Source organism: Harpia harpyja, chromosome 10, assembly GCF_026419915.1.
Source record: "Harpia harpyja isolate bHarHar1 chromosome 10, bHarHar1 primary haplotype, whole genome shotgun sequence".
In the NCBI taxonomy this organism is placed as follows: Eukaryota; Metazoa; Chordata; class Aves; order Accipitriformes; family Accipitridae; genus Harpia; species Harpia harpyja.
In genome coordinates this window covers 31103586-31206187 of record NC_068949.1, presented here as the reverse complement: position 1 = coordinate 31206187, position 102602 = coordinate 31103586, and the positions used below count along the sequence as shown (strand labels likewise).

Here is a 102602-nt window from a genome sequence, read left to right as displayed (position 1 = left end):
TTTGAATTCTTGTTTGAACAAGTGACACAAGATCCAAGATCCCAGGAACTGCCTTCAACACAGCAGCATCACAGGATCTAGCCAGGGAGAGATATCTATTAGATATGTAGACAGTGTCTGAAAAATAGGCCCAACCTCCTCCACCCAGCCAGGCCTCTGTGATCAGTGGGTAACATTGCAGCCCCTTTGGAACTTGAAACAAAATATACAGTCTCTTTTGTTTGCCTTCAGAGTTTTATTTAGCAAAATGCAACCGTTTCAGCCCTGCCAAGTGCACAGCCCGACCTGATGGCCAGCTTGGGGAGGCATACACTGAAAGCAGGGCTGGCTCTGCCTTTTAGCTCAGTTCTTGCTCTTGACTGCAAAGGACAACACAAGCAGCTGTCGAGAGAGCAAGCGCAGGTGAAAGGTGGGCCCCGCTCCAGACACCTTTCCCTTCCACCAAATCAGTCCACCCCACACACAGCCTAGACTTGCTTCACATGGCTCAGAGCTTGGCTGATCTCAACCTGAACAGCACACATAGCTGACAGGGCATCCCGGCTCAACTTGCCCCTCAAATGCTGTATCCGCAGAAAAAAAAAAAAAAAAAAAAAAAAAAAAAAGAACTCAATTAATATAACAAACCCTGACTTGCACAAAATAAAAAGGGTAAAGGACAATCGGCCTTTATTTCCACTAACAGGCAGGTGAGGTTGAGAAAGTCTGGCCCTTTGTGCACTCTCCATTGTAGCTTTCTGGCAGGCAAAAAAATCCCTTCAGAAGCCTCATGGGCCATTCTCACCTCTCTTGCCCTGCGATTCCCTGAGCCAAGTGTCAACTCTGCTGAGTTGTGGTGACCAGAAGCAGCGGCGGAGCCCTTCACGGGGCTGTGAAGTCTAGGACGTGTAGGGCTGATGCCAGGGCAGCGTACAGATGGGTGGTACTGAAACGGAGGCAGTACACCGGGCTGCTGGTGGGTGAAGACAGGTGAAAGCTCTGCAAGAAAATAGGAGAATCAACCTTTCAAAGAAGAGGTCAGCCCAAAGACCCCAACTGGTGTCACAGACCCAAAGGCCGAGATGCCTGAGCAAAGCAGGCTTTTCCCTGCATATAGGTTAGGTTCCCCACGGTGGGCTCGCCCCAAAGACAGCACAGCAGCCCCTCTCTCTTCTTCCAAAGAGACATTGGCACTGGCCTGCCGGAGAACAACTCAGAAGCTCTGCTGCTGCCCAGCCCTCACCTGCAGGCACCGAGTCTGCCGTTTATCCCAAAGCCGCACCACGCCATAGTAAGAAGAGCCGCTGGCAATCATATGGTTCTTATCACTCCTTATGCAGTACAGGGCACTGTCATGGGGCTCTTCCCACTCCTGGACGCACTTCCTGCAAGGGCAACACAAAGTGGAGCAGGGCTGAACCTCCACTCCTCCACCACTGGAACTGAGACTCAATTTGCCTGAAGGAGCTAATTCAGCTGCAGGCAAGTCCCCAGACACTGCACAAGGAGAGCCCAGGAGCCTCATGCAGGCCCCAGATGCCAGCAGGGTAGGCTCACCTGGTGCTGGTCCGTATGTCCCAGTAGCGGATGTAGGTGTCATATCCACAAGAAAGGAGAAGGGAGGGCGTTTCATAGAAGACATCGAGGACTCCAGCTCCACGGTGGAAGTCAGTCCCTAAACAGGTCAACAGCTGACCGCTGCAACAAAACACAACAGGGGAAGACTCATTCAGAGCAAAGTACCCTTCCAATTGAGCTGGCCAGAGCAGAGATGGTACCACAGAAGTCTCCTAGATCTCATTTCTGTGATTTAGCAGAATGCAAAAGCCTGCACAGTTTTCCTCTCCCTTCCCCAGCTTCTGCTGCTGGTTGGGCCACTAACTGTCACAGAGGATGACCAGCAGGAGTCACAGCTGTAAGAGGAAGAGCCAAGGAACAGGCACAGCTGACCCCCAGCAGAACAGGATCATTTTCCTTGGGAGAAGCAACCAGTACTCTGAATGATGGGCCTCCATTTCCATGGGAGAAAATTCTCTACTTAGTCAAACTCCACATAATCTGCAAGAGCCGCTTACCTAGTCAATCCCATCCCATCCCAGACTCCATCCTTCAAAATACTGCCCACTGGGGTATTTCCCCATATCTTTGACACACAGCTCAGATCCACAGGCAAATGAGACTCTCCTGACCCAGCCTGCCTCAACCCCCTCCAGTCACACTGCATACTGCAAACACCATATCTGAGGCTGAACATGACAGGTCAAGAGCAACCAACCCCAGGGCTGCTCTGGAGATGACTTTCCAAAGGCTAGCTTTTTTTTTTTTTTTTTGACCCTCTCCTTTCTAATTCCTTGCTTGCTGTGAAAGAACAAAAGCAAGATCTCCATGAAGCTCTAAGCCAGATGCTTTGTGGCTGTATCACTCTGCTGCTTGTTCCTGTGCAAGACCAGCAGCTCACCAGGTGGATGGTGCTTGGTGAGGGCCCACCCTGCCAGACTGCAAGGAGTTTGAGCCCCTTCCCTGGGATGTATGAAATTGCACCAGGCACATGGCACAGCCCATCCCCAGTATCACTCCACCTGCCCCAGCAGCCAGCAACACCTGGCCATGGCAGACTCTTAGTAACAGAGTGGACAACCTGTCCAGCTGCTTGAAATGGCCACCTATTGCAAACTCTCCTTTTTTTCCTCCTCCTCCTCACACCCTCTAAATCAAAAATGCTGGACACAATAAACCTTGAAGCACCTGCTTTTCAAACCCAGCCGCATGGCCACCCCTCTCCAACAGGCTCTTGGTTCCCAGGACAATGAAGCAGTCCTGAAAGCCGACAGCATGGATCCCACAGTGGGGTCACTCCCAGCATCTCCCTCCATTATTTTGTTACTTTCTGCTCCTTGATCCAGCATCACACAGTTCTGAGGCACATCGCCAAATGCCTTAATTCTGTCTGTAATCTGGGCTAAAGCCCTCATCGGGGGATAAAGACCACACAAAAGGAGAAATAGAGTCCCGGGAGATGTTAAAACAAGTAAACACCTTTGTGTCAGGAGAGAGAAATTGCTGATAAAGCAGATTAGCGCCTCGAGCCCTGGTGTCCCCAGATCAGAAGGCGAGCCCTGGCCGATCTTTGCAGCCAGCACGCTTCTATGATCACAGAGCTGGCGGCATGCTGGGGCCAGCCTGTTTCCCCACAGTCACTCTCCAAAGAGCAGATTATGTAGAATAACAATTTCTTTGTGGCTGTGTAATTCCCTCCGTGACCGTGGCTGTGGGCAGCTACATTGGCCCTTAATGCCAGGACCCTAGCAACCATTTAGAGAGGCCAACCAGCCCTAGCGATGGCCCCCCCGTGCAAACCTCTCGGACAAGCTTTAACATCAAGTGCATGAATTAATCCCCCCCAACACGAATCCAGGGGTGCTGGCTTATTGGACTTTGTGTTTCTCCAGGCAAGGGATCGAGGGGATTCCAGACTTCAGCCCTTTGCAACCTCCTCACAATACATTAACCCTTGGAAGGTTACTCGCAAACCAACCCAGCAGCAACTCTGCACCTGTATGCAGGTCGAAAGGTTGAAGCATTCACAGTCTGAAAACTGGGAGCAAGAGCCGTGGGGTTGGCTGGGGCAGATGGGTCCTCAGCTCCACCATGGAGTGAGACATGGATGGGCATCTCTGAGCTCTGGCACTCCCCTGCCCCTCCAAGCACACAGATCCCCTCCATCTGCCGTTCTGCAAAGCCAGCAGGACAGATGGACATGCATACAACCCTTCTCAAGGCTTCCACAAAACCTTCTTTATCCTACGAGTTGTATGTGTGGCCCAGAGTTGTAAGACTACAACACAGGTATGAGGAGTCAGCTGCTCTCCCAAAAAAGAACCCTTGGACTACCTGTGAGATGCATAAGGGGCCAGACTGCCCAACCCGTAGAGTCCTCTGCCAGTTGCTCAGGCAGGAGCAGGGAGTTACTCACAGGAGATGAGCTATCTCAGTGAGCCCTAGGCAGTGCCAGCAGCTTGGACACCTCTCCCCCCACTTCCACATGCTACTGGTTTTTTTTTGTTTCACAGGGTAGCCCCAGACTGGTGCTCTGAGCACGTGGCACTTCAGGAGAGGAAACCAGGACAGGCAGCTGCACATGGACCACACAGCCCAGCAGCATATCTAGTGAATATCTCCTGCTAGCTAGCTGAAGCCTGTTTGTGTTAATTCCTCTCCACCATTTTCCCTGCTAATACACCTTTAATATATAAAAGACTAAGTGAGCTCAGGGAGAGAGGAGCACTGTGCTGAGGAAAGGTAGCAGGATGAGAAGCATATCCAGGGATCTTTTACTCACTGGGACCTCTTCCTCTTCTCAGGTGCTTGAAAAGGGTCACAGCAGATCTCCTCACAACCTCCCACCTCTAAACAAGTGCCCATCACACCCAGAGCGAGCCTGGCCACACTATAGCTTGTCTTCCATCTCAGACCAGACTTCAGTCTGCAGTGCTGCAAGATGGCAGCAATTTTTAATGGCAGCCTGGCAATGTCTCCAAGTGAAAAATTTCAGCAGCAAAGGGACAGGAGAAACCAGAGAGTCTGGATTCCTGCTTTCAGAGCTTCCTGTGCAGCACTGAACACCACCCAGTTGCCTCACTCCCAGTGCTTCCCCATGCCTTCACACCTCACTGCAGTGGTACCCAAGCATCCCAGCAGAGTCACACCCATTTTCCTCCCTCCACTTCCCTTTCTAGCCTAGGCAACAAAAAAGAAAGAAAAGAAAAAGAGGGGAAAAAAAAAAAAAAGATTAGCTTTTCTCTGTAGGCAGGAAAGGAACACAGATACTTGCAAGATACTGCAGCAAAGCAAACCTTGCTTCGCTGGTTTGTTAATCAGTTCAATTCTCCTGCCCCAAGAACAGGTCAGCCAAAGCAGCTTTCAACTGGGAGGTCCAGCCCCTGCATAGAGCAGCAGTCCTTCAGCAGTTTACAGAAACAATGCATTAGTTGCTACAGTGAAGCACTTAGAACCTGACACCAGGGGAAAATCATACTGTGCTGTCCACTGGGCACACAAACCAAAAGACCTAAGTGTTCTGGCATGGGCACATTTAAATTGATAAAGATGCAGAACACTATTAATAATTTCCCCCATTTTTCAGCAGATTAAGGTGTCTCTGGACCAGCTACCACCATGTCAGGCTAGCTCCATGTCCCTGGAGCATACACAGCCATGCTGAGTCCATGCTAGAAAGGGACTCTCTGCCACCACAACTCTCCCAGCCTTGGGATCACAAGTTAGTGCCCACAAATTGTCCAGTCTTCATTATCCCAAATACTCCTTGCCCTCAAACCCCAGTCCCCAACAGCTTCCACTTCCTAGGGAGCAAAACCCACAGCTAATCCTTACAGCAAAATCCACAGCAAAACCCACAACTAATCCTTAATAACCCATAAAGGATCAAGACAACCCATCAAGGGGCAACAGAAAAGCAGCAGATACACCAGCACATCACCAATTGTTTTCCAACAACTTACATAGGCAGAAGGTGTCTACTCAATAAGGGACAGCAAGAGATGTGATAGCTATCTTGAACCTTGTTTCTCACCAGCTTGCAAAGAACACCAGCACCAGCCAAATGCAGCAGGGAACAGCTTTCTCCTTTCTTTTGTGGGCCCTTTTTCACTCTCTGCACCCAAACACTTTCCAAAAACCAGGTAGCTGATCCTCAGTGTCCTGGTTTCAGCCGGGATAGAGTTAATTGTCTTCCTAGTAGCTGGTACAGTGCTATGTTTTGAGCTCAGTATGAGAAGAATGTTGATAACACTGATGTTTTCAGTTGTTGCTAAGTAATGTTTAGTCTAAAGTCAAGCATTTTTCAGCTTCTCATGCCCAGCCAGCGAGAAAGCTGGAGGGGCACAAGAAGTTGGCACAGGACAGAGCCAGGGCAACTGACCCAAAGTGGCCAACAATGTGACATCACATCTAGTATATAAACTGGGGGCAGTGGGTGCAGGGGGATTGCTGCTCGGGGACTAACTGGGCATTGATTGGCAGGTGGTGAGCAATTGCACTGTGCATCATTTGTATATTCCAATCCTTTTATTATTACTGCTGTAATTTTATTAGTGTTATCATTATTAGTTTCTTCTTTCCTGTTCTATTAAGCCATTCTTATCTCAACCCATGAGTTTTACTTCTTTTCCTGATTTTCTCCCCCATGCCACTGCGGGGGGGGGGGGGGGGTGAGTGAGCAGCTGTGTGGTGCTTAGTTGCTGGCTGGGGTTAAACCACGACCCTCAGCACTTCAGAGGCCAGGGTGCCCTGTCCTTGTTACATGCTATGAAGGTCAGTCAGCAAGTGACTGTGAAGCCCAAGCAAGACCAAGCATGGAAGGGCCACACCAACTCCCACCATGCCCTGGCTCTCCAGCAGTAGCAAACAGAGGCTGTTTCACTCCCAGGCCTTCTTCGGGCAAGCCAGGTAGTTAGCTGTGCAGATGGTGGGAGTTTTGCTATGTTTTCTGTACTGAATAGCTTGGACCAGATAGTGCCAGGGTTCAATCCCAGTGCTGGGTGGCACCAACGAACAACTCCACACCAGTGGAGCTCTGTGGAGCAGAATCACAAACGTGACAGAAAGACCTGTCTAGAGGTCACAAACCACCTGGGCCAATGCAGTGCCTACAGACACAGAGGTAGGCCTCCAATGTCAAGCAGGAAAATCACAGATATTCCTAGTTTCTCCTACCTTCTCTTAAGCGTCTAGACAGACTGAAATCATATTGGCCGTAATCCGGTACCAGCCCACAAGGAACAGAGCCAGAGCAAATCCAGCAGCCCATTTTGTCCCTAGCACAGGAAAGCTGTGTTAGCACCAGGCTCTGGACTCCTTGATGTTTAAACAAAGTCTCTGTGCCTGGGAAATGTATCAAACTGATGAGTTAAAAAATGAAAGGCATTTTGTTCAGGCACTATGGAGAATCCTTTGACTCATCTTCATCAATTCCCACTTTCTTCAGAAAACAAGACTTTTAAAAACTACTTTTAAAATAAGCTATTTGTTTGGGATTTCCACATTGCACTCTTTTCTTTCCATGCTGGAAATCTAGCCATGAGCATTGATGTCGTGATACCTCCAGAAGACAAAAGCCTTCTAGCCTGGAAGCAAAGGGAACTACCAAGTAATGGCAGAAACAAGCTGGTTTCTTTAAGTTGTTTTTTTTTTTTTTCCTTTTTAAAAACAGCTTAAGGCTCTATTCCTCCTCACCACAGCAATATGAAGACAAAATAATATCAGTCATGGCAGAGCCCAGATAGGTAGTCTCCAGATAATCCATGGGATGCTACTGTCACCAAGTTAAAGCCATATACAGCCTCCCAAGCTACAGCAATTATATGTGTGACTATAAAAGCTCAGGATTACCCTGAGACCTTGCTGATAGCTGGAGTCCAAAAGAAGTCTGCACCTCCCTCCCTGTACCTGCCCATTTGCTGCAGGTCTTGGCCAGCTGTCTCCAAAACACATGAACAACACTTCAAAACTGGGGATGAAACAATGAACATTTTTCTCCCCAGCCTCAATTTCTGTTGACCCTGATTCACTAGAATTGATATTATACAAATATGCAAATTCTAAGAAACTGCTGAATTCAGAACATCTGCTGAAAACAGAGATGTGTGAAATTGAGGACATACTCATTCACTCTGGAAACTTTATCTGTGAGCCATGACCATCCATCAAAGAGGAGAAGCCATTGCACATAAGCAGGTGACTATTTAGAAACCAAGCAGAGCTCTAAACCAATATTTTAGCCCCAATAACTACTTGCAACAAGCCAGGTGGTAAGCATATACTTTAAAATAAAAAGTGGAAAGAGCACCGTTCAGTTCAAAACACTGGGATATTTGAGCTGAGTATCAAACAGAGAAAGGAAACAAAATCCATTTAAAAACAATTATCCAGAGTGCAGCATTTGCACAACTTCAGTCATCCAGTTTGGAGAGCACACCAAAACCAAAGGGAATAGCTGAGCTGTTGTCTCTTCCAGGTGCTTTGCAACAGCAGTTGAGGCACCCAGGGGACGCAGCAGCTTATGCTAAGAAGGGAAAGGGTTGGTCAAAAAAAAAAAAAAAAAAAAAAAAATCTATAATCTACATAGGGAGAAGCATAGGTCATTGACAAAGTTACTCTTCATAGAGTTATCCTACACCGAGGTCACCTCTGCGTTTAGCCAAGGCTACTAATTCCTGCAGGGAGATGTGGCATTGGCTTGGGGAATTTTGAGGGAGCACCTCTATGTGAAATGGCTCAGACATGCTGTTATAAGTGATTTTCAGGAGAAATGCCTCTCAGCTTCCTCAGCGCAGCTGAAGGGACTCGAGGCAGTAGGGGGGGAATGACACCAACGATGGTTTGAGATTGTGTCAGAGGGGAGAGACAGAAGAGGGAGTTTTGCCTTCTTTTCTTCTGCTTTCTCTGAATTGGCCCACACACGCTTTAAATGGTCCAATAAAAAGATACAATTTCTTTACCTTTCCAGCTCTGGGACCCTGTGAGTTTTTGTTGTTCGGGTTCCCGTAAGGTTAAGTTCAGAGGATAAACTGACATGCTGGGCTATGGGAAAAAGCCAGTTTCTTCAAATAAAGCCACAACGGTGCAAAAGAGACCCTGCTGGGGCTTTTATTTGGGAAAACAAACAGAAATGGCACCAAGCCCTTCTGCTTTACGAACCAATTTAACTATAAAACCAATGTTCTCCCTCTCGGGGGTGAGGAGGGGAGAGAGACAGGACACGACAATAGTCCAAAACCTTGGGGGTAAAAAAAAAGAAGATAGGACAAAAAAGGTTGTCTGTTCCCTTTTCTTTCCTGTCCATGGCTCCTTTTCTTAGCACACGTGTGTTCTTGTAAAAACGATTAGATTGCAATTTGTATAACATGGTGACCCCCAAATTCAGACATTTAACCCCTTTTCTCTGCAAAGAATGTCAAGAATGTCTTCTCTGTCTTTCTTTCCAACAGGAGGAGTAGGGGGGAATTCTCTCAAACTGTGATTTCTTGGGGGAAGAGAAAAAGAGGGAGGCAAGGAAAAGAAGCAGGGAATTCTCAAAGCCTCTCGCCTTTCGCCCCACTTGTGTGGGAACAGGCGGCTGTATTGCTCCCTTTCTGGACAGAGCTCTGCAGGTCTCCTTTAGTGGGGAGACAAAAAAATGGAAAGTCCAAATCAAAACAAAGCCATCTGTTTAAATGAGCTACTGCTAGCCAGTGGCAGAGGGGGTTCCTCATTCACTCCTTCCCATTCTTCTCTCTAGCCTCTGTTGATTCTCTCTCAACCCAGGGAAAAATAAAGATTGCTTTTGCTTTGGCTCAGAGGGATGAAACTGATTGATGCGCTTGGAGTGTCCAGCCCCCACCCACAATCTCTGATTGTTCGGTGCCTTGTAAAGTTGTCATAAATACGCCTGAACAGGAGTGCAAAGGCCACAGCATGCCCTGGACGTGCACACATCCAAAGGGCAGGAGCTGGCCTCATGCTCATCTATAGTGAGACAGGGCCAAGACTGCCATGGGGAGGAAAGGATTTAGGATAAACACCTGTACATTCTTCCTCTTACAATCGTTTTACATTTAAGTTAAGATGCACCAGAGCCCTCTTAACAAAAGGAAGGCAGAAGATGCCCAGCTTATGTGAGAGGGTTCAGAAAGACAATGTCAAAAAAACCCCTGAGAAATCAGTAAAGAACCACAAGGCCCCAAAAGGTATTGAGAACTCATGCATACCATGGGAAATATATTGCCCAGACAAGACTGAAGCTATCCATTATAGCCAAGGACAAAGCTCTGAACACAACAAAGTCTGCTAAAAGGAAGAGTCATCCAAGAGACCACTACTCAAGAGGCGCTCTGCAGCAGCAAGCTTTCTCCAGCACTGGCTCAAGTAGTTGGCCATAGGCCTGGTGTCCTGCCGCCAATAACGTCCAAAATCTCACAGCAAGTGAATCAAATCCTACAGTTCAGAGCTGCAGAACTGGGGTAGGAATTTCCTTCTGGCCTTGTCAAGTGATTTATTCATGTCTGAAGGCAGGAGACCTGTATATCTAGTCTTGCTGCTCAAGTCACAAGTGGGATTGCCAGTTCCATGAAGCAGGACCTGCTTTTCCCTTTGCTTAGATCTACATCTGAACTGTCCATCCTACCTGCCTTACTGCAGAAGGAATGGTTCCCAACAACCAAATTAGAAATCCAAAGACAGTCATTGTGCCAAACTGATTTAACATGAACAGGCCAAGAAAGGGTTTGCCTGAAGACAAGAATTCTATGACAGACCCTAGTCTGTCACTTCACCAACCCTTTTTCCTTTGAATTTCAAGAAGGCAGCATGGCATTTGTGTTCCTGATTAACCTAAGGACACATAAATGGGAATACCCAGAATTAATGCTTTAAAAAGAGTAACCAAAGCCATCTGTGGGCAGGATGGGGAAACAGCACAGCAAAAAAACCAAGCAGGAGAGCCTCAGGAAAAGAGAATGAACAGGATCTGAGGAAGGGCAACTACCTGTGGATCATCCCACTGCAGTGAGTGGAGGCAGTAGAAGGCACACATTTGCAGTCACTTACCCGATGTAAGCACAGCCCAGAAAGTTGTTTAGCTCACTGTTGGACAAGTTTTGGATTGGTTATTCTGATTTAAAACTGTGTTCAGCCAAGACAGAGATGCTGAGAAAGAAACCCAAGCCTAAAAGGAGTAGGGAGCCTCTTTCGCACAAAGCCTGGAGAGAGTTTCCTTGCCAAAAAAAGATACTTAGCATGATGAATCTATAGAAAAGCAGGGCAGGAGGGGGGATTCTGCATCTACAGCATGGTATTATGATTCTTCTGCCCCCCAAATCCTGTGAAACTGTTACCAGTGCCAGGATAATATTTGCTATTGCTTGTCCCTCCTGTTACCAGAGATATCCACCCACTTCTCTGTGACTGGATAAATCCAGTTTACATGCCTGGGTGAAACAGACTCCCCACACTTCTTGGAGTCAGTTACCTTTCCTTTCGATCTAGCAACTCCCATTCTGAATCCATTTGCTCCCTTTACCCAACAAACTCCTTTTGTCATTAAATTAGAGGGTCTCAAACTTGTTTAAACCTTGGAGTTCAAAGCTGTGGAGAGAATGATCTTCTACAGAACTTGTTTTAGAACACAATGCTAAGAAGTCTGCTTGTATATCTTGGGCCAAGCTCCTATGTTAAAAGCTTTTGTTGAAAACATTTAGCAAGCTTTATAACCAAGAACTAGACCTACAGATTCTCATTTCATTTATCTACTTCCACACATAAAAAAAAATCTGAGTATGACAGGATGCAAAGCCAAAAAGGACTGGATTTAAACAGGAAAGCATCAGTAGTGATCAGCTAACAAGGGTGTTCAGTGCTGTATACTGCAACTGTCAAATTGCACTTGCTGTTTAAAAACAGCACAGGTTGCCCGAGTTTTAAAGCTCTCCCTCCTTGTTGACAGTTACTCATGTTCACTCAACAAAGTGGATGCAGATCAACATATGCCAAAATTTGAAAGACAGCAACTAATTCTTGCTCACCCCACTGCACAGACAGATTTAACCTAGCAAGGGTCCCATGGAAGCACACACCAGAGATCAAGCAGCAGCAAGTTAGCAAACTTCAGCCAGCTGCTTATGATGGTCACGCTCATGCTGGCTCTCAGAGAGAAAGAGCATAATGCAATAGCACTAGAGGCAAATACAGATTACTAACCTGCTGCCTGGCTATCCTGAAAGACTCCTCTCCCCACCCCTCTGCCGAGGGCACCAGCCACACACCTTAATCTCCCTTCTCCACTCCCAAGCCACTCTCATGAATCCTCTACCTCCCACCTCCCCAAAACTTGCAGACATCAAAGGCACCTGCCTTGAACACCTGAAGAGCAGGGGGGCCTGATGGTCAAGAAATGCAACTGTATCTTCCCCTTCCATGCATGCTCTAATTTTTTTTTTCCCCATCCCTTTGAAAAAGGTGGCAGAGATAAATGGAGAACAAAGAAACAAGAAAAAGCCACAGCTTTGGCCCACACCCTGCCTATTACTTAAGGGGGAAGGAACTCTTCCGAAAGAGGAGGAAAAAAATGTGCTGAGACACAATGGCTCAAAAGGCCAGGCAGCAAACCAGGCCACTTTGTACTGCTAACAAGGGAAACCTAATTACAGGAAGAGGGCAAAGAGGGACAGATAAAAGGGATACAAAATTTCAACATCTGTTGCCATAAAGGGATAAGAAGTGGGGAAACGCAAAGTGTCAGTTTGGTGTCAGTGACAGCGTAAAGCCACTTTCAAAGGGCTCAGGAGAGGGAGAAAAACCGAACAAGAAATTAGAGGGTTCTTAAAAAAAAAAAACAAAAACAACCAAAAAAACGCTCTGCCAAAAATGCCTTCAAAAGGGGGAAGGAGATGGGCAAAGACTGGATATTTAAAAGGTAGAGGATCTGGAGTGGCTTGCAGGGCACAGCTAACTTTGGCTCAATTTTCACAACAGCTCTCGTGCCCTGCATCTGTCATGTTGTGTCACAGGAAAGGACAATGTAGGACTTGTGCATTCAGAGTGTTTACAGCCTGAGGACTACCATGCCAGACAGATCACTGGTCCATTTCAAACATCGGGCTTGGCAGAATAGCTCCAAGAGTTTCTGCAAAGCAACCTCTGGAGTATCCTGCCTTATAAAGAAGCATCCTTGAGGCAGGGGCATTTGCAACCTAAAGACAGGCAGAGCTCCATGATAGGCTGGGGAGCAACAGTTCTCTGCAGGAAAATGACAAATGCTGGCTTTGGAGCTGTTCCCAGTGGTGCATCACGCTCATCTCCCAAGGAGTTTAAACTCCCAAAGGAGATAGGAGTTGGGAAGACAAAGAGAAAGAAAGAGAGGATCTGAAGAAAGTTTCCTTTTCTCTTGCTTGCCATTAATTGGTTGTTCTGGTGAGCCATGCACTAGCACTGGCAGATGAGACAGGGAGGTTTGAGCAGAGAAAGACAAAAGGGAGCAGAGACACCTGCAAGAGGGGCAGCTGCCATCATATCCCTCACTGGCACAGAGGGGCAAGGGGACTTGCAAGAGGCCAAGGAGTCAGCAAGGCCTGATACTTGACGCAAGGACACAGCTTAGTACCCAGTGGCCCACACTGCTAATCGTTCTCCTTTCCTGTGCAGATGTCTAATCACCTAAGTTATTCACAGCCCCCCTCTACACACACACCTTGATCGTGAGTGGCAGTGAGAGCACAGTAACTTCCCCACATCTAAAAGCAATCAGATGGCACAATGTAGCATCTGTGGGATGAGATATGTCCTCTAGAGGTGCAGCTAGCCAGCTTCAAAAGCATAAGAAAAAAAAAAATCCTCCTTCATTACAGGAGAAAGGGCCAGGTGTAACAGCAGCTGGAATTTCAGCCATCAGAGACAGTGTCTTGGCATCACGCGGTCATTCCCCTGCTTTAGACTCCCCTTGACAACTGCTTGTTGCTGCCTGTTGCAGCTTTGATCCAAAGCCGTCATCTCAGCAGAGTCAGAAATGAAAGACAGTTGTGGGGGTGGGATGCAGCAAGAGGCGTTTCCTTTCCCCACCAAAAATTTCCTCACCGCCAAACCCAACCAAGCCCTTTTCAAAGCCCAGAACATATTTCCAGGTGAAAACATTATCCCCTTCCTCTTCGAAGGACGAGAATATATGCCCCAGGGTCAGGGAACAGCAAAGGTCATAAATATGAAAACATACCACGACCAACAGCTACAAGCACCAGCCAAGGACTTATCTGGCCTGGAACTAAGAAGATCAGTACACAAAAGGTTATTTAAGCTTTAAATCCTTTTGTAGCATGTTCCAGCTCTCAGCTGTTGGGGAAAAAGACCACCTACCCCAAGGGAAGAGAGTGCTGCAGAAACTGCTGCAATGTTATTTACACACACCCCCACGCAGAAAAAAGCTCAACTAACTGAACTAATTGGTCTTAGACAGCACTAAACATCTAAGTGGTGCTAAGCATCCTGTAGTTTTAAAGAACACGTATTAAGGATCATTCTACCCTGCCTCATTATTTTGACAGAGAAGTTACCTGGATTCTACTCTTAGAGATAATGTCCTTGCCACGTTCAGCCTCTGCAGGTCAGACTCTGGCCCTTTGTGGCCACAATGTAGGGGTAAGCAGCAAACTCAGGGGGCCTGGCCCTGTCTGCCAGATGTTATCAGGACACATTGAGCGCAGGAGGAGCTTTTCAGTCCTGGGTAGCTCTAAGATTTTGAGTTTCCATGCCACACTCCCAATTCTGGAATCTGACCAGGGAGACAACATGCACAAGCCTCAAAGAAAGAAATAGCATTTCTCTACGACATCGCTTTTGGCAACCACTGGAGCCTTTGAAAATGAATCCAAAGCTCTGCTGGGAAGAACAATAGTTTGTGGAGAAGTCAAGACCTGGAAGGACAGGTCTGTACTCCCTCACTATGAATGATCACATCAAGCTTCACGTGCTAGTTTCCCAGCCATACTCCCTACTCAGTCTCCTGCCCTGCACGTGCTGACAAGACTCCCAACTCACACACAGGTCCCCAGAGAGAAAAGACCCAGTGGCATGGTGCATTCCAGCTGTGACAGGTGAAGAGGGAAGAGTAAGTTTGACACTCCAGCCATTGCAACAGAAGCCCAGTAGCCTAGGTTGCCTTGGCTTTTTTATTTGCCTGTCACTCAGGCTTTGACATTATTGAAAGATCAAACTCCGTTGTGCCTGTTCATTACCTTAATCCTATTTTCTACACAGCTTTATTATCTCTTCGGGCTTCCTTGTGAAAGGCTGTCAGAGTGGTTAGGGCAGGGGGGAGAGGGTTGCCTATCTCCTCACCCTGTCAGATGCCTCTATTCCAGAACGGCTGGAAGACTCGATGGGCAGGGGTATCGCAGCGTAGCCTACATCCTTCTGGGGTTCTCCAAAGGCACCAATGGATTAGGTCACCGATACATGCACTACAGCTGAATGCACTGGTGCTGTCTTTCCTGCTCTAGTTTGTCCTTTGTGGGATGCATCCTTTGCAGTGTCTTTTTTTTTGGTTACTTCAGAGAAAAACAAACTGATTTATATTGGTATTTGATGCAGTTGACTCAGACAATCTAAACTACCTAAACTACAGGTTAGAAGGCAATTGGCCTCAGACCAGGCCTGCATCCACACCAATCCTCCTCTACCTCCTTTCCCCAGATACAGCTCTGCTGACACCCCTCAGGCCCCTTCTGCCATTGCTCCCCTCTCTTCACTCCCAGAGCCCACCAGCTCACCTCAATCCTGACAGCACTCCCTTGATAATCTGTGCTGTGCCACTCCTACCAGAGCATACCAGTCCTGGAAAGCTGAGCTGCAGTTCAATAATCCTGCCAAATATTTGCTATCTGTCCATCACTACACAAAGACCCCCAGGCTGAGAGTTTCAAATTTGTCAGCAGTTGAGTCTCACATCAGGATTTGAGCCCAACATTTCCCCAGTTGCTAAGGTCAGCACCTTCACTGCACAGAAACCACTCAGTGGTACCAAATCAGAGGCCACAGCAATTAACCTCCTCAATGCTTATTAAGACAACATGCCTAAGTCACTTCCGTATATAACCTGTTGCCACCGCTCACCTCCTGAGCTACCAGAAACACCAGCCAGGACAAGATGACTATAGAAACTGCATTTGCCTCTGGCTTCTGAGCACCACAGCCAAATGGGTGAATGGGAGGATGCAGATCACCTTCCTCACCCCTCTGGCTCAGGCTGAAGCATCAACTGAGGCAGATGAAAGGGAAGGTGTAATGGGCATATTTTCACTGTACATGGGTAACAGGAAGAAACAGGGATGGTTGTGCCATCAACTAGAAAAGCTGGGAAGAAAAGTTGAGCTGCTCCCTACTGAACCAGAACCACCCCCCACATACACCTTTCCACACCAGTTTGTTCCATCCCCTACTCCGTCCCACATCTCATGTTTAAACACCCCTTGCCTACATGGACTAAAGGAATAATTTTATGGCATCTCCAGCGTTGCATTTCTCATTGTTATTCACTTTTCTCATCAAGTCCCTCCCTATAACCTGAAAGTTCACTCACCTCTCAAGGTCCCAGATTCTCAGAGGTGAGGTGTGTCCACAGCAGGCTGTCCCCGTCACAAATGAGCTGTTTAAAAAAAACAAGCAAACAAAAAAACCCACTTACTAATCCTCATGTTCTGAAGAAATAGTGCATGAGCAAAACAGAGAAAACAGGCTACAAGACAGACTCTGAATTCTGGTTCAAGACTATTTCAGCATATTCTACTGCATTTCACAAGGGGCAGGCAGCAGCAAAGGGAGAGGTGCTCCAGAGCTCTCAGTAGCTGAGCTTCCCAGATGCAGCAGTTCACAACTGAAGATAATTGGCAGGACATAAAGATGTATTTGCATATGCAAAGGGAAAACCTAAAACAGGAGCAGCTGTAAATTGCAACAACATTTTCAAAACAGTTAGCACAGTACTCAGCACATTTCATATACAGTCAGTGCCGTAAGCTGAGGAAAGACCCTATGGAAAATTCCCTGTTACTTCCTACTTCATGTTTCGCTTCTGTTTGCTGGCAACTTCTGAGCACAATCATGAATTGGCTGCAGCATCACAGGCCTAAGGAATCACAGAATAGATGTCTCCAGTCCAGCCTGCTCAAAGCATGGCCAATTTCAAAGCTGGATCAGGTTGCCCTCCCCATTGTTCAAGCACTCTTTAATAAAGGCAGCACAGCTCTCCTGCAGCAGTATCTGGCTCAGTTCACACTCTCCAGCAGGGTCCATTCCAAAGTCCTCTTTGGTGATGCTATGTTCCTGCTGCACATGCTGGCTCCAGAGATCACCTGACAGCCACCAGCCTTAAACTAGTTGATAAGACAGGAACAAATCCTTAAAATCAAGCAGCAGGAACATGGGTGCTGTGGCTCTCCACACCGCACTGCTTGTTTTGTGCCAACTTCCTATCCTCAGTCCAAATAAGAGAAAGCAGCTCATACAAAGCTTTTTAAGTAAGCTATAAATGACCTCTCACAAAGCCACATTTATTGCAGCTACCAAGAATAAAATGCCAAAACTATGTTTAAGTCATTGCAATAAGGATAGCATGAATGCAGGAAACAGAGCCTGCTTTAAATAAAAGCCAGCTCTATGCTTTGCCTAAACATCTTTTGCAGCATGACATGGGGCTGGCAGCTGAAAGAAGCAAGCAAAATAAGGAAAAAATGTCACATCTGTAAAAATAGCAGTTTTTAAACATTTCTTTCATCCTCTACAACTTTCTTCCTTTGGAAGTCAGAAGGTGTCTCCAAGTCTCTACTGTACTAGGAAGGGATTCTTGCAGCGTCCTCGACTTCTGTGAGAAGCACTACTGCTGGTGTTACAAGGCACCCAGCAGCAAAGTGGTGAACATGCACTCAACTCAATCAAAGTCAGAGAAGAGCCATGTGAAAGCAGGGCAGGAACTCAGGACTCCTACTTCTAGCTCTGTGGTTTAGCTGAGCAATTGGTTTCTCCAAATCATAAGGCCAAAGCAGCTCTGCCAATATACTCTGCAAAAGAGGCAAGCAGATAACATCAAGCCATCTCAAAGAGCTACAAGAACCAAGGAAGAGCTACAGCTACTAAGGGTCTCTTTTTTTTGCTGGCTTTGTCCCTCCTACCCAAAATCACATACCTGGAGGTATCCACAAGTCCTGTAACCCTTAGCTGCCCTTTAGGGCTAGACAACACCTGCAGCACCAGAGCTATTTCAAAGTCTCTCCAACCAGGCTGTCTTACATGCAAAATCCCAGGTTCTTTGACAGTGCACATGCGATTGGCCCAATGCACCTGTAGCACAGGGCTCTGCACAGATGCTGCAGGGTGCACACATTATTATTCTCCATAGAAGTCCCTAACCAAAGTCCAAGAGTCTAAGGAAAAGCCAATTCCTGTTGCTGTGCAGCAGCCACAAGGACCAATTAAGAAAGTGTGCAGGATTTCATATTTGGAAAAAAGGTCCCTCCTCAGTACCTGCCTTCTCTCCACCATACTGCAGGACAAGAGGGAACATTTCACTTTTGCCAATGTCTCCCATCTCAAAGGAAAACAAGGAAGAGACACCCACTCTGACAGCTCAGCAGTCAAACCCCATGTCTGGAAAGCAGCACTTTGGTCAGGGAGTCCCTCAGCTACAAAGCTAGGTGTTGGGTTCTGTCCCTCCCTCCCCAAACATAATCCATTAATAACTACTAAAGCCAATTACTGTGGTTAGAAACATAATAGCAGTCAGGGAGTCAGTCAAGCAGGCAATTGGGTGCTTAAGTTTTTTCTTTTGGGGGGACAAACTGACTGTGTCCCAGCAGAGAACGCCCTCACGTGGGAGACAGGCCCCTTTGTGCAGAAGGTATGCACAAAGCTTTGATGGTTGCCACAGGTCTAAATTAGCATGTAGGCACACCAACAGGGAGAAAAAGGTGGGAGGAACAGCAAGGTCTAATCCCTGCTCATGCTGTCAGTTCTGGACTTCAGCTTTCCCTCCTCAGTCCTTACCACCCACCCCTCCAAAAAAACAAAAAAACCCACCCCAAAAATAGCATTAGATGAAGAGATTTCTCTCCAGCATCACATACAGGCCTCAGGGCCACAAACAAGTCTCTTCTGGGTAAAGCTGGCTCCATTCAGTCAACAGGAATTTTTTCTCATCCTTCAGCAGGATCAGGTTTGCAGGCCTTATCTTTAACAGGCTGGAGCCCATTAGCAAGCAAAGATAAGAATTCTTCCAGAAGAGTGGGGCACCTTCACTGCCAGGATTAGAAAGCGGCATTCACAAGACACGCACAAGAAGTGGTGCCAATGAGAAATTGTCAAAGCCTGGGAGCGAACTGACCTGGAAGTCTGGACTCCCAGGGGATGATACAGGGCCCCTCACCTTGAGTCTGGTCTGCAGGCATACACCTTCAACCCCCAGTCCTCCCATAACTGGGAACCTCACAGGGGTGACAGTTTCTCTCCAAGCAAAAGGGCAAGACAAGTCAGCTTTGGTAGGTCTAAAACAACATGCAAACTGGAGCTAAGCAGGTGAAGCTTGGCTCCAAAATTTCTGAAACATTGTTCAGCAGAACTGAAGCCTTCTACCAGACTTGCTTCCTTCAGTTTACCTTCAACAAGGCTTTTTGTCTTTGGAAGCACAGAGCACACACCAAAAACCTCTGACCTAAAGAAGTGCAACATCTTCACAACTGCTCTTGCCAGCTGCCCAAGAGAAATAACTCAAGCTGAGTTACTAGCTTAGTGAGTGTCATTTATTTTGCCTACAATGCTTTCAGGAGTCAGAGACACTGAGGAGAGACTAGATTGGGAAGAGTAGAGCACAAGATACCCTATATATATGACCGCAGAGATGACCCATCTCTCTGAAGTATATATGATACTACTGATGTACGCAGACACTGACCAGACACATCTACATGCTACATAAAAACTTCTATGTCCAAGCTTCAGATGGCCTTGGAGATGCAAAGTCTCTTCCCCAGTAAGCTTTCCTCTGCCCTGTGAAAGCTGCTGGGTACCATGACTACAAGCTCCCTCCAGAAGGCTCCACTAATGGGAAATGAGCACCACTGCAGGGCTTCCATAATGGGGTATGGAAGGCCTGGATCCCCCAGGAGGTGAAAATAAGCAAGCCAACATCACATTTCCATCTCTGCTGTACCAGGAAGGTGAGGATTTTGCAGAGCATTGAGACACACATACTTCATACACAGCATGTTTTTGTTGTCCAAAGCAAGGAATTTTCCAACTCATCTGATACTTGATGTTCTTTTTCCCATTTGAAACTCCCTACTGAGAAGGAAGAGAGAAAAAGAGAAAAAAAAACCAAACAAACCCAAAAAAACCCTCCTCCTGAAGCCAGACCTTCTTCATGCTACAGAAGAGACATTTCATTAGATATCATCCCCCCACGATAGATGCTGAGCCAGGGGATGAGAGAGAACACCCATCCTGGCAGTGCTGGTGGAAGAACCACAAGAACTTCTCTCCGACTGACTTGTGGTTGTTGAAGATCCCATGGCATTTCTGGCAACAGCAGTAGTGCTCTGGCTACAGTCCTGCTGCAGTGATCCCATGCCTGCTCCCAAGGTGCCAACTACACAGTTTAACCCCACCTGCAGCATCCCTCTTTACCCCATCCTGGACAGAACATTGCCAGATGTGGATGAACCAGAGGGAAAGAGATAGCTGCTCATCAGCCCTTTTGGAAAGATGCTGTTTGTCATGAGGCTTGGAAACAGTCTCCACTCCAGAGATACAAATCCCACTGTACAATACATACCTTCCTCACTGTCAACCCAGCCTTCAGAGCAGGCACTGCCTGAGCTGGGAATCCTGTAATGGAAAGTCATTGAAGGATCCTGGGTGAAACAGGCTCTTTCCAATCTCTTCTCTCTAAACTTCCCCCATGCCCCAGGCCTGAGCCGTTCCCCTGTACTGTAAACAGATTGCTTCTCAAGTCCTATTCTGCTCTTTGGGGATTTCAAATCCAGAATCTGCCTGACACGTGCAAGATCCTGTTCCTTCCTCCTCACACGCTCCCCCGCCCCCTGGAATTGGACATCGTTGTTCCATTTTGGAGACTATTATATACGGAGACTCATCGGACCAGGAAACAAAGAAGTTATTACTTGACAGAGCCCTGCAGCTGGGAATGTGGAAGGCAGGGGGAAAGGAGGGGGAGCACTGAGGGAGACAGAATGGGGGGGCTGGTAGCAGCATTATGAAAGCGATCAACAGAAAGGACAGCTCAAAGATGGGAAACATCTTTTTTAAAAAGTCTCAAGTGGGATGAGAAAGGAAGAAGAGGAGAAAGCAAGTCCAAGATGGAGAGTGGAGAAGAGAGAAAGCAGTTGATGCTGGCGGTGCCACGGGTTAAACACACGGGTCTGTGGGTTTGTGTAGCCTTTGATTCAGCACTGACACGCTTTGGCAAGGGAGGCCACCGGAGCTGTCAAATCCTTCACCAACGTGCCCATCAATTGTATTCAGGTCTCCCCGACCCGCACTGGCATTTTAATTACTGTTGGGTAAACTAATTTGTACAAATGAAGGCAACTCTGCCTAATAGAATATGCAAGCTCTCTGACCTCTGACAGGCGATGACACAAGATACAAAGGGGGCAGAGGAAGGCTTTTTATCAGAGCCTTATTACTCTCTATTACTCCAATTAGTTAAGCTCCAGTGCTCCTAATTGGGGGAAAAAATTGCAATTAAATCAATTTTTGATGGGCTGAAAGTGGGTTACCGAACCGCCCTGCCTGTGAAACACTGATATTATAGCAGCAAAGGTCAAAGTCTTTGTCGGCACCTGTGGGGCCCCCACCTCCCCTCTCTAAGCCCCTCTGTGCCCACCCCCCCCAACACACACACACAGCTCGCTAAGGCGAATCATTAGAACATGTCATGTCTTATCGCGGCCGCCACCATCCTGCTAACCTCATCAGTTGACATCATTACGGAAGGTAACTCCTCCAGCATGAATACAGTGCTAAGGTCACACAAACTTGATGGAGCCCCTGCTGAAGAGCCCAGGAGGCTGGGGAGCAGATGCAACAGTAACAACATTGTGAAGGGGAGAGGAGGGGGTCAGAAACTCAGCGCAGGCAGTTTCAGCACCTCTAGCATGAGGCTTCTCCAACAGACCAGCTATACACGAAGGGAGCAAGACAGCACAGGAAAGTAGGTGCTCCTTCCCCAGGGGCATTTAATTTGCACGAAGGAGAAAAAACAAAAACAAAAACCAAAACCACACCATCAGTTTAGCATTTTCCTCTCCATGAGAAACAAACATGCAAGAAACAAACAAACCACAAACATGCAAGAAGTCCCACCTGCCTTTGATTCAGGCAATGCTGGACGAAGCCAGGATTGGGTGGTCATGCAGGGCTGGCGTTGCCCCTTCACTGCCCCAGACCGATCCCTTTAGCCCTACTTTGTGTCTCTTGTAGCATGACCTGAGCATTGAACCAAGCACCTTCAGTACCTTAGAAGTAAGTCAGGACAGCTGGGTTACATGCTAACAACTCAGTAACCACAAACTGAACAAAAATCAGCAGGTAAGGCAGTTGCTCCAAAAGTCCGGCTACTGTTAATGGCCAAAATTACAACTTTCTAGAAAAGGGAACATGGGGAGTGGAAGGCTATTTAGAAGAAGATAAGACTGGAAAAGCTGAAGAAGCCAATGACACATGATATAACTGTCCAAAACCTGAAATAACAAGTGCAGGTTGCATCCAATTTACTACAGCTCTCCAATATCCCTCTGGCTTTTGGCTCCAGACTCAGTCTTTCCATTCCTCAGTCCTCAAGAGCCTTTCCATGCTTTCAGTCCCACATACCACACTCCTCCCACATCCTTGCCATGCAATGCTTCAGTTCCAGATCTTCAGTGCAAGGAAAAGAAGGCAAGGTCCATCAAACAGACTTAAACATTTTTTATCTGTGTTGCTGGCTGCTGTTCTAGGCTCAAGGGTACCCACACTGCACTTTGTTAAAAAGCCTGGTTTCAGGAGTCTGCTGGCAGTCTCAGGTCCCTGTACTACTCCAGACTCAGCACAAAGAAGAGCTGCTAGAGTGCTCTGCAGCTGAGCTTATATTTGGCCCCAACTGCTTGCATGCATGTAAAATAGTCTTGTATTTGGAATCAATAACAGGACTGAGCTCACCTGAGCAAGCAGAGACCCACTGCAGCATCGCCTCATCTTTGTTCAGCAGTGAATAACATTGCCAAAGAGAACCAGCAGCTGGAGGCAAATGACCAGGCTTGTTCTACAAACAGACGAGAAAGCTCTGGCACATTTGCTGCTGCTTCTTTGAGCTTTGTGTGCATGCTGCAGCATCCCTCACGGCATCAGTCAGCTCAGGGTTGAGCTGTGCTCCTGATATGCATCATAAATTGCACACAGAGAAGCTACAGAAATGCTCTGCCACTCCCCACCAGGAACTCAGCACAGGGAGAAAACAAAATGCATAAAGATGAATGCATGAACACCGCAACATTTACAACCACTATTGCTCCAAGAGGAAATGCCATGCGCTGGCAAGGAGCACCAGTGACACAGGCACAGACAGACAGACTAATAACTCATTCGCATGCTGCCTTGAGCCTCAAGTGGACCACTAGAAAGTGGTCCCCAGAAAGAAGGCATTTACATTTTGTACTGAAGGGCACTGTAGAGATGCTGGGCAGAAACAGTGAAGTCTCACATTTGAGGCAGAACTCCGGTGCATTTGATAGAAGAAATGCTTACATCATTGCCTCCCATGTCGTTTACTACATGCCTCAGAGTAGAGGGAATGTCAGCTTCACCTCTCCAACCCTCCACCTTGGCCTCTAACTTCATACCTTCCTCCAGACTTCAGAGACCCACAGGCTGGAGAACAGAATAAGCTTTTAATATCCTCAAAAGCTCAATTCCCAGCATGGTAGACAGATCACCCCTACTCTGGCAAGTTGCTTAGCAGGTACCTGACCTAGACGCCTCCATCTTGCCTTCATTGCTTTGCAGTTTCACCCCATATTGTCTGCCCCAGTCATCCTATAACCTTCTTCACTGTCCCTTCACCAGCCCTGCAGCAGACAAGTTTTGTGAAAACAGGCAGCCAGATACAGAACATAATCCCCGTTTCTGGAGAAAAACTGAACTCAATGACATTAAGACAGAGATTCCAGACAGGACAGGCACATGCACACAGACCTCTTCCACATTGCAGCACTGAACAGGAAAATATTACTTCTAGAAACTAGTGAGTCCACCCACAGAACAGTCCTGATGTTCTAGGGCTGTCTGCATCTAAATATCAACCTTCTTTTCCCCGTACTCCACATGACACATGCTTTTAGGGAGAAGCAAATGTCCAGGACAGGACCACATTCAGATTAGCTCTATAAAAGTTGATTGAGGGTCCTGGGTGTTCCTGTACAAGAGGGATATTCAAACAGTATTTTTCACAGTGCTGCTGTCATTTTTCAGAACCTCAAACAGAATTGCCTTTGTGATTGCGTAAGTATTTCTACTGGGCTGATATCAGCCCTACTCTTTTATTAAAGGGAAAGGCTTGATAACCCATGTTTAATGGTGTAAAATAGTTATTTGCATGGTATGTCCAACACTCTTCTTCATCCTTCCTCACACCCCAACCTCTGGGCTTGCTGGGCATGGAACGGTTGTTCAGGACAGAGGTATCTGTATGAGAACTCCTGCATCCCTAGCTCTCTCCAGATCCAATTTAATCCCCAACTGATGCTCAAGTTAATACTGTTCTTACAGGAAAAAAGAGACTCCTTAACCATAGAAAAAATGTAATCCAGTATGTAACTTGGGCACTGGTCTGAACAATGCGTACCAAACATCAAGGTGGGCAGAAAGCCCATGCCAAAACCATTTTGCCTGTGCATGCTCACCAGGCCTTTCTGTGAACAGAGCTCTCTTTAGAGGCATCCACTGGGGTTACACCTTGGAAGCCAAATCATGAAGAAACATGACTCTGCTGAGGAACCACTTCCGAGTCTAAAAGCTGGGCAGTGCAAGAGATACAGTTCTCTATTCCTACCACAGAAAGCTTTCTGGGGACAAAGAGAGAGAAGGAGAAAAGAGCTAGACAAAGAGCTAGACAGGGAGAGCGAGAGAGAGAACAAGAATCAGGGCAGGGGCGTGCATGAACGGGGCGGGGGGGGGGGGGGGGGGGAGAGGGAGGGAGGGAGAGAGAGAGAGAAGGAGGAAGTCTAGGGACTTCCAGGTCAGTCCAAGACTAGGTGGTTAAACACTACTACAGTAAGGTTATTTCAGCTTCAGCTTGTCAGTAACCAGAACAAAACCTCACAGGACATTTTTAATTATCAGAAGCTGTAACATTAGAAAGGCAAAGAAAGCCACTACTAAGGCTACATTTGTGTTTTGAGGAGTTTAGGATTTTTTTTGTTTCATCTCCTTTTGCAAGTGCAGGTGAAATAACCACAGCTGGTGTCTGGAGTTCTTTAATTACAGTATGCATTCTCCCTTCCAACATCACTAGGGCAATCTCAGCCATCTGCAGCAACTTCATCCTATGCTCTACTCTTGCTCTGCTCCCCAGAGCAGCCTTTCAAATACAGATGGACAAGACTCTGTAGGTACCCACCAGACAGCATGCTCTACCTCCAACTGCTGCACATGCCATCTGCAATACAGTGCAAGGGAATTGCAAGATGACTTCATAAGATCTCCATCTTGAGCAAACCCACTGGCTTTTTGGAACTAATTAAAAGGAAGAAACAGGTGAAGCTGCTGGCTGAGCAGCAGAAAAACACAGTCCCTGGATGAGATATACACAAAGGTATTAGACATTGGACACTCTGCTCCAGGGATAAGGCAGGGTACCTACAGACCATCACATATCTCGGGCAGATCTCCAAAGGCCTGGCACTCAGTCCTCATCCACCCGCACACCCACTTCAAGCCTTCACACCCAGCACCTACCCCCTTCCTACTGGGCTCAATGCCATTAGCCTTCCCCCTCACCCCGATGGGGAAGACACCCTGAGCCTGACCCTCACCCACCTCCCCAGATCCAGCAGCCCCCTTGAGCTCAGTGCTCTGGGCCCACACACAGCCTTACAAGAACTTCTGAAGTCCAGCCCTTGCTTTCTCAAAGCCTGCCCAGGTGTAAAGCTCCAGCGATTCCTTTTTCTTTGCCATTTTCCCTCCCTCCTCCCTCTCCTCCTAGCCCCACCAACACTTTCAGGCCACACAGTGAGCTGGGAGGTTGGAGTACACGAGGACCACTGCAGCAGTCGTGCTGTTTCAGGTCCCCCCCCCTACCCCCCCCAACTCAACACAATTTCTAAGAGCCATTTCTTATCCTCCCCTCCGTGAAATGATTTCTGTTAATTGCCTGGTGGGAATCACTTATAGGTGGGGGAGACTCTCCCCCCACACACACCCTGGCCCCTAATTGGCTTATTGAAGTTTTAACGGGGCTTTCACCTGGAGAAGCTGGTAATTATTCCCTTCATTCCCCTCTTGCTTGTACCTGTAGCTTCACACTTGGGGCCCGCCTGGCTCCACAGGGGGGACTTTGTTCCCTCTAACTACGGGCCCCACACAAATGGGCCCAGCAGCAGGAGAACACAGCAAAGTGGTAATTTTCAGCCCAGTGTAATTAGCCAAGGTTCTTTCAGCCCAAACTGCTGAATGGGGAGGGGGCTGCCAGGGAGGGTGCGCCATGTGGGAATGGCGGGACAGGGGCTACTCTCAACAGGCGGACAAAGACCTCTCAGGGGCTCCGATCTGGGGCAAGCAGGAGGAGGGGGTTGGAGCAAGACAGCCTGCCTGGCAGAGCAGGGGCACGGTCAGCAGTGGGACACATGCTGAGGAGATCAGCTCATGACAAACATCTTTCCCTCCAGCCCGTGGAACAGGGCAGTGCAGGATGCCAAAAAAGGGGTAAAGGAGAAAAGAGATCCAGTGATGCACAATAGGCGCATGTGAAGAGGTGCGATGCATGACAGATTCTTGAAGGCCTACGCTCCCAGGGCAGGATTTCTAGTCTAGTACCTTTGCACTGAGATTAAGAAAGGCCACAGACTTGGGGAGAGGAAATTGGACAGTGCAGGTCCCAGACAGGAGAGCAAGAACTGTGCTGAGGACAGAGTGAGAACTCTCACTGCTGCGAAAAATCAGGGAAGAATCATTCACCTCCTCCAGCATCTGCCCCAAAAGTCAGGCAACAAGCAGAACCAGGACAGCAATGAAGGCTCCAGGTTCTCTTTTTGCTGAGCCATTTCCCATTAGCAAAGCAAAACTGCTTTTTGTAGTGGGACCTCACTTATTCCACCTCCCTTTCTGCTACAAGCCTTTGGTTCTGCAAAACCTACCAGAAAACCTGCTGCACTGTGGGTTGACCAAACCACTTGGCTCCCAGTGTATTGCTCCTGTGTTACACCAGACTGGTATTAGTCGTCCCACAAGCCAGAAACCAGCATCCTGTGACACAGTGCCTCTGTTGATTCTCAGGACTTGTTAGCATCTACGCTCTCTTTGAGTTATTACTGTTGCCTTCAGGATAGAAATCCTTGTCCTGGGTGGTCAGCTCCAGGGCTGTAGACAAGTTAAAAACCTACTCAGCTGACTTGATGATCACAGCTCCAGTGCAATGGAGTGCAATTTTTTTTTTTTAATGTTAAATTTTAATGTTAAATTTGAAAAAACTCATCTTGTGTCCCTTATGATTGCAGCATCCTACTGGAAAGCAAGAATTGTCACAATCTGAAAGCTTGGACCTTATTCTGCAATGAAGATCAAATGCTAAGCAGGCAAGTGAAAAGATGCCCACTACTTTCATCAGAGCACCAGTTACATAGGAGTGCTGAGCAAGCCCTAGGAGATGATGCAATCACAACAATCCTGACAACAAGGAAAGGAGATCCCCAGAGACTCCATATGTAGCAAGGAGACAGGCAGCACAAGCCCCAGGGCACAGACCTGTAATTTCTGAGCTGCTCGAAATACACAACTGTGACCCAACGCTGCAGCAGGTTGCAAACCGGAGAAGTTGCCCGATTCCACCCCATGATACTCTGGTTTCTCTTCAGATCATATATATCTTTAACATTTTACTAAAGACTCCCACAGAAAGATCCATTTTTCAGTTTCAATCCAATTTTTTGCAGCCTCACCCAATCTGCTTTAAGTACTCATCACAGAGATGAGTTCAGCTAGATACTGTGTGCCTTCAGCTCATCAATGCTCAAGACTTTTTCCTTAAAAGCAACCTTGGACACTTCTGAACAAATCATGGTTGCCATGAAATCAATGCCAGCATCTGAGAAGCAGACACCAAGAATAAATATAACCAGACCCAAGCTGACCAGGCCAGTTTCAAGGCTACGCAGAGAAATATAGTGAACATTCCCAGCACCAGTGGGAAAAGATATATATTTTTGCCTATACTCATACCTTATCACAAACCTTACAGTGTCCAGGGCTTTTTCTTCTTACAACCCCCACACCCTATAACACGGGGACATGTAGAACTGATTTAAGTAAATACTCCAGCTGTCATTGCTTTGAACGAAAGTCTAAATACATGCCCACATGTAGAAAATGCTTAAAGAATCATGATGCAAAAGAAGAAAACCTCTCCTACTTTAAAAATATCTTTCTATTTTTTAAGCTTCAGGACTGCCAAGGCCAATCCCAATATATTTTCAGACATGACTGGCAGAGTTTTCAGTTAACAAGGATTCTTTTAAAAATGTGTATATATAAGACAGCTTATCTAAACTTTTCCATTAGAACATATGACAGAAAATGACTTTTCAATAAGCCAGCAATCCATGCATGCCAGTGAGGTCAGGAGGAGGGGAGAATCCTTTCAGGTTTGCCAGAACAACTAAAATGCAAGAATGTTTCAGTTTAAAAGTAGGGGTGGGCAGGAATGTGTTTCCCTGATGCCACAAGCCACAAATTATTTTTGTCTTATTCCTTTTGCCATACACATACACACAAATACCAAATTCGAACTTCCCAACTTAGGAGAATTTTGAAAAAAGTGATCAGAGTGGCAAGGAAGAAGAGGACTTCTCAACAAACATATACTTTCATCATCTTCCCACAAAGGGCAGCAGTTCTTTCTCCACGTCATGCAGAGGCAGGAGCTGTACTTGTTCACGCTTATAGGGGAAAGAAGTCAAATCACTTAAAAACAGAGTGCTTGATCCTCCTCATCTGCTCTATGATATTCAAACAATTTCCAAATGAAGTCTAAATGAGTTGTTCAGTAGGGGAGAAGGAAATAATGCTCAGAGGGTTTTAAGAAGCTAAAGACCAGAAAAGGTGAAAGGAGGGAAGAGTCTATATGTAGCACATGCTGCATACAGAGGGGTCCAGGACACTGAGGCATGGAGACACAGGTGCTCTGTGGAGGAGGCAAGCAAAGCCTCATCTGCATTTAACTCAGCCATGAAATGACTCCTAGAGCTTTCCTGCTCTGATCATTCCAGCCCTGACACGGACACACTTGCAACAACCTCAATTCACTTGCCTTTAAAGCTCCGGGCAGCTTCCCCCTCCCCAGCTCTCCACTCTATGCAACATGATTTTCTTCATGGTTTTCATGCTAAGTGTTTGGAGCATGTCAACTGTTTGCCCCTAAGTGACCAAGATCCTGAATGAAGACCCTGCTCTCCATCTGCAGGTTCAGGGCATACTTCGTTGTGAGCAAGCACTAGAGTGAGAAATAAAACCCACCAGTAAGGCCAGAAAGCCCCAGCCCTGTATGCAGAGAAAGGCACACAAGATTTCATTAAACAACCAAACAGACAACACACATCTAAGGCATAAGAATGTTTACTGGCCACCTCCCACACAGATCCCAAACTACCCAAAAACCCACTGAAAAAGTTTTACAGGAGCCAGAGCTCAAACATCCTGACATCAATATACAATAAAACACAGGTTCACAGCACAAGTTATCATCTTCACTATCTGTAATCAGGCTGAGATGCAAAGCAGGCCAAGAACTATTGAATTTCAGTGATAACTGAGATTAGCCAGATGAAGATAGGAAAGGGATCAGGCAAAATAGATGCTGTAGAGACAGAGAAAGGACAAGGCAAGAAGGCAAGGAATAATTTATTATGATGCTTAATGTCAGTATTTTGGGAAAAAAAATGACACAGAAAATGGAGTAGGAGGGAAAGGATTGTACTGGAAAGGACTGGGGAAAAAGGCCCTTCAGGCATGTCTCCCAAGTCGGCAATGGAACAGAGGATTCCCTAGAACACATCGTCCTTTGATGTCAAGAAATATCTGATAAAGGGATATGAAGTACTGCACTGCCTCCTGACCCTCAGTAAGCTGCTGTCGAGGTGAAGCAGGACAACCTGCTGGCAGTCAGTCCTCCAACACTTCAAGGAGCAGAAGTCTGGAAGCTTTAGATGCACAGGCAGTTCTGCGGGCAGGAGTGTGAAACCACAGCTTCCTCCTTTCCTTTCCATGGCCTGCCCTATTCCCACGCACTCTGAGAGTTTACGAAGTCTCATCCAAAAACATAGTTATTAAAAGAACCATTTTTACTTGGCAAGTCAAACACCCACATGAAGAAATGCCAGAACCAAGCTCGCTCACACATCCTCCACTGAAATGAGCACGTTACTAAAGTGTCAGTATTTGATTCTGCAGCAAGTTAAGAGCTGTCACTGATCTTTATCATGTGGATACACAAGAACTAATTACATGACCATCAATTCAGGTTAGGCTGTATCTCTGTGGACTCCAGTCAGAGGCTGCACTGGGAGGAAATGATGAGCTTACCACATCTCAGGGACACCTACATGTTAAGTCCACTCTAAATAACAACTGGCCAGCAAGTACTTGCAACAGTCGTGGTTTGCTACTGCTTCACACAAGGCCACCAATACTAGAGTTGGGGTGGCTTGGGAAAAATACTAAAATCATAAACAGAGCAGAGGGTATCCAGAGGGAGGAATCATTCACTGCACACCCCCATAAGACAATCAAGCAAAAGGTTTAAAAACAGAACAAAGTGTTTCTTCCTTAGGACACAACACTGAATTGGAAAGGAGCCTACGAAGACCAGAACATTAACAGGTTCAAAAAGAAGAGATGAGCTGCTCACAGAGCAAGCCTCTGCAAATATGAAAGAAACGCTGGTCCAGATGCAAACTCTAGCCAGGGAAACCCTAACCTCCCCATCACTGGAAGCTGGGAAGGAACAGGCAGGAAAGGATCTTTTTGCATTTGTCTTGTTCCTTACCCTTCTCCCTAGACATCTACTACTGACCACTGCTGGACACCAAATGCTGGGACAGATGGATGCTGGACTGACCCACCATGGCCAGAACAACATGAGAAATGCCCACCTTGATCAAGCCATGGCCATCTAGCTCACCATTTTGTCTGGTAATAGCAGATGCTGTTTAGGAAGAAAATGTAAGCTTGGCAACTTTATGTGGTCATTCTCTTTGTACTGCCCCAACATCCACAATTGCCGTACTAAGGATTTTAGAGACTGTATCCCAACCTAGTCCTTCATTATGCACCTGCAATCCATGAATTTGCCAAATCCCTTTCAAAACTGCTGGCATCATCCACCTCCATAACCTTCTGGAGCAGGAAGTCCACTACACACTGTGTGAAGAAATACTATCTTTTATCCATTTTAAAGCAATCTCCTAGTAATTTCAAATGTCTCTAGTTCTACTATTGTAGGATTTGGTGAATAACACTTCCACACTCAAGCTTACCCACCACCATCTTACTCTCCATATTTCTTTTCAGGCTGGTTTTACCAGAACTGCCTAATGAAGGCAACCAAATATCAGCACATCAATAACTTCTGCAGAGTGTTTGACTTGGGAACAAATATGGGGAAAGACCACAAAACCAAGATACAAACTAGTAATTCAGCCATCTCTTTGGTACAGAGGAGTGTTCCTCTGCTGTATCTTCTCTTCAGACCCTGTTGGTTCATTGCCCCTTCTGACGTAAGTTAAGAGTTAATTGGTTGCTTCAAGCTTTGAGGCTTCAACCAGTCTCAGTCACTCCTAGACCAACAGGGTCCCATACCACTGGCTTCACTGTGAGAGCTAGAGAGCCAACACGGGTCTGAGGACCATCAGGGTCTTGCAAACTGTAATTTGGGAAGCAGAGGATAGAGCCATTGCACAGTGGGAACAGTACTTCACCTGCACTCAATACTACTAAAGTACCTGATATTATCCACCACATACCAGGAGCATGAAGTTCTTGCTCTGCCAGGCTACAAACTTAATCTGAAGTGGTCTGCACACAATCCATGTTCCCAGATTGCTCTGAGACCATCAGAAGACAGATGCTAGAGAAACATTATTGCTTTTCTAATTTCTGGAGCAGGTTCCCTTGCTTCCCTGCTGTCAAAGATGAGAAAATCCAGGGGTCATATATGGAAAAGGAAAACATGCTCTAGGCCACATGCGCTAATCAATATTCTGTGCAAGCCAGAAAATAAGAAGCAAGAGAAAACCTATTCCATCAGACAGTCCTGCTCCATCCCCATCCCTCATTAAATCAGCCTGGACAGGCGAAGCAGGTCATTGAACAAAGCGCAGGTGCAAAGCTCAAGACAGCTGCACCAGGAGGCAGAGACCAAGCACAACAATAGTAGCAGTTGCTGCTTGGCACAGCTTAGTCTGTAATTGCTTCCTCTGATCAGTTCACTTCTTTATTTAGTCTCCTTTTATTTTTTTTTTCTTTTTTTTGGAGGGAGGGGAAGAGGTACACACACAGATGACCACCAGACTTCTCTTTCCCCTGAAAAAACCAAGCTGTTGGGTTCCAGTTTGCAAACCTCTATCCAGCCCCCACACTAATAAATCTCTGGGACTATCAATCACCTTTGTACAAGTCTCTCTTCTCAAAGGAAATGGGCTCGCTCTCTTCATTAGCTGCCCGTGTCTACCAACCATAGCAGGGCCTCATTTCAAGTCCTCTTTGATGGACGGCTAGACTTAGAGGAATATGTATCTCAATCTCAGAGGAGAGAGAACAAGGATTTACTAATTAGACAGGGCAATGCACATTAAAAGTTGGCTTTAATACCTGGCCCCAAATTAGTCCTGCATCTGCGAAGTGTCAGGATGCCTACAAAGCAGTAAGAGCACATCCCACATGCAGGCATGTGCAGAGATGGTGAACGGAGCATCATGAACCCACAACACCTCTTTAGAGCAAGAAAGTGGTTGCAGCGGTTGTGCTTCATGCAGGTGGGAAGGAAGGTAGAGAAGACCCGACAAATCCCAGATAACAAACCACAGAACACACTACAGGCAACACTACACAGAGAGAACAGACTTTCCAGTCTGCCTTCCAGTCTGGAGCAGTCTCACACTGCTCTGAAAAGAAACCAGAGGCAACAGAGCCAAGGAGAGAGTCATAGCCACACAATTCTCTGCACACGTTTCCAGTGTCCGATTCCACTCGCAACAGAGATGCAGGATGCCAGCTGCCCAAGGAAGCTGAAGCTTAGCCACAGGCAAGAGGCACTCCGGCATGCTGTATTTTAAAGCATATTAGCACACAAGCCAGATGCGTAACTGCACACATTGAGGAGAAATTCCCATTCTTCAGAGGAACCGGTTTCCCTTCAAGACTATCTCCTCCTAGTCATTTACTCCTCCAAACTCCAGCCTCTCTGGTCCTGCTCCCATCTCCTCTCTACCTCCCCGTGTTTCAAAAGTAGTTTGCTTTAATCAGCTAGAGCCGGACTGATGCATTTGCTGATTTTAAACAGTCTGCCAAGCATCTTTTGCAAGAACTGAAGTGGCTGGAGAAGGCTGGGATGGGAGACATCATCATCCTGATGTGTGCCGGACCTAGTATGGGAGAAGCCCATCTCTGAGCCATGCTTTCATTTTTAACAGTATTTTCTCTAGGTCTGAAGATATTCCTGTGGGCAGTGTTATGCTCTGTGTCAAAATGCCAAAATTCAGCCGTAAGGTTTAAGTCAGAGATTCACATTTATGAGTTCTGTAAATTCCTATCATCTGCAACCTCATCCTGGGCATGCAGATGACAGAGCCTGCACAGGATGAACGCACTGCTGCTGTAAACATCCTCCCACTCTGCTAAGAACCACCTTCTGTGCAGGCAGGACCCTTCCTTCAGCAGTTTCCTACAATCTATATTCCTATGCCTATACATTCCCTTTCCTGAGCTGGAACAAGAACTTTTGTAACTGTAGATTGGCAGAACAACATACATTGCATACCACACACCTGAAGCAAGTCTGCTTTTATTTTCCCCCCCCCCCACTTTCCTGAGTCCTGACTGATAAACAATCCAACCCCTGCTTGGAAAAAAGAAACTGTCTCCCCCTACTCCTAATCCAAAGATGCAATGCAAAACCTTGTTCCTTGAATTCCCTCTAAGTTATTCTTAGCACCCATTTATACATAAAGATGCACATATAAAGAACATCCATGCATGACTGTTTCTCAAGTTGGCACAAGCTATTTGGACCACAATGCTATGCACAAGCCCCAGTGCAGCCACAAGATGTTCCACACTGGAAGTCGGCCATTGCCTTCCTGGGGATATTTCTAAATTCCTGTTGGATACAACAGCTCTAGTTAGAGGCAGAATCAGACAGACATGCCTTGAACAAGTGCTTTTCACAGCATGGACTTGATATGCAGTGTAAAGCAGGCTTGAATTGACTCCACTGATCTTAAGTCATAAAACATACATCCCTATGCTTCAAACAAACTAGTGCATTTTGGATACAGGCTACAAATTTGATTCAGCAAGTACTAGCATCAGAAAGGTACCATCACCTGCAGCCTTCTGTAAACTTTTTAGCTTCCTTCAGGAAAACTAAGACTAGCACCTGACTCCATGTGCACACAATCATCACTTTCTTCTCTTAATAAACAGAGAACTGGTGCTTCACTATCATGCCTCTTCCTGCAGCAGTCCGAAACCTTCACTCTGGTAAATTCAGTCCTTTCTCTGTCCTCTTCCAAATATATTTTTTACATTTAGAAGAACTGAGGACAAGGGGGAATACCCCAAAGAGGCCCAGTGCTTCCCTCCTTGTAATGAAACCCTGTAATGGAATGCCCTGCACTCCAATTAGGAAGAAATGCTAATTTTCTCCAGTTGACCACCCCCTCTAGATGTATCTAATTTGTTTCACTGCTTTCATCTCTCCCCTCCATCGCATTTTCATTTAAAGGTTATGATCTGTTTGTGCCCTTCATGCCGCGCCCTGACAAGACACCCCTATGAGAGGTTGCAGGGGCCACGTCGCCCTTCCTAACCCCCTTCCCAAACAAAAACCAAAGCTTTTTTCCCTCCACTGCCTCTTTAAGAAATGCAGAAGGATGAAGGGGAGGAGCAGGGAATTCAGAAGACAATAATTAAAAATAAAAAGTAAGCCCTCTTGCCAGTTGGGTTGTTGGTTGTTTCCAACAAAAGCTTAGAGACCTTTGCACCATGACCAACACCAGTACGACCAGTGCAGGCGAGCTGGGAGAAACAGCATTACAGAGCTTTGCTACTTCTGCAGATCCATTTTAGGAACAGCTGCCATGCAAGAATACCCTTTTGCAAAAGGTTTTGAGATACTGAATTGTTTAGCTCCTTGCAGGGTTGGGGAATGCACTCTCTCCCACCTGTCACAAAGAGAGTCTTGTCAGAAAGGACAAGGAAAGTTGGCTTAGCTGAGGAGAAAGTCTCAGTAAAACTCTTCCCCCGCCTCTCTGAATGGGTTATGCCTTGTTTGGGGAGCCTGTGTTTTGATAAGTTCCTTCAGGAGAACAGAGGCTTGAGCTGGGTAGCATGGCCTTTGGAATAGCTCTTCATGGCATCCATAAATTTGTGCTGCCGTGGTTCTGGCTGCCTGCGGGCAAGCTTGTAAATCCTCAGGGCAGAACCCATCTGGACAGGATGCCTGCCCAGAAGAGCTTCCTACAAAGGCTATATCTGTAGCACATATGAGACAGGCATCCAGATCACCATGCTGGTGCCACACTACTTCCCATAAAAATTTCAAAGGGCATTTTCACCAAAAGAATATTATTTAAAAAATAAAAATAAAAATCCAGCCACCAATCTACCTCTGTTTCCTCTGACGAGGCCCCTTTGCAGCCTGCCCCAGTATTCTCAAACAAAACAGTAACCCTGGAGCTGAACCCTGGGTCTTCCCTACATGCACACCCTGCTCCTAATCCAAGACATTCATTACTTGTGTTCAGCCTCTCCCTCCCTTCACTTCAATTCTCTCCTTCAATTCTTGTCCATTAGAAAGGAAATCCCTGATCTACATTCTCTAGACACAAGTTTCACCACACATCTGTTATCAACACCCTACAAGTTGAAAGCACCCAAAGAACCTCTTTGAAGGCAATGCAGCTAAGTGGTCCCTGACTGAAACAGAGTGGGAACTGCTGGGTTCCACCTGTGGCACAGCCTGGAACAACCACCCTCTTGGAAAAAGGAGAGGAACAGCTGGATACATTGCCCAGGCCAAGCATTGAGCAACCTATTCTTGGACAATAAGATGAAGCTGGAAAAGTACTACAAGAGTGTTTTCTGTTATTAATAGGCACTTTGCTAATACTGCCCAAGATAGCCAGCTCCTTCTCAGTCATTTCCTGCTGCAGCCCCTGAATCCTGTCAGTCAGAGAGCTATATGCTCCATTACAAGCTATTTCCTCTCTACGTTTGCAAAGCCTCCAAAAGCTTTTGCAGAAAGTCCTGATGATCCCCCCTCCTGCCCCCCTCCACAGACACAACTCCCTCATAACTCGACTTTCTGGGACCACAAACAGGGAGCGGGTAGGAAGCACACAAAGATTTACTCTTCACAGATAGCACCCTTGCCCTTTCCTCCCCCCTCAGGCCCCCTCTCTATCTGGTCTATGCGAACAATCCCCGAGTGGGAAAGAGCGTTTGGAAGAGGCCTGTGTCTGGGCCAGCCGCCTTTCATCCAGAAGATGCCTCTTCCCGTTGGAAAATACAAGCATTGTGTGAAAACATTTTAATATATTCATACACATTCCTATAGCTCACAGGAGCGAGTGGGTCCCAGCACCCTCCCCTCCCTGCCTTCCAAATTATTTTCATAGGCAGCAATGCACTGGGAATGCCACCTGTTTTCTCGAATGCCCGCGAGTATGTAAATTGTGGGAATATGCAGGCCAAGCGCTGTGGTTTTATTGTACTGCAGAAAAGATTTTACTAATTACTTGCCTAAACTCCAAAGCAGTACGCCTGCTTTTTTACAAAGCGGGAGAGCAGGGAAGGTGGGGGTGGTGGGAAGAGGAGGAGGAGAAAAAAAAAGAGGGGGGGGAAGACAGAGTAAAGGGAAAGAGGGAGAAGGAGAGGGAGCACAAGGGATGCATTTCAAAGTTTCTCCAGCAATTGGATGGGGGGGGGAGCTGGGCCCAATGTGAAATCATAGAGGTCAAAGGTGGGTCTCCCTCCCTTGTGAGAAAGTGGTGAATCAGGACGGTTTATCAAACGATCATTTTCTTTTGAAACTGGGAGGCAGCGGCTGGGACAATTCTGCAGATGTGCTTGATGAGTTCGGGACAAAAATGGGCCGCCGCCTCCCCCCCTCCCCCCTTTAAGGTCTCCCATCAGGGGTTGCTTCTCCCTCCACTGCTTCCAGGACCCTCCCCTCCCTTCTTCAGTGGTCAGCTGAGACCCCCACCCACTGATCGCCTTTGTATTCCTGGCCTTTGGACACACTGACAGGGCCCTTTATGAGACCCCAATCAAGACCCCCATGTCACAGGTACCTAGTAGAGATACCAGACCCTTTTCAAATGAGGAACAACAAGGAAAATATGCTGGCCCATTGTCCCAGCAAGGCACCAAGGGAGATGAAAGGGACAGGCTGCTCCCTCTCCCCAGACCGCCTGCCAATCAACCCCAGTTATTAAGGTCACGATGTGGAAATTCTTTTGACCTACACCTAATCAAAGATGCACCAGGGCCTTTTGAGACAACATGGGGGAAGGTGGGAGGGCAGGCATCCCCCCACCCTCCCCACCCATAAATACAGTGGAGCTTCCAAAGAGAATTTAGTAGGAGTTACCCCAGTTAGTGCCACAGCACACTTGTCCCAAGTACCGCTGGGGCAGCCGAGCTGGGCTCCATGCTTGCATCCAACCTCAGGAGAGCTTAAACTAAAAGCTTTCCTCATTGAAAAGTTATAGACTGAGCAACACTGGAGGTGGCTCAGAAGTCACAATCAAGGACCCTGCGTGACAAGTACTAAGCACCCTCTTTCCCATTCCTGATAACTTTGGTTTGCGCAGGCTGTAGGCTTCATGAAACATGCTCAGCACCATCCGACATTGGGCCCTGAAGAAGAAAAACTCAGTGGGCAGGAACCTATGAACCTCCAAAAGCTGAAGCACCTGGAAGAGTGGATTGATGCCAGCAGTGCAGAGCAGACATTCTGAATCCCCCTTGCATTATACAGGATGAAGATACTATGATGACGTTGATGGTGGTAGTTCTTAGGACTATGCAGAAATCTCTCAGAGAGAAGTTAGGACCCATCTGCAGTGACAGAGCAGTCAGATGGGTGGTACAAAACAGTTAGAGCATGGGTCAGATGGGATCAGAGAAGTACATCCCACCACACAGCTCCAGAGCACTTGGAACACGGACAAGATCACCTGCCCCTGAAAAGTTGTTCTGGATCACTCGCTGTCTGAAAGTTATCACCACACACTCAGTAACAGAACAGTTACATATGATACTTCAACCTGACAACAGTGACACAAGAAGTGACAGACTACAGTCTGTGGTAGTTCACACAAAAGGGCAAAAAAAAAATCCAAACCCCAGAACAGAAACACTTTTCAGCATACATAGGAGGCTTCAGCAAGGGCATGATTTTGAATTAGGTCCTCCAGAAGAGCCACACAGTATAAATCATGGCCACCACCTGCACACCTCAGACCAATCCTGAAGAACCAGAGACTTCTGGCACTCCTCTTCATGCGCCATATCTACCACCAGGCAGGGAATAGCCTTCCTGATCCCACTGCCAGCTTGCTGCTCTCATCCTGTTGACATCCTTCAAAGCCCATCTGGTTCAAGCTCTTGGTGAAAGGCAAGCAAATTTGGGGTGGTGGTAAAGACACGAACAGTGTGACAGTCACAGCAACCAAGCTGCAGGTTTCATTATGCTAAACACTTTGCTCATGTGTGGGGTCATCTTCCTCTGCCTTTTATCCACTTTTAGATTGTGAAAGACACCAGTTCAGTGCTACTCAGAGTCCCCCAACTCCTGTCAGAGAGCCCGCGGAAGATAACAGCCTACCAGTGGTGACCAACTGAGTGGGAGATGAGAAGTGGAAGATTCCAAAAGAGCTTTGGGACAAAGACTCATATGTTTACATAAATTCTACTATACTGCTTCTCCACTGCAAGTCATTGCCATTCCTAAAATTACCCCCTTGTTCCCTGGCTCTTACATAATTGTTGAAGCAGGCGGAAGACAGTTTTTTCTTCTTTATGTTAAACCAACTAGCTCCTACACCAGAAATTACTTAGCTACAGCAAGGCATGGCCTGGTTTAGGCTGTTGTAAGCCAAGATCCAGACGGACACTTCAAACCAGCTATCTCCTCTACTGTTACAATAAGGTGCAGCGCTCAGAGCAGACATGACTTCAGCACTGCAGCACAGAAGACAGAGGTGAGTTTCTTACTTAAGGGCAATATCCTCCACTATCGCCCTCCTTTCAAATGCCAATGGCAGACTGAGGACCAGCCCCCTGCTGTCCTCAGAGTGAATCAACACTCCTTTAAAGGGCCTAGGCTGCTATCTTAGGACACTACAGCTCCACTTCCCACCTCAGTGAATGAGCTTGCATCCTCCAAGTGACACCTCCAGCCTCATCTGGGAGGAGTAACAGTGGAAGCTGAGCCTGGTTAGAGGCATCTGCACCTGGGGCTCTCACCGTGCAAGAAAGTTCCATCCCTCTCTGTCCCTCCCCGCCCCCAAGAGCAGCCCTTTGAAAGGCAGGGGAGGGAACAGACACTGCTCTAATTGTAGGAGTGAAACCTGGCATCCTCCTGCTCATCTACCTTTGCACTCCATTTCTGATTCTCTTTGAACCTCTGGTACAGCTTGTTAGGTCGCTGCCCTCCTGAGAGATCAGAAAAAAAAAATACAGCAGTGATTACTATTGTACACTGATTTGCAAGCTAGAAAAAGAGAGAGAAAGAGAACAGCCTCCATGTGTCAGGCTATGAAAGGGCTGCGACTGAAGCTGCCTGAAAAACAAACCCTTAATTTAAATGTTAATGAAAGTGCTGAAGAGACATCAGAGGCTTTAGTTTCTCTACAAGGAGCAGAATCATCAGGTCTAGAATTTATGGTCCCCTTCACCTCCCCTCTCCCCTTCTCTGCTCCATCAGCCAGAGAAGTTAGGAAAGGCAAAAAACCCTAATTTTAACATTAACTCCACACTTCCACCCTGGGATGCAATTGCTAAATTATCTGTTGGCAGGACACTGATCAAAGGTGGAAAAACAAAGGCACACTGCACAGCCAAGCAAAGGTAAACAGCAGCCAAGGTCTGGTGAAGTTACCTTCTCCCCCTGCGTACTTAAAAAGCGAAGAGAAAACGATCGCAAACTGGAAATAGAAACCTCAAACCATAAGGCTGCCAGCCCCCTCAACTAAATTTCTTCTGTCACATCGATTAAACAGACATGGATTCTCCTGTGCAAACCAAGCAGCACAAGAAAGATGCTTCCCGCAAGCTTTCCGAGACAGACTTTTCCCTCAAGCAAGGGGAAAGATGAGAAAAAACTGCAGGGGGAGGAAAAAAAAAAAATTTCAATATGCAACACAGCTTCACAGGATTAGAAACAGATGTCTGGGTTCTAACTCAGTTAGCTACTGCCTCCTAAAACCTGCTCACCTGCCTGCAACACTAGTGAGCCAATTCACACAGTCACAGAAAATATATACATTAGAGTATTGGTCAAAAGTGACAAAAAGGGAGCAAGTCATCAGTTGTGTGAGCTTCAGAGGGCAAAAGAAAGAAACTGAAGAAAGGTAAGTTGCAGTTTCTCAACCTATAGAAGCGTTTGCATATGTGTTTGTTTCTAGAGGAGAGGGAAAAGGGACATGTATGTTCATGTGTTCAGCCATGTGAAAAAGACCAAACAGAGTCATTATCGCACAATTAAAGAAGGTAAAACAAAGTTGTCTTCCTCCCAACATCAAGGCAACAGTCAGGGCACATGGATAAGACACAGGTGTCATTTTAGCTCCAGAGGGGAGAAACTGATACTCATTTCCTGCTCTTCAGCTTTGGGGTGAAAGAGCACCAAGTCAGTTATGACTATTGCATATATCTAGAAACCTGCATCCAGATCACTCTCTGAGGTCAGTAAGAGATGGTAGTTAACGCCACCACTAACTCTGCAAGTCCACCCTGGGATCTCACAGTTGAGCAGGTTCTTCCTGCCCCTGCTTAAGAAACAGCTGCAGGTCAGAGTACCTTCTCAATTATTCAAACCGACCAGGCTCTGCAGAGATCCCCAAGGACATATTGCTGCTTGCTGTTTTGCTGGCAATGCAGAAACCAGAATAAAACCCAGTTACTTGTCCCAAGTCCTAGCAGACTCAGATTGGGAAACTGCACAAAGCTAGGTCAAAACAGCCAACAGCTCATCTTGATATGCAGTAGGGGGTATCTGCTGATAAAAGTGGAGCAAGAAATGAGGGTGAGGGGAACATTATCAAACATCTTAACTGCTGCACGTTAGGCTCCAATTGTACAGTTAAAACCACTGCAAAGTTGCTCTGACTCAAGTGGGCTGTTTTGCTCTAATGCAATCTGCAAGATCAGATTGTTTCACTTTTGCAAAAAGTTTCCAGATAACCATTAAAAAGAAGCCCTCAAAATTAATCATTTTGATTGTTCCCAATGGAGAGAGGCCCATTCAGTCAAGGTGCCTGTCAGTAACCCTTCTCTTCCTTCCTTCCCCCAGCAAGTTTTGGGTATGTTTTACAATTTGTCTGAGGTTGTCCACAGGGGCAGAGGTCTCCCCAGATATTACTTCCCCATAATACTCCATGGGAGAGGCAATTAGGTTAACAGATATGCAAATTAGCATGTTAAAAGAGAGGAGTGAAGTCTCAACTACAACACTGCATAAAATAGAAGAGATAGAGCAAGCCTGGCTTTTTAAATTCAGCTGCTCACAGAACTACTCATTTTCCTTTAAATTAAACCTTCAATGCAGATAGCTAGTCTTTGGTACAAACTTTCCTCCCCTCCGGAGTAAACCTGCACTTCATCAAGGCAACATTTGCAAGGAGAGGTCATGTACTGCAGTAGACCAATGACACAGTTGGAAAAGGAGAGACCATCTTTCAGGCTTACACACTCAAAGCAAGTCTCTGCCGCAATAAGGCATATTACGGTTGCCTGACATTTCCCCAAATTGCACCAAAAGTTTCCTAGCTCTCTATCTGTAGTTGCATATTGAAAAACATTTTTGTGCCTCCATCATCTCTTTTCTTGATTTTTAAATAGCAAATGCCAGTGGCCAGACCCAGCAGGAGAAGCCATCTTAGATTTGAATACTTTTTTAATCCAACACCGAAGAACTTCTGAATCCAAGATTAATAATGAATTTAACAGCAAGGTCCACTTTTTTCTTTCCCCTCCAGTTTACAAGCTTCTCTATCATTAGGGGAAAAAAAATTGCAACAAATTTTCCCCTAAATAAAGGAACATTTCAGTAGTACAACATATATCATAAGCCTTATGTTTCTGCAGCCATAAATGCCAGGCAATCAGACCTCGTTTTCTCCATAAACCTATCCCTCAAATTAAATGGTTTACAGTGGTCACTTCTCTTCCCTGGCTACTGCCACCTTAGGGAATCACAAAGCATGAAGGTGGTGCCACTATTCCACTAGAAACCCCTGGGTTTGCCTCACTTTGCACATTTGAATTGGTCCACTGCACTCAGGCTTGCCCTGGTCCCTGAGCACACATAAGTCACTGCAGTAAGCACCAGTAAATGAAAGTTTAACATCTGCATGATGCAGAGTTCAAAAGGCAAATGAACTCGGGGGGAAGGGGATTACAAGCAGCTAAGAAACATGGTTTAGGGTACACAGCCTCTCTGTAAGTACAGCATTTTACTAATCCATGGAGAACAGCAGCTCTGGAGACCAATTAAAACAGTTGCTGGAGCAAGCTGAGGCACCCTATTTTAAGGACACTCTCAGACTCTTCTCTAGTCCCTGATGCGACAGGCAACATGGGACCTGCTGTCCCAAGCCCACTGACCAGTGCAGGTATGCAGAAGACCTGCTGAAAACCCAGAAGGAACACAATTCCCTCCCCATCCCCACTACCCTGCAGGGCACTGTCAGGGATCCCCAAAGCAATGAAGCTCCAATAACACACATGAATGTGAAGGCACTTCCATGGCTGAAAAGGTTATACAAAGGACTAAGCACAGTTCTCCCCTGCACATTAAGAAGAGAAGATCCAGTACTCTTGGTCCCCTTTTCCTGCCTTTTACCCTACTTAATCTCCCTAACAGGCATCATTCTGTTTGCAGATCCTCCAAGCATCCAGCCCAGCATCACTACATGAAGAGCAAGGAAGCCTCCTCCCTCGCTCAACACATCTGCAGGATGATCTCTGTAGTGACACAGGCAAATCAAAGCAGAATACCCAGGAAAGACGCTTGAAGCCAGAGAAGCTGCACAGGTCTCTGAAGTTTACAGGCACTGTCCACTAGACCAGCAGTCCAGCAGAGCAGGACCTACAGCAGACACAGCAGAAAACCCAGCTGTGGGTCAGGAGTGCATGGGATACTTTCTAAGGAAGCTTCACACAGAGGGAGTTATCACTGAAAAGCAAGAAGAGAAGTTTCAATCCTGCCCATTAACAGCTGAGGTTCAGTAAGAATACAACCCTGACTACTCTAGAGAGTCTTAGTCCTGGCAAACCTCCAGGTCAGGAAACTACAGCCTCTCCAAAGCACTTTCCAATGGCTAGAGCTAGAGGAGCCCTCCCTGCTCCTAGCCTACCACGCACAACTGCTTTGAGCTGCTCCTGAGCTCTATGGACACATAGTAGAGAGAGCTGGTGGGTTCTCAGCAACAATGGCCCAAAATATGTAGGTGGTTGGAGCCTGATTCTACAGCAGTTCCACACCAGCAGAACTATCTGTTCTTATGGAGGAGCTCTCAGTTTACACCAGCACAACTGAGAAGGGAGAATTGGAAGGGCATGTCAAATGTTTAGGAGGAAGTGGAGGTTATAGGCCATGTTCAGCCTCACTGAGGAACAAACGCATCCAAACTCTGGCAAGAAGGATGGGGACTGCAAGGGAGGAAAGGCTTCACACCCAAGTGCATAGGGAATGCCTACGGGTGAAATATGGGCTCTTGCAAATAAAACAGAAAACACAGAGCTCCCCAAAGCAGACCTTGCTAGAAACCAGATATTATCTTCTTGATACTCACCCTCATTAGACAGCAAGCAATAAAACCTATTAGTGAAAAATTCATCTCCCCTGCCCCTTGCCCTGGCCCTCCCCCATCACATGCCCTCCTGCTCTGATCCTCTCTCTCTTCTAGGATGGCTGTGATTTGTTCTGAGAAGGGACAGGTTTATAGGTTAGCCGACACCTTCTCTCTGTGGAATTTTAATTAACTTCTCCCATCGTCAATATGTTAAGGAGCAGGGTTCCCATTATACGAGGTCAGCAGCGTGTTTCAGGCCCTGCTATATCAGCCGTCAAATTGAAGAATTAATGATGTGGCTAATTGGCTCTAATTCTCCACCCCCCCTCCCCAAAATATGGAGGGGTAAGGGGGGGGAGATAGGGTGGGCTAGCGGGGGAGGCTGGTACAGTCCACAGTCTCATAAAAAAAAAAAAAAAGAGAGTGCACAATTTAAACCCACTTGTTCATGGGGTAGCTGTTCCACCACCTCCCATTTATCACCCTGCAGGGAAGAAAGGGGGGGGTGGGGAGACTGTGGGTAAATATTGTGACAGAGAGTGTGCACAAGCGTGCACACCAGGGAGAGGAACGCTGTCCTGACAAGAGGCCACCTCAGTAGGTCATCACTTAGCAGTAGGAAGCAGCATGCCACTGGGCTCTAACCAGCCATGGTGCTAGAGCTGGAGTCTGTCTGCTAGAAAAGGGGCCCTTGCAACACAGAAGGCAGCAAAGGGCTTCTGTCTTAACTTCTTCCAGCAGCATTAACGCACATGGTACTTCTTCAGAAATACTATCTGTCTCAAACACTTGGAGCAATGTGACGAGGGAATGGCAAAATCATAGCAGGCCTCGAGGGTCATTTCCCTGATAATGCCATTAGCTCTGTACCACTAAGTTTCTGCTGCTTGCAAAACAAGCTTAGAAATCTAATGAGGACAGCAGTTGTGGGAAGTATTTTGGTTTTGCACAAGCCTAAAATTCACTACCTGCAGATATCACATGGGCAGCAACAACAGCTCTTCTTCCCCCCTTCCTTGAGGAAGGCTGAGGAAGAATTTCTCTTGCATGCGGAAGACCAGCTTAACAGTAAACCAAAGAGACAGATTGTTGCTGGTCAGTGTAAGATTTTAACAGCGAGAGTTTAAGTTTCTCAGATTTTTCACCTCCTCAAGAACGGGAGCACTTTGAAAAACACCCTGGAAGATGCTGGTGTAGGTACTGCCCTTGCCTCCCATGCTGAAGTTGTAACATTAAGCCTGCACTAGAAGCACAGGGCTACAGGCAATAGAGGCTGGAAAACCTCATCTCTGAACTCCACTTCCATCTTTCCCAGTTCAGCATGTTCAAAGGAAACCGAGCTCTAACCACTGCACACAGCTCCCAAGCAGGGACCTTTTTGCTTGGCATATCTTCTGCCAGAGAATGAGAATACAAGTTGGCATCTTTTCAGTACAGAAAGCCTCAAGAGGATGCAGCTCATTGGCTCTAATTAGCAAGTCAGAGAGTTTGCTCTACAAGTAAGAACGAAGAGGTCCCACCTGAGACAGTAACAGGAACACAGGGCCATTTTCACAGCTTCTTTATGAGCTAATCACTCCACTGTTATGGGGAACAAAGACCACGTGCTCTTCCCTGAGTTCCTGCTGCAGGCACAAGTACCTGATCAGCCTCCACCCAAATCAAGTCCCTGAAATGTCACACTGGTGCCTCAGAGAGATTTGTGGACACACAGCCTATCAACTCCTTTACTTCTCTGTTGGAAATTGGGAATAAAGAGATCTCAGTTACCTTAATAATGGGCTGATAGCAATGGACCACACTCGATCCTCTGTCTGCACTGTATGTAGACACTGCCCAACTCTGCCCGCGGACAGGGACCAAACCTAAAGAGAGAGATGCACGTTATGCCACATCACCCAGAAGGTGCAGAAGGTAGGACGCACGCTGCTAATGTTGTGCTGGAAAAGCTGCCAAAACTGCCATGCTCACCTTCCCTGAGATCCTCTCCCTGAATTTCCATTACTTATTTTTGAGGAGCAGAGCCTTCAATCACTGGCAGAAACAAGCACTTTAAGTTACACAGAGATTTAGCTTATGAGTATGACCTTCCATCCCACTGGTAACAGAGGGAGTACCCCCATCACCAGATGCTCTCTAGGGCAGCACTCAACACAGACACTTCTCATCTTCTGTAGTTAAATAAACAAGAAGTGGGATTTGTTCAAATCTCTGCCGTTCTCTTGAACAGCATGGGAAGACTTTGTACCATCCCTGAAAAATTTCCATTCATATTATCTATAAAATTAATCATTCGCTATCCTGTAAAATAGTTTTTTTTATAGACCCACTCCCTTTCAACCAATTTTCTTAAATGTACCCCAGGCTATTTTCAAATAGGCCCCCCTTGCTCACTGACAATGTGAGAGAATCTCTTCCCTCCCCCATCAGCACATACATGCACATCCCCTTGCACCAGTTCACCACACACACCCCTTTGTTTCTGGGTCCTAATAAAGCCCCCCAGATTCTTGCTGGGGCCTCTGTTTGTGGCCCTCATTTTCTCCACCTTGCCTTCATTCTTGGCCCACAGGACTCAAGCCCCCCAGTTCCCTGTAACCAACTGCAATGTTTCACTTCAAGACTTCAAAGCTGAGAGTGCCCTATTTGTTTGTTTGTTGATAATGCCCAGGATTGCAGGCTATTCTTGTCAGCGGGGGAATTTAGCACCTAGTGTCAGCAAAAGAAGCAGAAAAGCTTAACTCTTTTAAGGCATCCCTATCTCCTACAGGTTAAAAATATTGCTCAGAGCATGCTATCTGGTACCTATCACACAGGAATGTACATTAGCAGCTCTTCAGGGCTTAGTCCTAATCAACACTCAGCAGAGCCCTCAATAGCTTAGACACTTAGAGCCCCTTTAAAAGGCTGGTAGGGATTCCCTTCCACCCTCCAAGAGTCTCATTCACACAAACAAGGCAGCCTACAAAAGAGATGATAAAAAATAAGAGATGAACATCCCTAGAGCCTATGCTGTGGGGACCACTGGGTGGGCAAGATCTCACACTAGCTCCAAGAAAAACAGCCTTAAATTCCCCTCTGGCCTTTAGGAATTTGTTCTCAAGGTCAGGGCGGTCTGTCCTCCGGCTGCCAGGGAAGCAGCAAGAAGGTGTTCTAGCAAAGAGGCTCCACAGAACAGAGAGAAGCAGCCCTGCTTAAGTGTGAGACAAAGCAGCATTAAGGCATCATTTCCAGGAGACAACAAGCATCACCAACAGTGCCCTTTGCATCTGAGCACTGCTCTACTTGGGAGTGATTCTACCCAGGAGTACACCCATACAGAGGGACCAATGAGAATAGACACGGTCATGCTGCTCAGCAGCCTGTCAGATAGTTTACCTGTTACCACACACTTCCTATAAAACTTTGAAAGAGACATTTAAGTCTTCTTTTGCCCCAGCTTTCCCTCTTGCAAAACAGGAAGAGCAGTTTTTCCTCTTATGCCCATTAATGCTCTACTATATGTACCAGGGACCAAGAGTATCCATCAGCCCACCCTGAGTAACAGCCAAAGCTTTCAACATATAGCAACCACTTCCAACAATGAAACAAGTGGTTGTGAAGATGCTAGGAGGTACTGCATCATGCTAGCAGGACAAGGTTAAACACCTGTGTGGAGTTTTCTAAACTACTAAAACAGAGCTGGTTACAGCTCAGGAGAACAACTCTCCAGGTCCATGTAGGAACAAAGCACTGCCAGCCAGATCCAGAAGGACAGAAGTCAACCAGGTCCTCCCTCAAAAAGAAATAGCCAAAAATTATGTGACAGGATTCAGTGATGCCAACTGGAAGAGAAAAATGGGAGCTAACAGTATTCATAGTCTAACTTCACTCCTGGTTTGCAAACCAAGAACCATACAAAACTACAAGAAAAAACAACAAAAAAACTACAACAAAACACACACAAAAAAAACAAACAAACAAAAAAAAAACCCCAAAACACAAACCACAAATAAATAAACCACAACCCCACAGATTTGGAAAAGACATCATGCTATCCCTTAAAGAGATTGAATATACAACAGAGAGTATGTGAAGCAGCACTGCATCACAAAGCAAGGATACGCTTGAGATACATACGGCAAATTTCAGACTAACTGGCATGGATCACTGCTACAGTGTTAAACACATGTACAGTGAAAGAAGCAAAACATCAGCTGCTGCCTTCTGCACTTCCTAGTTTAAACCAGTAGTTGATGTTGTAAAGTACTGCCAAATCTCTTTCTTGAAAGTTTGACACAGCAAGCATCTTTTCAGAGACATGAGCCTACTCCAAGATACCCAGCACTCCTCCTGCAGACACACAAGACAGGGCTCACAACAGTGCTGCTGACACTTAAACATCCATGGCACAAGACCTCTGAGGTCACCTCTGCAGCAGCACCTGCTGGAACATCTCTGCTCACCTTCGCTGTTCTGTCCCGGGAGCCGCTGACAATGAGGCCACCTTGGAAGTCCACACAGTTCACCTCCTGTTCATGCGCAGAGAACTTGACACTGTAGGAGCCATGGATCTTGTGAAGGACAATATTTCCATCTCTGAAAAACAAATCCCCAGGCAGGGAGTCTGTATCAGCTGCATCTCCCTTGGACATGCACCTTCCATTAGTGCTTAGGAGTGCCACAAAAAGACCAGGACTGATCTCTCATGGAAGCTGAAATTCATGCCTCCACTCCTCACACATCACCTGTTCTCTTGCAATCCCACATCTGGCCAGTCAAAGCCTGATCTGCCACACATGAAAATTTTCCTGTCTATCTTTCCACCGTCCACTTTGTGTTAAGCTGCAGAAACTAGCAGAGCAGCCATTCCTCCTCCTACTGCTTTGAGCTTGCCAGAATCCTGGCTGGATGCTGAATGGCTGGAGTAAGGGAACAAGTGACAGGTCATTCTCACCCATGTCCAAGCCTCAGCTTTTCATTCATTTCAGAGCAGCCGTGCAGGGTATTGTGCTTTGAATTAACTACAAAGACATTTAGACTTTTTTCAGCCAAGGCAGTTACTGGAATTTTAAATGCACGCCTTCATTTTCACCTGAGTTTTGGGCTACAGTTCACAGGGGAGAGTCTCAAGATATCCAGGGCAGCCAGCCATGCTTGCGTCTCCCAATTCTGTGCTTAAGTGCTGTGTATATTAATAGCTAAAACTTTATAAATAACAGTTCTGTCATTTGCTGTAATTGAAAAAGGTCAGTCAAACGCAAAATTAATTGGAGAAGTATGCGTGTGCTGGAATGCTTGGCAGTTTTCCCCTTCTCCACAATTATATCAGTAGGTCGAATAAACATATAATTGTCTCTAGAAAGCTTTATGCACTACTGCGGTCCCAGTTAACCAGCAGTTCTGAATATTAGAACACAGTCTAGCTAACCTGACCCTAACAGGGAAAGAAATGAAAAATCACACATCAGTTAGGATTACCTGATCAGTCAGCCCTGATTCACTAATCCTGTGGACATCTACACAAGTTCAAAAGAGAAAAAGGACACTTTGTAATGTCAACAGCATAAGACTCAGCTCCTCCACTGCTGTCCTAAAAGCTTTTTCAGGACAGAACCAAATCATAAGAGAGGAAGCAGCAGCAGTTGAACACAGCCAAGCATGAGGACACTGTGTAGCAAGATTGACCCCTCTGCTCTGGGCTGGAGTTACACAAAACCTTTCCAACTTCACTGCCATACTCCTTGGGCTCCTTCATTCACCCAACTTACCCCCCTCCACTGACGATGTGGGAGTTGACAAGAACAAAGCGACATACGTCCTCCTGGTGGCCGGAGAAGATAGCTTGGGGGTGACGCTGCAAACCCGTACTGTCTGGACAGAGCCGGTAGGCCTGGATGTTCTCCGCTTGAGATAGATAGAGATACTCACCATCTAGCTCCATCCAGGGCATCAAACTGCAAACAGACAGCAGGTTGGGTGGGTGCAAGAGTGGGGAGAAGAAAACAAAACTTAAAACCTCACACACAAGAAGAAAAAAAAAATGCATATATAAACATATCAACAAAAGCAAATGCCCACTCAAGAAAACTGTGAAGTTGGAGCTGCTGGTCACATGCAAAAGCAGGGCTTAATACAGTAGCTCAGCTAAGAAGTGAAGCTTCTCCAGCAACACACAGAGCAGATCACATTGCTGGCATTTTTCTAACCAAGAGCTGAGGAAAAGGAAGAATGGAATCTCTGAAAGAGAAGATGGCCAAAAGTCTAGTGAGTTTAGATAGGAAATACTTAAGGCTCCCTGACCCCTCTTCATGAGTCCTCTACTTTTTAAGAAACTAGACTATCAGGCATTTGCGAGCTATGCCGGGCATTTCTAACAGAGCCTTTAATATGAGGCTCTTGGTGCAAACAGTCAGTCTTGATCCTGCACATTATTTGCTGATGCCCAGCAGAGACCACAAAGCTGCCATTGTTTCACATGCATCTGACCAGGGGAGCAGGTCACATCAGATAACACAGGTCTTCCTACAGACAGGAAGTCCTCCACCTCTTACATTCTCCGGATGCTGATACGTAAAGCAGCAAGGTAAGCCTGATGCTGTCCAAGAACTTTGTGCTCATCATGTAGAGGAGGTATTTTTCTACGTTCGCATCGCTTCCACTGCTGAGCCAAAATCAACTGCAGAGCAAACTCTTGATTCCTGTTGCCAGTCTTTCAGAAGAGCCCATACACCCTTTCTGCCCCTTGCTATCTACAGGACAGTGGCAGGTTCCTATGGACAGGTTCCAGGTCAAGAGCAGTGGACTGCTAAAGGAACTGTTCTGAAGTGCTTCGAAGATTAAAGTTCTAAGTGCAAAATATGCTTCACTTCCTGGGAAACCAAGAAGAGAAGGAGACACTCAAGCAATGTCTGAATCAAGTCTGTCATCACAAGAAGTTTCTTATTCTTGAAACAAAACCAAAATACAGAAAACAAAACAGGCTACAACATACACTTAGGCAGTGAGCTCTCTGCTCAAGATCTTGCTTTTGTGTAGCGACCAGAGAATCAAATAGCAAATGGGCCTTCTGGATACGGCGAGGCCAGATACAAAGAGACATGGGGCTCGTGTCCTATGGGGCATGGATGCATGAAATTGTCTCCACTCTGCAGTCATTGCCGAGTGCACCAATACCCATGCAAACATTGAGCAAAACTAGAGCCCTTCCATACAGCAGCCTTTCAGTTTTCAAACTATTCAGGAACAAACTGTTTTGAAAGCAGGGGGGTTTCTCATAAAAAATTGTCTCCCTCTTTTTTGCAGATCATTCATCCTCAGGTCATGATTTGCTGTGTCAGCAGAGCCATTACACACAACCACACCTCATAACATCACAATAAGGAACTGGAAACAAGTAAAGAGGACAAGATTGCTTATTAGATAGAAGGTTTCTGCTTGCCTGCATTCATCTCCAATAACAGGCTTTTAGTCACATGGACAAAGCAGTTGAGCATAGGTTATAATGTTCATCTGGGACTTGATCATATGCAACGAAAAAATAAGAGGCATCTTTGGAGCAGCAGCTTTGGTTTTAGGCGGGCTTTGATTTCCCCTTCCTTCCTCCACTCCTACACAGTTCTCTAAAAGCAAGTGAATATCCAGCTTACCTAGACTACAGCCAGTTTCTGTGGCTCTCCTCCTGCTGCAGTTTAGCTTTTACCTTTTTCTATGGCTTTTTCGTAAGGAGAAGTAACAAATTTGAAGCAGGATAAATGAAAATTAGAGGATGCTGTTTGGATGGTGGCCTCATTAAATCAGTCCTTGCCTTTTCACTTGGGAAGCTGGTTTAGTAATGATCCCTAACATGCACAGAGCCTGTCTTCACAGATGGTTGCAAGCACTTCAAAGGCAGGTATACAACCTGCACCAAAAACCACTCTGCTCATTACAGCTGTTCCCAGGACTTTACACAAGCAGTGGCACATTATCCACCACTTCAATCTACACAGCACAAAAAGGCATGAAAGCTCAGTAGTAGGTCCCTGTTCTTCAGCAGCTAACAAGCCATAGTCTTTCTCTTTTCTCCTTCTGTCCAATGATGTGAAGGCTGAAAATTTAGATGTGCTGTTCAGACAAGAGACCTATCTTATGCTTTGCTTTGAAAGCTAAGTACACCTTCACAAGGCAGAATTTAAAAACAATCTCCTCTCATTAATGTCAAATACACATTTTTTTTTTTTTTTAGTGAAGGAGAAAATCATAAGGTAGGAGAATGAAGAAGCATAAGATAGAAGAATGTCAACTAGCATTTTAGATTTGTACATCCAAATCAGGGGCCGGGATAAAGCATGGGAGACAAACCAAGCATTTTGAGGGGACACAGAATTCCACATCTGGGATCAAGGTATGCTCATTGTGAGAGCAGGACAGAAAATTGCTCATTGTATACAGCAATAGATAGGAACATAACAGTTTGAAGTCAGTAGTAAAGATTACTAAATCCAACTAGAACTGCACAGATCAGAACAATGACAAATTCAAGCTCTAAGAAAGGAACTCTAGACTCTCAGAGTGAACCCCTAGGGCAAGACAGCAACTCCAGTTACCCCACATCCAGCTAGCCAACAACACCCAAAACAGACCAGCAACATCACTTGTAAGACCCTGTGGATCACAAGGAGCAGGAAACATCTCATTTCAGGGCACAGACACAAACCCAAGACCCCACAGCAGCTGACACAGAACAAAACAGAAGAGAAAGGAGCCACTTGCTTGCGTTTCCATTTCAGGACTGTCTCCCTCCGGCAGCGTCCATGCCTCCAGTTCTGAGATACTTTCACCCTTTCCTTCACTGGAATGCCAGCCGCTCTGCAGACAGAGGAAGACAGATGAGATTAGCTACCAGGACTGATGCTATATGGACAACAAATACACTCAAGCTGGTCACAGATATGCTCTCACTCTGGTTCTACAAACGATGAACTGGCAAACACTGATGGTGCCTGAGCCACACTAGAGCAAGCACACCCGTGAGAGTTGACAAGAAAGGAACACTGAGCAGTGTGGGTGCTTATCGTCAGAGAAAGCCATCCCTGACAATCACTAATGTACAAGCCTTAAATCTCATCAAGACCTGATTTAGAATACTGAATGCAACATGCGTTCAGACAAAACATAATCAAAACAAGATGACATGGCAAGACACTACCAGAACAACCAGAGAAACAGGACATCACTCTTCTAATAGAGACTAAAGAAAGCCACTTAAGATAAGGACAGCGCCATACAAGAACAGATGGAAGAAACACTAGTCAGGAGAATGCTGAAACTAGAAGCCAGAAGAGTGTGTCTTGCCAGAAGACTAGTAAAGAAACTGCTCCAGACCCTCACTTGCCTGACAATCACATAACCAGATACAGTAATTAGAAATCAAGATACATTCAAACTAAAAATAAAATTCATTCATCTGTATAACCACCCAGTGCACACATGCCCCAAGACAGACTATCTTTTGCAGCATCTCACCAAAGGATAGAGAATTCCACCACATCACTGGAAAATTCACTACTTTCAGTCAAAGTTACTAAAAGAGAGACTGTAGTTCATAAGCAACTGCTGGGACACAAATCAAAGTTATTGGGATGAGCTGAGACAAGCCAAGATCAACACAGCTCAAGAGGTGACAAAAGGTAGGTACCACAGAGACCTGGGACCAAGGTCTCCTTAGAGTCTACATGAACATACCCAGTTCGAGCAGCTGTTCAACATTTGTTTTGCTTTCATGATCCAGGGTTGATTAAAGAGGGGGCAAAAAGGGAGCTTTAGCTCCTATCTTTCTCATATCATAAACTTAATTATTCAATATCCTTGGTGGAGCTGCTTAGGTAGAAAAGATCAGAAAAGTACAAACAAGAAGAAACTGGAAGTTATCCTTTGTAACTAGGGGCTGTGAACCACTTACTAGATTAAAAGAGTTTATCCCCCTTTCATGCATTTCTCAACAGCCAGTGTTCCTGGATGCATAGGACAAAGGAAAGATCCTTAAGAGATGGTGCTGGATCAGAACTGGTTCCCTCCTCCCATCCCTACAGTGCCCCCAACCCACTCCTCAGAAGTGGGATTTTTGGGTACTCTGTCATTTTTAAAACAAAGATTAGGTCCCTGTAAATAAACATCTCCTGTGGTTGTTAATGGGTGTAGGAATCTCTAACCTGGCCCTGGGGCCTGGCCAGATTCTCATTTTCCCAGCCTTCCTTCCATAGCCTCAGGCTCCTTTTTTTCTGCTCACCCTTCCCTCCCCTTTTCTATGCTTTCCGGCACTTAGTCACCATTATAATTTGACTGCATTCCTAGGCATGTGACCTATTTTAAACAAAAACAGAAACCACACACAGAAAAGCTTTTTGTCCCCTAGAAAGCTTGCAACTATAAGTTTATGATCAGTAGAGCTACACCAAATAAAACTGAATTTAGGAAGCTATGAGCTCTTTCTTTCTCCTAACCCTTTTAAAAAAATAAAATAATAAAACTGTAGAGTTACCCTAGGCTGCAAGAATAGGAATTCCTTTTTTAAAGAGCGCACTTGCAGGAGCTTGTGGGGCCAGATAGCGTCTGAGATGTGGAATGCACAGCAGTGAAAAGTAAGGTCATGTCCAGCAGCCTCCTCATTGCTTATTACTCTCCCAGACAGAGTTCAGGCTCTCCGCCTACATCCAATTCCATTCATTACTCCAAAACACTTCTCCTCCCCACACTCAACCCTCAGTTAAGTTCTCCCCACGTACAGATTTTAAGTCACCAGCTTGCACAGTGATGGAAAACGCACTCATGCCACAACCCCCTCCCAACACATACTGGCCCAACCAGACATCCTGAGCAAAATGCACAAACCCTACTAAGACTAGATGTAATTTCCAAGGCTCTGAAAAAGGTGAATCCAAGGTCAAAAAAGCAGCCTCCATCTTGCACTGCTGGTCACTTTTCTAGTTGGGGGGCAGGCCTTGATCCTCCTGCTGCTGAAAGGGTAATTTCAGAAGAGAGTCACACATTGGCTTGTCCCACAGTACCAGTTAACTATTGCAGTTACTCCTGTAACAGACACCTCATTCCTTCATGCAAATCAACAGTTCCTGTCTGGAAGGTGTGAGGGTTGGGTGGGGAGGACTGTGTGGGGGAGGTCTGGTGGGGTTTTGGCAAGTTTTGTTTGTCTTTTTGTTCGTTTTACTGTTAACAGATGCATTATTCATCCAGCCTGCCTCCTCCATATAGCAATTCTGGATCCAGCTAATTTAAACATGTCTTAGAAGCATCCACCTTTTATTTCCCAAACATATTATTTATTCAAAATAGAGGCAAGAAAGGGGACAGAACATATAGAGGCCACGAGAAAGGGGAAGTAGAAATTAGACTGATACATCCTTCCCCTTTGCCAGTACCAGGGCAGCAGAGACCAAACTGCAATGATTTTCAAGCGTTGGTCAGAGACATTTGATGCCCTATACCAGAAGAGAAGTTAAATAAAGCTCAGCAATGGAATAAAGTGCTGAGATATAATTTGATTTGCTTCCTCAACAGTACCCCCCAGAGTAACTCCGAGAATACATCAAAAAAAGGTGATGAGCATCACTGCAATGCATGAGAGTTCTCAAATCTCAGAAAGTTAAAAAGGGCATCAGCACATAAACTTAATCATTTGATAAAAAAAAATCCCTTTCTCCCCTACAAAGACCATTTTGCTTCAATCACAATCAACACACTTTCTATACATGCAATCCTTTAAGAATTGTTCCATGATGACCTGAGACAATCAACAGACATCACACATCTACACTGAGTGGTTGACTTAACCAAGTACCTCCCACTTCAGCAACTGGATTGAACATTCAAAGATTCAGGAGACTAACCCTCTTTATGAAGACAAATGCTATGTAAAATGCTGTGGAGGGACCACTATCCACCAGCCAATGAATACCTTGACCTTTCTTAGTATGCAATCCAGCAAAACGCTAAGCCACATGCTTAAAATTCAGTACATGCTCAAGTGCTCTGTGAAATCAAGATCTTGGCATTCACGTTCTCAGAGAAGCCACCCAACAGTGAACTTCAAGACTGCTGAAGGCTGACTCAATGAGGAAGGACTGCTATTTATACCAGGACCTACACAGCCTTGCATCAGAAAGCAACTGAAATATTGCCCAACATCCTAGAAAGGATGACAGGAAACACAGGAGGAAGGAACCAGTGAACACTGAATGTGAAAACTCAATGAAATTCAAGCAAAATATTCTTAAAGCCCATCAGAGTCCATCATTTCACCACCTCTGCTAGGGCATCACAATTATCAACAGTTCATAAAGTTACATGATCCAGAACATGCAAGGCTATCTTTCTTATTAGGTAATTAATAAAAAAAAAAAAACTCTATCAGGATTCCAAAGCATGTGATGCAATAAATGACCTGAGCTAATGTGTGTTTCTGATTGCACACACTCCTGATGGAAGCTCCCTTTACAAAGGCTTTGTTACACTAAGGAAGAGAAGCTGAATATTTCTTACAGCCTGAGAGAGAGTTGCAGGATAAAAGCCATCCCAAGCAACCCATTATAAAGGATTTTTCATTTCCGCCTTCCTACCTCACCCCACCCTACCAAAAAAAATTAAGTATTTTGCTCAAATTACGGATTTCCTCTCTTTCTTGGCAGAGTTACCAAAAGAAACATAATATTCCTTCTGGAGCCCACTTTCCAGCTGCTGAAGTGAGAGACTGGGACTATCCCCCAACAGCACCACTGACCCAGGTGACCTCAGCCACCATGGCAGTTGCTGGCCTGGGCCCCAAAAGAAAGCAACAAAAGAAAGAATCACTCAGACAGAGACTAAGCACATCTCCCAAAGCTTCACCTCCAACAGTTTTTGCCTTCAACAATCCTCTCCCCAGCCAAAGTTCTTTGCCACCAGAAATGGTATTTCTGCAACAGCAAGAGCTTCTGTGCTTTACTGCATCCCAGGGAGATTTCTACAGGCCATCTACAATTTCAGCATGTGCCAAAACAATGGTGCCTGCAACAACATATACCATGTTACAGAAGATAACACCAACATGTCATACTGTATATTTTCCCAGCTGCATGGGGCATCCTAATCCACCAAAGTCCTTCACATTTTGCTACATTTTAGCTGAAGAGCTCATCTGGAAATGCAAGTCTGCAGAAACCTGCTGAGACCGAATCTCTTCTGTGGACAAAATCTGCTGTCTGCATAAAAGCTGTCACCAGCCTGCCTCAGGCCTGACTGGAAGGGTCATACAGAGGAACAAATAGGTCACAGTGCCTAAGCCCCACTTTCAACCTTGGCCCTGTGACAGGGATGGCTAACACAAGGACCAACTGCACTTATTTGTGTAATCGGGACACACCTGTTGAGTGGCAGGGTCTCAGTGCAGTTACAAGTCATGGGCCACCAACAGACAGCCGAGAGGGAAAAGCTATTTATGTCAGGAGCTCCTGTTGCTGTCCTCAACAAGTCAGCCGGCTTTCAAAACGTCTCTTCCAGGACAAAAATTCCACCTGAATTCCTTTAGCATATGACGCTTATTTAGCTTACTGCCAGGTTCAGTCTGTCTTCTACGCTCCCCCCCTTTCTATTTGACATGGGTTCACATAACTCTGAGATGGAAGAGAGCTCTGCAGACTGTTCTCTCGCTGTTCCTCATCTCCTCTGATGTGTCTACGCTCAGTTAGATGTTACCAGGCTGCGCAGGTTTACTGCTCTGTCTCACAGCTCTTGTGAACAATTCACCTGCACATAGAAGCCAAAGACTCTAATAAGAAAGAGCCAGAGCTGCAGGCAAATTTCTGTACACGCAATAAAGACACATACCTTCACACAGGCTTCCCAAAAAAACATCATCACCAAGACTGAGCCAGACCACTCTGCCATCAGATGCCCTCTCCCTTACAAGTGACTGCAATGGGATCATGGCTAGAAACTCCAGGCAGGGTTTGGACACTCTCAGAAACTTATATAGGCTTTCTGGAGATGAAATCTGGTCTGCTTGAAAAAATGCATAGCCTTGGGAAGGTCTGAGAAAACCTGCAGCTGCTCAATAGTTGTCATGTATATACTGATTTGAAAGAGTAGACTGCCGGGGTAGTATTTAGGTAGAGTGAAATAACCTATAGCTAGTTCACTTATGCAGGTTACAGGGAGAATAGCAACAAGCACAGCACACATTTTTTAAGCCCTGAACTAGATAAAATTCTTCTTCCACATTGAACTCGTGAAGATTTTAAGGGAAGGGTAGGCAGTCCTGAAAGAACTCTTACAAACAATTTCACATTCCCAGAACAAGAAGCAGTTTCGATATTGTGGAGCTGTCCTGGCAGATCTGTCCTGCCCAAGACTAACAGTTTAAGACAGAATAAGAACGAATCTAACGGAAGTTTCTAAAAACCACTGACTTTTCCATCACAAAGCAATAGCTGCGTGCCCTCTTTCAGGCTTTTGTCATTATTGCAATATCCTCCCTAGAGTATTCCCCTCTACATCATCTGCACCAGTTCATTGCCTACTTCATTTCTGACTTAAAGTAATGAAACTTTGGTAAAACAAGTTTTAAAAGATGAAGGAAACTGAAGCAGCTTTACAAGCATTCACACTCCCTCCCCCTCCAGTACCGAAGACAGAGGTCTCCTATGATTGCTGCAGTTTGCATTTGGATTTGACTTGCATAGATTGGCCATTTCCTGCTCTTGCAGGTGTATATATTTTTCCAAGACCTGGAGAAAACACAGCTTTTCATTAACTCACAGAACGCTTACACAAGCTCTTAAATACTCAAAGATGATAAGTTCATCCATTAATGAATCTGTTTCTCTGAACTGGAGAATATACCATGATCCTAGCAGGCAAGGCAGAACAGGAGACACGGAGAGAGAAAACGTGCAGTGGAACAGTTCTATATTTTGGCAACAGCTATTAATATATTACAAAGAGCACATTGTCAAGCTATTTAGGTTGCAACTTTTAACTTGCCCTCTAAAATTCCTTTGTAACAAAGAGGAAATAAGTTTAGCCCAGCTGCAACTTTATTCCTTTCTTCCATGCTTTAAATAAAGAACCACCTTGCAACAAGCTCTTTGCCTCTCCGATTTCTCCAGTCCAAGGTGGTCCAACAGGCAGGCACTGGATGAAGGCTTAAAGCACCCTCTGCTATTCCTGGCTCTGACACTGACCTGCTGCACAGAGGGCAGCTTGGTTGACATCCCTCTGCCTCCGCTTCCCCTCCCAGCCCTTGTTTACCCTGGCTATTTAGGCAGCAAGCTCGTCAGGGCAGAGACTGCTCTTGCTGGGCCTGTACAACAGCTGGCAAAACAGACACAGGCTACCAGACACAACTGTAATATCGCTATACTCTCCAAAAACCCCAAAGGCTTTGTGCTACTGCTCAGCTACAGTTTAACTGCAGAAACCGCCCTTAAGCCTTAACTTTTCTGTGATATGCTGCCATATATTTTTGGAACAAAAATGCTCCATTCACCTTACATCATGAAGATAAGGCTTGACTCTTGCTTCAGCTGCTCCTATGACTGAGTGAAGCAAAAATCTTCAGCATGGGGACTACGTTTGTACCATCCCCACGACAAGGTCTTGTTGCAGTACATGTCTATACATAAAATTAAAATGACTATAAAGTAGCCTAACATAGAAAGACCTATACGACAGCTGCCAAGAACCACACCCATCTAAAAGCACTCTATACTTCCATAATACTGACACATTATTCTATTAAGCATTTGCTTACTGCTGACTCAAGAAAGAAAATTTTTTCACACTAAGAATGTGCTTAAAGAACCCCTCCAAGTCAGGCCCTGCTGTCCCTAATATACAGTAATTCACACTGATGCAAACCTAGTAATTTATTCCCCCCCCACCAAGGACCAAAGTGTACAGAAACATTGCTCAAAGCAAACTTCTTTCTTCTTCTGCAAGTGTACAATTGAATCAATACCTTAAATACTTAACTTCACTTGCATCCACAGCTTCTGATTAGCCGAATCTACCAGAAAGGGCAAATATGTGATTGTCAATGTTGTGAATATGCCTTTCAGCATAACAGCTAGTGTCTGGGATTAAGTTCACACCTTCCTTTGAAAACATTAGCAAATCAATTTAACGTTTTTAAGCCTAAGTATGCATCCTGAGATAACCACAGCTGGCAATTTTTAAAGGTAGACAGTCAGGATGAGAAGTAAATAATTTTAAAATTTAAATCAAGTCATTTCAGGTATACTACAATTTCTCTTTTCCATGCTGCTAACAGCTAGGGTTTTGCAACTAGTTTCTTATAAATTTTCTCTCTTCCCTATTTCAGAATAAAGAAGTTTTATAAGCAAGCTGACTGCGCAAACAGTTGTTTCACATACTGGCTAAAGCCTGTTCCCTCTGATCTTCTTGTTACAATTATCTGAAGATATACCAAACAGAAAAAACATTTTTTAAAAAGGGTGTCATTTTCAAGTTAATCACCCTTTTAAAAAATGGGGAAGGGGGGGGGGTATGTTTCACAGCTATCTTACACTCTAGGCTCAAATTTATCTCTATTTACAAAGCATTAACAGATGGCTTATCAAAAGCCATTTAACAGCAGAAACGATCAAAATATTCTGAGATGGTTTTTTGTTTTAAACAGTAAATACTCCCTAGACTAGTTTTTAACTTATGCCAGCCTCCCAGGGACCATCATTTTAAGATCTAATGTTAGAACCATGCACGTTATTTCATTAAGTACATTTACCATAAACAGTTCCAGCCTTTGCTTTCTCAATTGTGGACAGCATTGCACAAAAACCTCTTAAAAGCAAAAACCAGTGTTCACCTCATGCAACATTACACAGAATGTGCAACAGAAGCTTCAGCTCTTGAGCGAGTCAAAGCCAAGCTTACAAACTCAAGATTTACTCTATATCACTAAGAAAGCACAGTTATCAAGAAGGTCCAGCTATCTATCATCTTCATCACCATCTTATTTACCCAGTGATATTTAAGCTTAAATACCTACTCAGCTCAAATTTAACTTTCAATGAGCTACCCACCACATTCCTACTTAGAATTACTATCAGGAAGAAAGACTCTGTGCCCAGAAGCTTACCTCAATCCTTTCTCCAACTTGTATCGGTTAGTCAAATAAAATATAATCTCTCTCTGCAAATCTTACTCCCTTAATTGCAAGAGCAGCAATCTTGGAGATTGCTCTTGATCTTGGAGACATGCATGAGGAACAAGTGGTATGGAAGACACATGGCTATTTAAAACCCTCAAGCCGACACAGAGACTATTAAACTCTTCTTCAGCTAAGTACAACTTTTACAGCTGTACCACAACTCAACACATGCACTCACGCTGGTTCTTCTGGAGATGTACAGATACCCCAACCCCCCAGTACTGCGATATGCCTTTGTCTTTTATCTGTTGCCAGAACTGTCTACCCTACTGCAGCGAAACTCCTGCAACTGCCCCCAGATGCTGGATCTCCACACATGGGAAATAAGTGCTTGGCTTTCAGGTATTCTCCATAAGATCTGGCACGCTATTTCAAAGAACTGAAGATTGTTTGAGCCTTCCATGAAGTTAAAAGTAATTAAAGGATTCATCCTCCAGATATATCTCAAGGTTCCCGCATAACCAGCTTGTAATGTCACTTGGTGCGTTACCCATGATTGAACTCCCTAGGACTAGGGCAGTGCTGACCAATGCTAAAAGCAGCGCTCAGTACTAGAGTTGTTTAAAGAAAACTTGAAAATAGGACTCAGCACAAAAGCACATCCTAGAATTACTAAAAAAAAACCTGTTCATAGCAAACCTAACAGCATTGAAATCCCTGGGAGCTCATGATACTCAAGCAGCCTTCCCTTCACTTAAACCTCTGACCTAGCAAACCTCTTCTGTAGCTGTTTATAGACCTGCATTCCTCTGCAGGGGGAAGTGGTGGTCCTTACGTACGCTGCACCTGCTCTGCTGTACACCTGATCCCTCCTGCAACTGAAAGAGCGTAGTATCACCTTATTCTTAATGAAAAATACAGAACTTCATTTCCTCAGGAGACAAAATCATATATCACAGAGTCCAACACACAGCCATTCTGCAGTGCTTATTCCTGCTGACTTCCAAGGGAACTGTGCTTAACTTTCAAGCTGTGAAGACTGAATGGGTTGAAGTGCTGGCCTGAAAACCCAACAAAAGGAGTTTCAGCACCACTGAAGTTCTGCTCCTGCCGGCAGGAGCCGTAATTGTTTCTCTAAAGTCTGTGCTGTTGATGAGATAGCAATACGAGACAGCAAAATAGGCCTCAAAACCTGACATCCCTTCTTTTGATTCATGTCAACACAGTGTTAATGGAAACAATACTGAATCACTGGATGACAAACTAGATCCTGGCCTGGCAGCTAAAGGGAAACCATAGGAAGGGATTCATAGATCCTAAGAACATAAACTTTGTCTTGGGATCCTTAAAGTAGCAAGGAAAGCCCACATTGCGTGGCTGCCTCCGAGAGGCATTTTGTACGCTAGCAAATTCAAGAGACGAAAGGCAATCTTTGGTCCTTACCAACCACTGCCAAGGCCCAAGCCCCAAAAGCACTTCATCTAGAAAGATGCTGGTGTCACACACAGTAAAGCCAAGAGGGCTCACACCTATTCCTATGATGTGCTGTTGAATAAGGGAAAAAAAAAAAAAAAAATCCGACCCCTATCCACAAAACTTTAAAACCCAGAAGCCATGAAGAGTCCAAGAGTCACTTTCTCTGTGACAGCCATCACCAGCTATACCAGGAAGGTGCTCCATGAGCAGAATCCAAAAACATATTCCTGGGGCCCCCTGCCACGAAGGCTCTTGCGCCTAGTAACATACGTAAGTCCACTCTCCAGCCTTCACCCAAGACACCAGCCCAGGCCTTGCTCCCCTGTGGCTTCTTCTCTGAGGCATCTTCAAGACCATGGCAGGGGCCGCTGCCCAGAAGCGGGGAGGGAGCGTGGGCACATAAGATCACCCCAGCTGCACACGGCAGCTCCGTTTCCCCATGCTCCCACCTCCCTTAGCTTGAAGCCCCCGACCCTACGTGTTTTGTCAGGAGCAGTCTGGGGGACCGAGCTGATCTGGAGAGGGCCTGGGGCCCCAACGCTTGAGGGCTGCTCCCGCCGCGCCTGGCGCTGAGGGGCCCCGGCAAGCCCCCGTCATGCCCGCCCGCTTCCTGGCACGAACGCGAAGCGCCTCCCCACAAACCCCCAAGCCTCCTGGGCCGGGCCGGGCCGGGCCGGGGTCAGGCCCCACCACCCCGGGCCCGCCACACGCGGTCCCTCCCCTCCCAGGGACAGCCCCACTACGGGCCCGGCGCTACGGCCCTTCCCCTGCCCTCGCCGCCCCTCTTGGCGCAGACTAAAGACGGCGCAGCCGCGCTTCGAGAATAGTTCCCCCCCCCCCTTCCCTCCGCCCCCTCACGGCGGCGGGAAGCCCCCCCTTAGCGACTACGCCAGGAGCGCAGAACGCCCCTTGGCAACCGACTAGGCCGCAGCATCCACGGCCTTTCCCAGCCGCCGCCGCCGCCTCCCCCCCGCCCTTCCGCCGGGAAGGCCGCGCTTACAGGTCGGTGCCGAGCTGGGTGAAGCCGGAGTTGAGACAGCCGCGGGCTATGCGCCTCCAGAGGAGATCGCGGCTACTGAGGAAGCGCAGGCGGCGGCAGACCTGGCCCAGGCGGCCCAAGGCCTGCGCGTCCAGGTAGGAGCAGATGAGGAGCAGCAGCTCCTCGGGTAAGGCCCAGAGCGGGGAGGGGGGGGAGGAGGAAGGGGGGGAGGCGGCCCGGGATCCCCCCTCCGCCTGGGGGGATCGGGGGCTGCCCTTCCTCCCCATGGAGCAGCAGCTCCTGCCCCTCCTCCCCGGGAGCCGGAGCTGCTGCTGCCCGGGGGAGGCCAAGCCATGGACGGGGGCAGCCGCTCCCCAGTCACATGGGGCAGGAGCCGCTGCCTGTCACTCCCCCCCTCCGGGGGAGGAGGCGGCTACCGAGGCGGGAGGGGGCACGGGGCCGCCGAGCCCACCCTCGTTAGCGAATTAATTCATTAACGAGAGCCGCTGGGACTCCCCCTGCGCAGCTGCCCCCCCACACCCACACACACTCCGCGTCCCGGAGCGCGGGAGCACGGGTCCGTATTCTTCCGAGCTGGGATTAGTAACGTCGCCTAATCCACGTATTCATTAATGACGTGAATAGTTAGTGGGGGGGACGGTGATCCCAGGTAACCAGAGCATCTGCTCCACTACCTGGAGCAGACCCAACTAGGCACCGCAACCCTGCGAAGGAAGGTGAACAGCAAGGTGATTAATGCTCATTAATTATCCTTGAGTGGGGTCAGAAGCACCTGTCACCCATGAAGTGACAGCAGGGGTCATCTGGTGCTGCACAGCACTTTTCAACACTCCCAAATTCCTGGGCCACGTAAAAGAAAGGGTCTTCCCCATGTAAGAGCAGGCCCTGCTACAGTGGATTTAAGGCTGGCTTTTCACAGGGACCCTTCAGTGCAGTCCATTGCCCCTTCCAGGGCTCCACAGAGCGGGGGCTGAAAAGCGCTCACACTTCACACATGTGTGTACATATATACAAGCACACCGCCACAAAAGAACAGTTCATAATAACTGAGTCATTGTTGCCATCCACAGGAGCCTGGAGTACTGACAACGCAGAAGGATTCTGGTCCAAAATGGCAAAGTAGCCCTCCACAGACAGTGGAGAAGGAAAATATGAGTCTAGTGTTGTGTTATTCTTTCTTATAGTACTTTCCACTCTACAAAAGCCTGAAATGCTAGGGGAAATTTCTCCCTCAAAATTAAAAAATAAATAAATTTTAAGAAGTTCATCATCCGCCTAGAATGCTTTGAACAGGTGTCACTTACCTACCACAGTCTACATCTCCTTTTGCACAGTGGAGTAGGAAAATAAATTTCAGCGTATAATGAGGTTACCATAGCATACAGGTCTTTAGACAGTACTTGCATCCTGTTCCAGAAGGTCATCTTGTCTGTGTAATCTCAAGCACTCAAATATTCATATGACTAAATCACCAACTCTGGAAGCCTTGTATCTGAGACGTTCAAAACTGCTGGCTGAAGAACTGTCTGGTCCATTTACACCGAGTTTCAATACACCCTGGAAGTCAGGGAAGTTCCAGAAGGCAGCAAATATTTTATCAGCGTTTATAATGAGTGAATCAGGTGGCCCAAGTAATTAAAAATTTCTCAAACTAAGTTTGAGCTCAGGCAAAATAACAGCGCATCTGGTACAGGACTTAAGTAGCCAAGTGAAAGGGAGGTAATATAACAAATTTTGCTTAACATGAGATTATGGAAACTTGGTGTGAATGCAGTTTTAATATCTTTTTGATGACATTAAGCTTAGCTCTTTTGTAATAGGCTTCAGCAATGTCTGAAACATTAAATTTATTAAAAGCTGAATTACCTCTCTGTCTTAAATTGTTATTGTAAAGACACGTTTATTATCAAATTGGTCTTTCTCTAGTAGGATCCTGCAGAGACAGCTTATGGACCTTACACTATTTAATATTTTTACTAGCAACCTGAAAAAAATCTGAAATCATTATTAGCAAAGCTTTGTAGAAGGCACAAAGCATGGGGGAGGAGGCAAAGGATGCTTATGGCTGCATAACCCTGTGTTAAGTTTAGGCATAATCAAATTGTATGTATTTCAATCAAACCAAATGTAAAGTCTCACATCTAGGAACAAAGAATGTAGGTCACACTGAAAGGATGTAACTCTATCCTGCAAAGCTGCAATTCCTTAAAGACTTCATTAAGATGAATAATCAGCTGAACGTGAGCTCCTTCTGCAGTGCTGTGACCAAAGGGCTAGTGCTGTCCTGGGAAACAAACAAGAGCCGGGAGGTTCTTTTACCTCTGGTTTTGACTCTGTTGTGACTGCTTTGGAAATAATTTGTCCAGTCAATGTTTCAAGAAGGATGTTGAAAAACTAGAGGGGTTTCAAAGAAGAGTAGTAAGAATGATTACAGGACTGTCAAGCATGTTTTATAGTGAGACCCAAAATGCTCAGTCTATTTAGCTTTCTAAAGAGAAGGTTAAGGTGCGAGGTGATCATACCTTATGAGCACTGAAACAGGAAGAAAAATCTGGTAGTACCAGGATCTTCTATTTAGCAGACAAAGAGATAAGATCTCTTGACAGAAGGTGATGGGAAACAAATTCATAAACAAAGCATGCTTTTGTAGTGAAGAAAATGAACTGTTGAAACAGCTTATCAAGATTTATGGTAGATTCACCATTACTGGATTTTTTAAAAAACAATACCAGTTGTGGGGTTTTTTCCTTTAGAGAGAAAGCATGGTTAGACCACAACTACTAAAACTTAAACCAGGAATTGACCTGAGTCCTAACTCAAGATATCAGACTGAGACAGTCAAAGGGGTCCCGTCTGGTCTTAGGCTCTGTTACTCTACAGAGGCAACATCTGCATAGCACATGTCTCCCTGCACTGTGTGACACCCATATTCCAGTGTACAGTAGTCTTCAGTCTGTGGCCATGCCACTTTACAAAGGAAACTACTTGGTGCCATCCAGAAGGAGCCTGGGTGCAAAGTAACACGTGCAGTGTGACCCTCTGGGATAGCAGGACCAAGGTATGGACAAGTGCATCTGTAGAACAGGGTCTTAGTGCTCTCCAATTTGTGACCCAAGGTATAAACAACTATGAAGTATTTGACTAAGATGAAATGTGCTTGCATGCAGTAATCGTGGAGAGGGTCAAACATGCTCCAGACAGGGGATACAGAGTAATATGAAGAAAAAAATATGATACATTGCTCTTAAATGTAGCATTGTTTTCTAGTGTGGGTAATTGCCTTACAACATCCTACCAATAGTTATTCTTTGCCCAAAACATAGATATCATCCATTATTTTCTTTGGATTTTTTTAAAGAGAAATGGACCTGCAACTGCATACACTTGTTCTCAGGCATGGTTTCAGCTACTGTGACTGCTGTGGAGCTGTCAAAGCTGTGCATCACAGGCTAAGAACCCAATGGCACTAGTCTTCCCAGCAATGCCAAAGTAAGTGCATGTGTAGGTGTCTGTAGGAGCAAGAACCAAGGAAGATTCTGAATCATTACTAAAACTGTATGTGTAGCATGATTATTTCCATACTCTAATAAAGGACTCAATGCAGGTGCTCAGTGCAGTATAATCAAGTCAGTTATGTATCCTTCCCAAATCTTACAAAGTTCCCAATCCTTTCATGGCCCGTGACCACTCTGAACCTCTAGAAAATGGGTTAGGGTTCTGTGCTGAAGTAGAAGACCATTCCAGCATCATGGCTTGCAGGGTTTGTAAGCTAAAAATTGGGGGGCTTATATCTGTAAGGTTCATGCTTTAACAGTGTAAGTCAATGAAATCCAGCTTGGAAGAAACACCATTTCAATACTTGCCTGTCAATTTTTTTTTCTGTCTTCAAGGGGTTTTATTATTTGCAGTGCCCTCAAATACACCTTTCCAGCTAAAGACACAATCATGTGGACAGCTCTTTGTTTTGTTTTTCCTTCCAACCAATGCTTTTGTGTATTTCTGAAATTTAAGACACCTCCTCTGCTACTACAGTACTTATCTGTAACACCATCGCTTTGAGGGATTAAAGCAGGTTACTTGTTACACACTTAGATCAAGAGTTATCTGAGTAGAAAGTCTATCCTGTTAGGGTTGGCGGAATCTGTTTTTGATCTTGAGTTGTTTTGATTTTCTCTGAGAGCAAGTAACATGTTATTTTAACTTCTGAATAAGGTGTGCTACCTGACTGTGTCTCTTCTGTTTGGCAGAAAGGATTAGAAACCTCCACGGAACTTGCACTCTATTGAAGCAGAGTGCTCACCATTGAGAACCAAGGAGCTGAATTGTTTTCAGATTATATGTGTGTGTGTGTCTTTCCCACATCAAAGACTTTGATGGAGGCTGTTCACGCTATTGTCAGGAATGCGGGGATTGGCACAAAGGTGATTAGCAAAATTGCTTTTCTGCAGGAGAAGCACAAAAATTATCAGAGGATTAAAGAGGATAAAATTAAAAGGTTATGCTGAATTTGGGGGTGAATTTTCTCCTTTTTATCCCAAATTATACATACTGATTTGGTTTTACCTATAAAAGGTCTGCCAGAAGAAATCAGGATTAGAAGCTATTTGGTATGGGTTCTGTTAAAGGGCGAGGAAAAAACTTCCCTTAAAAATAATCCCAACAGACCCTATTCTGTGTGCCTCCAAACCACATCCACAAGGAGCTTTTAATGAGTACTAAGGGCACCCAGCCAGCAGCCATCCCTACAAGGTTCTAGCAGCCACAGGTTTGGGACCTTTAGTCATAATTATGCTGAAAATTATGAAAACAAACAATTCCATAAATCGGTTTGTCATCAGTGACACTGTCTACTTTTCTCACTACACACTTATGACAAAGATACTAAACCGAAGGGATCACTTTCATTATCCACTTGCTGGGCACATGCAATGCTTTTGTATTTTGATCAGCAGCTGAGCTGCTTGAATGGTTTGGAAAAAAAGGCAATAAAATGGATTCTCAAATATTTTAGTGTATCAAAATGAACAGCCGAGCCTTCCAGAAGCTGTCTTGCTTGGCAAAACTGCAGTGCAATAAAAAAAATGTATCACAGCCCATAGCTGGCAGAATTGTCTCATCTTGCTGGTTCAAACTCTGTTTATTGTTCGTTTTATTTTGAACAATTCTCTGTTATTTGCTAAGTACCAGCCATATACCTATTTCTTGTCATTGCATTTTGAGTTTTGTTTGTTTGTTTTACTAATCTGTTATTTTCTGGAAGTCACCTAGAATATTTTATTTGTTTTTAACCTCATTTATCAAAGTATTATCTAAAGCATCTGTTGAGAAAATGTTCATTTTAACTGTTTTCCCAACAATGACCTTCTTCCTCCCCCCCAGGCCACATCAAGTTGTCACTTACCAGACAGCTGTGGAATTTGGAATCATTCCTTTTAAACGCTTTACAATTCCAAATGGTAGATTTCTAATGGCACAATATGATTGCCACAAAGATCTTTAAATTTCCCAATCCTCCAGGCTTCAAAGGCTGGACCCTCCTTGATCTCCTGAAGGAATGCTTTTGAATTTTGTTCTTTTATAGGGGCTACCTATGAAGATATTTTAGGGGCTTTTTCCTTTCATACTCGGAGCCTGAGGAACTAAACATTCAAATACCCAGTGGCTTCTTTGAGAGTAAGATCAGGACTTACAAACTTGTTTCTAGAGATTTTCAGCTCAGTTTTCATTAATTCCACAGGTTGTTCCAAAACTTTTTGGAGTGTTTATAAAGCAATGTAAGAGTATCCTCGGTGTAGCAGTGAGTATGATACTGTTTTATCCTGCATCTGCTTTCCACCTACATGGCTACTTCATACTGTTCCTCGCCTGCCATGAGCAACTCTGGCTGTGTCCTGACTCATCATGTGCCGGTGGGTATAGAGGGGTGCCTTGCTCTTGGAGGATGCTTCACTGTCATATCACTTGCAGGGTAATAAAAGTTGCTTGAGGAAAGTGAGCAAACCTAATCCTACAAGCAGTTTTGGGTGTCCCTTAACTAGGCAACCAAGACACAGCCTAATTACCTGCAACAATTACAAATTTGCAGAATTACTAGAGTTCTAGGCTTCCTTCTCCCTTCCCCTACAGCCAGAGGCAACATTTCACTAGTAGTCCTGTCTCGCACAGTAGGATTTCTCAATCGGGAGGCTGCCATTTTTTATTTCTTGCTGGTTAATTCTGTTTTATCTCCTCACTGAAACACAGAATTCATCAATCTGAAGTTAAGAGATTTATAGTGCAGTAACAGGAATCCAGTTGGTGCTAAAAATGACCTTTATTCCTACTCGGTTCAGCTTACGCCAAGCCGTAAGGCAAATTTTACCCTCTATTCTCTTATTAATGAAGCACACATGTATATTAAAAAAATATAGAGTAAGGTATCCCCCTGTCCATACAGTGTAGGTCCTAGTCCTGCAATGGAGTACCATGCCAAGTGCAAGGTCCCATCTAGCAGATTCATACGTAGGTTTGGGGCCTTCAGCCATAAGCCCCTTGGGGAAAGCACTGTGCTTTCTATCCTGCTACAGTACCTCACATGCCACGACTTCTGCTGTGACTGCAGGCTCTGAGGTATTATCATAAGGAGCAACTAATGCTCTGTCACTGCAGTAACTGTGTGTTTAGATACCCTGTATTGCTAACGCATGTGATTTTTAAATAGGCCTCAACCTCAGGTTTTGTGACGAGAACAACAAACTGCAGGAACTGCTAATTACTAACCCAGTTTATGGGTCAGGGAACAGGCCTTAGATCCTCATTTACACAGGTTTCTTATAATCATGTAAGCCCTACCTCTCCAAGACTATTTTTGTTTGTTTGTTTAGATCAGTTTAAAAAAAAAAAATCCCCCATCCCAAAATAGAGAATGTTTTCCTTTGGAACTGGAAGCAAACACACTTGATGGCTTTAACATCTGCTGGACAATGCGTGGATGGGTGGTGGGCACCTCACACAGTTTTGTGACAAACACATGTGCGTACAGCGTGTCAGATTATAAATCCAAGAATAAAGAGTCATTAAAACCTCCCTTCTTTAGCCCACCTGCCATGAAAATGGGCCTTTCACTCTATCTATTTAAACTGAAAATGAGTATTGGGAAGGAAAATGCTGACATTCCAGGGATTCAAGTCAAAATGTCCCCCTCCAGTAAAGGAGGTCTGTCAATTGAACATAAATTGATCCATTGTCTGTCTCCCATCAGGACCCACAAGCCACCCCATGCACATATGCTTCTATTCTTGCTAGAAACTGAGACCTCACAGACTAAGACCATCACAGGAACATTTACGTCTGTCATTGGCTTGATCTGAAAGTGCATAGTTCTCAAGTACCTTTTCTGCTTTTGCAGCCTGTTAGTGCGTGGTGCAATTTTTGGGTGCAGATTCCAGTGAGATTAACTTGCTACCCAGCAGAGCACAAGCCCTCACAGCTCCACCATGAGTGCAAAGCTTTCTGCTCTTGGAAGGGAGAAAAGGAGAAAGAGCCACTTGCACTCTGGATCAACTCTTACCAAAATTCACTTGAGTACCACAAGTGATAAATTTGGTCCTTTCTCTTTTTCTCCAGGCTTGCAGTGGACTTACCATTGTTAGTGTGTCGGAATTATTAGTAGCATTATATTGAAATGCATCTCAAAGTACAAAACAGCAAGGCTGTGCAAGATGCCTGTGACCCTGCAGAGGAGACAGGACTTCCGACTTACAGACATCAGTTGTGACTCTTGAAACTGAATTTACTAGTATGTGATGACTGACAAATCACAATGCTTCTCATAGGTTATTCTCCTTACCTGTAACTGTGCTTCTCCATCTGTTTAGACATTATGAGCTTTGTAACACACTCTGAGCCTTATAACTGCATTAGAAATGCCAGGAGGAGAATAGCTTTTTAAAAGGGGTAAAGCCCACAGCACTTTTTCCTGTTGCTTATATCTCGTTCCACGCATACAAACATGCTTTTTTTTCAGCATGAACCTCTGTACAAGGAATCAGTGAAGCCATCTACGTGCTTAGTTTCTGTCGCATGCTCTGAAGTGCAAGGCCCATTTGCTGCGTGGGTGCCTTAGCAGGTGTTTGGATGTGCAGGTGTGTGCATAGGCAAAGTCCCGAGCGCAAGCACAGACAAAGATTCGAATACCAGGGCCTTTCAGCCTGAACCTGACACTGCCACTTTAAAACCAGAGAAACGGACATCAAAGTTTTCCACTCCCCAGAAGGAATGGACTATTTTGCACCCTTCCAAATGATGTCTCTCATCTCTCTGCCTTCCCTACAGCCTTCTCCCTCTCTCACACACACACTTTTTCTAATACCATCCCTCCCTCTCCACTTCAAACCATGGGAAAAACCTAGGAAAAGAAGCTTGCTGACTAAGGGACCGTTTCGCTGCATTGTGTTTTCCAGCTAGACCTGAACAGACTGAAATCAATTCAGCTCTCGCGCTCACTCTTTCCCTCCCTCTCCCATGTCTTTTTTTGTTTCTCTTAGATTGTGCTCTCTGCCTTAAGAAAGCCCAGTTTAGTTATATCCATCCCCATAGCAATCAAGTGACCGGTGGTTTTTATTGCTTGTAAAAACACAGTATCTTTTTCATGGGAGTCAGGTTCTTCTTTGGTTTGAAATGCTCAGTGAGCAGTGGCAACAACCTGAAGAATCTTTGATCAATTCTCACATATCCATTTGAAGTATCTTTAGCAGACCCATCAAAAGAAAGGGGCTTGGTAATTAATATTTTAATATAGTGTACCAGCCTCTCATTGTGTTATTGGCAAGAGACTTGATTTAACAGAAGCGTGCAGAAATACCCGTATCTGATCTGAATCGCTACGTCCTCTAAAAAATATACATTATTAAAGCTGAAGTCCAGCTGTTGCTATATTAATATCCTCTGTTTTTTATTTGCTCCTACCTTTTGGAAGGTTTCAGTTTTCATTCTGAAATTTTCCAGGCTTTCTCCCAATACCGAGGTTATAACTGCAGGGTAAGAACCAGAGGAGAATGCAAGAAGGTTCACTGGAAATTTGAACAGGCGAGATTCAGCACAGCAGAGCCAGCAGCCTGAAGAAAGCAGAAGTGTCACTTAAATTTTGACCATACCACCTGTTGACAAAGGGACAGAGTTAAGGTGTGTGTGCAACCTGACTTTTATGACTTCCAATCTTTGGAATAGTTAATTATGCAGTTACTGTTCTCTTATCATATTTTTTTCTTTCCCTGAGTTGTCTGGGGTCTCAGGGCCAGATATGAGGTTGCTGTAAAATAACAATTTCACTGCATTTAACAGAATTATGCTGCTTTACATCAAAATGGGGTATCACCCAAAGATAACACAAAAATTATCCACCTGGCCTATCCAGAACTTCCATAATAAAGAAAACCCAGCAACCAAGACTGACCACAAAACAGAAATGTCCAATGAAAGCCAACCACCACCATTGCAAAACAGTTTAAGCAAGAAAAATAAAGGTCTTGCAAAGTTGCAGGTTATCGCCACCACCCAGCAGGCCTGAGCCCCAGGGACGATTTTATAGCTTGCCCTAAAAAAAACATCACTGCTCTCCCAGTCAAACTGGACTTGCAAAGTCCAGCCAGAAGATAATGGTTGCCAAGAGCGTCTTCTCATGTAGCCTCAGTTGACCACAAAATGGTGAGGTCTTGATACACTTTGACGATAGCTAGATCAAAACCAGCACTGCAGAAACCCACTCATCACTTACAAGGCGTTCAGTTCAGGTCATGTCATCCATCACCTGGTCCCAGGGGGGGTACATCCCATTTAAGAACTGAATTGTCAACTTCTGTGCTATCTGCAGTTTCCAGCTGGAGGCTGGAACAATCCTAAATACAAGCAATTGCACTAAAACCTGCCTTCCAGATTGACAACCTCAAAGTCAGTTGTCTGTTTGTCACTGCCTGCTGAGTACCTGTGAAAGTCAAGCAGAGCTGTTGGGTGCTCAACACCACTGGAAATGTCATTCTGTTTAGGTGTCTAAATACTGTTTTCAGCGTCTAGCTTCTGACTCAACACTACCCGGTGCTGCAACTCACTTGCCTTTCATGCTACTTTGCTGTGATATGAGCTTTAATACTACAATTTCAAATCATTTCACAGTCAGCACAACACAGCATGGGGCTGTTTTTCCTCTACCACCTCAAATACATCAGTAGTATCTGGTAATTGCCTTGCAACTTAAACTGCCAGAGATTTGTAACCAGTATCTTCTAAGCATCTTTATTTTGGCCGCACTCAGAATGTGGCCTAATTATTTTCAGCCAGCTGCACAGCTTTTCAGAGCTATGTTTACGAGAATAGGTGATTAATTATGACCCTAATTTTGTGCAATACAGACTTTCAGGTAAAGAAACTGAAGAGCTCAGCCATTCAGGTCAGCAACAATTTCATTTGGCTTATACATGTCAGTATTGTGGGTGTGTTTATAAATATTCTCAGTATTTAATAAACAGTGTATTGTGTAAATACAGTTTACCAAATATTTTTCCTATAAATGAATATAAGCTGAGTAACATGCAGTATAATAGATTCTATACAAAACTGCAGAAAAGGGCAAATAAAATATTGTACAATGAGGAAATCCTAGATGATAATATGTATTTGTCTCAGAGCATGAATGAAAGTGGCTAGAGTTAGTTACCTCTACTGCGAGCTACCTCCTGATTAGTATGCTTAATCATTCAAACGTAACGGTCTCCTGGAAGCTTTAGCACTGGTTTTTTTTCTTTTTTTTTTTTTTTGAGAAAAACAATGCTGTGATAAAAAGAGGAAAAAAAAGTAAAAAAACAAACATAAGGCAAAGCTTCAGTGTATTGTCATTGTTGTGGGTGTATTTTCAGGAGCAGTTTCCCAAGAGCTCTGTCTCTTACATGCTATGATTTCTTCTGACTCCTTATTTTATATAATACAAGATGAAAATCTGAATACAAGCTTTTTCAAACACTTGTAGGTGCTGAAACTGCCTGGCAGCTCTAGTTGCCCACTTCCAGGACTGCTGAACTTTTCTAGCTTGCAAATAATTGTCACAACTGTGTGTAAATGCCATCTCTTGGGACTCCTGCAATAGATACTGTAGGAATGCAGTTCCCCTGGAAGTAGCCAAGAGGGATCCACTTCCCTGCACATCTTAAAACATTCTTTGGGGAAAAACTTTTTCTCTCCATCCAGACTCTCAATTATGTCCCTGAAAATCCTGGGAAGAGAGTTGAAAACAGGGTACGCACTCCAAGAAACAAAAAATATGAACATTAACAAGGGAATGGGGGAGAATAAAGACATTTTCCCACTCATACGAACAGATGGACAAGAATAGCCTTCCGAGCAATCTGAACTTTGTACAGGAGCATAAAGGCACCAGACGAACATTGTATTAGAAAGGCAGAGGAGAGAACTACAGTGAGAAAGCAGAGAGATGGTGTTGAGACACTTTCGGGGGGGGAGATGATTCGTTGGGCCAAGTGACCTTTTCCCATCCAGCAATTTCTTCTGTCCCAGTGCAGAATGACAATGGGAACCCAATGGCAGCACAATCTGACATCCACGTCCATACCGAAAGAGATTCAACTCGACCGTGCTGTGCTGCTGCAGCCATGGGATGCTGTGAAACAACCCAGACCCAAGTTTCCAACTTGCCCTCTTTTCTGTTGTTGTTGTTATTGCTGTTTGTTTCCATTCACCCCCTTTTATTCTCCATTTTTTTTCTGTCTTGACTCTGATGGGGGCTCTTTTTGTGCAAAACAAGCCCTTCTGATCTCTTTGAAAGGCCAGCTCTTGTCATTCTTCCAGATCATCATTGTATGACATGTTTTTATATCAGACTGACAAAGGAGCTATTTGATCAGGGGGTATGGTGTGTGATTGTAAGAAATTCAGCTAGCCGGTGGCAACCATTGTTCCCCAAAGCGGCTCCCTGACCCCATTCTATTCAAGGAAAAACTCCCTTGGAGTGGCCTCTATTCATTGAGTAACACCAGTCCGCAGTCTCACTCCAGGAGTATGCTCAATTCAGAGGTGTGTCACCGATATTGCCCATCAACCAGCCTTTAACTCTTTCATCAGCATTAGGTTTCCAACACAACAGCTGTTACCATAGGATGAGCTGGGGAGGGGGGTTGTGATGCATTCCAGCTCGCTGGAGCTCTCCTTATCTTGGAGAAATTTAACCTTCCTTTCGAAAGTTGCCTCAGAAAATATCCGTCTGCTGCTTTCTGCAGAGTGCAGCCTGAGTCGTTTGCCTTCCCATCCCTGTGCCCTGAAACATCCCAGTTTGTTACTCAGTTTCTAAAACAAGTATCTCTGTGCTTGCTCAGACTAACAAGGGGCTTCACATTGATTTAAATGGTCTTTGGATTTGGCCTAAAATGTGACCCTCCTGTATCCCAATCCCACAACCTTCCCTCTCCCAAATAATCTTGTGCCTATGTGTGCATCCATGGCATCAGTGCAACCAATGGCTGTAAGAAAGAACACACAGCCAAGACTCATCTGTCTCCCTAGAAGAGATTTCATCTCACATTAACAGCAGAGAAAACTTAGGGCATTCCCACGAGCTCTGAGAACGGTATTCACTAAAACCACTCCTGCTTCCTTGAACAGAGCCCTCCAAAACCCAGGGAAATGAGTGCAAAAGCTCCCATGAGGTTTAAGCAGCTGTGGATCAGGCCCACAGTCCTGTGCATGCAGTGGTTACAGGGCATTGCCATGCAGCCAAAATGGGATCAGACTCAGGTGCAAGATGGCAAACAGCTATGGATTTGGCAGCGCAGTGATTGATGGTTTTGAACGCTATCGGGAGAACTGTCTAGATGACAGGATTAAAACTGGCCAGCCCAGTACAAATGCAGGTACACAGGTCACTGGCTGTGCATTGGGGAAGTGTCTGAAGCAAATTAAACTCAGTTCATCCATCTTAGCATAGCTTTGCTGCATCTTTCAGTGCAAAATTTTTTTCCCCATGCAATGAGCACATCCATTGGTTCTTGCAGGCCATCCATCTCTTGACATGGTTGTAGTGTCCCAGGAGTAGAGTCATTTGCAGGGCGTCCTGGCAAACCATTAGCTTGCTTCCCTGGTTGGAAACGCAGCCCTGCTTTCAGCATCACCTCTACAAACCTTCCACTTTCTGCAGCCTTCCTCCACCGGCAAGCATCCTGTGCGGGCTTTGGTACCACCTTGATAGCGGCTATCTCCGGGATCGGGATTTGTTAATAAACTCGGGCTCCCTCTGCTGGGACAGAGCACAAAATACTGGGGGGGGTGGGGTTCTGTCTGCAGGACAGGGTTACTTCACTGCAGGGCTTTTGGCTTTTTTTTCCCATGACATTTCAGTAGATGTCATGATGAACCCTGCATTTTTCTCCACTGGGTGATAACGGTGGAATAAACAGCAATGCTTTGCACTGCAGCATCCTTCACTGCATGCTCCAAAACCTCTGGGAAACTTGCATTAAACTTCCAGTGACCTGTGAAGTGATTTGGCACCATCTCCGTTTTACGCAGTGGGCAGGAGCTCAGGTGGTCAACCAGTTGTTCCATTTCACGAGCTGAAATGTGTGGCCCTCTCCTCTGTCCATTGACAGACACGTATTCCCACACCACAGCGCTGGGTTTAACCCCTCTGAGAACAGTTCTTTAAAATGCTTCTGCCACAAACTTGCTCTCCACCACAGGAGACTTTTTACATCAACCTCAGATGACCACAAAAGTTGCAGCGGCTTGGGGAAATCCTCTCCTCCCCTCGCCCAGAAGCATGCTCTGCAGCAAGACCCAGTTGTGTGCACAGCAGGGTGCTTCCTAGGGGGCTGTGCCTGTGCAGCCATCTCTGCATCACAAGTAGAAGGCACTTCCCTGCTCCACCCACACCATGCTAAGCTGCCACCCCATGATTTAAAGCATGGGGGAAAGATTCAGGTGCAGACCTGCTAGCCAAGCATTCCCAGTGTGCAGAGGTGTAACATCCCTGAGCAAAATCATTTATCATGACAAAGAACTGCATTAACTGGGGCTGCTAGGATTAATCGAGGAAAGGGGAACGTGGGTTAAATCTCAGGAAAAAGGTCCAGGCAAAAGTGAAACCTGCTAGGAAAGAGAAGCAGAGACAGTCCTTGGGTAGAATGGACAAAGCTGCAGAGAAGACACTTCAGGGAGACTTTCCCAGCGGGTCTAGGACTCTTCCCATCTGCTGCCTATGAATTCAGCATGCTACATTATCTCTATGACCTTTAATCCACCCCTAGTTACTGTGCAGAATGTTACTGCATCAACGTTTTTTCCAACAAAAACTGCAGTGTAGATCAAATTAAATGCATTTCCTCAGCAAAGCTGCTGTCTTCATCGCTCACATCTGTGCTTCCTGCCCAGAGATCACTGCTGAGGGTAAGCAGGCTGGTCTGGATGCTCTAGTTTCAAGGAAGGTCAGACATTTCCCTAGCAGCTCAATACAGGCCAAGTAACTCAAGGAGACCTGTTGCCTTCCATGACAGCAATGACAGCTCTCGTCAGTGATTTGGGCACCCAGCTTGCAGCTAAGTCCACAGTACTGTCCTGTGGCATCCTGACATTTACCCTGCTGCCTCCAGTCTTACCTAGGGCTGAGCCTTCTCTGTGTAGGCTGTTGGTAGAGTTATAGGTTCACTGCTTTGATGGGGAAAGGTTTGCTTCCCCACAATGTGCATCCCTGAAACAATACAGCAGCAAACACCTTCAGAGTTCCTACCCCAATAGGGACCAGCTATAGGTTTAAATCAGAGCAAGTAGCAACACAAGAAGGTTTCTGGGGATGAGGACTCCGTACTGTGTTGACGACTCTCCTCTTCACCATCCCAGGCTCTTCATGCCCCACCGGCACCTGCCCAAACTTTTGCCTGTCTGACCACTCTTCGGGCTGCTTGTGGCTTTTTGTATCATGGCCGCTTACCAGGTGGCCTGCTCCAAACAACAGCTCCAAACCTGCTTCAGATAACATCAACAGCAGTGTGTATCCCATGCATAAAAAACAGCAAGGGAGCACAGCTGGGAATAAGTCAGCACACTTAGAGCTTTCTTGCACAGACGGCAACCGGTAAGGCCAGACCCGTAAGTACCGATGGCTTCAGTGCACACTACCTGTGATGCTGCGCAGAGAGTGGAGCAGAGTATGATCTTGGTGTCCGACATCTCCCCTGAGAAGTCAGCAGAGCTCCTCTGAACCATGAATCAGGACAGGGTACGGCCAGGTCAGTCCAGCTCACTGTGCCATGGGGTGCACCCAGCTCTGGGGTGGAACAGATAGCAGAGGAACAGTGAGCAGTTGGGTGCTATCCAGCAAACTAGCCATGAAATAGTTGCCTGTATCACAGGAGGTTTGCCTTGCTGGCATTTCTCTAAGTGAGGGTCCCCTGAAGCAGCCCATTAGGGATTCACTTGGTCTCAATAGCAGAGGCTGCACATTTGTCACCTCTGGGTGCCCTTGAGGTGACAGGAGGACTAAAAGTCCATGTGCTTCACTGCCTGGTTCTAGCTTCCCTCTCCTCCCCACGGACATTCATTCCCAGGGAATGTACTTTAGGGAGCAGAGGGGTGGGATCCACAGCCCCTGCTCCCCACTCTGCTGGCAAGCCTGGCTGCCCGGCAGAGAGGGCTCCTCTACCTTCTTCCGCCTTTCTAGCTGGGACTTACCCACTTTGTCCCCTTGCTCACATCACCAGGAGAGTCTTCCATGCCGTAGGCAGCAAGTACAAAAGAAATGTCCCATCCTCACCACGTGTAAGGTGATCCCATGTCACAGCGCTGAGGGTTTGTCCAAAATCCCAGCTCATGGATCCTCGCCATCAGGGCAAAAATCTCAGCTGTGATTTTCTCTTTCCTGTAGGGAATTTTCTCATCCTTACTGATGCTTAAGGCAAGCTGGCTCCTCCAAGGAGCCCCAGACTTGATTTGGGGAGTCCTGGCTGGTGACCGGAGTGCCTGGGAGCATAGTGGCTTGGGGGCTGCCACATCCCACTGCACCAGCTGGCAGCATGGCCTGTGGAGAGGCCACCTCCACGTCACACGGCACCACCCTGGTATTCAGCCTTGTGCTGGGAATGGTACATCTCCTTCTTGCGAGGCGGTTGGAGGGCAGCGTTGGTGGAGGACAGGCGGCTGCTGTGGTGGAGGCAGTCGTCAAGTGCAAGTCATCTCCCTGCACCGGTGTCAAGTGCACAGCAAGCCCACAGCTCTGCGGGGGGAGGTGGTGAAACCCTCAGCTCCTCGCAATGATCGCCCTGAGAGGGAGTAAAGTGCGGACACTTCTCTGGGCCCCAGACAGAGGCTGTGAGGGCTCAGCACATGTCAGCAACCACTGCTCTCCCCTTCGGTCCCCCGAGTCCTTTAGGGGCCGGGGATGCCCCTTTACCAGCCAGCAGCAATTAGAAGGAAAGAGCTTTTCTTATAATTAACCAGGTTGTGATAGTGGTGGGATTTGGGTCAGTGCAGCAGGTGCTGCACATACTGCCACAAGCCACAGCCATAGCCTTGGTAATTTGCAGTTTCCACAGCACCTTTCCTCTCCCTGCCTGGTCATGCCCCCTCCATCTTTCGGTCACACCTCGGCAAATGCTGTGGGACAGCACTTGGGTGCAGCAACTAGCTCTTGAAACACAGCTTCTGCCAAAACCTTTGGGTATATGAAAGCCTCTGCACTCACCGCTGTCACTGTGCTGGCTTAGCGTAGGAGAATTGCAGATATGGACATTGAAGATAATTAGGTCAAACCAACCTCTACTCACACCTGAACTTATCCAGAGCAACTCCAGTGAAGGCAGAGGAACGACTGTGGCTTTACCCATCACAACTGAGAGCAAAAATAGCTCAGACTTCACCAGCTGAATAGTTGAATGACCAGAGATAGAGCTCTCCTGGGCAAGCATGAGACTCGGGATTTCAGGATTCATTATAAAATAAATGCTACCTTTGCTTTAGAGATGTGCTGTAGCCTTTGCAGAAGGAAACAAGGGACAGGCGACTGCAACTGTGCCCTAGCTGCACCTCCTGCAGGGACCATCCATGTCTCTCTTCTTCAAAACAGGCTGGAGTTACAGTGGTCCCGACTGAATGAGGGTTACAGCTCCACAGCTGGCTTCAATTGCTTTGCAAGTCCCTGCAAGAACCTCTTGGAAAAGACCAGCCCTGAGCAGAGAGACATCACTGCAGTGGGTGGTCACTGCATCATTTCTCCTCCCAAGATCCTGGACACAAGCTAGCCAATGCCGGACTCCATCGCCAGATGCTGCGGCCAAAACACTTGGCTGCACTTCACAAGGGATGTTGACAGATGGGAATCAGTTTAAAAAGTCCCTACAAGAGCTTGGAGAGACCTAGAAAATCCGTTTGCAGTGCCTGCAGAAGCTTAGTCAGGTTGGGTGGCACTGTAAGCTGGAAGAAAAGAGTATAAGATCAAGTGCCGTGAGCTGAAGTTAGGCAATTTTAAACCAAAAATACCAAATAATTCTGAAAAAATGGAGTCCCTGCAGGATATCCTTCCTTCCTTTTCCTTAAACAAGGACTATTGCTTTCACTCAGAAAGCACTGAGCAGGATCCTCTCATCTGAGTATTGCAGAAGACTGGCATGGACATCCAGAGTAATCCCCACGTCCTTGAAATCTGCTCATGTACAAAAGCAGGTTCCTTCCAGTCAGGATACAGGACAGAGTCCAACCTTCAGTCAAAGCTGGGGAATCGGACATGAGGTTTAGAAAAAGATCAGTTTTGTGGTTTTGTACTTCATTTATAGCTCAGATTATTGCATATATACATTGCTTCCCCCATTGGACCACTTCCATACCTTTTATTGGCCTCTTGCGAATTGATTCAGCTGACTCACGGCTCTGCCAGGATTTCTATCAGATCTTAATCTTTCTATGCACTGATTCCCCCCACTCCTTCTCTGAAATAGGGCTATGCCACTTGCTTTCAGCTCCATCTGGGAGCTCTTCAGGCCTCACCCTATGTCTGCGCAGAGCCCAGAACAGCATCGGCTGCTGTGGCACAAAGTATAAGGAGGAATGAGGATGTGAGACTTTGGCAAAATAGCCCTGGAAAGTCTTTGCCACTTCTCTTGCCGAATTCTCCACTGAGGGTTTGGCTCTGTTTGCGTTGGCTGCTGAAAACTAAGCCAGCCTGATGATGATGGAGCATTTTTGATGTCTAAAAAAAGCCCCCAACAAAACCAACCGTTTCTGTTTATAACTGACCTTCTCTGTTATACTGTGCTCAGAAAAAGTCTGAGCAGCCAGAGCTCACCCGGCTCCAGCAGGTGAGAGGCACCCGTCATCACCTCCTGGGAGGATGCATTTAGCAACAGCTGAGGGGGAATGAGACACTCAGAAGATGCATGGACCAGGATTGCTGGATTCAGCCTAGTTAAATACACAAGCTGCAAATAAAACATTTGCTCACAGACCCGAGGAGTGGGAAAATGGGGTTGTCAGGTCTCCTGCTTACCCCAAACTTCTCATTTTTCCCTTTGTGAGAATCAGTTTCTCCTTGTACAGACCAGAGGGAGAAACCCTGACTGACCCCCAGGATGCAGAAGCTCACTGCACATGCACTGCCCAGCACAGGGGGAGTCCCAGCCGCAACCCAGCCTCCCCAGCCTCCTCAACAAGGATGGCAAGGTAATCCCTACATGGGAGAGAGCAGGGCTACTTTTAGTGGGTGTTTGATGAAATATAATCAACTTTGTTCTGTTTGCACAAGGAACACCTAATACAGCTAATTACAGAAAACATGCACCCTGCTGGTGTATATACTGGTGGGAATCTGGGACAACCATACCTCCTGTGAGCGGACGGCAAAAACATGGCACCGGGGGGAACGAGATCTGCACTTGGAGGAACATTGCGGGCAGATCTTTGAAACTTCTACATGGTTCTCAGGTGCCCGCGTCCTGCTGAAAGGCACCGGGCCCCAGCTTCAGAAACAGAGCTCAGGCTGCAATGCCAAGGCCCTGGCAGGACCACAGGTCCCCCAGTGTCCTCAAAAGCACAAGGACCATGGTGCTGTATGCCGAGGCGCTCACTCCTCGCCCTGCACGGCTCTGCTGCCTGGCGCTGTTGGAGTTCACATTTCACAAGGTCAACCTCTGCAGCGCATCCTCTGCATTTTCAGTCTTTCCCTAACAGGTGGCTGTCTCCCTCCTCCCCATACATGCTACAGCTTGAATCGGCCACTTTGATCAGGGGGAAAATATCCTGGGGGAAAAAGCCCTTGAAGTAGCACTAGCAATGTGTTCAAACCAACCTGCCAGTGCACAGCAGAGAACCAGGGCCTGAAACAGCAGAGGGAAATGGATGAAGACCTGACCAGTAATCTTAAACAAAACCCTGCCTGAACCCTGGGACTCAAAGAGTATTTTATGGCTTTCATAGACATACTCACATCTGCAGATGAGTCTGCATTGCCTACCAGCAGACACAGGCCAGTGTCCCAGGCTGCTCTTGAGGCATCCCCAGGCTTGCATATGCTGATGGGAAGTGCTCTCCCTGTACAAGCTCCCGCCTGGTTGTGCAGATGGAAATGGCCCAGGTGATTTGTGGAAACATCTGAACATCCAAACTAGACAAACTAATCTTTGCAGGTTTGCTGGCTGGAACAGTAACTATGGAAGAGAGCTGGATGCCGAGTAGTTCCCATCCATGGGGGCTTTGAATGCCGTGATACAACATGAGTACGAGTGGTTGCCCTACAAACAGTGGCGGCTGTCTACCTGGAGCACAGTGCGGTGGCAGCACTGGCCTGCTGGCTGCCAGTTCATCCTAACACACCCCAACAATCCATGCTTTAATCCAAATGGATAGAAATCCTGGTCATCACATTGCCTGCTCTACTGATGTGGGACAGCTCAAATGTTTGTCTGAGCCAGATGCGTTCACAAAGTCTTGGCTTTAACAGCATTTTGTGAAACAGGTTGGCTCCTCCACTGCAGCCCCAACTGCTGAGAAATCAATCATTACTAGCAGTTAGCTGTTTGATGGTTAACGGCCTGAACTGAAGCCAAACTGGTTGTTAATTGGGCTAACAACTGATTTCAAGGGGTTGTTTTGCAGGGCCCAACACTCCCAGCAATTGACTTGGAGTTGTAACTAGCAGCCAGGCGGCAATTAACGGAGTCGAGGAAAATTCGCAGGCCATTACCAAAGGGCCGGCTCCCAGCTGGGCATCTGCTTCTCACAGGGCAATGGGGAGCACAGCCACATCCCAGGGCCTGAGCAGACAAGTACAGCCAGCACTCAAGGTCCCATTTCACATCTCAGCAGCCAAAATTTTCCTGTTGATGTACAGCCTGGGCCTCATCATCCTGCACTTCAGCCACTCCAGCAGCTTTTTTTGGTTTTTTGGATGTTGCGATTGGAGTTTTTTCTCATGTTTGCTATGAACTTGCACAGACACCTTCCAGCCCTTCTTCAAATCCCTTCCCAGGACTCTTTTTTGCTGGGGTAGCAACTAGACCCTGTGGTTAGCTCTGTCTTGCCAGCTTACGCCACCTGCTACAGCTGACCATACAAACCAGCACATCTTTAGGAGAAGGGCTGCCATTTACTCTATGAGCATCTCATAAAAGAGGAGACTCTAGCCACCAAGATGTGCTACTACAGCAGAAAAAGTTGGCAAAATAATCACAGCAAGAGTGAGGCTGAATTTTCCCTTCTCCTTCTGCTATAAAATCTTCAAGAGGAAAAAAAATAAATTAAAAAAGGCTATTGGCCATATTGGCAGGAGAGTCCAGCCCAGGAAGCAAGGACCCTTTGCAGTGCTATGATCATGGCTGAAAGGGCTTACTTACTCCATGGCTGAACAGAGGGCTTGAATGGGAGCAGGGGCACAGATCGGGCACCCACAGAACTGGGGAGGCTCTGGCAGTCCTCACCATCCCGCTTCCAGTCCACAACAATCGACAGCACAAGCTTAGAGAAGTGGTAATACCTGGGCAGGCTGGAGTGGTTCTTCCCAACACAGCCAAGTCTCCCCCAGCCTCTGAGGCTTTACAACCACAGATTATATCTTGGTCATCACATCCGACAGCCTGGAGGGACCTTCTGGTGCTACAGCCACTATGAACGTAGGAGAGATGCTGTAAATCACATGAAGCCCAAGACCATCCCCTCTGCTCCCAGTACAGCAAATCTAAAAAGCTTTTCATTGCAGAGTAGCCTGGGCCATTAATCAGGTAATGTGGAGTAATGGCTGTAATCTTCAACCCATCCACACAAGCCCTCTCTCATCCTCTAGCTGACATGGCACAGGGCCAGTGGGCAGATAAGCAGCTTTGCTAGAGCCCGGCACCAGTTTCATGCTGACTTTTACCCAGAAAGGCTGCAGTTCCCCATTAAATGGGTCCCCAATATCCCTCCAACATCTCCCAAGAGCTCCTCTGGCGCGCCAAGCCACAGCTGCCATGTCTCCCCAGGCACGTGGGTTGTCAACACCAAAGGATGCAAATTGCATATCCTCCCTCCAAGAGGAAGGCAAACAGCAAACTTGGCCATCAAAGGTCTTCTACAGCAGAGCCACACCAGCCACCCCAAACTGCTTATCCCAGTCCTGGAGGGCAGCCTCCTGCCCCCACCCCAAAGCAGAATGTGGTTGCAGCTCCCTGGGACCCTGCCCTGAAGGAGATTTCCAGGAGGAAAGTTGGGAGGTGGCCCCATTTCTAGGGGAGAGCTCTTACTGCTGTAGGCATGTGTGAGGAGGGAGCAGAGACACTGCAAATGGGAAGTGGGGTGGTAACGAGGAGCAGATGTGTAGGTGCTTGGAGCATCCCAGGTGCTACAGAAGTGCTAAGTGTTATTATCATGGCCAGGAAACACTGTGAAAATCCACTGTACTCCACATCCCCTTGCTCTGTGCCTTCTCCAGGATCTGGAGCCAACTCTCCCCATTAGCCTCAGGAAAAGAGGAGACTGGAGCCTGGAGGTGCCTTCAGCTGCAGCCATGCTGGGGACACCGTGGTCAGAGGGACTGTGGAGAAAGGAGAGGAGCACAGAGACACCAAAGCTCAACAGGAGAGTTGGGTCTGGTCCACACATGGCCAAGGAGACTTTACACCCTGACACAGCATGACGCAGTCCCCCAACACATGCAATTCAGTGGCAGCATGGAAAGTTGTTTCCCTATGTGAGGTTCATTTTGCGGCCAGCCTATCCAACGTTACCCATCTCATGAGCTCCTGACCCTGGAGAGTCGTTCCCTTGGGACACCACTGAGCTCATTTCTGCTCCACCCTGCGCCTCCCTCCAGGATGCTCCTGCAGCACTTGGGTCCACAGCCAAGGCTTGCTGGCAGAGTGTGGGGCAGTGCTGAGCCCTCCCCGCTGGCAGGATGCGGTCTGCCAACAAGCCAGTTTGATTTGGAGTGGCTGTGAGAGAGCAAAAATATGGGATACACCACTGAGCCCCTGAGCATCCCTGTTTCTGGCTATAAACCCCCTTCCAAGGAGGGGTCTTTAGAGAGTGGGGCTGAGATGATCCACAAGCCGCAGCTGTCCCCCACCCCCTCCCCGAGAGGAATTGCTCTCACACAAATGAAATGTGTGTAATTAATGGGCAGGGGGCTGGACAGGTCTGAGATGAAAGCGTTTCCTGGACTTGTCCTTCATTTGCATGGTATCAGAAGCTGTTCAGAAGGTGTGACTTTTCCCACAGGGAGCCCTCAGCTCGGTGGCACAATAAAGCCAGGACTTCTTACCCAGAATTAATTAAAGGAGGGGGAGGGGGATGGCAGGGACATGTTTGAAAGCTGAGCCTGATGCAATAAACAAACACCCCAGTCCTTCCCAAGCCAGGGCATACTCAAGGGGGCCCAGGCAAGCCCCAACCCTGCCACAGCATCATGCAGCCCACCCCGCTCGGTGGGCATCCTTCCCCAAGCAGACCTCATAGAAAAGTTGTAAAGTGAGAAAAGGGGTGGGAGTGGAGACAGCATGTGCCAAAAGGTTTGGGGCTTGGTGGATCAAGCCCTGGTACAGCCCCTGCTCGGACCGCAGGGACCCCTTTTCTTGCCACTGTGACTTCTTCCTGCTCGTCCACTGTTTCTCTGCCACAGCCACATTTAACCTGAAAACAGCTCTTCTCCCTGCCTGGTGTTGCCCTGGTGTGTTCACCCTACATTTACTTCTTACCCAGCGTTGGCTGGCTGGACCAGCCGGGCTCCCCAGTCTTGTCTCATGAGGCAGACTCTCCCAAATGTCACTCAGCTCCAGCCTTGTCGCTGTGTCCAGACGGCATCGTGAGGCAAAGTCCTATAAAGGCAGGGACATGCATGCACCACTGCCTGGAGCTCAGGACAGGGCAGTCATCCCTGCACCAACAGCCAGGGCAGTACAGCTCCCCTTCTGCTTTAACTGCCACCTCCCTCCAGCCAGCCGGTGGCAGTGAGGGGACCGCAGGGTGACACTGGGAATGGTGGCTCTAGGGATAGGCACATCCCCATCACAAGGACTTTGCTAGCTCAGAGCAGGGATTTCTGCCCAAAACACCCATGCTAACAGCACGAGTCGCTGGAAGCAAACACCCACCTCCAAAGCCTCCCGTCCCCAGCGCTCTCCTGAGTCCAGCCCTGGCTCAGTGTCCTGCAGTCCCCAGGGCCTTTGGGTGGCTGTGATTCTCAAGCTTGGTCCACACACCTGCTGATGATGAAGGAGGGAAAAATCCCAAATTCCTGGGCTGATGATTGACCATGTGTGTTCAAGCAGCAGCCAGGGATTCTGCATCCCTGGAGAAACAGCAGGTACTACCAGGGACTGTCACCATCTCCCTGCGTGGGTAGTGGAAGCTACCAGCCCTGGAGGACCACATGCTCAGGACCCTGCAGGGCCCAGGTCGTCGGGAAGAGCGTGAGCTGCTCCAGTCATGCCAGGGACTAAGCAGTATCAGTGCGGAGACAGGGTATGAGGAACCGTTAATTAATTCACTTACTCATTAACTAACTAGTAGTGGGCTCTTTAATCTTCCAAGCAAAGGCGAAACAACATTTGCTGGCTGGAAGCTGAAGCTGGACAAATTCGAACAATAAACGAAGCCCCGAGTTGTAGTGCTTCTAGGCAGCATGGCCACCCAAAAGCCCTCTAATGAAAAGGGGCTAATTAACCATGGACTGAGCGAGCTGGGAAAGCAGGGCATCCCTTCCCAGGAGCCAGGCCTGGGTGCCTTTCGCAAAGTCAGGCTGCAGCAGAGCAGATGGCAAGAGTTGGGGATGGTGTGTGGTACACACGATGGTGTGCAAGGACGCAGGGGTGTCCATCCCCAGCTCAAGCACCCAGGGTGCTGGGTGCTCCCTCCTCCAGCCCTTGACTGCACCCCAGGATGGCAGGGATGGGGAACAGCCTTACTAGAGGCTGAGCACCCCATGCCATGCCCTTCCCTGCCATCACTGGCCCTGGGGGACAGGTAACAAGGGGGGAGACGTCTGCTGACCTGCATGGAGCCAGTCCTGCCCCTCTGCTACCCTTACCTGGAGCAGCAACCCAGCACCAATTCACCCAGATTCACAAAGCCATTAGGAAAAGCAATTAGACAAATTAATGAAAGAAAAGCACCCATTAAGGACTATCAAACACCATCTCTGCCTGGGGAAAGGCCAGGAGCCATTCACTTTTAGTTCCGGTAGTCCGGAAACCACAACACGGGCTTGCCCCAGCGCTGTCAGCTCCGGGCTTCTGTGATCCTTGGGTCCCTCCTGGGACAGCCAGGCAAACGCCATCCATGCTGTCCTGCAGCCCAAGAACCATCCGCAACCTCCATGACGTAGCAGCGATACTCAGATGTAGAACACGGCCGAGCACTCAGCCCCTGCGTTTCCCTCTTGAAATTAATGATATATATTGACAGCTCAGCCTAGTCTGCAACATCAGCCAGGGGATGGCTGGTCCTTGCACCCTGCAGACAAGTAACACCCTGAGCACTAAGCGATGTCATAGGGACCCCATGAGGGTAGCAGCACCAGCGGGGCTGGCACCAATGATAGCAAGACTCTCACCTTACTAGGTTGCTCCATTTCTGCAATTTTTTTTTTTAAGCATATTTAACAATTTTATTCTTGCATCTTTCCATACCTGAGATCATTCCGTATCTGAATCCTCCATCAGCTCCTGTGAGCAAGACCCAGCACCTCAGCAGGTCTGAGTATCCACCAAAGGAGGGGACTCAACAGCCCATTTTGCACAGACGCAAAGCTCATCTGGACCAGAGGGGAGCAGATACTGGCTTTCTCTCTTGGAAAGCCTCATCCCATGCTTAAAACTGGCAGTCAAGCCTCCATTGCACTATGTCCCCACCCAGCCTGCAATGCGCCTCTCCCCACAGGGCAAGGAGGTGGCATCTGCCCATTAAACCTGGAATTTGCTGCAAGGACATCCATGATTTCCACAAGACTCATCTGGGTCTAAGATCTCAGGGCATCCTCTCACTTCCTACATCCGTTCCCTTGGGAAGGGGCTCACGCCAAGTGGCAGCCTCAGCACCATCCTGCACCTCACCATCCTCCTTTGCCTCTCTCCAACCTGCCTCTCCAGCCCCAGCCCTTCCCTGAAAAGCATCAGGCTCCGTTAGACTAATACAAGTTTTTAATGCACATATTAAATAAATATTTCAATCATTTCATATTCAATTTGTACACAACCAAAACAAAACAAAAAATCCTTAAGGAAACAAAAAACAAACAATCAAAAAAAGATTGAATGAAAAGTCACCCCTGGTTCTGGCTCCTATCCAGTGTCTTTGTTTGCCCTCCCCGTGAAGAATAATTGCTTTAACCCTTTGGAGAGAGTCGCAGTCCCAGGGCAGCATGTGCAGAGCGGAGCTGGCTGGGGATGTTCACTCAAGAGATTTAATGTTTCCTTTGGTTTTTTTTTTTCTAAATAGAAAATTAGGCTTCTGTCAACACAGAAATTTTGAAAGAAAAACTCTCCTTTCCTAGTTGGACAAGGACAGTGGCATTCCTCATCAAAGAGCAGACCTGGAAGAGACAATTGACAATGGAAGTGCCAACCACAAACTGAATATTACAACAAAACCAGCGCAAAATGGCTCCACAGTAATTTGTAAACCTTTTTTTAATTTTATGGATGAAAATTTCCATCTGTAAAAAAATATAAACAGAAAAAAAAATATCAATTTTTGGTGAGAAGTTCACATTTTCCACATGGAAAAAAAACCAAAAAAAACCAACAAAAAAACCCCCAGTTACCAGCCCGCTCCACAGCAGCCATCACCCACTGCCTCTCCTTAGTAGTTTAAAACAAACCTAATGCCAAAGATGCTCTCATGGGTAAGAGGTACCAAGTCAGTTCAGGACTTTCTCTGGGGTGTCCATGACCCCTGTCCCCTCCTGAGAAAAAATAAGTTGGGAGCTGTGAAGCCAGCAGCGTTTTCAGAAGGATGCAAGTGGCTTCCAGCAACCCCTCGCTCAGCCGAAGAAGTAGGCACATCCAAGGAAGGAAAGCATCCAGCGGTCCTCAACCCGGGTGTTGCAGCCAGCCCCCACAGGCAGTGCCCACACATCACCCAGGCTGCAAAACCCACCCGGGAGGCCTCCAACCACCACTGAAATAAATCCCCTCCCCTTAATTGTTTTCTGACCTCTCCATCTTCTCCAGTAAGCGTTAATTCAGTTCGTTTAAGTAGCACATTGCTCCCAGATTTGGATTTCCTTTTTTTTTGCTTGTTTGTTTTAAACGGTGATTTTTTTTTTCTCCTTTCCCCCTAGAGCTACAAAAAAAAAAAAAATTTACAAAATAAAGCGCGACCCCAAACAGACTAGAACATTTCTAAGTGAAGGGGTTTTCACCCTTCACCAGTCTTTGAACATTTCTTTTAAAGTTGGAGTACAAAAATAGAGCCTCTCTCTTCTTTTTTTTTTTCCTCTTTTTGTTTTTTTGTTTGTTTTTTGGTTTTTTTTGTGGTTTGTTTTTTTTTTAAAAACCAAACAACCCCCCCAAAATTATCAACAACTAGAGCAGGTAATTTTTTTTTTTAATCCTCCCCCCCTCCTTTTTTTTTGTTTTTTTTTGTTTGTTTGTTTGTTTAATACCCATATGGGAAAGTCTCTACATATAGTCCACCAAGCTCAGAGGAGAGTCCTCCAGGAGAGGTCCAGGCAGGGCAGGCAGAGGCAGGCACGTCAAGGCCCTGCCCTGGAGCTGGAGTTTCTAGTCCTTTTACTTCTCCGGTTGAAGGGGTAGTTGAGGAACTCAAAGCGTCTGTGGGGCTCGGTGGTCTGGTGGCCCTTGGGAAGCCTCTTCATGAAATGTACCTCCCGTTGGTGCTGCCGGGTCTTGGAGCCCTTGCGCGGGCGGCCCTTGCGGGTGAAGGCCATGTACCAGCCCTCGTACTTGGCGTTCTGCAGCGCTGTGTAGTTGTTCTCCAGGACGATCTCCGTGAAGACGCAGTCCTTGCCTTTGCCATTGCTCTGAGAAGGGGACAGAGGGGGAGATTTAAGCAATGGGTGCTCAGTCAGAGGGCTGCTTCTCACTACCCTAAGCTGGACTGGCTGATGTGGCAGCACGGTTGCAGTGCTTCTGGGCAGCCAAGGGCTCACTTTTCCCACCTCTTCTCCTACAGGTCAGAATTGCCCCAAATCTGCTTTTCCTTAGAAAGCTGCAGGGAGCAGGCATTGCAGCATGGGCAGACACTGCTCATTGCGGCTCCCATCCCTGGTGTTATGCCAGCACCAGGTTGCAAGCCCCAGTGCAGCTTGTCCCAGCCTTCATTTCCACCACACCTATAAGGGGATTTTTGCCTGCTCCCATCCTGCCCCCATCCATGCCAGGGGCTGGATTCCCTTACCAGCATGACCATAAGCAAACTCTCCATCTCAGTGGCAGTTCACCCACCCACCCTATCACCCCTGGAGTCTTTAATATAGGAGGGGCATCAAGGGGCAGAAGAGGGGATGTGGGGTCCATGGGGATGGTGCCCACAGACACAGGTGACAGGGAGCACAGGGGCAGCTGAAGGCTGTGCTCCTCTCCATTACAGGCAGCAACGGGACCCCAGGGAAAGAGCCACCATGGAAAATCCTCCCAGACAATTGCTGTCCCAGTGGGATTTTGCACACCCAGCCCCCTCCGCCCCCAGGGAGGGAGCATCGAGGGTCTGAGGGAGCGTGACTAACCGGCACTCGGCGGGGCCTGGCCTTGGGGCCAGCCCCACGGAGCATCTTAACATTCCTGGCACTTGTACCATGTAATCAGGGAGAATAGCCCAGCAATCTGCCTATTTGTTCGAGGAGATACAAGGAATGTGCCCCACACGGCACCCGCCCACCTCCCTTGCTCCCCCTCTTCCCTCCTGCCACCCGGGCTGCAGGATGGCCCATGCCTCTGCCGTCCAAAGGGTGCATTGGCTGAGCCCCCGGGACCCCCATCCCACTTCCCCCTCCGCACAGATGGGCTCCGTATTGGGTAAGAGCTCCTCTCCCACCGAGCCCCGCTCAGCACCCACAGCGCATCTCTGGCTCTCCCGTGCCCTTGAGCCCAGCGCCCTACCTTGCCGATCAGCTTCCCCTTCTTGTTCATGCAGATGTAGAAACCTGTGGCTGCCCCCTTGATGCGCACGCGGCTCCCGAAGGTGTCCGTCTCCACGATGAGCTTGGCTGGGGAGAGCAGCAGGAGGAAGAGAGAGGGAGGTCAGGGGGGCTCCGAGACGGGGCATGCACAGGGATGGAGACCCCAGCAATGCCTGACACTGGGCACTGTGGGCACACACTGGGCAGGGAGGTGGCTGGGCCAGAGAGAGCCCTAAAGTCAAGGTACGAGGTTAAGAGCCAGCCTTGGCCCCAGTACCCTGCCACTGTGTCCCTGCATGACCTTGGTCACGTCCCTTTGCCACCCTGAGCCATGCTAGAGGGGGAGTAGCTCTGCCTTGCCCGGCTCCAAGGGGCTCAGCAGTTCAGGTGCCACAGAGACATCCCAGAAGGGAGGCAGGGCAGCGAGCAGGGCACGCACTGGCCAGTGGAGAACAAGCCAGCTGCCCTGCAAACCGAGGCAGGTCTGAGCGAGCCTGCAGGCAGGAAGCAGGCAGGAAGCAGGCAGGAAGCAGGCAGGAAGCAGGCAGGAAGCAGGCAGGAAGCAGGCAGGAAGCAGGCAGGAAGCAGGCAGGAAGCAGGCAGGAAGCAGGCAGGCACCCTCTGGAAGTGCACGGCGTGCTACCAGCTGTCCCCAGCCCAGGGGACACCGCTCCGTGTCTCTGCTGGGCCAGGGCTGCAGCAGGAGCAGTGACTTTGCAGCTGGCAGGGGAGGCATGAAGGGTACAGCCATCCTTTTAATGCCTTTCACCTTTGCACGAGTCGAGAGGGCATATTGATTTGGTCTCAGTTTTTTAATGGAGGCATCGATCGACTTCCGAAGGAGCTATGCAAATCGCCAGGTCGATGTGCTGCCTATAAATAGACCTGTCACCTTCTCTCCCTGCCTCCGCCCTGGGAACCCGAGCCCCGCAGCCCATCCATCCCCAGGGAAGGGGGAAAATGGGGACGGGACATCCTTCTCCTCAGACCTGCAGCTGCTGTCCCCAGAGCCAGCTCCCCTCCCCAGGGCAAGCCCGACAGGAATGGTGGCTACCTGTTTGCACCTTAAAAGGGCTGTGCTGTACCAAACACCAAAGTTTTCCCCATGGCACTGAAAAAGCTGGGACTGTCCCAGCTCACTACCACCACCTCTTGCCCAGCATCAGCCCCTAGTGCCATAAGCACAATTTAGCAAGGTAATTAGAGCACAGCCTGCAAAGCTTCCGAGTCTATAGCCTTATTATGGGAGTAAGCCCATTGATGCCTCATTTCTCCTCTCTGATCTCTGTAAAAGGGCTCCTCGGTTCCTCAGGACTGTGGTCCACCCTGGCTTACACATCTCTACCCCAGGATGCTCAGCCACCAGCAAGCCCCAGCAAGGGCAGCAATGTGGCTCTGGAGCAGGTGGCTTTGCAGGAAGATGCTTTGAATGGCAGAAGGAGGCTGTGGGTACACACGCAAGATAAAGTGAGCCTAGATCACACTCTGGGCTAGGAGCAAACTGCTGCCTCTGTCTCTGCGATGCCCTGATCCTGCATCCCTCACATCACTGGCACTGCTGAGGTCAATGGCACCGAGGGTGGGGACAGCGAGCGGGCAGCACTGCCAGCAGTTGAGTTGAACAATGGAAAGGGCATCACAAAATTCACTGGGGCCGACTGATTTGGTGCTGCTGGGCAAGCCAGGCTCAATGCGCATGCAGGCACCCTGTCCCCACATTCCCTTCTGCCAATGTCACCCTGCGGTATCTCTTGTCCCCAAACTGCCCGTGCCCACAGCCCCCCAGCTGAGCACAGACTGGACTCAGAAACGAGAAGTTTGGGAAGAGCCAACTCCAGGCTGTGCCACCCCAGCACCAATGCCCAGAGCCTGGCACGCACCCAGCATCCCCAAAACCAGCCATGGGAGCCATGGGGCGATCTGCAAATGAAGCGCTGAGACAGTGACCCCCTATTTATCTATATTGGGGAAAGGGGGGGGAATTGATCTCAGAGGCAGTAAAAGGTTTGAGGAGAATTGATTTTTCTCTCTGAGAGATAGAAAGAGCAGGGAGGGAGGGACAGAGGAGGGAGGGAGGGAGTGGGGAGGCCTCGGCCCCAGCGAGCACAAAACCATGCTTTAAAGATGCACATTGCTTCTCTTTCGGCCTTCCCCCCCCCCCCCCCCCCCCCTCAAACGGCAGCTGTGATTTACAGCCACCAGCCGGGTTTGCTGCCCCACACGAGCCCAGCCAGAGTGCTGCTCTGGCCCCACCAACCGCAGAGGATGAGGACAACCTGTCCCCAGGGACCTGCACCCCCAGACCTGTGCAGGCGACCCACAAAGCCCGCAAACCCCAGCCCCGACCAGCAGAAAACCCTGGGTGCAGACAAAATCGGCAAGGAGCTGCACCAGCATCCCCAGCCACTCGCAGGGTTTAGTCAAGGCTGGAGCTGGCGGCAGCTTGCTCGGTGGCAGACACGGTCCAGGAGGGATGAGCCAGGATGCACCGGCTGCCCGCCTTCCCTTAGAATTAAAAAAAGTCAATCAAATATTGACAATTAAGACAGATAACTGAAAACGCCGGACTCGATGTTAAGTCGGCTGTAAAAACGTCAGTGTGGGGAAAGGGGTCATCTGCAAAAATAAATCAACCCCTTTTACACGCCCACCCCCAAAAATGAGATAAAAAAATGCAGAAGGAAGGGCTTGGGGAGGGGGGCTCTTAGCTGCAAAAGTGGATTTCTAAGTAACATTTTGGGGGAGTCCTTTTTTTTTTTCTTTCCCCTTTTTTGAGGAGGGGGAGCTTAACATTTCCAACTCTATTCTTTCACTTAAGTGACAGATTTATCCCAGTAAAATTATGTTTCTTGCTCAAACTTTGAAGGGAAAGTGGCTACGTAAATGCTGAAAAAATGCAGCGAGACACACTTGATCCCCCAACTGGACTGCGAAGAGGAGAAAGTATTCAGGAAATGTTAAAAAAGGTGAAAGTAAGAAGCGTTTTAATAGTTCTTCCAGACATGGGGGCCTCCCTAGAGATTCATATAGAACAATCCTGAACCTCTATTTTAACATTTACAGACTTGCAACTCTTTTAAAACTTTACATCTGAAAAACTGCTTGTTCTCTTTCTGGTTTAGATCAGTCTTCATTTTCTTCCTTAGCTCTTCAAATGCTTAACCTTTTTTTATTACATTTTAATAGAGTTTTTCAAGCCACCACTAGTCCCCTCCTTCTGGCCTTATTTAAACCTAGTCGTTATTTAAATATGCACTAACTGCCTTTTAAATCCAGGCATTATAGGTCTAAAACAAGACAGGATTTTTTGCTTGGGAAATTAGCTAATGCCCTTTCAAGCCGGAGCTGCTCGAAGGATGGGAATAGTTCATTTGGAAGATTAATGCTGGATGTATGGAATACCATATAGATGGAATCTGTGCTTCGCTTGAACTGCTAAAGTCCAGCATGAAATTTTCAGCCAAAGCAAAAGGAAGAAAGAAAAAGAAAAAGAAAAAGAAAAAGAAAAAAACAACAAAACAAAACACAGAAGGGGAGGGAAGAAAAGTGTTTCTACTAATCTCCCCGAGCAGGAAAGGGAAATTGCAGCTAATACCGAAGAAAAACAGTTGTGATTCCTCCATACAACACACACGAATACAGGCACTTCCCTGATCCGGGTGCAGGATCAGGCATCGCGGTGCCAGGACTCGCTGGCCCCGCTGACCCCTGCGCGGCGTTTGACCGTCCCAATGTGTCATTAACACACGCGATCAAAGCATTTGGGCTACGGGTGCCTCCAGCGGAGGGATCGGTCCCCCTGCCCCGGGGCAGGGGAGGTTTTGCGGGGGGGGGGGGGTGTGCCAGGGCCAGGGCGATGGCGATGGCAGAGGGGCCGCGGCGTAGCACAGGCTCTTGCGCTCACAGGGTCCCCCCTGCTTTGTCTCTGGAGATGCTGCAGCACCTCCGCCTGCAGCCAACTGCCTCGCTGACTGTCTGCTTGGGATTTGTTTTGAGAAGGGAGGGACGGGGGGCTACGTCGGGAAAATGCCACTTTGGACAGTTCTAGTTCAGGGAAGGCTTCCAAAGCAGCCATCCTCCCTTACCCCCCCCCCCCCCCCTTTCTTTTTCAACTTTCCTTTCTATTTCTTTTCCAAAAGGAAGTCTCAGAGACTCCCAGCCCCACAAAGAGCTAGGCTGAAATGACTGATGCAGCTCAGCACGCCGCAGCCCAGAGCCCTCTGAGTCAGGTGCAAACCAAGAACGAAGAAAAAAGGAGCAGAGCCCATCCTGCAAGCACCAGTCCCCTTCCTCGGCACGGGGAACCTGCCCTCACCTTGAATCACGCAGCCACTGATCGCTGACCCCTATGTTCTCTCTTTACAAGCCTCCACAAGCCAAATGATTTTAATGATTTCTGGCTAACAAACAGGACGGAAATCATCCATCGCCGTGCTGGGCTGTGAACACCTCCCCAGCTCCCCCTCCCGCCTGTCCCCATCGCGTGTCCTTACCGTGCACATCCCCATCCTCTGCCATCGCATTGATTTTCTTGTTGTCCAAGATCTGCACATGTTTCCCGCTGGTCCGGCTGTACAGCTGGTAGGTACGGACGAGCCGCCGGCTGAGCTGATCCGTCACCAGGCTCTGCTCCCTCACATGCTGTGTAAAATTAGGTGGGGACTGAACAGTTACCTTTAGGAAATTAAAAAATATACGACACACCATTATAATCTCTACTCCTCAGAGGGGCGAATGGGCTGAGCCGAGATTGCCGGCCTCCAGCCGGGCTTTACAGGGAGGCACGGAGCTGGGACCACGGTGGTACCTCCTGTGTCAGCAAAGCCTCCCCGGGACAAGAAGAATTAAGCTCTGGGACACAGCAACCAGAGCCCTTTACAGAGCCGTGCCCACTCCAGACATGCCCTAAGCGGAGAGGTGCAGGTGACTCGGGAGCACAACAGGGCTCGGTGACGCCAGAGGCCTCCCCGGGACTCAGTGGGTCCTGGCTGGCACTGAGGTACCCGAGATGGGCATCGAGGCTGGGAGCTGGAGAGGGTCCAGGAGGGGCATGCAGGATGGCACTGGGCTGCCCCCCCAAGGGGCTGGCACATTTGTCCCACACCTCTCTCACCTCTGCAGGAGCATACTACTGCCCCAGCTGCCCTGGGCACATACCCCAACCACTGCCCCATCAGTTTCAACAGCTGCCTTTCCTCTGGGTCCTGGACTCTTTATTTGCTCCCAAACACCCCACTTATTGAGCTTTTTAAATACAAATTTCCCAGAGAAGGTAGACCTATAAGGTGTAAGAATTATAAGAAAACCGTGCCCCAGCCTGGGTATTTAGTGGCATAAAAACCCGAGGATACTAACATGCTACCCGTGAAAGCACATCCCCCATCCGCAGCCAGCTGTTTGGTGCCAGCAGCGGGGTTGTCCCCAGCCCCGGCACACCAAACCCGTTAGCCCCGGAGCCGGAGCTGAGCCCGTCCCCTCCAGACCCGACACCACTGCTCCTGAGCTTTAAATGATTTTCATGAGCAGCTAAGCCTGCTCCCCCCTCAGCCCCGGCTTGCGAGCGTGCACAGAAGTCTTTTCCCCCCTCGTCTCAAATCCCTCTTTTAAGTCTGGAAAGTTTCGCTGCTCCCTGACATTTATAAAGATGTATTCTGAGCAAATGTTAGGAGATAGCTCCTTTCAACATCAGAAGGCTGGGACTACCCCCCGCCACCCCCACGTCAAATGGGAAGATTTCCTCCCGTCTTAAACAACAACAACAGAAAAACCCAATAAAAGCAAAAGCCACTGCTCTCCCAAAGCTGGCTTTATAGAGATATCTCCCCTTGACAATGTCACCTCTCTCCCTCTGCTTCTGCCTGTGCATGTGTGTTTCCTATAGATGGGTTTTGGATAATGCAGCAGGATTCTCTCCCCGGCTCTGATGAGGGTACCATGTGGAGGAGAGGTCATTAGCCATGCTGCTATTTGGTCTCCATCTCATACTCCAAAATATTACAGCTATGTTTTTATACAACTGCACACTCCCAGCGCTTCATTCCCTTTCTCTTTTCGGCTGGAAACTCAATTTTATTTTTTTTTCCCAAGCTTCCAGGAAAAAAAAAAAAAGGTAGCTTAAAGGGCATTTTAAACATAGCTTCTGCACCTGTGATCTCAGGGGGAAGGGGAGCTTCACCCCAGTTTGAAGGCGCACCGCTCCCAGCGACGCGTGCCTGCTGGTATGCGGGTGTTGCAGAAGCTCTGCCCGGGCTGTTTAATCTATTCATGACACTTCTGTCTCTGGCCATACAAACCAGCGATGCTAAAGTCTGACAGTTTTAAGCTGAATCAAAACCTGCACTGAATCAAAAACCAGTAAGGTTTTGGTGGGGTTTCTTTTCCCTTTTTAATTCCGCCTTACTTTTTGGATGAAGCGGTGTAGGAAAAAAAAAACACAACAAAACAAAAAACCAAAACAAAACCCGGACGAGAGGAACGGGGGTATCCACAGTGCCATTTAGAGGGGGGGGGGGGAACGGGACATAAAGCTACTTAAAAGTAACCCTGCGCAACTCCTTGAAACCCCGGGTACTCCCTGCCTCGCAGCCCGAGCCCTCCGCACCTTATTTTGCAGCCCGGGGGGCTTCCCCCCTCGGCCTCGGCTTTTTACAGCCGGGCGACTTTTGTCTCCTGGGTTTTAAACTGTTCCTCCCTCTCTCCCTCCTTCCCTCCCTCCCGAGCCCGGGGCGCTCGGCGGCTGCTGCGGGGCACCCCCCATCCCCGAGGGGCGAACAAAGCCGGGCGGCCAAGCGGGCACTTACCTGGGCTTGCAGGCAGAGGACGAACAAGTGCATTAACCTGGGAGGGGGGGAGAGAGAAAGCAGGAGAGAGGTGTGAACCGGGGGGCTGCGGGCGCGGGGCGGGAGGGCCGGGGCTGCCGGTACTCACACGTAGCTGAAGAGCGAGGAGCAGGGGTCCATCGCGGCGCCGGTGCGGGGCCGGGAGCCCGGGGCCCGGCGGCGGCGGGGAGCGCCCGGGGGGGCGCGGCGCGGCGCTGCCTCGGCTCCTCGCCTCCTCTCGCCCTGCCGGCACGTCCTCGCCCCGAGGAAAGGAGGGCACAAGCGGCTACAGAGGGGAAAGGCCCCCGCCGGCCCGCCCGCCCGCACGCCCGCCCGCCCAGCCCCCGGGGCGCACGGCCGGCGGCCCCCCGCCGCGGGGCGCCCCCCGCCCCGCTCCGCGGCCCCGCTGCAGCCCCGGGAGGCGGCGAGGCCGGCCCGCAGCCCCGACGGCGGGGGCGGGCGCGGCCGGGGAGGGGGGGGGGGCGGCCGCCGCCGCCCCCGAGGAAAGCCCGGCCGGACCGCCGCTCCCCTCCCCGGCCCGGCGGTACCTGCCGAGGCGGAGGGGGCGGCGGGCCAGGTGCCGCCGAGCTCGGGGCTGGCACTAAGGGCCGGGCTCCGCCGCCAGTCGCCGGCGGGACGCCCTCCCCGCCCCGTGCCTCAGTTTCCCCATCTGTAAAACGGGGTTTAAGGGCTGGGAGGGAGGGAAGCAGGGAGGGAGGGGGCGGCGGGGTCGCGGTTCCCCTGCTGGGGGCTCGCGGCTCCGCGGGCGCGTTGTGGATTGGGAGCGGGCGGGCGAGCCCTCCCGGGACGTGCCAGACATTAAAAGGATTACCGGGGGATGGAGGGGGCCGGAGTTTCGAGAGGGAGCGAGGCTGAGCAAACACCGCAGCCGGGGTGGGGAGCGGGGAGCGGGCAGCGGGATCCCCCCCGCCATCCCGAGCATCCCCGCCGGGCGCTTACCTGGTGGGGCGGGCGGGCGCCCTCAGGGCCGGCGGTGCGGGGCCATGGGGCCGGGCGGCGGCGGCGGGACGGGGCTCAGCCCCGCAGCCCGGGCAGGGCCGCCGAGGGCTGCATTGTTCCGGCGAGCCCCGGCGCTCCCGGCCCCGCCACCTGTTGCGCACCGGGGCGGGGGCTGCGGCGGGGCTGCGGCGGGCGGCCCCCGGGGCCGGTACCTGGCCGGGGCCGGGGCCGGCGCCGCCTGCTCGGCGCTGAGTGACAGCTGCTAATTTGCCGGCCGTGCCCCGCTGCCGGTCCCCGCGCTCCCCGCGCCCTCCTTTATCTTATCAGAGCCCATAATTACAATTGCTATTTTGTTTCCTCGAATCAGCAATCAGCGCTATCTGCCGCCGCTGGAGAGGCAGCTCCTGTCAGCCGGCCTCTGAGTGACAGAGCGGCGGGCCGCACCGCCGCACAGGCACACACGCGCGTGCACGGCCCGCCTGCACACGCACACCGCCGGGCACACGCCTGTGCAGCCCTCCCGCACACACACGTGTGCTTGCACGCAGCCCTGGTGCGCGCACCCACGCAGCCCCCCCCCCCCCCGCACAGACCCTTTCACGCACGCAACAGCTTGCACACCCGTACGGCCTTTCCCGTGCGGCCCCCTCCTTCCCGCTCACACCCCTCGCACGCGCAGCCCCCCTACGCACACGCGACCCTGTACACGCACACTGCGCACCCCCCCAGCACAGACACACGCACTCCTCTCTGCTCACCCCTACCCCAAAAATACCCCCCCCCCCACCTTGCACACGTAGGCACACGCCAGCTGCAGTCACAGGACATTTCTCTCTCTCACACGCGCGCTGACATCCAGCTCGCGCATTTTCCCCCTTTGCTCAGGCACCCAGCAACCCCAGGCACCCGTGCCCCCACACCTCTCCCCACCGCACACTCAGCTTTTCACCCCAAAACGCACCTCCAGGGATGGATCTCCCAGGGGTCTCACCTGGTCTTGCCCAGCATCATCACTGTTAGGGGGTGCTGCAGGCGGGCAAGGGAGCCCGGGCACTGCCCCATCCCTGGGCTGGCCCCACAGGGCTCAAGGAGAAAAACAGCCCCCGCATCAGTATCATCAGACCTAGCACAGCACAGGGCGGGCAACTGCCTTGTTCTGGCAAAAAATTCCCACAAAATCAGCCCCTTATGCATTTTCCTTCCCTTTTTCTTCATGCAAAAGGCCAGAAGGATGTTTCTGAGGGGTTTTCCTACATGTAGAAAGAAGTCTTAGGCCAAGCCTGCGTTTAACTGGAAGTCTTTAGGAGCACCATAGGAATGGGCAGGATGGGTACTGAAGGTGCTCAGCTGCAGCAGGGGCAGGTTTCCAGGGGCAGCACACACTCACACACTCAGCTTGTCGGTTCAGCACATGCTTGGGATGAAAACCCTCCATGTTGAGCTGTGCAAACAGCTGATGTGCCACAGCATGGGTGAGGCAGCTCCCCGTATCCACCTCTCCGGGTTGCCTAAGGAAAACCAGGCAAAACCAGAACAAGCAACACTAGATATTCCCGATGCTCTAAATTCAGACAATCCTTGGTTTTTTATATGTAAAAAATTAAAGGGATTTAGGCACTATTTCCTAGATGTTGGTTTTGCTCACCGGCAGCCACCGCTGCTTTACCTCCAGCAGGCACAGGGTCGGGCCGCACATTATCCTGCACACTGTGTTCAACAGCACCATGTCCAGAACAGCCCAGGCTGCCTTAAACCAGGAGATTTATGGTGTCCCGTACGGGGTCAGAGGCAGCCGTGAGCTGACAGCCCCGCGTGCCCCCTGCCCTCAGCAAACAGGCTCAAGTGCCAGTCATGGCTGTAAAATCAAGCCGGTGCGGGATCACCCAGGGGCGGCCACACTTCGCCTGACAGTGGATGACAGACGATGCTCCTGCCAGCCATCCTCGGGCCCACAGCCAAAGCCTCCACAGCCCCCATCCTACCCCACCTTTGGGCAGGGGAGAGACACGAGCAGGTTGGTGACGGTAGCTGGAGACAGGCAGCATCACAGCTGCTGCGCTCATCCTACCTCTGCTGCTGCCTCGGCTCATGGCCATGATCTGCTTCTTGCAGGGAAGTCGGGTGCCTGCACAGAGGCATTTGCGTCCTTCCCTTGGTGCTTCCCAGCCCACCACGGGGTCACCCATGTTTGCATCAAGAATGACACACACACACACACACACACACACGTTTGTTTTTTAAGTAAAAACCAAACCTTTTTGGAAAGGCTCTCTCCTGTGCAAGGCAGCACAAGGGAAATCAGCCTGCCTATCAGCTCCTTCACAGGCCATCTGAGCTAAGCCCCCTGGTCCACGGGGTGAGGGTCCCCTCCATCCCCAGGCATTGAGGCTAAATAGCTTGTCTGGCTCTCCTGTGGAGCAGAGAAACCCCAGCCCTGCACTCCTGAGACCAGCTGGGCCTCAGGCCAAGCTGCTGTGGAGCTGGTGGAAGAAGTCACCTTCTGGCAGAAAGTTTTGGGGACCTGCTGCATCCCCAGCGCTCCAGGCAGCCGTCAGGCTGTGATCCCTGGAGGAGGCTACCA

The 102602-nt window shown here is 47.8% G+C and overlaps 2 protein-coding genes and 1 long non-coding RNA gene across 7 annotated transcripts; 1 reads left to right on the top strand and 2 right to left on the bottom strand.

The window, feature by feature from the left end:
* Window positions 1–215: 215 nt before the first annotated feature.
* FBXW4 (F-box and WD repeat domain containing 4) lies at window positions 216–64157 on the bottom strand. 4 transcript variants are annotated; one of them, XM_052798737.1, is made up of 9 exons: window positions 63674–64150; window positions 52809–52904; window positions 49826–50011; window positions 48521–48653; window positions 45846–45940; window positions 16100–16165; window positions 1537–1677; window positions 1223–1364; window positions 216–978 (listed from the first exon to the last, which is right to left on the bottom strand). In XM_052798737.1, the coding sequence occupies exons 1-9, from the start codon at window positions 63937–63939 to the stop codon at window positions 862–864; spliced, it is 1242 nt and encodes a 413-aa protein (XP_052654697.1). In that variant the 5' UTR covers window positions 63940–64150; the 3' UTR covers window positions 216–861. The 4 variants fall into 4 exon arrangements, with proteins under 4 accessions (XP_052654697.1, XP_052654701.1, XP_052654700.1 ...); XM_052798741.1 differs by lacking the exon at window positions 63674–64150 and adding an exon at window positions 54927–55012; XM_052798740.1 differs by lacking the exon at window positions 52809–52904 and having other exon boundaries at window positions 63674–64157.
* LOC128146865 (uncharacterized) lies at window positions 63669–64940 on the top strand. Its single transcript, XR_008236872.1, has 2 exons — window positions 63669–63807; window positions 64744–64940. It is a non-coding gene; the product is annotated as an uncharacterized LOC128146865 (long non-coding RNA).
* Window positions 64941–90749: 25809 nt separating this feature from the next.
* Window positions 90750–102200, bottom strand: FGF8 (fibroblast growth factor 8). Of its 2 annotated transcripts, none has more exons than XM_052800092.1 (6): window positions 100022–102200; window positions 99171–99317; window positions 99044–99080; window positions 96737–96917; window positions 92224–92330; window positions 90750–91145 (listed from the first exon to the last, which is right to left on the bottom strand). In XM_052800092.1, the coding sequence occupies exons 2-6, from the start codon at window positions 99200–99202 to the stop codon at window positions 90858–90860; spliced, it is 645 nt and encodes a 214-aa protein (XP_052656052.1). In that variant the 5' UTR covers window positions 99203–99317; window positions 100022–102200; the 3' UTR covers window positions 90750–90857. The 2 variants fall into 2 exon arrangements, with proteins under 2 accessions (XP_052656052.1, XP_052656053.1); XM_052800093.1 differs by having other exon boundaries at window positions 96737–96884.
* Between the last annotated feature and the right edge of the window lie 402 nt (window positions 102201–102602).

Bases quoted from the DNA above. Each gene is read 5' to 3' on its own strand.
- FBXW4 (XM_052798737.1), bottom strand. From the start codon at position 63,939: ATGGGGAGGAAGGGCAGCCCCCGATCCCCCCAGGCGGAGGGGGGATCC. The intron at 48,654-49,825 runs GTAAGTTGGGTG...TTTGTTTTTCAG, and splicing joins CACATCGTCAGTGGAGGGGG to AGATGGAAATATTGTCCTTC. The intron at 979-1,222 runs GTGAGGGCTGGG...ATTTTCTTGCAG, and splicing joins GGCAGACTCGGTGCCTGCAG to AGCTTTCACCTGTCTTCACC.
- FGF8 (XM_052800092.1), bottom strand. From the start codon at position 99,202: ATGGACCCCTGCTCCTCGCTCTTCAGCTACGT. The intron at 99,081-99,170 runs GTGAGTACCGGC...CCCCCCTCCCAG, and splicing joins TCCTCGCTCTTCAGCTACGT to GTTAATGCACTTGTTCGTCC. The intron at 96,918-99,043 runs GTAAGTGCCCGC...AATTTCCTAAAG, and splicing joins TCCTCTGCCTGCAAGCCCAG to GTAACTGTTCAGTCCCCACC.